General features: G+C 46.3%; 1 protein-coding gene and 1 long non-coding RNA gene across 8 annotated transcripts; both read left to right on the top strand.

Moving 5' to 3' along the window:
- Window positions 1-5,155: 5,155 nt before the first annotated feature.
- Dicer1 (dicer 1, ribonuclease type III) lies at window positions 5,156-69,384 on the top strand. 7 transcript variants are annotated; one of them, XM_006515608.4, is made up of 29 exons: window positions 5,176-5,376; window positions 18,276-18,341; window positions 19,258-19,355; window positions 25,137-25,324; window positions 25,942-26,104; window positions 26,861-26,991; window positions 27,862-27,996; window positions 28,631-28,791; window positions 33,054-33,222; window positions 34,681-35,153; window positions 42,218-42,350; window positions 43,887-44,129; window positions 44,789-44,943; window positions 46,367-46,499; window positions 47,264-47,339; window positions 48,209-48,348; window positions 50,092-50,271; window positions 50,360-50,573; window positions 50,758-50,911; window positions 51,889-52,071; window positions 52,300-52,405; window positions 52,883-53,058; window positions 53,942-54,722; window positions 56,604-56,759; window positions 59,980-60,850; window positions 62,378-62,646; window positions 64,659-64,821; window positions 64,922-64,997; window positions 65,366-68,872. In XM_006515608.4, the coding sequence occupies exons 4-29, from the start codon at window positions 25,211-25,213 to the stop codon at window positions 65,529-65,531; spliced, it is 5,721 nt and encodes a 1,906-aa protein (XP_006515671.1). In that variant the 5' UTR covers window positions 5,176-5,376; window positions 18,276-18,341; window positions 19,258-19,355; window positions 25,137-25,210; the 3' UTR covers window positions 65,532-68,872. The 7 variants fall into 7 exon arrangements, with proteins under 7 accessions (XP_006515674.1, NP_683750.2, XP_006515671.1 ...); XM_006515609.4 differs by lacking the exon at window positions 5,176-5,376 and adding an exon at window positions 5,611-5,698; XM_006515611.4 differs by lacking the exon at window positions 19,258-19,355 and having other exon boundaries at window positions 5,156-5,376.
- A 25,042-nt stretch (window positions 69,385-94,426) lies between these two features.
- On the top strand, window positions 94,427-95,700 carry Gm31573. Its single transcript, XR_381875.2, has 3 exons — window positions 94,427-94,511; window positions 95,231-95,304; window positions 95,445-95,700. It is a non-coding gene; the product is annotated as a predicted gene, 31573 (long non-coding RNA).
- The last annotated feature ends 29,812 nt before the right edge of the window (window positions 95,701-125,512 follow it).

The raw sequence follows: 125,512 nt of genomic DNA, 5'->3' as shown, positions 1-125,512 counted from the left end.
CCCTACATGGCATAGCAAAAGAGGCTGCAAGAAGACAGCTAGGAAGCCACAGGCCAGCAGTTTCAGAATCCGTGTGACGGGTCAACCTGTCTTGCTCGGCTAAAGAGTGGCCTATCTGCAACGACCAGAGAAAGCCCTAGAGTTTGAGGTGTGTGTGTGTGTGTGCGTGCACCTGTGTGTGCATGTGTGGGGAAATAGTGTTTACACTATTGGTGCTGTGTTGTACATAGTTGGTGTGCTTAAACTGTCTACTCTGTCCCTGGGGACTGTGGGAAGATTCCAGATATCCATGTGAGGAGATAACTGTCACCCTCTGAGGAGAGTGTAGCTGGGAGCCTGGGCTGGATCTGGGTCCATCTGGAGGAAAAAAATCCCCCAAATGGATAAGAGCCCATGGAACCGTCTTCATTCAAACCAGATTATATAACAGAGTCACAAAGCACTTGACATATTGGTCCTTCAGTGCCATGGAAGCCCCATTCCCAGTGCCACACAGGACAACGTATTCAGGGCTCCTGCCCTGTATGAGGTATTGGGAGAAGTCTGATTTGGCTCAGTCCTGTCTGGTACCCTGATGCTGGTGGAAGACGCCATCCTACTGAAGTGATATGTTCTTTTTTTTCCAGTGTAACAGCTAGACAAAAATCTCTACGTGTTTGGCACCAGCGTCTCTCTCTGGCAGAAAGCATTCTTCAAGGACTGAGTAAACCTACCGTCTAGGGCTGTGGCCAGGAGAAGGCCCCCATTGGCTTAGTCTCATACAGCCTTTCCCACTACAATTTCCTAAAGAAAACGAGGAGGCCCAGCAAGGTGGGCACAGGCCTGTCCTGCCTTCTGCCCCCATTGAGAGCAAACTGAAAATGCTTCCATGAAACAGGCGTGGAGGAATGGACTTGGAGAAGTGACTTAGCCATCATATCTAGTTAATAATCACCCCGCTTGCCTTAAAACAAAAACAAAATCCACACTTTCCCTTCGGAAGGTAGCAAGAGTATATCGATCCAGTAAATGCCTCCTAAAGTGGGGTTTTGTTGCTATGACAACAGAAATACCCTTTTTCATCAAGCCCTTCGACTCCACTTAGACTGGGAAGCCCGCATTTGTAGTTTCTCCTGATGGGCTTTGTGGTTTCGAAAGCCTCCTGCCAACTCAGCAGCTTCAATACAGTTATTAATATTTTTAAGCGTTTGAGTGTTTTGCCTGTGTGCATGGTCTGTGTGTGCCTGGTTTCCTCAGAGGCAAAAGAAAAAAAAAAGTTGTCAAATCCCTGGACCTGTAGTTATGTATGGCTTGCAGCCACCACATGGATGCTGGGAATCGAACCCAGGTCCTCTACACGAGCAGTCAATGCTTTACCCACTGAGGCACCTCTCCAGCCGTTTGAGCAACTTTGTGTTTATTCGCTGCCTACATTCATTTACTGTTCATCTGCTCACATTCTGTACCTGGGTTGTTTATTGCTAAGCTTTTAAAATCATAAAAATATAATTTACAGAGACTAGCCATTTTTAGATAGGCATTTGGAGAACACCCTTTTCAAATGTGTGGCTTTTCTTTTGATTTTCTTAACAGTGTCTTTTTACAGATAATGGAAGTTTTAAATTGTGAGGTATCTAATCCAAGTCTAACTATTTTGCCTTACCATCTTAGTTAGAAATGGTTTTATATTTTGTCTATGATACGTTCAGTTGGTTTTTGTACGTAGGCTTTTTTTTTTTTTTTTTTTTTTTTTGGCCTATTAGGTATTGTGATGGTTAATCCTGTCACTTGGTCCTTAAATTATCTAACCATTGGGCAGGTCTGTGATGGTATTTCCTGGAAGGACAGATAAGTGGTGGTGATCTTCCCCTGGAGTCGGCAGCAGTGGGCCAGCCTCTGTTCCTCCTTGCTGGTGAGGGCCTCTACCCTATAGTGGAACTGCTGCCATCAAGACATCCTGAAGCTATGCCATTGACCAAGAATGGATTTGAACTTAGGACCTCTGGAAGAGGTCAGTGCTCTTAACTGCTGAGCCATCTCTCCAGCCTGAAGGAACATTTCCTTATGAACCCCTACCATAGCTACACTTCCAACTTGAAACTTAGAAAACTTGACAAGACTGAGGCTGTGACTCTAGTGGGATGTGTCTGTTATCTCCTCCCATGACAGCTGACTTCATCTGGGTGAGATAGCATCTGCTGGATCACTCTCTTGTAAAGTTATCATTTTTCAAAGAATTCGTAGAGAGATGCTTTGAACCTGAGTTAAGATCTCTCATTCCTCGTTCAATGTTTATCCATCAGATTTAGTAAACATAATTGCCAAATAGATCATTGCTCTGACACAACTCCTTGTAAACTTATTCTGCGGTAAGGAAGAGCTCTCTCTCCTCCTCAGTTATTATTTTTGGATCAGTGTGGAGTCCTGAATATCTGATGGAAAAATCAAAGTTAGCTCACAGAAAATGCACTGCACGGTGCATTGTGCCACTGCTTAATGTGGCTTGAAACATCAGCTCTGAGATTCCAAACAAAATGAGGACTCTAGTTCTTCTACGAGTTTAGATCCCCAGATCAAGAACAAACCAGCAAGTGGAGCATGAACAGATAGACCACTGGGATGGAGACGTTCCGAACCCAGAGAGTCCACAAGGGCTGGAACATGGACAATTGTGTAAGTGTCGGGGATGGGGGTGGGGAATCACTGGGGGTCATGCCTCACCCTATACACTGGATCAATTCTTAGTGTACCAACGCTGAATACGAAATAGTCTCAGCCTGCACATGTGCAACAGAGAGCTGGTGACTCTTGGCAAGCCTGGGGGCTCCTCCACATGCTGTAGACATCTGTTCTCTATGTGTGTGTATTGTATTAAAAGCAAGATGCCGCAACTGTACACGTCATGCTGCCCGTGGCTTTTGTAAATGAAGAAGATAGAGAATAAGTATCTTGGCTTGCTTGTGAAGGCAAGTTTGAAGAACGAACAAGAAACAATGGTTTGCTGTTGGGGCACAAGCGCAGGTGTAGAAGAGACTTTCTTTTTTTTTTTTAACTTTGGACTGTTTATCTTTCATTGCTGCTTATCATAATCCTGAATAATACATCTCAAGTGGAAAAATCCAGAATTCTGAAAGATCAAAGATTATTGAGTCAACTCTAACCACCCCCCCCCCCCCGCCCTGACTGAGCAGGATAAAGCACTTGTGAGCATGCGCTGGACTCCGAGGTCACTGACCAGTAGTCCTGAATTCATATTTCTGAAAGATTAGTCCCAAGGGGGGGGTAGGGATAAATATATATTAGGACTGGAAGACTGAATTGTGGGGAAGAAATTGGTGCATTTTGATGTGTTATTGGTTGGTGAGGGAGGGTCTTTCCAGGGGCAACTCGTGTGGGTTGAGTGAATCATGTGGGAGGAGTCTCTTCTGCAGCTGTGTTTCTGTTAGTTAATGTTCTTGAGAGCAGGACACTGTCCAACTGCATATGTAAACGTGAGCTTTTGTGGATATGGATATATATCATATATACATGCATATATATCACATATATGTATGATATGGTATATATCACATATACCATATACATTATATAGTACATATTAATTATATTATACATTGGATGGTACATATACATTATACATAATATCTAGCATGATACATATATATGATAGATATCATATATAATACATACATCATATACATGATACAAATATAGTATATATATCATATATGTATGTGCCAGGGCTTTGGCATGTAGCTCAGGCTGGCCTTGATCTGTGATTTTGCTATGGTAACCTCCTCCTCCTCATGCTGGGATAGTCCAAATCCATTTTTTTTTTTGAAAGACAGCCGAGGATGTGGTGCACGCCTTTAATCCCAGTGCTTGGGAGGCAGAGGCAGTTGGATCTTTATGAGTTCAAGGCCAATTTGGTGTACAGAGCAAGTTCCAGGACAGCCAGAGCTATACAGAGAAACATTGTGTCGAAAAACAAAACAAAACAAAACAAAACAAAACAAATGGACCATATTGCCTCCAAGTTAAAGGTAAAGAAATCAGAAACATCTGCTAATGGACAAGGAGTTAGTCTTTAAAAAAATATCTTTTTTTTTTCCCGAGACAGGGTTTCTCTGTGTAATAGCCCTGGCTGTCCTGGAATTCACTCTGTAGACCAAGCTGGTCTCGGACCCAGAAATCCGCCTGCCTCTACCTCCCAAGTGTTGGGATTAAAGGCGTGCCCCACCACGCCCGGCGTGGCACACACGTTTAAACCCAAAAATTGAGAGGCAGAGGCAGGCGGAGTTTGAGGACAGCCTGGTCTACATAGTGAGACCTACTTTCGAAATAACAGTAATAAAAAAATTGAAACAAATGACACTAGTATTTATTCAAATAAACAAATCACTTGCACTTATTAAAGATTAGCCTTAATTTGGAGAGGTAACAACCACTACGTGGGACTGTTGGACATAGTTCAGACGGACAGGTAAGCGCTTCCAGTGGCTGAGAGAAGCCCGGGGCTAGAAGCGTCCATCCCTCACCTGGAGTACCAGTCTATTCCGGAGTCTTTTTCCAAGATGCCTACACGGAGGTGGGGGAGGGTCCTACACTAAGATGGTTTTCTTTAAGTCGGTCTCTTTACTCCTCTGATCTCAGCAAGAAGACGCAGCAGAAAGCTCAGCCTTATAAAACCAAGTTTGCACGCCGCGGGCATTTTCTGGTTATTCAAGTTGGTTTTGAGGGCTGCCCAAAGAGATCAGTTCTTTGGACCAAAAGAGCGGTGCAGCGGGGCTTGCGGATGGGGGCGATGTGTGCCATCATCAGGAAGGGAAAGGAGCCGGGAGCTGGGACTGCGTAGCCCCAGCGGCGCGTTCAGGATTCCGGCCGGCCGGCAGGCTGGCTGACTGCGTTGCAGAGCTCGGTCTTCGCATTGGGCCTCCGACGCGGCCTCGGCCCGAGTCTGCTGTCTCCCGGCTTCTGAGTGGCTGGGGGGCCGGGGTTAACCTTTCACCTCCGCGCTCCGTCCAATCACAGGACGGCTTTCATGCGGCCGCGGGGCGAGCGAGCGAGGGGGCGCGGAGCGGCGGCGCGACGCCGGTGGGATTCTCCAAGCCGCTGTGCGCCGTCGCCGCGGGCCGAGCGCGGGCTGCGGGCGAGCAGGGCGCTGCGCAGTCTCCGCAGGCGCGGGCGGGAGGGGTCGGGGCGCGGCGCGGTGCGGCGCGGGCGGCTCCGGGCCCAGGTGAATGGAGTAACCTGACAGCGGGAACGAGACGACGGCGAGCGGCAGGAAATGGCGGCGGCGGCGGCGGCGCCGGGCGGCACCGGGAGGCCTGGGCTGTGACGCGCGCGCCGGAGCGGGGTCCGATGGTTCTGGAAGGCCCGCGGCGCCCAGTGCTGCAGGTGAGGCGGGCTCCCTGCTGGGCCGCTTTGTGTCCGGGCCCGGGGGACGGCGATGCCCGGCCCGCCTCTTGCGCGAGGCCCGCGCGGGCGCCGGGAGCAGGCCGCGACGCCGAGCCCGGGCAGAGAACTGTCCACGCGGGCCTCTCCGCACCCCCGCCTTAGGAGGAGCGGCCTTTGACAGGTCCCGTTCCGCGTTCGAAGCCCGGGAGAAGACAGGAGGTATCCACGCGGGCCGGCGTCTCGGGAGCGACCCGGGCCTGCCAAATGGCGCGGGACCCCTGGATGCCTCCGAGGATCTGGAGGGGGACAAGGCCTCAGCGAGGTGCGGGCTGGAGCCCTGGGAAGGACTGTTGTGTGTTTATTGGCAGGTGACCAAGGCTGGCCCTAGGGGGTGGGTGGCCCAGGCCATGTTTTGTGCCCCTCCCCTTTTAGGTCGTCTGGACCTTGCGAAGAAGGGTCTTTGCTTAAGGGGCTTTCGTTCAGCCAAATCTGTGTGCATCTCCAGCCAGCACACCAAATTGGTGTGGATTGCCTAGCAGAGATGAGCTGCCCTTGTGACTTTGCCTTCAGGACAGAGCCAGTGTCCTGAAGACTTGCCCAAATGGATGACTGGGAGTCTATGATCTGTAATAGTCCTTGCTTTTATGAGTAGACTTGTGATTAAAGGGTTAGTTACCGATATATGATGCCCTAAGTATTATGGTGATCAAGTGTTGAAAGACGTCATCGGGTGAAAGAGACTTACTTGGGAGTTCGCTCCTGAGTTTCTGAATCTTTGATTGTTAGTTTTCTGAGGAACCTCACTGTAAGTCAGTAGGAAAGGATGCAGTTCAAGAGTTAAGCAACTTGAGATATGTTTTTCAAACCTGTTGTAAAGTAGGATCGCTGAGTTGGAAATTCATTGGTATAAACATTTTAAGTTTTCTAGGCAAAAATTTTCATGGTAACCAAGGACCTGAAATGTAACCGAAAGGTGAATACTGGGTGAGGCTTGTAGCAAGCAGTAGTTTGGGTGTTTTTGGAAATATCTTTTTGATATCTTTGGGGACTGAGTTCTGGAATAATCTGTTTCACTTTTCAGGCTACCTGTGAAACATGCAGTGTGTAATATAAACAGTGCACAATATCATGACTGGAGTGTATTTTATAGAACTGTCAGCACCAAGGGCTGCTTTTAGTGATCAATGTAGTAGCCTAAGTTTGTGAATTTACACGTGGCTCCAAAAGATGACTCGGTTGGCTTTAACTGGGTGATAAAAGACCTTGCAACTGCATTAATAATGTAGTTGTCTTCCTGTCCCACACTGAGCACTGCATTATGGCAGTGTTTCTGGGCAGGAGTTGTATAGCTAGGCTGTTTGTCTGTTGTTGAACTTTCTTGTTTTGGTTTTAGAAGGTATTTTTGGTGTAGTTCATTTCTGTCTTTCTTGAAAGAAACTTTTAGGAAGTTTCTCTCTCAGCCTCTGGGGTACCGGAATTACAGGCATGCACCACCAGGCCTGACTCTCTTGGTCCTGATCAGAGAGTGGTTTCGTGGTGTTATGTATGAGTGCGTCTAGGTGTAGCTCTGCTTTCTAGGGAGGATAACGTGTGTAGCATTGTGTCACAGCATTGCCACATCTGACTCTCTGACCAGTCTGATGCCGTGAGATGGGGATGTCATTTGAGCAGGTGGGTGTGCTCTCTAAGGATTGCCTCTCTGCAGCCTACACCGCTTATCCGTGGCAGGGAAGGAGGACATTTGCTAAATCTCATCAGTCTGTACCAAGACGTGTCAGGCTCTTTTCTCAGAGTCTCACTGAATGAATTCTCAGTGCGTTCATGCAGCATCCTCCTTCCTGGTTGTACACACGAGGGAAGTGTGACTCTGATGATTTCTTCAGCGTGTGAGGCTGCCTGAGCCTTGACTGGATCATGCTCTGCTTTCAGAGCCTGCCTGCCTGCTCCTCAGGGTGTGCTGTCCAAGTGGATTTAGGCAGACAGCCCAACGTGGGATCCGTCCTCAGTCAGTACAGTGGCGTGAGTGGAGAAGCACTGTCCCACTGAGAGAGTCAGGTGACTTCTGCTTGTCTCAATGTGTACAGTTGTTTTAACATGTGACAGCATACTCAGGATTGATGCTTCGGCCATGAAGTGTACAGTGCAGCTGCTTTCAGGTTTGCAGGTCTCACCACTGCCCTTCTCCAGACTTCTCCCTCACTGGGACACTTTGACCACTCAACACTGAGCCACATTCCGCCCTTCATTCCCAAGCGACCCCCACAGTTTCCTCGTTTTCCTTGTCTTTGAGTTTGGCCGTGCTAGGAACCTCTTGTAAGCATGGACATGAAGGATTTGTCCTTTGGTGCTGGTGCCCTGACACCTAGCATACACCTCTGTCTTCATGCCAAGTGCATCTGTCTCCTCACTTTGAAAGACTGAAACTCTTGTATGGTCCCTAGCTTATAGCAACAGCTTTTAGCCTTAAGATGTAGGAAAAGTACAGTTATAGTAGGCCTTTCTTTTAATTTTGAAGTTTCGCTTCTCTTTCCTGCCCCAGTCAGCTATGTGATCATGAGGTGTAGCCTGGGATGCCTTACATCCTGCTTCGTTGTTCAGCCAGAAAGTTTGACAAGCTAAGTATACATGTTCCTCAGTTCTGTGTTCAACTTAGAAGTGGCTGTCTAGGGCCCCCAGTGATGGAGGAGCACCTGTGTATGCCTTGTTCTGATTTTCCAGCCATCTGTGGATAGCAGCTTCCATCTTTTGATTTTTGAATAGTTGCTGTGAGGATAGATACTCATGGGACCCTTTGAGACCCCACTGTTGTCCCTTCTTTTGGCATATACCTCAAAGTGGTCAGGTTGTTTGTTCATCAAAACACTAGGCTCAGGTTCCTTCCTGATTCTTAATTTTCTACAAATAGTTCTTCAGTGTCAATAAAAGACTAGAATCTTCTCCAAGTCCAGGAGTTACTGATTTTTAGAATCTTGGTTCTTATCACAGTATGGCAACCAGGGATTCTTATCACTGAGTTTGTTCAGTGGATCAGCAGGCTTATTATGTCCTAATGGAGGCAGAGGAGGGGGCTGCGAAGGTTTCTGTGTACTTTGTGCAAATAGAAAGTTTAAGCTGGGTGATTATTTTGTTTACCTTAGGCTTTGCTGTTTGAGTTTAGCTCATCCTGAATGCCAGAGGGGTTGTGTGTGTGTGTGTGTGTGTGTGTGTGTGTGTATGTATGTGTGTGTTGTGTTGGCTTTTGCTTACAGATTTCCTTGGAATATCTTCAGAGTAGGCTGTACTCTTGGAGGCAACATTACTTTGGTAGTGTTCCACCTCTAGTCTGTGCTGCTTGGTCTTTTTAGCACTGTTTCCTGATTCTTTGATGCTTACCGATATTTCTTTTAAAGAGACTTTGGTTTTTAAAAAGTTGTACTCATAGATAAACATTTGTATAATAATTCTGTGTTCTTTGAGAAGGAATGTAGACCGTTCTTACACTAATAAGAAGGTGTTTTTAAGATCTGAGATTAACAGTGCAGGCTTAGGACAGTCCATGGATGGAGGACTAGGCGAAGAGCTTCAACAAGGATAATTCACAGCTTTGAGCACCTTAGGTGCGTTCACTTGTTTGTTTTAATTTGCCAAAATGCAAGAGGAACTCAGGGTAATTTCGGTTGCATCGATTAATGAGGAAGGTGTACCCGTTAGCCAGGAGAAACAGATCTTCTTTTTCATCAACATGGGTTATTTGTTTGGATTCTTCAACACCATGATGGTGGTCACGAATGGAGACAGTGTTGACCCTTACGCATGATGACTGTGCCTCCCATTCCGTTCTAAAGAAACCCTGTCAAAAGCATGAGGTAGAGTCAGGGAGCAAGAGTAAGCCAGGCTTGTGTGGTTCAGGTGATGTCATTGCCACTGGAGTTGAAGTGTCACTTGTAGTGTGAAGGCCTTGACTGAGGGCAGATGACAGTTGGTTGAGGAGTAGAGGCAGTCAGAACTTTGCAAACAGTGGTAATTTTGCTGGCCTTCAGGAGTATGCATTGGATGAGTGCTTGTGTGTTAGTACGGACCTGATAAATAAAAGAACCCAGAGAGAAGAGTGTATGCTTGAGGTGTAGCTAGAAAAATGGGAAATTTTGGCCATGTGAGAAAGCTTTGTTGAATTGCAGGTCCACAGTGACTTTCCCACTTCTCTAAAATGGCTGATTAATTGGTGCTCCTGATCTGATAATCAGTTATATGCTACCAGTCAGTGACTGGGATGACCCGTGGGTCATCAAGGATGCCCACGTAGCCTTTAGGCGTGGGGCTGCTGACTGCTGAGTCTTGCTTCTGAGCCATGGAAGCCACATAGTGACATGAAGTGTTTGTAGCTGTGCTCAGGGTCATAGAATCAAGGATCAAGCACTGCACACGCTTCACTGCCGCACACAGCTCTGTGTAGAGGGCACTTAGTTTTGCTGAGAAAATTAGTTTATCTTTATAAAAAATTTTGACAGTTTTAGAAATTAACTTGTGGGGACTGGTAGCATCTTAAGGCTTTGGAAAAGACCTTAACCCCTCTAATAATGGACAGGTCACGCCTTTGGCTACTTCTCTGCTTATGATCTATGCATAACTGTGTATGGAGGCATTGCAGACTGAGAGCATGTCTGGAATCCTGGAGAGAGAGTGTCTGCAGTGCTAGAGCTTTATTGGTATTGTAGAGATGTCATTGTTGAAGTGACTAATCACTTATTTTTTAAGTGACAAATTAGTATATGTGATAAAGATTTTAAAAACATTTTGAAAAAATTCTCTTGGGGGTAATAAAACAGGACAATCAGTTCAGAATTTTTAAAAGATACCTTTAATCCAAATAATGAAGAGAACGCTAGTTTAAAACTGTGATCTTTGGGCTGAGGCTAAAGCTCAGGGGTGGAGCATTTGCCTGGTATACATGAGGCTCTGGCTTCAGGTCCAGCATGAGTGGAGGTTGACCTTTGAGATGATAGAAGAAGGTTGTTTGCTTAAGAGCTAACTCTGTAGCTATCTGTCCTTCATTTATTTTGAGACAGCGTCTCACTATGCAGCCATGATGATGTAGACCAGGCTGGCCTTGAACTTGCAGAGATCTCCCTGCTTTTGACTTCTAAGTTATGGGAATTAAAGGAGTGTGCACCTACCTATTAAAAAGGAAGACAGTAGACTTATCTGACACTTGGAGATGCTTTGAAGTCGGAATTTCTGTCTTCTGCTTGGTAACAGCAAGGCTTAAAACAGGGTAAGGTGACCATGGATAGACAGACCTGTGACTGCCATCCTTTCCCACATCTTGCTCCTAGCCTTCACTGCCTGTGGCATCTTAGAGATACTGTATGCTTCATCCACTTAAAGCTCAACTATTACTTTTTCATAACACTTTGGGAGCTAATGTTGGGTGGAGGACCAACTCTTCTAGCTCATCACTGAGATACACTGGGCAGCTGCTGGCCTCTGTGTTTCTGTGTCCTCCTCTGTAAGCTTTTGGCCTCTTGAAGTTGGGAGGAAAACAGTTTGCTGCCTGGTTCTGGCCTATTGCTTATTTTAGATAAAATTTAGATGATACTGTTTTTCTTCAGATATGTGCTTTAGAGAATATTTTGCTGTGTTCTTGTAAATAGATTATGTCATGACTTTCCATGTTACTAATAGTGAAATACATATCCAGTTGTTTTTTTGTTTTTTGTTTTTTGCTTTTTGTTTTTTGTTTTTTCAAGACAGGGTTTCTCTGTGCAGCCCTGGCTGTCCTGGAACTCACTCTGTAGACCAGGCTGGCCTCGAACTCAGAAATCCGCCTGCCTCTGCCTCCCAAGTACGGGATTAAAGGCGTGTGCCACCACTGCCCATATCCAGTTTTATAATGGAAGATGGTTCAAAAAAGAGGGCTTGTGCACATTTTCATAGATGAGTTGTCCTTTTTTGGTAATTATGTATTTATTTGCATATATAAGTAACAATACTATTGAAAGAAAAAGAGGCCCTCACTGTGAGGAGGAGTGGGGCGTGGCGGGCTGGAGGGACACAGGGAGTGACCAGTGATGCATCCGTTTGTGCACATTTTCTCTTTTCCACTTTTATTACAAATAGCTGTTTCGTTTGCTTGGTTTTATTTTGGTCTCACATAATTTATTCTGATTACGGTTTTCCCTCCCTCTATTCCCAGCTCCTCCCCACCCCTCCTCCCATCTAGATCCACTCCTTTTCTGTCTCTCATTAGAAAACAAGTAGGTTTCTAAGGGATAATAATAAAATATAATAAGATAAAACAAAAGCGAACATATCAAATATCTTAGGGTTTCTGTTGCTGTGAACAGACACCTTGACCAAGGCAATGCTTATAAAGGGCAACATTTAATTGAGGCTGGCTTACAGTTCAGAGGTTCAGTCCATTATCATCATGGCAGGAAACATGCCACTATGCAGTTAGACATGGTACTGGAGAAGGAGCTGAGAGTTCTACATCTTGATCCACAGGCATCAGGGGACTACGTATCACACTGGGTGTAGCTTGAGATATATGAGACTTCAAAGCTGCCCTCCATGGTGACACGCTTCCTCCAACAACACACCTCCTAAGAGTGCCACTCCCTAGAGTCTGTGGGAGCCATTTCCCAACACTTTGCATCTGCAGGAAAATTTTTTATTAAGATAGACTTTAGCTTCTAGCTTCTTCTCTAGCTGGGTGCCTGGAAGCTTTACTAAACTGGTTCTTTGGGGTGTTTATAATAAAAATTTCAACTGGTGTATTGTAGACATACTATTTTTTAAATACTATATTATAAATGTATAAACATAAGAAAGTATAAATTATATAAACATAAAGAGAAATCTGTACACTTATGTAGACACATGTGGTGGCCTTGGTGCCGTCTTATGCACGCATAAGATGCTTACCCGCATTGACTGTATCACATGAAGAATTCAGACTCGGACCTGTGGTTTCTAGGGTATACATTTACTTAGCTTATGCTAATAATGTCTTCTAAAACACCACTTCTTATTTCACTAGAAAAATAAGGTGTTGTGTAGATTTCTTTCAGGATCTCACTTAGCTGTCCCGATTCTCCCTCCTCTCTTTCTGGAAGATTGTCAGCTTTTTTCTAATACTCACTCTTGAAGAATACAAGCCACTTGTCTTGCAAAGTGAATATCAAGTTTTGTTTGTTGATGGCTGGATTCAGGCCTTGTACTTTGGGCAGGGATAATTCATGAGATACATGTCAGTGTCCCACTGACTTCAGGGATGGACACAGATCACCTTTTATTGACATAGAATTTGAGTGGTTAGCAGTTCCATGAGAGCCTGGAGTGGCTGCAGTTGGATGATGTCACACTATCTGCAGTACAGATCGACACCTCTAGAGCTCTGGCAGGTCTTCCGGCCTTGGAGTGCCAAGGATGAAGATTTATTCTGTTTAAATAATTCAAATTGTATAAAGTCTTTTGGAAATAGATCCTGCAGATCTTTAACCATTACATTGTTACCCATCATTCCTGACTTGAAAGTCATTCTCCATATCTGAACTAATACATGCTCAAACTGTAGAAGAGTTTGAGATGTAGACAAGTGTAAAAGAAAAGATAGTCCCCCTCTCAATCCCTTTTCTTTCTTTAGGTTTTAACTAACACCCAAGCAGATATTAATAATAATCTAAATAAAGATTGCTTTTTTTGTTTGATGTCACGACATACACATTTTTGTCTGTTATAATCTACTACCCTTCTCAATGGCTGTACTAAGTTGCCTCTTGAACCCAAACCCTAGTTTGCTGAACTGTTTCCTCATCCACTCTTGTGCGTAGACATGTAGCTGTGGGGTGGGCTATTAGGGATAGCAGTGGTGTAGCAGCTGCTCTGGGGTTTCTATGGTAACACTTAGACTAGGAATGGCTCCAGGGTTTTTAATGACAGCTACAGCAAGTGAAAGATGCAGAAATGTCAACATCTCTCTTGTTCTTTTTAGCAATCAAAGGAGTGGTGTTTGGATCCCGGCACTCTTCATTCCATTCTTTCCTCTTTAATCTTTCGGTTTTTAGCTTGAGGTTAGTCTTACTATAACGTAGTCACTAAAAATAGTTGATAGGTCCTTTATGTATAATTATCTTAAATACTGTGGTTATTTGGGGTATGCCCTATTTTTTTATGGTAAATTTTCAAAAACTTACCAATTGGTGGATATTATTTCTGTGTGTGTATGTGTGTGTGTATGTGCATGGGTGTGCAAGTGCAGAAGCCAAAAAATGATGTCCAGTCTCCTGCTTGGTCGCTCTCTGCCTTGTCCCTTTATGAACCAGGAGCTTGGGACACACCTTTTCTTGACCTGCTGGCTGACCAGTGAGGACTAGTGAGGTGTCTGTCTCTGCCCCTTTTAGCCTGGAGGCTACAGGCTCAGCCAAACCCAGCCTTTACATGGTTGCTGAGGACCAGCGCTCAGGTCCTCATGCAGACTCAGCAAGTGTTCTTCCCCAGGAGCCATCTCTGCAGCCCCGCTGAGGTTTTTATTATTACTTAAGATTTTCCTCCTTTATTTTCATTTCATGTACGTGAATGTTTATTACAGTGATAGCAAAGTGAGCCGGAGTGAGAAATAGCAGGAAAGGAGACTTGGGCTTTTAGGGCTGGGAGACTGCAGTAGGTCGCTAGAGGTATAGAGAAGGAGCTGCTTAGTAAAGCGTGTTCATTCGGACCAGTCATGTTTCTGCCTGCTGGTGTAGGGCGGACTCTCTTCCTCTGGAGCAGGCTGAAGGGATTTCTACTTTAGGTTTTGGTAGAAAGGAGAAGGTGGAGACCTTGTCCTGAATCTGTTGATCTTTAATGCCTTGACCTCAAAATAGTCACTGGGCAACAGTGGCATGTTTAAAGGTGGTGTGTGTGTTTTGTTCTCCTTTATGAATTTGTGTGTTGTGTGTGTGTTTTAGGTTAATTTGGCTAAAAATACTATGTAAACTCTTGTGTGCTTTATATTACACACGTTTGTTTTTTGTGTGTTGAATCTTAAATTGTATTTTAGATTTTTCTTTAAGAATTCTTTAACATTTAAGAAGTATAGTTTCTATGTTTGCTTTACTAAGTTTAAGATTTCATTTTTCATTCTGGAGAGATGCCTTAGTGGTTAAGAGCACTGACTGCTCTTCCAGAGGTCCTGAGTTCAATTCCTAGAAACCATGTGGTGGCTCACAATCATCTGTAATGGGATCCGATGCCCTCTTCTGGCGTGTCTGAGGACAGTGACAGTGTACTCATATGGTAAAATAAATACATCTTAAAGAAGATCTCACTTCCTCCTAATACAGGTTCCTGTTTTTGAGGGCCAGGGAACGGCTTTAGAGGGTAGTGGATGCTTGATATGTGTGCGCCTTGGCCTCCCTGATGTGTCCCTTGCACGATAAAGATATAAAGAAAGGAAAGATTGCTTTCCGAGTCAATCACATTCATACTGCCTGCTCTGAAGAGGCTCCTCAAGGCCAGCTGAGACATTGTCTTTAGAGAGGAAGGGATTTGGGAGGAGTTTTAACCAATGCCGACCATTGGATGTGTGGGTTCCTTTTTAATGTAGCAAGTGTTGGCCTACTTTGTTCCATCTTTATTTTTAAACTTCTTCTCTCTGTGGAGTTGAGGAACATGTTTTAGAGTTTCTTGAGTACATAAGTTCCAAGAAATGGAATTTGCTAATTGGCATCAGTATTGCTTGTGGATTGGGCTGTGTTTAAGACATTTTAAAGCCATGTTGGAGAAATATAATTTAAGTCTTCCAACACAGACATTCTCGGCATAGAGGTAGAAGAAAAAGGAAACAGTTTCATTTTTGAATAACATTAAACTAGGCTGATATGCATCGAGGACCATTCTGAAGACAGCAGGGATATGATCCTTACACACTTAAATAGTGTCTATGAATCCAAACCCAGAAAGTAGAAGCAAGGAGGTTCTAAGAATTGATGTGAGCAGATACGCTAAGATAGCTCTGAATGTGAGCAGGTCAGGGACAGTGGTGACCATGGAGCAAACCGTTTATAACAGGGCAGTTGGGAAACTACAGATTCCTTTGTGGGGAAACTTGTGTTGGAGCTGAAAGCCGGTACTACAAAACAGGACCTCTGTGACCAATAGAAAGGAAGAAAAGAATGTATACACTGAGCTGTGAGCCGTGCTACCATTAATGAGACTCTGGCCTCTTGCCATACACCTTATGTCTGGTATACCACATAAATGATTATCTGTTCTGGGTCCTGCAGTCAACAGGGATCCCAGGTGCCCGTTGCTGACCACAGGCGTTAGACTTTTCTCAGCAGTTGTCAGCTTTATGTTGAAAGCGTTTTCTTTTTCTTTATTTTTCATAGTGGTTTGTAGTCCATTCCATTTCTGTCCTCAAAGTAAACTTTCTAGTGTTCTGGCTTGGTGATTACAGGACAGGTTCATAAATAGGAATCAGATGACGTATTAGGCCTATCTCCTCCTGGAAGCTAGTTGTTTCCTTCCTTGTAATAGTTCAGAGATAGTGCTTGGACTCTGAAGGAAACCTTCTGTAGTTAGTGCACTGGAGGCTCGACTTTCCACACGCTGCAGAAGGAGAAGGGAATTCTGAAAAAAACAAAGGAAAAGGGGTTTCTTCTGATTTCAACAGATCAGTTTACAAAACCTGTAATTGTTTGCACCCTGTGCCAAGTGATCATCTCAAGTGGTCACTTGGACGCCCTGGCTGGTGTTAGGTTGTCTAGATTTGCTTGCTGTCTGTGTTCCGATCTCCCATAGCACTTCTGTCATAGGGAACTTTTCAGTGCTAACAAGTTTGACTGCCTGTTAATGCTGTACTGTTCATACTGAGTCTCCCCTCTCTCTTGCTTACTGGGGCTTTATGGAAGTTGCACCTTAGGAGCTCAGGAGTAGGATTAGTAGGAAGGACTTCTGTAAAGTTAGTAGTGACAGAGACTCTGGGATTCTTTTAATGTGCTTTGAAAGGTCATACCAGGAAGTCGTAGTTGCTGCAAGCTTTGGACTGCAAGGGCTGTCTCTTTGCACCCCAAAGGATACAGCCTTCGCTAATTGGGTGCTAATGGGAGCTTGCTTCTTTCTTTCTTTCTTTCTTTCTTTCTTTCTTTCTTTCTTTCTTTCTTTCTTTCTTTCTTTCTTTCTTTCGTATATGTAAGTACACTGTAGCTGTCTTCTGACACTCCAGAAGAGGGAGTCAGATCTCATTACGGGTGGTTGTGAGCCACCATGTGGTTGCTGGGATTTGAACTCTGGACCTTCAGAAGAGCAGTCGGGTGCTCTTACCCGCTGAGCCATCTCACCAGCCCTCTAATGGGAGCTTCTTGTTTGTATTAAAACCTAGTATCATTTGCAGCTTGTCAAGTCACCTCAAACTCCCAGAGAGATTTGTAGCCATCAATCACGAAGGGTCAAAGTCCCAAGCCCTTCTTCGTGTACATGAAGCAACATCCTAATATCTCAGACCATGACAATAGGAAAAGAGACATGACCACAGTAAAGCAGGCCCAAAAGAGTTGTCCATGCTAATGAGCTTACTAGAGTCCCGCAGGGCTTAACCAAGAAGCTTCTGTTCACAGACATTCCTCCCTGCAGGCCCACCCTGAGAAGTGGGGGTATGGTTTTACATATCTACATCCCACCCTGACAATCTTAAAGGGACCTACAAGACAGAATTTTGTAGATTTGTAATATCGTATCAATTAAAATTAGATAAAGACTTACTAATGTTTATTACCAACATAAGTCACTATTCTATACTTGTCTGATGGACTTTCTACCTGTATACAGATTGCCTAGTAGTGTAACTAGATAACTAGATAATCCTATACTGGTTGACTTGAATTTTGGCTAGAGCATTGCTAGAAACAGGCAGGCATGAAACAGACTAGTGCTGTTTACTGCTCTAGAGGCAGTACCTGGGAGGGTGAAGCTGATACATGAGGTAGACCATGTCTCATGCAATAACCAGCTTTATTCAGAGCATCAGACAGTTCATACTCTAAGGGTTAAGAAGGGTCAGTCATATGAGTAAGGTGCTCAGTCACAGGACAAGCCACACATGGCAAAGACATGGGTTTTTTCCCCCATAGAGGCATGTAAACAAATAACAATAGCCAGTTGTTTTAAACACTCTAAAGTGAGCTCACTCCTATTTGCTACACCTAGGAGGTCATGAAAACACGTTCTAAGAACAACCTTTGTTATGGAGTAACAGAGATTGTAAGACTTGTCTTGTTTACATGGAGTTTTCTCACAAGCTCTCAGACGTTTTCTTCACACAGCTTTGTTCATGGTACGTGTTCCTACAGCTCATGCTGGCGTGCATGGTCTCTGCATCTTACTGGGTGGCATATAAAATGTGATGAAAATCTAGTGAATAGCCGGATTACAGTAGTGCACGCCTTTAATTCCAACACTCAGAGGCAGACACCAGCCCAGTGCACATAGTGAGTTACAGAACAGCCAGGGTTACACAGAGAAGCCCTGTCTTGGAAAAATAAAATCTGGTGAAGGATGAGGTAGCCTTAGGAGACAGACAGACAGACAGAGGCTGGGAGGCAAGAAGCACGGGGTGCTGAAGAGTGTGGTGTTCAGCAGGCTTACAGGCAGGTGGGGTGGGGGGGGAATCTGTCGTGCTCTGCCAAGTGCTTTCCCTCCTGTCTGACTGAACTTGCTTCGTTTTCACAGTTGTATTAGAGTGAAATGCTAATTTTAACAGCTAGTTCTTTCAGTCATGTCTTTTAGTAAATAATTTTATGAAGGATTTTATTCTGATGTTAAATATAAAAAGATTATTAAGTAGCTAATTTGTGAAGTCAATTTCTTAACATTGTTTTTTTGTTGTTGTTGTTAAAAAAATGAGTTGTGTCTTCTAAAATACTCTCTCTGATTGCTTTTAGGTTGCCTAGGGTATGCATAAATACAGACTTGGAAACTCTGAAAGAACTTAGAGTCAGCATTTCGAGGTAAATATGTACCTATTAAAGTAGTGTTCTGTTGTCTCAGTCTGATTTATTAGCAGCCAGCTAAAGTGTACAAATGTGTTTACCTGCCCATGAGTGCTTGAAAGGCTTGGGTGTCAATGAGTGCCAAGAGCCAGCTGTGCACTGGCCTGGCCTTGCTGTGTGTTCGCAGTATGGGTTCAGCGAGCTGACCCCCAAGCCCGGCCGGCGTTAGAGCTGTTAAGATCAGGGTTGAGCTCGCTAAGCTTTTCCTATCGGCTTCTTACACGTACTCCTTACAGCTTGCTTTCTTTTGTTTTTGAATCATAATAATCATTTAGGAAAGGCATCCCATATTTATTTTTTCCCAACACTAGCATTGTTAATTCTAGTCTTGAGCTGTCTTATAAACCAGTTTGATGAAAGAGTGGATAGAACAGGTTTAACAGTTCTTGGCGTTTGTATTTAATTTCATTTGTTACTTTGGAATTACTGTTGGATTTCATGCATACTCTAAAGACTTAACTCTCGGTTTATTTGGGTGTCTTGGCTAAGTATCTCCTCGCTGATTTTTGTTTGCTTTTCATACATGTGAATCTGGGAAGTAACACGTGATTCCTTCTTTGCTTCTCTGTAATCTGTAAAGCATGGTCTTTACCGTTTGAGTCGCATGTACGTATTCTTTAGAAGTCTTTCCTTGGGCTTGGCTGCAGCTTTCTCTTTCTGTAGGTCAAGCTTTCCTGCGTTGCCTCTCATTCTCTGATCCTTGTTTTAGAAGAACACTTGGCATCCTAAAATATCCCCAACTCCTAAAATGTCTTTTGTTTAAAAGTTGATACAAAATCATGGCTTGTTGCTCAGCTCCTCATTGAGTGGGACTCTGGTGTGTGCATTCCCTTAACAGGCATCTTATGCTTGACTGTTTGTGCATTTATTTTAGAGCGGAAGCGTGGGCATGCTGTGAGTTTCCAATGAGCTGTCACAATGTCAGAATGCAGTTCAGACAGCAGCAGCACAGCGCTCGCAGACATTAAAACGGTAAATCTGGGTTCTCAGCGGCGGAGAGGACGAGGGCTTAGTTTTGTGTGTTATTACGTTATTCTTTTTGTCTGTTTGGTTGCTGTTTTTGTGGTGTTGGGTCCTGAATCAAGGTCTTGCTTTGCATTAGGTAAGGGCTCTGCGCTACACCCCAGTCTCCGTCAGTATTGCTAAGTAAGGAACTCACAGAAGCTGCCAAACAGCTTTGCCAGTTTCATCAGTGTACATTATTTGATAAGAAATTAAAACCCATAATTGAAAAGAATCACTTGGGGGTTAATCCTTTGGCTCTATCAAAGAAGTTAATGATGGCTCATCGACAAGACTCAAACTGTTATATAGCATCAGGGGTTCTGGGCCTTTCACTTATGGCTAAGTTTAAAACGAAATCAACTGACACATGCCAAAGAAAGTAAAAATTGGCGGAACTTTTCTAGGTTTTCCTGTTATTACATGATTAGGTTACCTATTGATGTGTTAATATTGGGCTTGCTTTCCCTGACTAGAAAGTGTTTTACTGGGGCCAGCTACCATGTATAAAATGAATAAAAATTAATTTAAATACTATGATCTTATGGAAAATATAGTTGGAAGGGTTCAATTGCTGTCTTCCACCTCATAACATCTTATCTTCTACCATTAGAGATGGCAACATTCATTTCCAAACCAAATAAAAACATACGGACTTGCCCCTGATTGTGTTCTGTTATTGTGTGGCTAGGAGCAGCAGATTTGATATACACAGAGAAATGAAGCCCATCTCTTGTTCTGAGGGAGCTTGTGTTCCAGGAAGAACACAGAGAGGGAGAGTCTGTGTAAAGTGTTTATGTTAGGACAGCAGAGGGAAGCTGCTTGCGCCACTCAACTGACTTGGCTTTCTGCACACCTGCGTACTTTGTTCGTTGTGTCTGTCCCATCTGTGAATCAGGACCGTGGCTCAAAGTCACACAATCTAATTGACCATTTTAAAGCAAGAGGGGGTATTTCAAAGCTAAGAATTTTTTAAAGTTCTAGAAGAATACTTTAGTTTATGAATATTAGTAATTTCAAGAAGATTTACTAAAAGTTTCAAAAATACTCATAAGAACAAATAAGGAGAGAATGTCTAAACTTCAGAAGTCACGGAAGCTTCTAGATGGAGGTCATCCCTGTCTCTTGCATGAGCCATGTTGGACTCCTGAATGTGCCTAGCTTGTGGTCTGCCTGGCTGGAGGGCCTCTCTGGGATGATCTCAAGTTTCTAGTCTGATGGCTTTCTTTCAGGTCTGTCCCTGACTGTCCCTTTTTCTTTCTTTCATCCTTCCTTTTATTTCTCTCCCCCCCTTTAGATCTTTTATAGAAGCAATAATGGTGATTTATAGTGCCATTTGTTCAGAGTTGCATACCTCACATTGGACGGTAAGGGAATTTGTTGGCTCATGTGTTTGGCAAGGATGTTAGGCTGAGCTTTGAGGTTGATTGATTGAGCTGCTCATTGATGTTACCAGGGACCAAGTCTCTTATTGTTACTCTTGGAAGTACATCTTTTTCATGGCTGTCAAATGATTTCAGCAGCAGATGGGACTGGCATTTCTTGAAGCGTGTTCATAGGGGAAGAATTGCTTTTCAGCCAGTGACTGAAAGGCCCCAATCTTTTGTCATTGGATTATCATGAATCAGTTCCTTGCCCAAAGAGAGGCGTGTGCCATGGGGTGAGGGCTAGGTGACTGGCAGATAGTAGAAAGTGAAACAAAGCCTTGGCAGCTTTGGCAAGCAGATTTACTCTGCTGAAGAGTACAGAGTGGATACTGAGTGATAGTCACAGAGTTACCTGTTGTTCCTAAAAGAAACAAAGTACTTATTTATCTTATATTACAATATAAATTTTAAAAAGGATCCATTACTGTCCTTTGTGAGTGAAATTAGATCTCCGAATGATAAAACTTTAACTTTACTTGGATGTTCATTGCATCATTGTTCACAACAGTCACAATACTAAAGCTGTACCTGTGCCTTTTTGTCAGCAGATGGGGGGATACATACATACATACATACATACACACGACATACATACATACACATACATACATACATACACACGACACACACACCCATACACAGGCACACGAGGGATGTTCAGAAAATAATAACAAATATATGCTTTACACATTTAGCCTCACTTGCTTTTTATTATTAACTTGTCTGTCTCCGTGTAGCTTCTGCTTAGGAACTGCTTGAGACTGATTCCAGAGTCACGATCCTTTGTCCACAGATGTTTCAGTGAGTACTTCCTAAGAACATAGCTAGCCTCTGATGTGCATGTGGTGAAGGCACCACCCTCAGGGGATCTTTAACATCTTTTATCTGCAGTATAAAAGATTTCATTAATTTTTTTGTAATGCCTTTATTTATTAATGTGATCAGCATTAAGAAATTCTTAAATGCAGATAGAGATCTACATTTGTACACTTATTGTAGCATAGTCACAGGGGCCAAAATATGGAAGCAGCCTAAGTGTCTGTCAGCAAAAGAGTGGGCGACACACACACAAACACACACGAATATTTGATTACAATAAAGAAGGAAATGCTGACATTGTGATAACCTAACTATCCATGGAGCCCATTATGCTAAGTGCAGTAAGGCAGGTTTAGAACAAGCAACACTGCACAGTCTTTTCTGTCTGTGGGACCTGGCAATCACAGGAGACAGGTGTGAGTGTGGAGACGTGAGGGAAGTGGACGGACTGGTACAAGATTTCAGTTACAGGGAATACATCCTAGAGATGGAATAGCCAGTGGGCTGCAGTTGATAATGCTGGATAGGCTGTAATTGAATCTGCTAAGTGTGGCTTGTTAACATTCCCGTCACACCTGAATTTGGGAGCTGTGTACCAATGGATGTGCTGATCAGTTGAGCTGTAACAGTCCACCGTGTATGCTTCACATCACACTCCTTAGTATAGCTAGTTTTATTGTGAAAAAATGTCAGGCTGAGGTCTCTCCTGAGATCAGATACTGTGCGTTGTTGTCAGGCCTCTTACTGTAGCTGTAGCATGTTTTCATAGTTTGCTTTGTATCTTGTGATACGGAGTTTTGAAGTATAATTTCCTTCTCTTTTAAAAATTGGAGCATACTTAATTTCCTTTGTAGATCATTTTCAAGATTAATCATTATTACTATGGTTGTCTGAGAAAAAAAGAAGCAGGAGGGTTATAGACAGGAGGGAGCTGCTGATCTTATGTGCATAATGTTTGGAAGTGCACATGTTGGCTGTTGTCGTTGTTGCTATCTTTTCTCCTCCATTTTAGATTTCCATCCCTAGGATTTAGTCTTAGTTGAAACCTCCCAGCATGCACTGATGACTCCAGATGAGCATGTGTGCTATGTGGAAAGTCAGGGGCCAGGCTTAATTAAGGTCAAGGGTTCCCAGACAGAGTGTCTATGGATATGAAGTGACAGCACAGAGTGGTGGCAAGCCAGGATGTTGAGGAAACGGCTGCCTTAGATGGTGGACCTTCAGGGTGGCCTCTTGATCTTTAGAAACTAAGTGAACTTGACACTTGACAGTTCTGTAAAAATGCTTGAGTCCTCTGTGCTGTGGAATTTGGAACTGTGGGTGTCAGATGTGGGGTGAAGGATAGAGCTTTTAGACTTTCCAACAGAAAGTGAGTTATTTCCCATGAAGAATATGGTTTCTTCGATCCCAAGCACCTTTGTAAAAGCCAACCAGAAGTAGCAGCAGTAGTAGCAAAAATGCCTGATAGCTTCTCCAAAAGTGCTGTTACCCCTCGCATGCCTCCTTCCTTTGAGAAAGGTAGTAAGAATGATAATGTCGGTTGGTGTGTGGACAAGCAGTCTTGCTGGGGTCCTCTGTGCTCTGTGCTGCTTCCTTACAACAGTGCCTTGAGTGAGCTGTGAGTCAAGCCTTTATTATCATTCTTACTGCCTTTTTCAAAGGAAGGAGGCATGCAAGGCATACAGAACTGAATTATGCCATCTTGATTTCTGAAGCAGGAGTGCAGTGTTGTACCTCGGTATGAAAAAGACTGGAAAGTAAAATGTTTGATTTTCAGGAAACTCTATAGATCGAATTCTCTTCCAGTGTCATAGAGTAATAGTAGTGAATGCCACAAAGCACAGTAAGGGTGACAGTTCCAATGCAGGAATGAATTCTGCTCATTGAGGGGAGCTGCTGATAGGCTTCCACGAAGAGTCTTGACATCTAAGCCTTCTTTTCTGGTTGAGATTTTTAGAAAGATTGAGCTGGGGATGAATAGCCATGCAGTGCTTGCAGTGGGACCATGAGGACCTGCTTTCCTGATCCCAAGCATCTGTGGAAAGGCTGGGCACTGTGGTGGTCATCTGTACTTCCATCTGTGTAAAAGCTAGGCACTGTGGTGACTATCTGTATGCCCAGCACTGGGGTAGGAAGGATGTGGGGTGTGTGTGTGTCTGTGTGGTGCTTGCTGGTAGAGATGGACAGAACCTGTGGTCTTGGTGGCTGGCCAGTTATTATGATCTTGCAGACTGTGTCAAATGTTTTGAGATTCCTGTCCCTTCATTCTGGTGCTCCAATGACAAACCAAATGACAACTCCACTAAAATCCAGGTTGGGGGAAACCAGTCAGTTTATGGGGCTCACTTCAGAGCACCAGTGAGAGGCCACTCACAGGAGAGTAGGTGACCGCAAACCATTGGATAGCAGCCATACCATTGGAAATTCTTGCCCCCAAATGGATGGCAGCTTCCTATAGCTGCGTAGATGGAATCCCTGCTCTGTTAACCTTCCACTTGAGAGCTCCTGAGGCCATGTGTATTAGAGCAGGACTCTTAACAGAGGGCAGGAGGTAGAAGAGGGAGCTGCTGAGACTTCGGGTAAGTATCCCTGACCCGATTCTTCTGTGAGCAAGACTTGCCTCAGGGTGTCCTGTAAGTAGTTCCAGCCACTCTGGTGAGAACTCAGGGCAGTGCTATGCAGCCCCAGTGTTACTGATGCTGAGCTCAGTTCCAGGGAGAGTTCCTGCCTCACAGAGTGAGAGAGCTGGACAAGAACATCACTGCTGACTTCTGGCCCCACACTTGCACACACTGGCCTACACATGCGTGCATACACACAGAAAGGTTTTAAAAGATTTCTATTTTTCCAACTTACATAGTGAAATTTACTTCTGGAGAGAGTATCTGAAAATGGGAGGGTGCTTAGATGACGTGGACAGTTTTCCATGTAAGGAATATCATGGGTTTAGTTTATTGGGGTGGGTATGATTGTAAATGTATATGTCTGAGGATAGTTTTAATGTGCAGTTATAGGTTGTCAGTTAAGCAAAACATTCCTGTTCCCAGCCTTTTAATAAAGTGATATAACCAGCTCAAGTGTTTGCATCTTTAATGCCTGCCTGTACGTTGGCTCATTTTGTCAACATAACATTAGAGAACTTAAAAAGAGTGTATGTGTGTATATGTGTGTGTATGTATATATTTGTATTTTCCTGTAACAATGCAAATTAATGTGTTTATGTATTTGTGCAGTTGTCTGGTTCATTCTTCAGATAAGCTTCTAGCTGTAGGATTGCCTGGTTGGGTATAGACTGCTTGACTTTTAAAACCATCCTCTTAGATCTCAAGAGAAGCCACAGCAGCCATAGGAAGAACCTGAAAGGCTTGAGGGAGCAGTAGTGTGATGTCTCTCTTGTTCCCGTGCTCCTTGAGGGAGCAGTAGTGTGATGTCTCTCTTGTTCCCGTGCTTCCTTTTGTTTTAACCCTGCATGGTTGTGTAATGGTATTCTTTTTCCCTTTTGTAGTAAGCTGTGCTAGAACAAAATGCAATGAAAGAAACACTGGATGATTGAAAAGCCCTGCTTTGCAGCCCCTCAGCATGGCAGGCCTGCAGCTCATGACCCCTGCTTCCTCACCAATGGGTCCTTTCTTTGGACTGCCATGGCAACAAGAAGCAATTCATGATAACATTTATACGCCAAGAAAATACCAGGTACTAATGAGACCACTAATACTGGAGCATTTTTCACACAAATGGAAAAATCAGTATAGAGTTGACACAACTTATAAAACTCATTTACCCCTTCAAGCCCGCCTCTTCTGATTAATTTTCTTATTCAAAACACTTTTAATCTTAATTGTTCTTCTCTGTTCTAACATCTGCTGGGTAATTGATTTGTTGTGTTGGTTCTGTTTCTTAGCTCCTTATCCACCCTCCTTGAAATCCACACTGTCCTTTCTATCCATTTGGGTACCAGTCCTAGTAAGCTGGGTTGGGATGGAGGTTGTTAGGTGTTCAGTCCTGAGCGGGAGAAGCATACCTCGTGTAGGGTTCAGTCATTCGTGCCATTTTAGGGAAGTGGCCTGTGCAGAAATAATTATTAAATGACATTGCTGGTGCCATTTCAATGTTTGTTTCCAGCAGCACAGCTGTGTGGCAGCCATTTTACTCCCCTGTTACTCTTGAGTAAATGTGAAGATAGTGGTTTTCTTTTTGCAAAGTTGTATGCAGAAGATTTTAGAAAACGGGGACATTTCTCTATTTAAAGCAAGCCGATTCTTAAGTGTGGTGCCTGGCTAAGAAGTATGTGATCTTTTCCCATGTTTCAGGTTGAGCTGCTGGAAGCAGCTCTGGACCATAACACAATTGTGTGCTTGAACACTGGCTCAGGGAAGACGTTCATCGCGGTCCTGCTCACCAAAGAGCTGGCCCATCAGATCAGGGGCGACCTCAACCCGCATGCAAAAAGGACCGTGTTCCTCGTCAACTCTGGTAATCAAACATCATTTCCCACACGTGAGGAGAAAATTGGATGAGCCTTCATAGTTAAAAAGATTATCTCTGTGGGTATTAAATTATTGATAGTAAAACGAGTTTGACAAATAGTGTGCTTACTGAAGTCCTGCTAGCCAAAATACCATTTTATTTCTCAGTAGAATTTCTCTCAATTGTTCAGACTCTGTGTTTCTCTTAGATGAGGACTTCTGGGGAGATGGCTAAGTTGTTAAAATTCCTTCCATTCTTGATGTTTTAGCTTCATAAAGCAGGCTGAAGGCTTGTTGACTAGAGGTGGGTGATTTTTGCTGAGGCTGTTTTAGAACGTTCCATGCTTCTTAAAGGCTGTTGGGTTTATGTTTGGGGACTGCAGACTGACCTCCGTTTCTGTCTTTAAAGTCAGTCTAAGCCGACTGTGATTTGAATAGTACTTGTTGGTGGATTGACTTGCTCTCCTTAAGGAGAGCAGGAGAGCAGGTGTAGACTTGCTCGCTCGCTGCCCATCCAGCCTGCCAAGGACTTAGAGCTTAGGTTGGAAGTCAGCTGTGAAGGGTATGTGGTTGTCCCGGACGTGATGGAAGAGGACGGGGATGGGCTCACTGGTGGCTTTGAAAGGTAATCTTGGAACTATGATTTTTAAATTAGCTATTTAAAAAGTTGGTGGCTAGATATAACAACAACTGATAATTTTCTTAACTGCTCAGGAGCCGATTTGGCACGGTGTTCATATTCACATATTGTCTTTGTGATCAGCAAACCAGGTTGCTCAACAAGTGTCAGCCGTCAGAACTCACTCGGATCTCAAGGTTGGAGAGTACTCAGACCTAGAAGTAAATGCATCTTGGACAAAAGAGAGATGGAGCCAAGAGTTTACTAAGCACCAGGTGAGACCTGCAGAGATGCCTCCCTGTGCGGAGCGGATACGACAAATCCTTGATTTAATAGCCCTCAGCCTTAGCTAGCTGAGGAAGTTTAAGACCCTCACCTTCCCATCCTTTGCACTCTCTGTTTCTGAAGGTTCATCTGAGATGAGGTAAATTACTGAAGTGTGCTATTTGTGGGTAGGAAAGAGAGCTGCCATTGTTTACCTGCTAGAAAACTACAAATACCTGTGGCTTACTTTGAACTTGAAGGAAATGAACTTCTGAGTTACATATGTTGAAAGTCGGAAAAGTTTCCTGGTTGAAGCCTCTCGTCTATGAGGAGGCTCCCTCTGCCTTCATGTTTTCATGTAGCTAGCGTGTGCTAAGGGCTTTTGTGTGTAGTGCTAGGAGATCCAGAGTGGTTGAGGGCTGCATTGTAACTGACCTTCAGTGACCTACATACTGGAATGAATCCACATAGATAGAGCCTGTCCACAGCAAAGACTCTACAAAGTTTTCTTTCAGAAAACCCTGTCAGCTCAATGGGGAAAAAATTAAAAACTTGTGAATTCTTTTGTGATTTGACAAGGTTGACAGGTCTCATCTGCCAAGGTATGGCTGAGGACACCTCAGGTCAACTTAGTAACTTATTATAAGGACAAGCTCTGCCTTTATAAGGACTTTCTCTCAGTCTTTCCCACAAATTTCATCATTTATATTTTGGTCTCAATGTTTGTATGTTTGATGTACATATGTGAATGTTTTGGCTTTAATTTTGATCCATGAATTTCCTAAGCCTTGCTTCCATACACAGACTCATGTGGGCTCTCTCCTAGAGGTAGAGGCAGGCAGATTAATGGCGTTTGTGTACTGATGTCAGTTTTATTTTAGGTTCTCATTATGACTTGCTATGTCGCCTTGACTGTTTTGAAAAATGGTTACTTATCACTGTCAGACATTAACCTTTTGGTGTTTGATGAGTGTCATCTTGCGATTCTAGACCACCCCTATCGTGAAATTATGAAGGTAAGTTTTAGACTTTATCAGCTTCAATAATTCATAGTCAAATTATTAAATTATGAGTATGTACAGTTTTAAATTTTCTAATTTTTACACATATAGGAGTTTGTCCCATGTGTGTCTGTGCCAGAGGTCAGAAGAGGGTGTCAGGTCCTTCTGGAACTGGAATTACACATGGTTGTGAGCCAGTGTCTGAACACTGGGAATCAAATATGGGTCCTTTAGGAGGGTGACCAGTGCTCCTAAATGCTGAGCCAGCGCTTACATACAGTATTGAAAACAACAACCAAATTTAATTTGAAAAAAAAAGAGAGAGAGAGAGATTTAAAGAGCAGTGGTGATAGTTACCAGTACTGGGAACTTGATTCTAGTATACAAGTGAATTATTCTTAATGTTCATTTAATTTATATAATTTATTAAGTTTCTAACATTGTAATATCAACTGACATATTTTTTTAGTGTATCCAAATGTGCCCTTTTGAGAAATAGATCTTTAAATAAAAACTACAGTAATTTATAGTCTTGTGCTACTGTTCCAGAGAAATGGGTCTTAGTGCTTCCTGTATTTGGTTGTGGCAGTGTCCTTGCTGTGGCACTGCGTGACCAAGTCCTTACTGCCTGTATCTTTCATTATGTTAGCTCTGTGAGAGTTGTCCATCATGCCCTCGAATTTTGGGACTAACTGCTTCCATTTTAAATGGGAAATGTGATCCAGAGGAATTGGAAGAGAAGATTCAGAAACTGGAGCGAATTCTCAGGAGTGACGCTGAGACGGCGACTGACTTGGTGGTCCTGGACAGGTAGGCTCCTGAGAGAGCAGCGGCAGGAGGAAGCTGCTCAGGTGCACCCACACTTGGGAGAAGGCTGGAATTTTGCTTTCTCACAGAAACATTTTAAGAATGTGTCTTCATTGTAATCCCAGGTGTAAGGCTGTAGGGCTGCTTCAGACTGTCCACAGCAGCTGGCCACGCTTGCCTCATGCTCTAGCAGGAGCATAGTTTTGCCAGCTGCAGATAATTTCTGCGATTGTGTGATTTTGATATTCCAGGAACTTTTCAGAGGGTACATAAATGTGAGGGCCCCAAGAGGTGAATGGGGGTGGGGTTGTAGGACTTTAAGGGACATTGTTTACAGTTTGTTAGTAGTCGTGGTCAAAGAAGAAACAAAAGGAAAGAAATTCTATTCAGGGATCTCTTCCCCTTTATCCTTGTTTCTCTCCTGTCTAGTGTTAGGGTGAAACCTGGGGGTGGGGGAAACAAAGGGTGGGGAAAAGAACAACTCACAAAGTAGCAAAGACCAGCTCCAGCCATGACCAGCGGGGAGTCTTTGGTGTCCTTTCAGCATCTCACATTTGGTAACTTTGAACAAATGGCTGCTGAAGGGAGTGAACAAGACTGAGGAGTCTGTTTTAAGTACAGTTACCAGCAAGTCCAAAAGCGTCTCCTCTTGTTTTTGTAGATAGCCTCAAATGGGTTACTGCCACCTTCAGTGAGGGTGATGCTCGGGGTCACTGTCCTGGCTAGTTTTATGTCAACTTGACAAAGCTGTCAGTCATCTGAGGGAAGGGAACCTCAATAGAGAACGTACTTCCAAAAAGAGGACTGACTTATAAACAGACACACCTGTAGGGCATTTCCTTAGTGATCAGCGAGGGAGGGCCCAACCCACTGTGGGTGGGGCCATCCCTGGACTGGGGTCCTGGGTTCTATTAAGAAAGCAGCTGAGCAAGCCATGAGGAGTAAACCAGTAAGCAGCGCCCCTCCATGACCTCTGCATCAGCTCTGCCTTCAGGTTCTGACTTCCTTCGACAATGAGCCGTGATACAGAAGTGTAAGCAAAATCAACTCTTTTTTCCCCCCAAGCTGCTTTGGTCATGATATTTCATCACAGCAATAGTCACCTAAGACAGCTCTTTTTGTTCCCTGGTGTTGCTAGACTGGGGGCTTAATCAGTGTAAAGGACATACCATCAGCTTGTGCTTTTCTTCTGACCTAGACATCTCTCAGGATGAATTGAAGGACTCTTAAGAGAACTCAGTAGTATACTTTAAAATATCTGAGAAACACCCCCTTGTTTGGAAAATTTGTTGCAAGTTTCTGAGAAAAGTGCTGTTTGTGATTTGTGAGTTGTCTCGTTTGAGGAGTTAACATTTTGGGCTGCTGTAATTTAATTGATGTGGAAACAGACACCTCTACACAGCTCGACTGATGTGTTTACCTTTATAGAAAGGAGCTATGGTGGTTAGTAAAAATTGCCATTTTGGCAGAATCTAGAATTACCTGGGAGAGAGACAAACCTCTGGCAGATTATCTTAATCAGGTTAATTAAGGTGGGAAGACCCAGCCTAAGGCAGATGGCACCATTCCCTCGGTCTGGAGTCTTCAATGGAATACAAAGGAGAAAGTGAGTTTAAGACAGGCATCCATTGCTGTCTGTTTCTTGACTGTGGATGTGATGTGAATTGTTGCTTCAGTTTCCTGCTGTTCATTGTGAACAGTATTGCTAAACTGTGAGCTGGAGCAGCCCTTTCCGATTGTCCTGGCTGGTGTTGTGTCACCTTGACACAGCTGGAGTTATCACAGAGAAAGGAGCTTCAGTTGGGGAAATGCCTCCATGAGATCCAGCTGTAAGGCATTTCCTCAATTAGTGATCAAGGGGGAAAGGCCCCTTGTGGGTGGGACCATCTCTGGGCTGGTAGTCTTGGATTCTATAAGAAAGCAAGCTGAGCAAGCCAGGGGAAGCAAGCCAGTAAGTAACATCCCTCCATGGCCTCTGCATCAGCTCCTGCTTCCTGACCTGCTTGAGTTCCAACTGCTTTGGTGATCAACAGCAATGTGGAAGTGTAAGTTGAATAAACCCTTTCCTCCCCAACTTGCTTCTTGGTCATGACGTTTGTGCAGGAATAGAAACCCTGACTAAGATACCACTTAAATTTCTTTTGCCAGGGTGTTTTATAACAGCAGCTTAACCAACACTAAGTTAGGAAGCCTTATATTGATTAGTAGGGAAATGGGTTACCATTGGGAACAAATGGAGTGGATGTGGAAGCATGTTTGTAAGTAAAGATTCAGTTCCCATCAGAAGAGTCTAATGTCCTTGCTAGCAAACCGCTAGTGAATCTTCCCATTTTTGGGATAGATTGTTCCTTATGTCCCTTGGCCAACACAGTTGTGGTGTCTATACATACACAATGTGTGCTTTTAAAGTCATATCACATTCCATTTATCTGGATTGAGTTTATTTGCTTGGCTTGTATTAAGGGAGGCTTTGGGGAGAAGTAGAGCATAGATGTTTGTAGTAGTAACACTGTGTGAACTTTTAGCTCACACGTCCTGGTTCTCCAGACAGCTCTAAGTGTGTATAAGTTCCAGTTTGCTGTCTTTGTTTCTTTTCCTGTTATTCTTGTAAAGTACATAGCTGCTTTAAGTTCCTGATGCCTTGAGGAGATCCCAACAGAATAGATGGTCTTTGGCCTGTGAGCTCAAATTCTTTCTCTGAAGGTATTTTATCTCACAACAAGAAAAGAAATGTAAGACATTTGGGTTAAGGAAAATGAAAACTATGTATTAAGTGTTTTTATTGTATTTTACTCACTAAAATTATTGGTATGCTTTTGGAGTAGTGTGGGCTGTTCTGGTTGTTGTGATTTGTGAAAGGCACACTGGACTCGAGTGACATAAAAATGAATAGGATGGCCTAGTCGGCCATCAGTGGGAGGAGAGGCCCTTGGTCTTTCGAAGATCATATGCCTCAGTACAGGGGAATGCTAGGGCCAGGAAGCAGGAATGGGTGGGTTTGGGACCAGGGCAAGGGGAGGGTATAGGGGACTTTTGGAATAGCATTTGAAATATAAATGAAGAAAATATCTAATAAAAAGAAAAAATGAATAAAAGTGGGCACTGGGCAGCTTACCTTACCAAAAATGGATTCATAGTTAACAGGGCCAGTGGGGTAGCTCAGCAGATATAGACCCCACAACAAATAAATAAATAAATCTTAAAATTTGAGATTTGTAGAAGTTAAAAGAGTCCACGTTAGGGGTTGGAGAAATGGATCTGCAGTTAAGAGTACCTGCTGCTCTTCCAAAGGACCTGAGGTGGCTTTCCCAGTATCCATATAAGGCTCTCGCCTTGGCCATCTATGCATGCACACATCTATACATAATTAAAAATAACTAAAAGAAAATTTCAGAGAGTATGTTAAGCTGTACATTTAGTGATAAAACATTCCCTGATGACCTCTACTGATGAGTTCTGTTTCCAAAAAATAATTCCTGGATATTTTGAATATTTTTTGTCTTCCATTCTGCCTAAGTGAACAAAAGATACTAATTTACCTACAAAACAAAGCCCAAGTTAGGAACTCCAGTGAAATATTTTCACCAAGTTCTTTGAATTGTAGACTTATGCAGTGGTTGCTTACAGCTAACTCAAAGAAGCCAAGTGTCACTTAGGAGGCATGCTGGGAGTCCGCCTTGTTGCTTAGTAGAGGCCTGGCCTAAATAGAGATGGTAACTGAGTGATAAAAGATGAAGTGAAGGGCATTTGGGGAAGGCAAAGGACTGTAGCTGAAAGAGCCTTCGTCAAAGCGGAGAGGAGACATGCTGGAGTTCCCTGATGCGATCCACATTTGTCTCCTCTGCAGTCCCCGGACGTTAAATTGGAGTGGAGCTCCCAGCAGAGTTGTAGTAAACATCCAACCTGCAGTCTGTCTTCTGTCATCTGTCTTCTCTTCCAGAGGATCTGGGCTCCACTTACATCACCCACATCGGGGCTCACAACTGTCTTAACTCCAGTTCCAGGGGATCTGGACACGGTTACACAGACATACATGCAGGCAAACACTAAGCACATCGAATAAAAATAAATTATTAAAAACAAAAAGATTGCATATTTGTTGTGGGGAAATTCAGAAATATGAAAAAGTGTAAGATAAATACCTAAGATAAATTCTACAACACGCTAACATTTGGGATTTTTTTAGTGTCCTCTTTTCCTTGTCTTTCAGAAGCAGCTTTGCATGTTCACTGGTGATATTGACAACTTGTTTCTGATTTTTAAAGATACACTTCTCAGCCTTGTGAGATTGTGGTAGACTGTGGACCGTTTACTGACAGAAGTGGGCTGTATGAGAGATTGCTGATGGAGTTAGAAGCAGCACTTGATTTTATCAATGATTGTAATGTAGCTGTACATTCAAAGGAAAGAGATTCTACTTTGATTTCCAAACAAGTGAGTATGTGCAGAGCCTTGTAAGTAGTAAAGCGCTTTTCTCTATTGTGAGCCTTGGAATGAGGGTCTTTCCATTGAGGCTGTTTTCTACACATTTTAGTTTAAAGCCTTACTTTCCTAGTTCACTGAACCTGTGATCACATCAGAGTGGAGGTTGGGTTTTTATGACAGGCACTTGTGTTTGTATGCTCTAGCCCTCTGTGCAGGACTAAGGGTTCCTTCCGATCATGCCTGCTTAGGAGCTGAGTCCCCTTTGCTTTGCTTTGCTTTTGGTCAGATGTGTTGGTTCCTGATGAACTTTTTGCTCTGAGTTCTTCACTGTTCCTGGTGTCTATAACAGAACCAGAGCTGTCCGGACAACGGTCTTGAGTTGGTTCCACGCGTGCAGCAGCCCCACAACACCTGCCGCCTCAGCTGGTTGGTTGAAGGGAAATTTAGGGGACCCATTCCTGGCCTGCTGAGTCGGTGAGGAGGGCTCCGCAGAAGGGACTGAGTCTGACAGGTCCCTCCAGTGGTCCCGCCAGCACTGATGCTTGACAACCAGAAAGCACTCTAGGGGCTTGCAGCCAGTTTTAATATCAGCACCCTCTTAAATGAGGCTCAGAATTCTTCTTGGTGGTGATTTAATTTTTTAACAGCCATGTCTAGGTTGTTTTTTTTTTTGTTTTGTTTTGTTTTGTTTTTTTTTTTAATTGTTTTTGAGAGAGTCTCACTGTGTGTCTCTGGTTGTCCTGGAACTCACAATGTAGACTAGTCTGGCCTCTAACTCACAAAGGTCCACCTGCCTCTGTCTCCTGAGTGCCAGGATTAAAGGTGTGTCACCATGCCTTACCTTGTTTGGGTTTTTTAACCTTACAAATCTTAGTCCATATTCAACCCACTGTCTTTACTGCATATAAAACTGGTAATTGCCCCACATTTTTTTTTTCAAGTCAGCTCTAAGATAAGAGCCAGCCCGGTGGTGTAAATTGTCCAGCCTTTGTAGAGGGAAGTTCTCGTGCTGGCCTGGCCAGAAGTCACCTGGACATCTTACCATTTCATTTTAATACTGATTATAATAGAAAAAAAAATGTATGAATGACTTGGGATTAGTTAGCATGAGTACAGCTGAAGGGAAGTCGCTCTGGTCTTTGCTGAAGAGGAAGGCCGGCCTGCGCTGCTGCATGCCGTAGCTCTCCACAGCACTGGCAGGGACCAACCAGATGGTGCAGTTGTAGTGCTGATGAACCCTACATCTAAAGTGCGGTTTCTACATCTCATACAGTTCATGTTTTAGCTGCTACTTCTTATTTTTGCTAGGAGAAAAGGGGATGGTTCATAGATCTGTGAAGCAGGTTGGGAAGACCGCTAAGCTCCCGTCTGATGTCGGGGTATGAATCTCTGCTCTGAAGCTCCAGCTCAGCTGTTTGAAAGTATGGGACGCTCATCAGCTTTTGGGTTTCTTCACTTTTCTCGTAGATCCTCTCAGACTGCCGTGCAGTGTTGGTTGTTCTGGGACCCTGGTGTGCAGATAAAGTAGCTGGGATGATGGTAAGAGAACTTCAGAAGTACATCAAACATGAGCAAGAGGAGCTACACAGGAAGTTCCTATTGTTTACAGACACCTTGTTAAGGAAAATACACGCCCTGTGTGAAGAGTACTTCTCACCTGCCTCACTTGACCTGAAGTATGTAACTCCCAAAGTCATGAAACTGCTCGAGATCCTGCGCAAATACAAGCCCTATGAGCGACAGCAGTTTGAAAGTGTTGAGTGGTACAATAACAGGAATCAGGATAATTACGTGTCCTGGAGTGATTCCGAGGATGACGATGATGACGAAGAAATTGAAGAAAAAGAAAAGCCAGAGACAAATTTTCCTTCTCCGTTTACCAATATTTTATGTGGGATTATTTTTGTGGAAAGAAGATACACAGCAGTTGTCCTAAACAGGTAACTGTTGGAGTCGGTGTCTGTTCCCTGTGGGGAAGCAGTGCTGGGAGAGTGGGAGCAGCCCCCCTCAGAAGGGCTTTCTCATCCAGTGTCCTGAGCTAACACGGGAGACGCCTAGACATAGTCACTTTCTCTAAAGGCTAATTTTGACACAACTGAGGTTTTCATCTTAAAGGATGCTAGTCCATCCTAATTAATCCAAAATGGAGAATATACAAAAAAAAAAAAAAAGGAAGCAAAGCATTCCTTGTTTGTATGCAGTTGCTGGAGTCATCTCTCACAGCTGTTTCTTCATATGTTCCCAAGACATATTATCTGATTACTGAGGTGATTTTTTTTCTTAAGTATTAAATTTTTCGCCTTAAAAATGATAGTGTGAAATATTCAGGTTTCGAGGCATGCATGTCCTAAGTCCTTAGAACCTTCAGAATGAAAATTGTTATTTATATGCTTGAAGAATTGCTTGGCTTGAGGTTGGTCTGAGCACTCCCTTCCCCAGTGCTCAGGAGGGAAGAAAGGACTGCAGGCTGAGTTGATAACCAGTGGCTACTGGTTTAAGCAGTCTACCATAAAAGAGCACTTTTCATTAAGGCCAGACCATAAAGGAAGAGAGCTTTCAGACCGCTGAAGCCCTGGATGGCCCTGGATGGTATGGACCTAATTTGTAAAATAAACCAGTAAACAGTGTCCTGGGCCTTTTGGCTGCTTTGAAGAGGACTCTGCTTGGGGCTTGTGACTGACATCTGAAAAGTAGGAGCATTTCTTGGCAACTGAACCATTCCAGCTTGGGATCTGATCATATCTCTAGGCTGCTAAGTTACAGGATACCAGCAGCAGCATGTCTGCTTCCACAGAGCTGATTGCTCGCTGGGAGAAATCCTGTGTGGCTTCTTATTGACTTCTGTGGTTAAGAGCCTAGGTAGGAGGATCATTGTTCAGCCTTCAAGGCCACACCGGGGAAATTTAGAGGTAGATTTGCAGTTTGGGTTGGTTTATTAGACCGCATAGTAAAATATTCTGGGGTGGAAGAGAACGTTACAACATTCTGAGGATATTAGCAAAGATAATGGTTAGTCCCCATCCATATTCCTTAATAAGTACTGGGTTTTCCTGGCTATGGAGCTGTGCTTTATATATAAACTGTGACAGGTGCTGCTCGTTTAATGTATGGTGGTTCTGATTGTTTTATTTTGTTGGTAGATGGTAGATGCTTTATCATTTTAAAGAGGGTCCTTATTTTTTTGTACTTAAGGCCGTACTTTTCTGGGAGATCCATTAATTGGCCAAAGTTCGATCCCTGAGAGCCTTTTCTGAAAGTAGTCCTCTGTGGAGAAATTAAGCTTTGTTTCCTGAGGTAATTGCTTTTTTTTTTTTTTTTTTTCCTTAACTACTTCTTGAATGTTTAGGAGTTTTAAATTTTTTTGAGTAACGGGAAATTGGACTGGAGAGCAGTCATCTGGCAGTTTTCAGTCTGGTGATTTTCTGGTCATTGAGCCTGGGCCTCCTGATGTATAAGGAGTGAAATAACTGGAGGTACTGAATTAAACAGGACATTAAGGTTGGAAGGGACCTCACTGAACATCTAATCCAACCACTCAGCTCTATAAGAAATACAGCAGGAGGAAAAGTGATTTGCCCCAAGTTCAATTGCTAGTCTGTGACAGAGACAGTTCTAGAAGCCTAATACCCTAGCTCTCAGCTTCCATTTCTTTCTACGAAAGTCATAACACTCCTGGATGTCCTTGAACAGCAGAACCTATAGCAGGACTCAAGCCAGGGGACCAGGAAGCATGTGGCTGGAGGCGGGGTGAGGGGGAGATGTGGGGGTATTTCTTAGAATGGGGAAAGGCTTTTCAGGGGTCAAGAAGTTGAACACTGGTACAGTCCTACGTCTTGCTGTGGAGAGCTGCCTGCCCTGGGAGCCATGGCTTGGAGAGAAACAGGTGTCTCTTCTTTCTCCCTTTTAAAGAACTCCGGCTGGGTCTGTGTGTGTGCTATGTAGAGATGTGTCAGTTTCCATTGCAGAATTATTAGCCAGAAAAAGTTGACCTAAAATCAATCACTTTGTGTTAACGCAAGGATGAAGTTCACTGTGCTCAGCTTTTGTGAAATGTGACTGAGTTGGTATTGTAGGATGAATGGAGGGCAGGCTGAGGTTGACTTTATGGCATCTAACTAAGTGTACAGTAGAAGTGTGGTTCTAGTAAGCTTTTAAATAAGCTTAGAGAAACTTGGTGCAATCTGGAGTCTTTCCTCCCATCTATTTAACAGGAAACCCCTCCTTGCCGAGTGAGTGTGGAAGCTCTTCACACAGGCTGCTCTCCAGCCACGCTGCTGCTGTGTGCTGCAAGCACGCTTAGTCTCACATTTGCAATTTCTTCCTGTGTCCCCTATAGCAGTGCTCACATACTCCATGTGGGAGAAAGGTAGATGTTGGCACAGGGTCAGATCCAAGTGTCGCCCTGTGCTTGAGGGCAGTGGTCTCACCCTGGTTTACTAGGGTCGTGAGGCACAGGCATTGGGCAGACCTGGGTTTGCATCCTGTTTGTCTCCAACTTCTCCCTTCCTAATACTTTTTATTCTGAACTAATTTTAGATTTACAGAGCATTGGATAAGTAGCGTCCTGCATTCTCTCCCCAGTTTCCCCATGATTAAGGTTTTTGTCTCAACCAAGGAACCAACATTAGTGTAGCACTGGGCCTGCCCTCCTGGCTTTATCCTGCAGTACTGGGCCTGCCCTCCTGGCTTTATCCTGCAGCACTGGGCCTGCCCTCCTGGCTTTATCCCAGGTTTGCCAGTTTTCCCTCACACTGGTACTCCCTCAGTCTTAGCCATTGCTCGGCTTGCAGGCTTGGCTCTGTTCCTTCCCTTTGTTAGGTTGTTATAGGGGGCGTGGTCTCACTTAACCCAGGTTGTCCTCAAGCTCACTCTGTAGTTGCCTTCCTTCCTAACTGGCGCATAAAGTGTGTCTCCACTGCAGAGCCCGGTCCTCCTTCCCATTCCAGGGGTTGTAGAGCATCAGCGTTGTCTTCTCGATCTTCTCTGCTGTTTTCCTTGTTTCTGATGACCTTGAGGGTCAGGAATATTGGTCAGGCATTTCATTGGCTGCCCCTCCATTTGCGTTCGGTGATGGTGTTCTCAGGGTTAAGCTAGGGGTAGGGAATTCCAAACACTACTGTAGAGTTGGCGGTCCTTTCTGGTCACGTCGTATTAGGGGCTGGTGTAACAGCACCATCGTTGGTGATGTTCAACTTCTGTTACTGTCTGCCAACCTCCCCTACTGTAAAGTGTTTGCTGTTTCTTAATAAATGCTTTGGAAGCAAATCCCCACATCTAGACAGTCTACAGGAGGAGGGAATGATTATGGTCTGCCTGGGGAGGTGGTGTATATGTGCCTATGTGTGCCGTTGTCCTCCACTCTTACTCTGTTTGCTCCCTTTCTGTTTGTGGTTGTTGGATCTCGGATGTGTTGGTGTAGACCATGTCTGGACTATTCATTACAGCCCCATAGCATGTTGTTTATCAGCTGCCTGGCTCTTCTAATCTGGGCCACGAGGTGTTGTTTGTGGGTAGCTTGCTTGCTCCATTTACCCAGCATCCTTCTGTGTGAGCTCTGCTTTACATGGCTAACAGATTATTTCACCACTGCTCTCACCTTTATAGGTAACTTTTAATGTATTGTTTTTGACATATAATTACAAGGCTCCTGTACTTTCTGTTGCCATAGCCATAATCAGTCATTTTTGCAAAGGACCTCCTGTCCTTTTTATACCCGATTTTATAGGCACATATTTTGTAAACTTACCTAATTTTAAAGCCTACGCATCTGCATCCATAAAATACTAATAACACCTGCCCTCACTCTTACTGTGAGTACCTACCTGCCTGTGTACACAGAAATGTCTTGTTAGCAGTGTGCTGTCCTTTAACTAGTAGGGGCAGAGTCACGAAAGAGTAATGTTTGCTTTACAGTGACAAGATAGCATAAAGATTAAGGGATACTGCTAGGAGAATGTAATGTATTTCAAGTACATGGTAGACGTTTCAGATGTTTGTGTATAAACATGTTCTGTTTTGTCTGTAGAATGTAGCATGTGTATTCATACAACAGTTTTAGTAATCTAGTTCTGTGTATCTTCTGTATTTGGTCATGCTATTCCAGTGTACTTGGGAGGCAGCATGTGGCGCATGCTATGGTCTTCCCTCTGCTCTGAGTTGCATAGAGAGATTGAAAGTCCATGTGTGGACACTCTGAGAAGCAGCTTGATAAAGAAATTTATGCTTCCTGAATGTAATACAATTGTATTTTAATGCCTTTTAAGTTTCATTTTCTTAGTGGTTTTTGTTGTTGTTGTTGTTGTTTTGGTTTTTGTTTTATGGAATTTTACAAAAATGCAGGTTGTTGAGGAATTGGGGAGGTTTTTGAAAAACCTGGCTCTTGACTCTCATGTGGATCCAAAGAGAACAGTGGGGCTCAGCACATAGTTGTCAGTGCCTTGCAATGCCCGCAGGAACAAGGTCTGCTCACCTGTTCAGTCCTGCCAAGAAATCTTTAACAGGCTGTGCCAGTCACTGTCAGTTCCTGAAGACAGTGGAACACTTATTTTATTTTCCTTGAGGCCTATGGCTTAGGTTTGGGATGGGGTTAGACATTCTATACATTAGTCTAGTAGAGGAATAATCTTCTTTTTTTATGTTAATGCACATATGTAACATTTAATTATTGCTTACAATATAATTTTTTATTAATGTGCATGTTGTCTCTTCAGCTCTGCAATTTGATGCCAACATCATTAAGGAGAAATAAATTCCTGTTAGTATTTCCATTTCTCAGCTAATTGAAACCTGCCAGCTTGATAATTTGGGCAAAATATATTCTTAATTAGGAGTAACTTGAATTGCATTTTAAAACCTCCCATTATGCTCAAGTTGATACGTATTTATGTAAGGCACACTAACAGCACAAGGGATTGCTAAGGTAACTTGTTCCAGCTTTGGCTGCGCTGTTTGTTTTCGCTTGTCTGTTCTTTGTCACTGACGTGGTGATGTGTTCACCACAGTAACGAAACAGACCCCAGATTGGAAGGTCGAGAAGCTTCTGATTCTGAACGTTTGAGTCATTGAGCCTTAGAACACACTGGATAACCTGGCCAGGACAGGGTCTGGGAGCACAGGAGACTCTGCATGCCCATTCAGTTTGCCAGGCCTTTGATATTAGCCTGTTTCATGTGTCTATTTAAAAAGAATGGTTTTACTTAAAAATGCAATTTTCCATTAGGAATTTATACTATGTAGCATGATTTCAGAGGGACCATGTGGAGTCACTTAGGTCAGGTGTGGAACCATTTATCCTGTGCTGAGTCTTTGAATGTGGGCATTTTCAAATAGCTGTAATAGCAGCACTGACTGTTAACCTTCGTCTGTGTAACACGATCTGACCTGTAGCTTTTTTCCATGTTTTAGTCAAAGGCCCCTATGGGTTTCTGGTACTATAGGTTAATGCCAAGGAGCAGGTGGGGAAGGGGCCGTGGCTCGGGGTTCTCTCGTGACAGTGCAGTGGGATGCCTTCAGCATTGCTGTGGACAGCTTTTGCCCAGGACTGCAGGATGAGCTCTTCAATGCATGGCTTGGGGCCCGAAAGAGGACTTGAATAGAGGTAACAGGCCTTCCTTTCTCAAGAATTCTGCTTCTAGTGATCATGTATTGGGTAAGGTGAGCAGCAGTGGGCCCTGTCTTACTGTAGAGGAGCTTGAGAGGTTTAGACTCTGCACTCACTGCTGTGTGAGCTCCTCCAGAGGTTTGTGTGTGGTCGCTGTTGAAGCCAGGCGTGCCCGAAGTGTGTCGAGCTGTCTAGTGGTTCTCTGACTAGCTCCATCTCATCCTGGGACATCGTTCTGTTAAGTCATCGTCAGTAAATTGAAAGTTGGAAGGAAAGTGACCCTTTTACTTGTCAGTGTGAGCCAGCCTTATATTTTTATAGCAAGTGCCCAGCCTGCAGATCTGTGTGGTCAAACATGGTACTGGTTCTTCCTAAAGTTTGGTAGGAAGAAAAGACTGTTGTTCTGGCTAAGCCTAACTGTCAGCTAGACACAGCCTAGAGTCTTCTAAGGGGAGAACCTCAGTAGGGGAATTATCTAGATCAAATTGGTCTGGGGGATGGGAGGGATTGTCCTGTTAATTGATAGTAGGAAGGCCCAGTGCAGTGTGGGCAGTACCGCCTTAGGAGACGGGGGGACTGGGCTGGAAGCTGGTGTGTGAGCGCCAGCAAGCATTGTCTTCTGTGGTCCCTGCTGTACTCTGGTTGTGAAATAAGTTCTGTGGTCAGAGCTGGGTGGAATAGCAAGTTGGACTACCATCAAGTTTCTTCCTGAGCGAGCACTGGCCTCAGCTTCCCTGAATGGTGGGCTGTGACCTGCAACTGTGAGCTGAAATAGCCCCATTCCTCCCCAACGCTGTTTTGCTCAGAGTCTTTTATCAAAGCAAGGAAAGTGAGACTAGAGCAACTATTTGGTTAGGAATGTTGGCCTAATACAAGAACAAGTGTGAATGCTGGACTTGCATTACTGTCTCAAAGGAGACTGGAAGCTAGATTTAAAAAAATTTTTTTTAATTTTATTTATTTTTTGATTTTTTGAGACAGGGTTTCTCTGTTTAGCCCAGGCTGGCCTCGACCTCAGAAATCAGCCTGCCTCTGCCTCCCAAGTGCTGGGGTTAAAGGTGTGCGCCACCACTGCCCGGCTGGAGGCTAGATTTTAAACCATCTGGAGAGATGACTCAGTGATTCAGTACATACTACTTTTTTAGAGGACCAGTGTTTGGTTCCTATATTGGGTGGCTATTGGTTCCAGGATTTCTAATGTCCCTCTCCTGGCCCTCTGGGCACTCTACACATCTGATGCATAGATAAGCAGGTCTCTGTCTCTGTCTGTCTGTCTGTCTGTCTCTGTCTCTCTCTCACTCATACATACAAACAGTAGAAAAATGAAAAAATATAAGAGAACCCAAAAGTTAAAATATGTTTCCCTTGGAAGTGTTTAACTCCTTGTGTGCCTTACATCCTTAGATTGATAAAGGAAGCTGGCAAACAAGATCCAGAGCTGGCTTATATCAGCAGCAACTTTATAACTGGACACGGCATTGGAAAGAACCAGCCTCGCAGCAAACAGATGGAGGCGGAGTTCAGAAAGCAGGAGGAGGTAATAGTGACAGCAGGGGTTTTTACCGCGCATACTGAGAACCTAACCTAGAAACTTCCTTCATAGTCCGTCCTTCCGTCGTCCTTCCGTCCGTCCCCGTCCCCCCCCCCCAGTTAACTTCAGTTCCTCCTCCTCCCTTCTCCTCTCTCCTTGTTTTTTAATAATAGATTACTTTTGTTTATAAAGATATTTGTTGTTCTCATGAGGCGACTAAGGGTCACTGATCTACTCAGAACTAGGGTAGCTTCTGGTGAACTAGTCTTATTGTCATTCAACAGCTCATTTTTCTTTATGGAATTACTATGGGATATCTACGCCTCATAGGAGAGTGAACCTGGAGGCAGTAAATACTGTGGCCTCCACAGGCCTGCCGAGCTACAAGCTAGTCTTCAGGGTGCCTTTTATGCTTTTAAAGGCCTGCCTTTGTGATATACATAAGACCACTGTTCTTTGTAAATGTAGCTTAAAATTGTTTGTGCTCTTAAAAATCTTCTATAGGAAGCAGCATTATAAAGAGACTGACATCCAAGTGTCCTGGCTGGCAGACAGGACCCTTTGTTACTTAACCTACAATCAGCAGAGTGATTTCTGTTCCAGGCATTTGGCTTTAGCATTTTGAGGGGATTCCGGGTCTGGGAAGTTGAAGAGCCAGTCTGACATCTCCATCTGAAGAACAGCTATTTAACTTAGCCATGTGGGAATAAATTAGTTACGTCTTGTAACTATGACAGACTCCCCCACAGAAGCAATTTCAGGAAGGGATGGTTTGTTTGCTTCTTGTTTGAGAGTCTCCGTAATCGTGGCGGGGAGAATCTGACGACTGCAGTTGAGGCAGCCGGCCATGCTGCATTTGTAGTCAGAGTACAGAGTTGAATCCCTGTGCTTAGCTTACAGTCTCCTTTTGGTTGTGACCTGCACTCCAACATAAGGAATAGTGCCTGCATTTAAGGCGCCTCTTCCTACCTCACTTAAACTTCTTGAGAAACATTTTTACAAAAAGGTACCAAGGTTTGTCCCTAGGTCATGTGATTTAAATCATATTAGTTGACCAATCAGGATTAACCATCACAGGAGGTAGTGTTAGTTTAAATTTTGTATGAAAACTCTTGTCTTTTGTTTTAATCAGTTCTGTTTCCTTCCATTGAAAGCTTCTGGGGTGCTGAGGAGAAGCATAGCTCTGCTTTTGCTTTCATTCCAAGTGCACTGGAGGGTTTAGTGATGCCAAGGCTTGCACAGCACATTCTCAGGGGCACAGGTCCCCAGGAGGGGCCCACTGTCACTCACGCAGATTCGTTTGTGATCAGCAAAGAGAAGTCAGTCTGAGGCATTCAGTGACAACTCTGTCGCCAAATCAGTGCTCTGGGCATGTGACTATGCCCTCCCTCACTGTTCTGTGACACTCTTCTCTTCTCTGGGCTGACCTTAGGGTTGTAGTGTGCCTAAGAAATAGGTCATAAATGACCATTGTTAATGATTTTGTAATGCTTTCTTTGGGAAATTTCTTAGAGTTGCTTTTCTTGGTGAACTTTTTTTCAGGTACTTAGGAAATTTCGAGCTCATGAGACCAACCTGCTCATTGCAACAAGTGTTGTAGAAGAGGGTGTGGATATTCCCAAGTGCAATTTGGTGGTTCGTTTTGATTTGCCTACAGAGTATCGATCATATGTCCAGTCTAAAGGACGGGCACGAGCGCCGATCTCTAATTACGTAATGTTAGCAGATACAGACAAGATAAAGAGCTTTGAAGAAGACCTCAAGACCTACAAAGCTATTGAAAAGGTGAGATCAGAAAGATAATGCACCTTCCTTTTTATTTGTGTGCACGGAAAGAGAGAAGTTTGATCTCGAGAGGGCCGTGCCGGCGCCGGCGGTGTGAACGGATCAGAGAGCTGAGAGTGTTCTCTAAAGTAAAATCGTAGAGGAAGGGTCCTGGGGGCCATTTGAGAAGGATGTCTATGGAAGGGCATTGTAAGTGCAGCCAGCATAGTGGCCAGTGATGATTTGTGGCAGGAGAGTGATGAGACGTCTGTTTACCAACAGGGGACCAATAGTGTCCTCTGTGTGCATGCACGATGTCAGATAATTCTTGCTCAGTGTGTTTCCATATGGTGGGAGCTGGGAGGGTCCTGTGGAGAGCTTCACTGCACAAATAGCTTCTGAAGTATGGAGAGATGGTTGTGTTGCACAACATACATCAAAAGTCAGTAAGTTTGTTTGTTTGTTTATTTTTGAGACTATGATATTGTGTAGTCCAGGCTGGTCTAGAACCCATGATCATTGTGCTTCAGCCTCCTGAGTGCTGGGGTTATAGGTTATAGGTATGTGCTGCCATGCCTCGGGAGAGAGTTTTCTCTGTAGATACTCTGTAGTAGATGTAAAACTGACATCTGGCAAAGAAGAGTCTTGTTCTCACCCTGTGTCCTGTTTGTGAACGTCAGATCTTAAGGAACAAGTGTTCGAAGTCAGCGGATGGTGCTGAGGCGGACGTCCATGCTGGTGTAGATGATGAGGATGCTTTCCCGCCATATGTGCTGAGGCCTGATGATGGGGGTCCTCGAGTCACAATCAACACTGCCATTGGACACATCAACAGGTGAGGGAGGACACACACAGCTTGTCAGTGTGGCAGGCTGAAGTCAGCCTCCACAGGTGAGCAGACTGTTCCCAGTGACAAGAGCCACCTCCAAGAAGGGACAATAACAACAGTGAGATAGCTTGAACACTGTATTACTTCAGGATATAGTAGCCAAAAAATGTATAAGCTGGGTTTAATCATGAGAAAAATCTCATGGAAACTCAAGTTGAGAGGCGGACTTCAAGGGATATGCCTGCAGTTTTTAGGGGTTGCAAAACAAGGTCACTGAGATCAAGGACAGACCAAAGATAGGAAGATGTGACAGCCTGGTGTGGCCTCTGATCCTGCACTGCATGCTTTGACTACAAAGACTGTTTTTGTGAAACATTTGCTCCTTTGTTTTACCCTTAAGTGAAATTTATCCTGATATATAGACTAGGCCTATAACGGTTTTTCTTAGTTCTTTGTAATGGTATCAGCTCAGGGAAAAAAAGTAATTGTGTCTAAATCCAAATTAACTCATAATAATCACACTTAATTGCTAATAGAAAATTCAGCACCACACAATACAAAAATTTTAAGTGGAATATGTTCTGTGCCTGTTTTACTTGTCGGGTACTGTTTTCTGTGGGGTTCTGTTCGCTGTTAGTGGAGAATGAATGATAATGGTGTTTGGAACTGGACTTGTGGGCGTGAGTTAAACCTTCAGCAGGCAGCCACTGGGCTGTCCTACCGCCCAGGCCTCTTTGTAGGCAGAGCCAAGGAATCTGCTTACATACATATGTCACATGCAGGCATTCACATCTACATTGCTGTCTTACCTCCTGATTCTGCTGACCCCATTCTTACTGTGGCTCTAAGTCATTTTTAATTTCCTGTTTTCCTCTTCTGTGACGAGAAGTCTGATCCACTGTGCTTGGGTGTGATATGTGCTCAACCTACCTGTCTGCTGCCCACTCTTGTCTTTGGAGCACCCTAGCTGCACAGGTGCTTCCCTGCAAGTTTGCTGGCCTCAGACATCCTCCTTCCTTGGGCCTGCTTCCTATTCTGTCACCAGACTATGATGTGCTGATGGAGTTTCTGGTTCTGGTGCCTTCTTGGCTCAACCCTAGGCTGTGCTGTTACCTTCCTTACATGTGCCATGGCTATTGGCAAGTGTAAGATGCCTAAGATACCAACATGGCTAATGCACTCCCACAGGGTGAACTTTGAAATACAAGCTTTAGTTTTAACTAAAATAAAATTAAATAATGTAGTTTCCTAGTTACACACATCCGTTTCTAGTGCCTAGTTCTGTCATATTCACAGTCAGGAGCAACAAAGAACACTCCTCATGCAAATGGCAGCCCTGCAGGAGCCCTTGTGAAGACAGTTTTTCTTGAGACAGTTTCCTGTCAATCTTTCATTTATAGGTTCAACTTCAGAATTCTTTTCTTTACAGATATTGTGCTCGATTACCAAGTGATCCGTTTACGCATCTAGCTCCCAAATGTAGAACCCGAGAATTGCCTGATGGTACATTTTATTCAACTCTTTATCTTCCGATTAACTCACCTCTTCGAGCCTCCATTGTTGTAAGTTAAGAAAAAGACTTGCCTAGTATTGAAGTATGTATGCCATTGTTTAGTTTCTCTAAGACATCTGAGTTATAGAGTTGTTATTAAATCTACACTCTGAAAAGTCACTTGTAAGTTGCATATATGCTCTATGCTCAGATATTTTATAGTCTACACACTATAAACTGTTGGGACTGACCAGATAGCCTCCCTAAGTTCCCTTTAGTCTCTTACTAATTTGAATCTTTGTGAGGAATCTGTTAGCTGTGGCTTTGCACACAGTGACTGACGCAGATGTTTGAGCTGCTCTGGCTGGAGTCTGCCATCTGTATTTGCAGATGTCCCCGACTAAGTGATTTGAAGTTCACAGAAAAGCTGTTCCCTGATGATATATATTAGAGCTAGTTCTAATGTTTTTACCTTTTTGTTGTGTATTTGTTGGCTAATGAAAATAATACTTTAAAATTTTATTAAAATGCACAATTACTTGAAATTGTAACATCTTAGTTATGAATTCATTTTGATTAGATGTCGTTTTAAAAGATGGGATGTAGCTGTGTTAGAACCCTTGCCTCATAACGTGTGAGACCCTGGATTCTATCCCAGCACTACCAAAGTTTAAAACAAATCGGAACAACTAGAAGGCTTGAAAGCTTGTTGGTATTTTCAAACTAAAGTACTTGGTTGTGGCAGCTTGGGTGTCAGCAGTATTAGGCAGAGGTTCTGAGTCTGCCCCGTGGGCTGGTAAACGTAATTGGGAAATGCTCTGTTCTTGTTTTCAGGGTCCACCGATGGACAGTGTACGGTTGGCTGAAAGAGTGGTAGCTCTCATTTGCTGTGAAAAACTGCACAAAATTGGTATGTAAACATGCTTGGAAAACATTTATCAGTGAGAAAAAGGTGGCAAAGTGTCCGTCAGAAGCACATGGAGGCCTCTGCGGGTTTCTGGGTTTGTCAGGGCCTAGACATGCTGCTTTGACTATACCTCGGTCGGCTCACTATGCCTTTTCTGTACCTCAGAGACCCTACAGAGCTGGGCAGGGCTGCTGACTTTCACAGCTTCACTGTAAACAGCTGCCACTTTTTGCTTCTGTTGTTGGCCCCTTTTACACACATAAGGATGCTCTAACTATTGGATTCTAAGCCAGCCATATGTATGTTTAATGTATTAGACTATGTCTAATGTATTAATGTATTAGACATGTATTAATGTATTAGACTATGTCAGGTTAGTCTATGTCGGTGAAGAAGACAATCCTTTAAAAAGTGAAAAACTTGTGCTTAAAAGGGATGTGTGAGCCTGGCTAGTTGATATTTTAATTTTGGATTTTAGAGTTAGGTTTGTTCATGCTGAATGCATGAGTGTCACGTAGAGCCCCTAAAGTTTCAGCTGTGACTACTTTACAGTGTTTGTGAGGTTTATCTATCCTATGTATGTGCGCGGTTACTTGCACTGTGTGCCTGCCTGCTAGCTGGAGGGCAGATGAAGGTACCTGAGCCCTGGAACTGTACTTACAGATTGTCATGAGTCACCATGTGGGTGCTGGGAACTAGACCTGGGTCCTCTCCGCGAGCAGCCAGTGCTCCTCACTGCTGAGCCAGCTCTTTTCAGTGTCTAACGGCAGGGGCGCTTTGGTTGCTGTGCTCTGAGTTGCTCCCTCAGCATGGTGCTCTTTTAGATCATTTACTCTTCAGGTTGCTGACATAAGCGCTTTTAAACTTCGTAGGTGAACTGGATGAACACTTGATGCCAGTTGGGAAAGAGACTGTTAAATATGAAGAAGAGCTGGACTTACATGACGAGGAGGAGACCAGTGTTCCCGGGAGACCAGGGTCCACAAAACGACGGCAGTGCTACCCCAAAGCAGTTAGTATTGCTTAGAACTGAGGAACGTCAGCCGCTCTCAGTTTATCTCCTGCCACATCACATGCTACATCTTCTGCTCAGATGTTTCCCCAGGTCCTTGTGGGTCTGTCTTGTTCCTCTGATTCCTGGCGTCTCCAGAGCCGCCTTTGTATTTGAGCATAACTGTTGCTGGGCTCTGTTGTTCGGTTTTGTCATAAGCCTTTCCAAAGGATTCTTGAGGCATTTATCAAATTATCAAAAATATCAAAGGAGCATCTTTCATTTAAAAAGGCACATTCTTTTATTTATTTATTTTAGTGGTGTGACTCTAGCCTTAGTGGCCCTTGCTGTGACCATGACTCTCACAGTTAGCGGGTGAATGAAAAGGTTGCTTTGCCGCGGCGGCCGGGTCTGTCAGGAGATGGAGGAGGCTGTGCTGGGAGTGGGCAGAGGTCCCTGCAGAGCAGCATCTGCCAGACCTCTGATGCCCCAGCAGGGCTCAGCTCTCAGCATCTCATGCTTGACAGAGGCTGATCTTTAAAACATGGATATTTTCTTAGTGTTTTGTCTTCACCTAAATATTTGGTCATTTTGTTTTTGCAGTTTTTACTTTACGTATCTGTACCCCAGCTAAGCATTTTTCAAGATTTAAAAGTCCTGCTTTTTCCCTCTCCCAACCTTTTGTGTAAAGCTTTCACCCTCAAGCTTACTTGAGCCACTAAAGGCATCGGTGACGTCTCCTGAGAGAGATGCGCGTTCTGTCTTGCTCGCTGCCCCCGTGACCCACCCATCTTGTCTTTAGTACTGCCTCTTAGCCCGTGGGTAACAGTGTAACTGTGAACTACCAGTGTAGACCCCAACCTGTGAGTCTGAGAAAGTTGAAAACTCAGAAAATCTGAAGTAATGATCACAGTACTGATTCACTCTCATAATGAGAGCTGTTAAGAATTACATTAGAGCCAGAGAGCTGGTTCAGCAGGCCTGATTGCTGGAGTTTTAGTCCCCGAGAACCACATGGTAGGATAGATAACACTGGCTCTGTCAGTGTCCTCTGGGTACCACAGCCACCGCAGACACACACATTTTCTCTCTCTGTCCAATAGAGGTCATGAGTATTAAAACTGACACTGATTTGCGAAAGGTTGTCCTGTTGTAGTAACTGAGGCACAAACTGCTTGTCTTTCTGTCCCTTTCTCCCTCTTCCTGACCTCTCTTCTCCCCTCCTTTCCCTCTTGCACATTTACCTTAGCTAAGTCTCTGTTATGATTCCATTTATACTGAGAAATAAATTTTTTCCCCATTGGTGCCAAGACAATGTGATTTGTACCGTGAAAAAGATTTTTTTAATGAAATAGTTTTACAAATAGTAGAGCATATTGAATGTTACCTAGAGTGATGGGGTTATATACAATATTAAAAACAGATCTACCTTTATTTTCTGATACTCTGTGTGAGTAAATAGTTTGAAAACTCACGGAATAAAAATGCTTTTCAGTCAAAAGAAATAGATCAAATGATTTAATATTTTAAAAAGGCTATTTTAAATACTTTTGATATTCCATAAAACTGTAATAAGCAGCATAGGTAAAATTGGGCAGTGTGCAGCTCTGGCTTCCCACGAGACTCGATGCTGAGTGCCTTCTGAGCTGCTGCTGCTGCTTTGTTTAACCCCACAACCAGAAATAAATGTCTTTTCTTGCCAGCATCTAGAACAAAGGCTGATTGTATTTGAGCATGATGCTTAATTCTTCTTTCCAACTCTAGATTCCAGAGTGCTTGAGGGAGAGTTACCCCAAACCCGACCAGCCTTGTTACCTGTATGTGATAGGAATGGTCTTAACTACCCCCCTCCCTGATGAACTCAACTTCAGGCGGCGGAAGCTCTACCCACCTGAGGACACCACAAGATGCTTTGGGATCCTGACAGCCAAACCCATACCTCAGGTAAACCCTTCACCGAGTCTATTGACATAGGGATGGAGTAAGCTAATGTCATTGTTGACTAAAGGTACCCACTCTTCTTTTTGCTAAGATTCCTCACTTTCCTGTGTATACACGCTCTGGAGAGGTCACCATATCCATCGAGCTGAAGAAGTCTGGTTTCACATTGTCTCAACAAATGCTCGAGCTGATTACAAGATTGCACCAGTACATATTCTCACATATTCTCCGGCTTGAGAAGCCTGCCCTGGAGTTTAAACCTACAGGCGCGGAGTCAGCCTACTGTGTTCTACCTCTTAATGTTGGTAAGAAGGGGCCTGCTTGCCAGGGTTGCTTTATCTGGGCAGTGAGTGGTTTGCTGGTGACTCACTCATTGTGTATCCCACGAATCCTCCTTACTTCACTAGCTGTAGACTCACATTAGTGTACCTTAAATGGAAATCTCACCTATGTTATATTTAACCTGTTAAAGTGTTTTTCTTCCTGAAGTTAATGACTCCGGCACTTTGGACATTGACTTTAAATTCATGGAGGATATTGAGAAGTCGGAAGCTCGGATAGGCATTCCTAGCACCAAGTATTCAAAGGAAACACCGTTTGTCTTTAAGTTAGAAGATTACCAAGATGCAGTGATCATTCCAAGGTGGGTGTTTCAGTGGGAAGGAAAATGGCAGTGGGACTTGCTTCAGGTGTGCTTGTCATTGTGGCTGTGGCTGTGCACCATGTCACCAGCATGCAGAGGGCAGCCAGGGAAAGTGTCTCTCTACTCACGACATTTAAAACAATTCCAAAGAGCACTGCAGCTGAGAGAGTTACATTGTGAAAAATATTATTTCTTATATAAATAAATAATGTTGCTAGCCTTTTAAGAAGTCTCTCTTCCCTTAATTCCAAAGTCTTCCTGGAGAATTTCATTGGGGAGAATGTGTGTGCCTTAAGCTTTCCCAGAAGTCATTGTTACTCCGCCTGTGGAGGTGGGGAAGGAACCACTTGACAGAGTTAGGGAGTGGAGCCTGTGGCAGTCCGTGATGTCCGAATACTTGACAAAGAATTAGAGCTGGGTGATTGACTCTGACTTATATGCACGCATATCCCTTGTCCTTTGCCTTCAGTCTCTACCCCTACCCAGAGTCGCATTGTAAAGGTTGCACTAGACTATCACTAGCATAGATAATGAAATACATTTTTTTAATGGTTTTAGAGCTTTATTGTAGAAAGGCAGAGAGAGAAGGTCAAAATACATCTTCTATATCAGATACCGCATATTTAACATAATAATTTGCAAAGGACTTACTCTGTTGGATATTGCATTTTCTGTTTTGATTGTATTGATGAAGCAAATATTTGCAGGAACTATTTATTTAGCTTTTAAGATTATCAAAGGAAAGACATTTAGAAGAAGAATAAGGGGGAAATGGAGAGCTTGTTTTACTTAACAGAAATATAGTTTTTATTCTCAAATTCTTGAAATATTTTTTTTTTGGAATTTAAATTCTCATTAATGCTATTTACATTTAATTATTTGAACTCTCAATGATGTGTTTCCATATTAAAATAGTTGTACTTTGAAGATAGTTGAGTTACACAAAAGGCAACTTGATTAATTTTCTTTATTTTTAGATACCGCAATTTTGATCAGCCTCATCGATTTTATGTAGCTGATGTATATACGGATCTTACCCCACTCAGTAAATTTCCTTCCCCTGAATATGAAACTTTTGCAGAATATTATAAAACAAAGTATAACCTTGACCTGACCAATCTCAACCAGCCACTGCTGGATGTTGACCACACATCTTCCAGGTAAGAGCCACAGACATGATACTGAGGTTGCACAGGGGGGCTTGCTTTGTAGGGTTCACTGTACCTCTGCCTGCTCATGGCCCCTTTGGACAGACTTGTCTGTGTTGTAGAGGAGTGTGCTGACAGAGCAACTTAGGGAATGTGTAGGCATACCTAAGTTGGAGTTCTAACCACTGGGAGGTGTACTTTAGTTTGCTTTTTGATAAAATTGTTCTGAAATTTGTATAGACTGAACCTTTTGACACCTCGGCATTTGAATCAGAAGGGGAAAGCACTTCCTCTAAGCAGTGCTGAGAAGAGGAAGGCCAAATGGGAAAGTCTGCAGAACAAACAGGTAATGAGGTGCTAGTCACGGGACTAAGGGTTTTACATTGCTTCTTTTAAGTTTTGAGGTTATTATAATATGATGACATCATTTTTCTCTTCTTTCTTCCCTGCAAGCACTGCCGTGTAGCCCTCCTTACTCTTTTTCAAATTCATGTCCCCGTTTTTCAATATGTACAGCCTGCTCAAGCATGACCTAATTTGAAGTTTCAACATTATCAGTATAGCAATGACCTGTGAGTTTAGGAAGGTCGCCATGGGTATTGAGTTTACTTTGAACATCCTTGTTGGTAAAACTTGGGTTTTCCTGGCCACTGGTGCATTGGGAATCACCTTCATAAATCCCATTTAGGTATAAAGGATTAGTTTTAGAAGTTAAGTGTTGCTAGCACTTACGATTTTCACCATGGTCCCTTAGTGAAGTTGGTCTTTATATTATGATTTGCTTTGCTTTATACTTACCAGCCTGTGCTTTTCTTACTCAAAGATCCTGGTTCCGGAACTCTGTGCTATACATCCAATCCCAGCATCACTGTGGAGAAAAGCGGTTTGTCTCCCCAGCATACTGTATCGCCTTCACTGCCTTCTGACTGCAGAGGAACTAAGAGCTCAGACAGCCAGCGATGCTGGTGTGGGTGTCAGATCACTTCCCGTGGATTTTAGGTATGCCTGTGTTGCTGGCCAGAAATTTGATTTGCAACAAAATGGAATTAAGTTAAAGTTGTATTTTTCCTATAGTTTCTAAAAGATGACAAGGACCATGTGCCCATTTAACACATGAAAAGAAACTGTACTGTTTATCCCTGAAGTAGCAGACTAGACCATTGAGATCTTGTCAAGTTAGAGAGCAGCAAGCCCCCTGAGACCGGATCATTGCTCCTGTAGCAGTGATGCTGGAATAGGGGTGAGAATGGATATAGTTCTTCTCAAAACTAACCTCATGTTAGCAGCAGCAGCCTCCGCTCCTTCTTATTCTGGTCACTTTTTTTTCCTGTTAGTGAACGTCTGTATACCAAAGAAATCTTTGTCGTAATTAAGTTTGGTCATATAGATAGTTGTAGAGGTTGAAAGCATCTTAACATAGTAATGTGAGCAATAGTCCCAGTTATCCTACCTGAGTACTTGATACAGTCTGCAACACAGGCTTAAACAACATGCTCTGTGCTCTATGCTGACATAGGATGTATTGATCTCATCTCCAAGAGCAGAAATTGAGGCACAGAGAAAGTTTGTAAGTTGCAAGAAGCTGCTCACTTGGTTCAGGAGGTGAGCCCACTAAGCCAGTAGCCACTGCAGGACCTCCACGTTGGGTCCTCTCAGTCAGCTCTGCTTTGCCACCATAAACAGAAGTCAAAGCAGTAAGCTGTTCTGCATTAGAACCGACTGTGTGCAGAGTCCCAGGCAGGGCCAGGTAAGCTTGGAAGTGCGTTTTCTTCTTAGGATGACTTTTAGAGTTGCTTGCTTTGTTTGCTTTTAACTCAAAGTGTTGCTTTTCTGAGCTTACCCTTTGGAGGGTTGAAAGAAAGTTATAAAAATGTCTTTGCAGATACCCTAACTTAGACTTCGGGTGGAAAAAATCTATTGATAGCAAGTCTTTCATCTCAAGCTGTAACTCCTCGTTGGCTGAGAGTGATAATTACTGTAAGCACAGCACAACTGTAGTCCCTGAACATGCTGCACATCAAGGTGCTACTAGACCCTCCTTAGAAAACCATGACCAAATGTCTGTGAACTGCAAAAGGTTGCCCGCTGAGTCACCTGCTAAGCTCCAAAGTGAGGTTTCAACGGATCTTACAGCAATTAATGGTCTTTCTTACAATAAAAACCTTGCCAATGGCAGTTATGATTTAGTTAACAGAGACTTTTGCCAAGGAAATCAGCTGAATTACTTCAAGCAGGAAATACCTGTACAACCAACTACCTCATATCCCATTCAGAATTTGTACAATTATGAGAACCAGCCCAAGCCCAGCAATGAATGTCCTCTACTGAGTAATACGTACCTTGATGGGAACGCTAACACATCTACCTCAGATGGAAGCCCCGCGGTGTCCACGATGCCTGCCATGATGAATGCTGTTAAAGCACTCAAGGACAGGATGGACTCTGAGCAGAGCCCTTCTGTTGGGTACTCCTCAAGGACTCTTGGCCCCAATCCGGGACTGATTCTCCAGGCTTTGACACTGTCAAATGCCAGTGATGGGTTTAACCTGGAGCGGCTTGAGATGCTTGGCGACTCCTTTTTAAAGCATGCTATCACCACATATCTGTTTTGCACGTACCCTGATGCTCATGAAGGCCGCCTTTCATATATGAGAAGCAAAAAGGTAAGGCACGATTCTCGTTCTGGGCTGTTGCTTCTTCAGTGTGCCTGAAAACAGGCCAAGTTACCCATGGGGAATTCTCCGTGAGTCGGTGCAGCTGCTACTCATTCGAGTTCATTAGGGCCAGTGAAGCCCATGGAGGCATTGCCCAGTAGTGACGTGAGGGCACCAGTGGTACAGCCAGGCTTCGGGCTGACCTTCTCTTACTGGGAAAAGTGCAGTTTAAAATAAACCTTTGTGCAAATGAGGAACCATTTTGCAGATGAAAAAACTGATGCCCAGACAGTGGGATTAGCTTGTACCGGGTTGTTCACTAGTCCCAGGTCGTTCACTAGTCCCAGGTATTTAGGGGAGTATGTCTGAGACTAGAGGCCTCACCTGCTGGCTGCCTTCCCAGTGTTCTTAAGACAGGCCACGACAACTGTGACATCGTGGACATGGTGGGTAGTGGCGGCAGCAAGGTTAGGAGGAAGACATTGAGGAGGCTGTCAGGGCTGCTTACTAGACGAAGATCAGTCAGTGGAGACATGTGAAATAAGAATACCAGACCCTATTAAGCAGGAAAGATACTACTTTAACATCTCAAAATTTCATCCATTCGTCTGTTCAGACCCTTTTCACTTCATTTCCTGCAGAAATATTTATTGTTTCCTCTGCCTGGTATCAGGTGGGTTCAGCATCTTCTTCCAGACAGACCCTGCCTGAACTCCAGCTTGCCAGTCTTAACACAAGCTCCATGCTCTCTGGACAGCCTGTGTCTTTGCTTCAAGCTAACCTTCCCTGTGTCTTTGCTCAAGCTAGCCCTCCCTGGGATTGTCCTCATTGCCAACTGCTGCTGGAATTGTGCCTCACAACAAGTCCTTAGTTGTAGCCTTTCTGTTCCACTGAGCTTTTCTCTTGACTTAGAATATTTTCCTCCTATTGCTGTCTTCCTCTTGGGATGCTCTCACATGTCATGGAAAAGGAAACCAACATTTATGTATATTGGTTCCATGGTAGACAGCTGAGAGGTGTGTTGACTCGTGGTAGTTTCAAACACAGCCTGCTACATTGCAAGGACCGTTTCTCTGTCTCTTTGCACGCTTTCTACCAGACTGTGGCCAGTGCTGATTGTGGGTACCAGATGCTGGCTAAGTAGCATCTGAGTTACATGGAAAGGGCTCCTGAAGTATTCCAGTAAGGTTTTAGAAACAGGGAATGAGATTAATGGTGATAGCTGCTAGTCTCCAAGTGAGAACTAGACAGAAATGTCAGGTTTTAAGTAAATTAGGGTCATGGTAGAGCCATTAGGAAAGGCAAAAGGACTGGAAGGAGGATAGTAAAGCCACCTAGGTGGTGTCCTGCGCAGCAGCTGTTCTTTAGCACCTTTTACTCCAGTGCTGAATGCTATCCACCACACAAAGAGCAATATTTGAGAGTGAGAGGGTTGGTGTCACATTATTGATGCTTAGACTCAAGAGATAACAATTGTTTTGTATGGTGATGGTTCTCACCTTACAACATATTCATCCCTTTTCTCACTGAGAATATCATGACATCTTGAGTTCCATGGTCTTGACAACTGCTCCCAGCCTCACTTGTCATCTTGAATTTCATATTGTCAGTCTGTGATTTAAAACTTTGAAATTGAACTCTTTCTTTGACTTATTTATGAGGAGAGGAGTTTATATACATTAGGTTTTTGTGGATTCCATTTTGGATCAAATATTTGACGTGGAAGGCTGTCTAGTACTTGGAAATCTAGAGTTGTTATTTTAACTGTGTAGTCCTTATAACTGCTGACCATCGTGCAATACAAAAACACTGGCAAAAATGTATTGGCACACTGTATCTCCCAGCCATGGCCATGTATGGGTAAGTGTTTGTGACTCTTTTCTGCCGAAGGTCAGCAACTGTAACCTGTATCGCCTTGGCAAGAAGAAGGGACTGCCCAGCCGCATGGTGGTGTCGATATTCGATCCTCCTGTGAATTGGCTTCCTCCTGGTTATGTGGTAAACCAAGACAAAAGTAACTCAGAGAAGTGGGAAAAGGATGAAATGGTAAGCTCTCAGCATGGAGCTTTTTGTTTGTGTTGACTGAAGAATGTTGTTTTTTGTTGTTTTCTTTCTGCTGTACGTTTGCCATGTAGTAGATATTTCATGTGTTGGCAGGCCGTCTGTGACTTCAGAAATAGTGTTGGTTTTGGTGCAGTGTGATTTCTCTTACCTCCCCTCCCCATTCCAGAGGCATAAACTTCTGTTATGTTTCCACTTAGAAATAAAATCAGAGCCCTCTCAGATTCCTTCCCTCTCATGTTACAGTGTAGCCTTAGCCATTTGCTGGAGTGACTCTGCAGTGACCTGTGATCTCCAGGCTGTGTCTGGAAGAATTCAGTTCAGCACAGACTAGCTTGGGCAGTGCTAGCTTGGAACTATTTCCTCTTGCCAACCTGACGACAGCTCGCCGCCGCTGTATGGGAAGGTTGCAGTGTACTACTATAAAGACTTTAAACCGGGCCACAGACTGGAGAATTCTCTTTAGTAGCTACAGCTTCCTTTGTCTTGTCCTCAAGCCACCAGGGGGCAGCCCGGAGGCCTGGACTCCCAGCTTGTGGCTGGGGGTCAGTTGTCTTGTACTTCTTTGAAGTTCTCATCTGTTCAGGCGTCTCGCTTGCCAGATTTATTTTGTATTGATGACAAATGGGCTCGCATTATTTCATTTTTACTTCAGGCTTTAATGATAATGCCGTTTCTGTTACAGGTTTGTGACTAGTATCTTCCCATGCCTTGTTTCTGACATTTCTGTCTCAATGAGTCCTAAGTGTCTGTAGGTGGTGGGTCTCTGAGGCCTGCTCTGATGTAGGCCTGCTTGCTGAGTTTATTTATAACTCACGTAGGATTTGACTTATCACAGAAATGCAACTTAGCTGGAAAACATTAAGAGCATTTTAATGCAAATTAAGTCTGAGGATGGCATTTGCTATTAATTTATAACACACACACATACACACACTCTCGAATACATGATGCACACACTCACACACACTTAGAAAAGTGAAGAATTTGAACCTTAGAAAAAGTACTTCATTTTTACTAAAAACAGGCCAGCAGGCCTCCTCTTCTGTCTAATATTTGATCCTTTAGGTAGCAGTGACATGCCAGGGCATTCCTGCGTTACATGTTACAGCGTGGACTTGTGTTTTCTGTCCTTTTCTGCTGACTCAGTCCTTCGTTCCTAGCACACACTCTCAGACTTTCATCTGGTGCCGTACACATAATCACTAGGGAGTCCCAGAGTCGGAGTGGTTATGGACGCAAGGTCCTTCCAGTTCCTTCTGCCCCTGGGTCACAGCTCAGTCTCTGAATGCCTCCTAGGAGAGAGAGTGAGAACAGTAGACTGTACTATCAAGAGATACACACACACACACACACACACACACACACACACACACACTTTTCAAATGCCTTTTGTGTTTTGGAGAGCATCTTTGAAGTATAACTCCTTGTGAAAATGAAGAGTCTGCACAGTGCCAGGGATGTAGAAGACAGCGCAGGATCACTGGGTGACAGCACCATGTTACAGGGCATGATTTATGCAGGAACTCTGCAGTTTACAACCTCAGGCTAAATAATGTCAAGTTGGCCCATCTTGTCTTAAGACCTAAATAATAAAGCTGATGTGGTGGCACATGCTTTTCCCATCACTTGGGATACAGAGGTAGGTGGGTCTCAGAGTTCAAGGCCAACCTGGTTTTACATAGTGAGTTCCAGGCCACCCAAGGCTACACAGTTAGATCCTGTCTCAAACAAAACAAACAGAAACAGACATTAGTTAAAGTCTTTCATGTTATCTTGGAAAAATGGGATAGTTTCTTGAGGTTTGCTGATAGCTGGGTACTTGGTCTGTACAAGGTGTCTATTCACCTTGTAGATACTGGTGCCTGTAGAGGCCAGAAGAGGGAGTTGGATCACCTGCAACCCTCATTAGAGTTGGTTATAAACTGCCATGTTGGTGCTGGGAACTGAACCCAGATCGCCTGCCAAGAGCAGCCAGTATTCTTAATCTCTGAGCCATCCCTTGGGCCCCTGTTGATGTTTAGTGTTTTTTATTTTTCAAAAAAAAATATTTTTTTTTGGTTTATTTTTTTAGTGATTGCATGTGGTTACATGGCTAGACTCAAAGCTATTTTTCTTTCAGGCAAATACAGAGTTTCTATCTTTTGTGAGTCTGGTTTAAACTGAGATGTATGCTTGTTTTAAAGTCACATGGAAAATAGTTTGAAAGCGTTTTGTCACAATTCCCTGGAAAGTTGTTCCATTCAAAGTTGAAGTTTACAGTCCTGCATTTGCCCTCAAGTAGGGTGGTGGCGCTGTGTGTGACTTTATGGCATTGCAGAGATTGGGTGGTATCTTAGCATTGCAGAAGATGAGGTCACTGCTGAATCATAGCCCATTATTAAAGTTGTCACTCACAAACAGCTTTTGTCAAAGAAATTGGATTTAGCAAAGATTTTGACAGAAATGGGATTGTTTTGTTCCATTTTAGTCTAATTTTTCTTCTGTTTTGTCAGCCTGCTATGACCTGTTGGCCTGAGTACCACAGCTCTGAACAGAGGGCGAAAGAATAATTTCCCAAATTCATATCCTCTTTCAATGGGCTTGTTTAGTTTTTAGTTTTTAAGCAAAGCAGTTTAGTTTTACATTGGAGCAAATGTTTTTTGATTTGAAGTGGAAGTAGAGAGAGAAACTGTTATAATGCCCTCCTATAGTTTTTAGTGATAAAGGGTTTTAAAAATAATTTTGTCTGCTTTTATATTATGTTATTAATTGTAAAGATAGTGCTCTTTCTACATCTGGAATTTCATTTTGTTGGTTTTGAAAGTCAAGCAACCACATTCAAATGCTGATAGCCAATGGAAGATTCCGCTCGGCACCGCAGGGCTCGGCTATCCTTGCAGTCTGGCCGCTCACTTGACATCTGCATGGTGGATATCAATTTAACTTCATCCTTGTTCAGAATTCTTCACTTACAGATTTATACTGGATAAAGGTCATTTTATAACTTAGAAAATGAGCATTCAAAGAGCATGTTTGACTTTGTTTATATGATTAAATAACTTATTTTATGTTAATTGAAAACAAATGGCCATGATTTTTAAAAGTTGCCTTTCAGTATTTGTGGTTGTCATTTGAAATTATCCATAACCCTTGCTTTTATTGAGTTTCAAACCCTTTTAAAAACAGCAGCTCTGTCTCTCCTCCTTCCCCGTCCCCGTTTCAGACAAAAGACTGCTTGCTGGCTAATGGCAAACTGGGTGAGGCCTGTGAGGAGGAGGAGGACCTGACGTGGAGGGCCCCCAAGGAGGAGGCCGAGGATGAGGACGACTTCCTGGAGTATGACCAGGAGCATATCCAGTTTATAGACAGCATGCTCATGGGCTCGGGCGCCTTCGTGAGGAAAATCTCTCTGTCGCCCTTCTCAGCCTCCGACTCTGCATACGAATGGAAGATGCCCAAGAAGGCCTCCTTGGGCAGTATGCCGTTTGCCTCGGGCCTTGAGGATTTTGATTACAGCTCTTGGGATGCGATGTGCTATCTGGATCCTAGCAAAGCCGTTGAAGAGGATGACTTTGTGGTAGGTTTCTGGAATCCATCAGAAGAGAACTGTGGCGTCGACACAGGGAAGCAGTCCATTTCTTACGACTTGCACACGGAGCAGTGCATTGCTGACAAGAGCATAGCGGACTGTGTGGAGGCCCTGCTGGGCTGCTACTTAACCAGCTGCGGCGAGAGGGCTGCTCAGCTCTTCCTCTGTTCGCTGGGGCTGAAGGTGCTCCCAGTAATCAAAAGGACCAGCCGGGAGAAGGCCTTGGACCCTGCTCAGGAGAACGGAAGCAGCCAACAAAAGAGCCTTTCAGGGAGCTGTGCCTCTCCAGTTGGCCCACGCTCCTCTGCAGGGAAAGACTTGGAGTACGGCTGCCTGAAGATCCCACCGAGGTGCATGTTTGACCATCCAGACGCAGAGAAAACCCTCAACCACCTGATATCTGGGTTTGAAACTTTTGAGAAGAAAATTAACTATAGATTCAAGAATAAGGCTTATCTTCTGCAGGCTTTTACACACGCCTCCTACCACTACAACACTATCACTGGTAAGGAGCTCCAGGGCCACTCTCCTGTCCCAAAGCAGGAGACTTTGTGTCTTGTTTTGGTCTTACACAAATAAGATCTGTGCATGCACAGTCTTAGTGCTCAGTACGGATGCATGGCTGGGGGAGGAAGTAAAAGAAAGCAGAACTCTAATGCCCCGTCTGCTGGGGAGTAAGACTGCGTGGTGATGTGAGTGCTGGGTGTGGCTCCTGTATCCTCTCACGCATGGCATCTTACATGCTGCATGTGTAGAAATCCAAGCTCTGGTGTTTGCTACCTAAATACCTTTCTTAGGCTCAGTTGTGGCTTTAGCTTCTTGTTTTACTCACATATGTGGCATGTATTTCTTCATCTTTTTGTTGTTCCTAAACGAAAGGCACCTCTCTTGTCTTTTTAAATCTAAAGATGAGAAATTTAAACAGAACCATTCTATAGGAAGGGGTCATTGCTTCCCACTGTACAATGCTTTTTTTCCCTCTTGATACCTAAGAGGGTCCCTAGAACCAGACAGCTTCAGCTGGTGAACCCAGATAAAGCTTATCTCTTGCTTTCTGTGTGAGAATATCAAGCATATCAAAGCAAAACAAAAAGCTTGTGTGTGGTTTGGATGGTAAAAATCATGTAGGTTAAAGCTGTTTGCAAAATATTAATCCTGACAGTGACGGTCCAAAGTAAAGCCTGCTTTTCTTTGTGGAGAGGAAATGGTGTGGTCTCCATCCATTGCTGGAAACTCTGAGGCCTGGGCTCTAGCCTGGCTTGTCTCTTTTTGCCTCTTCCCCACTGGATACTCTGGAACAGGTCACTTCTGTCCCAGCCTCATTCTCTCAGCTCAGTGGATTCTTTTAATGGCTTTGAGGAAATCAAGGTTCTGATCCGCCCTGGACGCGTTTTCATTCTGACAAGCATTCTTTTTGTCTGAGTGTTGTGCCCTAGCACACAATTCTTTCTTAGTCCCTAGGTTTGTCAAGTCCAGTGCGTTTGAGTTTGAGTTGAAGAGTCATGTTTTCCCTGCTGCTGTCCCATGTAATATATAAGAGGGAAGTATTAAGGAATTATGTCACTTAGCACACATTGCAGAGTGTGGCTGACACACTGCCTCGATGGCAGTGGACAGAAGGCATGTGTGCCATGGATGGCTTTCCTGAGATGCCAACATGGTGAGAGAGATGGTGGTGGAGGGATGCCCAGTGCCCGCCTGGCTGGTATAGTGCCCAGGGAAAGGAGAGCTATGACTTGGATTGCATCTGGAAAGTGGCTTTCCCCCCCTCAAAAATAAGCATATTATTTGGGCACTGGAAATTATATGACCCAATTTATGTATAATATGCTTTCAATTACCATTAAAACTTCCAGGTGCATTAGTGAGTATATGCCCAATAATTTCACTAAGAAAGGTAAATGAAAATGTTCCTCAGTAGAAATCTCAAGGAGCCTAGGACTGCAGCTTTTCTGTCGGCTCCCGTGCAGATAGTGTGCAGAAGTGCATGTGCTCATGCAGGCTCATCATTGCACTTTGGATCTCTGCGCAGATTGTTACCAGCGCTTAGAATTCCTGGGAGATGCGATTTTGGACTACCTCATAACCAAGCACCTTTATGAAGACCCACGGCAGCATTCTCCAGGGGTCTTGACTGACTTGCGCTCTGCCCTTGTCAATAACACCATCTTTGCATCATTGGCTGTGAAGTATGACTACCACAAGTACTTTAAAGCTGTCTCTCCTGAGCTCTTTCATGTTATTGATGACTTTGTGAAGTTTCAGCTTGAGAAGAACGAAATGCAAGGAATGGACTCTGAGGTTAGTGCTGTTTAAACTGTGAACTCGGTGCTGAGGGAAGCAGCCGACTGCGAGTTTGGGCAGATTGAGTCCTGACTCCTGGCTGTCCAGAGGGATAGTTGCAGGCCAGGACCAGGGTGCCCCCATGCTGCCTGATCTCCAAGCGAGCCGAGAATGACTTGCCTTACTCAGGTAGGCCTTTGAGATGGGGCTGCCCACCCCATGGACCACGTGGTCATTCAGACAAGGAGCCTGGGTTTTCAGTTACCTCAGTGAGGCTCCTACAGCAGGCATAGACAATTGTAGACGTACACCTCCTCCCATGCCCCAAAGTGGCCTTAGCCTCTCTGACACCACAGGATGATCTGATCCTGTCTTTTCTAAGTGGGTCACAAATATTTGGTAGCATCTCAGGTAAACCTCACAAATGTACACTTGCATTGTTGAAGTGGGAACTCGGGAACTCTTATTGAAAAACAAACTGAAGTGGGTGCCGGGAGGCATCTGCCGCTGGGCTGGGCTGCTTGGCTCCAGTGTGTGTGCTTCGGTGTGTGTGTGCTGCAGTGCTCTGGCTCTTTGTAGGCAGGGATAGTGCTCAGCTTCCTGCACCCAGGACCCTAGGAGCTTCCATCCCACTAGAGGGATTTATTCTCAGGTCACTGTTGTCATTTTAATTTTTGCCAGCTCTTCAGTGGCTGCAAACTGTTGGAGAGCAGTAAGTCTGGGGCTAAAGCCCTGGCAGCCAAACAGCAGAGCTCCTGCTCCTGTGCCTTAGCAGTCACAGCCCAAATCCAAGTGATGGGGGCCGACCTGTCCTGTGTAGGTTTCTGTTTCATTCTTTACAAACAGTTAAGTTTGAGGAGCTCACTAAAATTCAATTCAAGTTGTCTTTGGATGCAGCGAGGGGCTAGTCAGCTTTGCTGCTCTTTCAGCGTTCTTTTACTGCCCTTCCTGTGTACTAGCTGCAAATATCTGGCTGTTCTAACTGAACTATTTTGTCTTAAGGAAGTCTATCTTTGTGGCTCTCAGCTTCCTTAGCTGTAAGAAGAGGGAGCTAAACCTGCCAGGGTTGACATTGTCTTTTATCCCAGAGCCAGGGAATATGGATGTATCAACATTTAATACGTTTACTAATTTATGTACGAGTTGAAATTTTCTCCTTTCCTTCCTTCTCTTCTACAGTAATTTGTGCTTTGTTGTTGTTAGAAAATCCAAGTAAATAAAAAAAGAGAATTGGAGCTGTCTAGTTAGTTATGCAGCCCTTGCGTGGTCAGCATTAGCATTTGGCGATAACTGTTGCTAAGGAGTCCAGACTTAATGTACAGAGGCTGGAGCTCCGCACACTACAGCTGCTCCCTCACGTGCTGTGCTTGCAGCTGAGGACTGGTGCTGCCGTGATCATCTTGAGATGGCTCGTTCCCTTAAATGATCCTTCTAGGGGTTTGAGCAGCTTTCGTTAGGCTGCACAGTGACTATGAGTGTGAGGCAGAGGCCTGTGCGTGCAGTTAGCTATGGCCAGAGGCGGGGCTGGCGCCCTGAAGGCTTGTAGGCTTTACACAGGGGTTGTTTTATCCCGTGGATCTGAGGATGCACTGTGTCGGCCATGCTGTCAGAGTGAGTGCAGTTCATGTTTCAGTGACAGGGCGACTGGGGGGAAGAGCTTCCGAAAGGGTTCCTCCGCCCAAAGAGTGCTAGTCTCTAACCTCGTCCCCGCGCTGCTCTTGCTGGGTGCTGAGGGGTGCCTTTTCTGAGAAAGGCAGTTACTTGGTTACAGGTGATTGTGACCATGTTTATCTTGCAACTCTAGATTACACCTAAGTTCTGTTCTGGTTTGCAAGGGTTTTCCCTTTGCTGGCATCAGGTCCTTGTCTCTGGCTCTTGGGAAGGTGGCTTTGGAATGCCCACTGCCGTGAGTCAGGTGCACCTGGGCGTTGGTTACGATTGTGAAATAGTAAAAGGCAGCTAAGAGAAGCCAGTCTGGGGTAGATAGTCTTTGAAGGTGCCCTATTTGACAAGTCACTTTTCTTCAATAGCTTAGGAGATCCGAGGAGGATGAGGAGAAAGAAGAGGATATCGAAGTCCCCAAGGCCATGGGGGACATTTTTGAGTCTCTTGCTGGTGCCATTTATATGGACAGTGGGATGTCTCTGGAGGTGGTCTGGCAGGTGTACTATCCGATGATGCAGCCTCTAATAGGTACAGTGCGGGCTCTTTCCCCCTGGTGTATACAAGAACACTATTTAAAATGCTTCTAGGGCCTTTAGTCACCTTATATAATCTATTGTTCTGATTATAGAAAAGTTTTCTGCAAATGTGCCTCGTTCTCCAGTGAGAGAATTGCTCGAGATGGAACCAGAAACTGCCAAGTTTAGGTAAGCAGGGTGTGTACGTGAAGAACTAACATATCTACACTCAAGGGTTCTCAAGAAACCGTAGCTACTGAATGAGAGCGCCTGCATGGCCTGCATCCTCTCAGCGTCCACGTTGGTGTGACCGGCTGTTCTTCCCCTTTTTGTTTTCATAAAGTGAAACTGAGGGAGGGAGGGAGGGAGGGAGGGAGGGAGGGAGGGAGGGAGGGAGGGAGGGAGGGAGGGAGGGAGGGGAGAGCGGCCTATGTGTGCTAAGGCCTGGTACATGGTCAACTCATAAGAGGGACTCAGCCCAGGAGGACTGGAGGTGTCGACTGACAGTAATAACAAATACTTCTGATTCCTAACTCAAACTGTCTGGGGTTTTGCAGCCCAGCGGAGAGAACTTATGATGGAAAGGTCAGAGTCACCGTGGAAGTGGTGGGAAAGGGGAAATTTAAAGGTGTTGGCCGGAGCTACAGGATCGCCAAGTCTGCTGCAGCACGAAGGGCCCTCCGCAGCCTCAAAGCTAACCAGCCTCAGGTTCCTAACAGCTGAAGCTTCCGGACTCACAGGCGGCAAGACAGCGGACCAGAACCACAGCTCCACGGCACAAGGATGGTTCGGGCTGACACAGAACAGGAAAACTGAAGGCAGAATTTAAAGTTTGATAATGAGATAGATAACAGAATAAAACATGTAATATGTGTATAAACTCTTTGGAACTAATTTTGGTTTAGTTTTTGCGCAGACACAATCTTGTCTTCTTTACCCACCCTGCTTTGCTTAGTCACAGGAGTGCTTTAATCCTGGTGTTTGTTAGCAAGGTTTTAAAATCATTTTGACAGGTTTTTGGTTTTGTTTGTTTTGACATTTAATTTCTGTCGACTTTGCTTGGTGTTAGAGGCCATGGAGCTTAACCTCTAACAGTCCCTAGAACTGGGTCGTCCTGACCTTGCGGTCCCTTACACTATACCTGTCCTGCTGCGGTGTCAAGCCCAACAAAAAGGGCAGAGTGTGCAAAGGAAGCCCCCGTGCTGTGGAGGGCAGTGGAGGCGGGGCCGGGCGGACCCCGGGTACTATTGCACGGAATAGTAAGGGACAGATTTTGAGTCCGTGTTGGCTGCTGGTGAGTGGAGGCCAGGCTTTCAGACGCCACATTGTGCTGCAGAGAGGATTCTTGCCTTAAAAGGAAGGACTTGATAGTTTGCTTTTTTATTTTGCCTTCCCCTTATTATGCATTGGATGAAATGGGGTGGCAGCTCACTAGGGCACTTGCAATGGAACTATTGCAGGTAGGATTTCTGTTGTTTGTACTGAAGACATTCTAAAACCCAGAGTGAGTATATAGATTTTTAAAGCATCATTATAGACAGGATACATGACTAGATGCCCGGTTTTCCTCAGAACTTCCTGCCAGGTGGTCCCAGTGGCGGAAATGCCCGGTCAGCTGCTGTTCTGACGAAATGAGCCTGAGATGCAGTGTACCTAGACACGCCACAGGTCTGTACTAGGCAGTGTTGCCAGAGTCACCAAAGCTGTGCTCTCTTTCCTATGGGGTCAGCATTGTGGCAGACTGCCAGGACCAACCCGTCTGGGGTAGAAGTCACCAGTTTAGATAAACTAGGTCATTAGTTCATCTCAGACTCAGAAAGTAAAGCTGTTTAGGCATTTGCTGAAGGTCTCGCCTGGGCTTGTGGGCCCCTCTTCACTTACACACCTCAGTCCCTCCCTTTGCCTGCATTTTCCCGTTGGTGCTACGTTTATGTATCATGCTTGAAGTTTAATTTTTTGCACTGTGACTATAATACCTCTTAATTTACATTTAAAAATGCTGTATGGGTTGCCCGTGCCCTCCCACCGACACACAGGAGAGCTTTGCTGCAATTTGCCCTCTTACGCTTGAAGTCTCAGCAGGCTGAGCCAGGGTAGCTCGCGTTCCCCACACATCTCCTGAGGCTGATGCTTCATGTAATGCTGCACTTAGGTTCAAGTCACCCGCCCGAGAGAGAGAGAGAGAGAGAGAGAGAGAGAGAGAGAGAGAGAGAGATGCTGTGTGTGTGCAAGCAAGCACTCGGGCTGTCAGGAACCCCATGGGGAGGGAGAGTGAGCGTCCCCAAGGATCACGTGCTGTTGCTGTTGCCCATCTGCAAAGCAGGATCTGAGTTATTGTTTGGTGAAATTAATTTGGCTGACTCATCTTAAGTATTTAATTCTAACGTGCGATTGTAGTTGTCTGTTTGACTTAGAACATCCCTCTCCCCCATGCGCGCGCACACACACACACAAACCTTAATGCAAGACATCCTAGCATGTGCAAACCAGGTGATCTTTTGAATGTTGTAGCTATAATTTGTATAGTCAGATAGTAAGGTGGGGTGGGATTGTGGGAGGTGGAGTTTGTTGTCTTATCACAGTCCTTGGGGATTTATAAACTACCTGATTCTCTGCATTGTGATTCGTGCATTTATGTCCTGGGATGGATGCTCTGGCATCCTGGCACCAAAAGCAGATGGTTTCACACTTGGATTCCTGGTGGAAGAAGAAAATGCCTCAGTATATTTTGTAACATAAGGAGAGTATTTTTTGTTAATATTGAAAAGTTCAGAATTGGATATGCTTCGTTCATCCATTCTCAGGGCTCAAATGTTTTGCCACTATTCAGAATGTTGTATCAATAGCAAACTTGGGCTGTTTTTCTTTTTCTTTCTTCCTTCTTTTTTTGATTGCTGTTAGATAAAAGTACCTGATAACTAGTTTGAATCATACTGTGATTTACCCAGAGACCAAGTCCGAAAAATCAAAAGTATGAGTTAGACGCGCGATCAGGAGTGCGTTTGTTTGTGTTGGGGGTTGTCCCCAGGTTCGCTGGTTGAAAGACTTTGCATTTTAGAGAAAAAGTTGTTCTGCCCCCTCCCTCGATGACTCCATGAGCCTCCTCCACTGGTGTAGCAGGAGGAGGAGGAGGAGACAGCCAGCGCCCATGAGGAGGAAGCAGCTGCACAGATCCTGTGGCTGCATGCGAGCTCGGCGGGCACTGCACTGTTGGGCCGTCCCCTGTGGCCCTTTTGCAATCCCAGGCAGGCAGAGTGAGTGAGGCCCTGTCCTCTGTTGGGTTGTGTCTGTGTGGCACAGGCTGGGCAGTGCTCCGGCACTCACGCTTAACCCAGAGGGGAGGCCATGCTTGGGCCTCACCGCGGTTCCGACTTGAGAACATTCTGGGATGCCTGCAGCTTGTCACACAATTGCACATTTGAACTGTTATTATTTTTGTCTGTGACATTTTCTTTTATCTGTAAAGTTGAAAGCATGGCAGAGATTTGTTGACTGAACACTTAATTATGCTTTTTAAATGTTTTGGTTACGTTTCTTCTTTTTTTCGTTCATATTATGTGAAATGATTAAATTTAGAATAACCTCTAACACTCCTATAATTATCGTTTAAAATACCGATGTTTTTATTTTCTCGACAGTAGTCCGTCCTCAGAAAGATGCAGACACCCTGTGTAATTAGCAGGGACTTGAGGCTGCTTCGGTTCTGCCGCTCAGTTCCCGTGTACAGTCACCAGCAGCCACCAGACAGTGGCTGAGAGCGTGGAGGGAGACCAGTCAAAAACCCACAACCACCCGCTTTGCTCGTGGGGCCTGTTGATTTAAAACTACTCCTTGCTCGGTGAAGGCACCTAGTCCTCCTGCACAAACTTAACTGCTGGCAATCCGAGGCCTTGCACCTTTATTTCACAGACCCTGAGCTGAGCCTACAGCCGCATCCTTAGCCACCTCGGGCTCTGTGTGTCTCCTCTGTGCTTAACAACGCCCAAGAACCCATAGCTTCCCATCTGCTGATTGCTTCTCTGGAATTTAATTATTTCTCAATAAATTCTGTATTTTATATTGTACGTGAGACATTTTAAAGATATGTTTGAGACCAAGGATAGTTAAAATGACTGTAAAGGTAGTGTGTCTGCCATGGAGACGGAGTGCTGTCCACTGGCAGGGAAAATGATCACCTCAAACTAATTTGCAGTTATTATTTGACTCATTATTTTCTTGTCTGTCTTTCTTTGATAAACAACCACAGACAGTTTAAATGTCATACATGGCCTCAGAATTTGCCTTGGCTGCTGGTTCCATAGCAGAAGCACTGAGGTGAAGGGAAGAACATATCTGCCTTTTGTGCTGTAAATAAAGGGAAATGACTAACGGAGTCAGGCTGAGTGTTCTGCCGACAAGAAACGGAATCACATCACACTCTGCAGCCTTCTAAAGAAACCTGTATCCATGCACACAGCTATCACTGCAGAGCTGTGCCAGCACCTATGGACCACAGTTACCTTTAGCTTTTCCGTTTTGTTTTGTTTTTCTTTTTCTTTTTAATAATTGTAGTCAATAAAGTTATTGTCTGTTCACACTGTGTCTTTAGCTTTGTTTTTTTGTTTTAATGTTTATACTTGGTGCAATGTAACCAGTTCAGCTGTGGTAGCAGAAAGTGGTCTCCAAGGGTTTTCATTCAGTAGACAAGCTCGTTCACATTCTCCTGAGAAACGACACGACACCGTAACAGTTGTCTGAAATCCCGCCATGCCGATTGATGGCTGCCAGCTCTTGGAATGCCTCTGACTTACTTGATGGGTTCCTTATTGAATTAGGTTAGTTTGAAACAAAGTAGACAGAATGTCCACTTCCCAATCCTTACAACACATTTCTGCATTGTTGCGTAAGTGAAGGTTTTATTAGTTTAAGCTTTTAACATTTCCAAAAGTCAGTAACGAGAAGAGGGGTCACCGGGCTGTGAGATGGGAAGTGTGTAGCCTGTAGTTTCTTCTCTGGTTTCTTAGGAGGCTTTACCAGCGATGTGATGCTCGTTCCCTTGCCACTTTCGCATGGCAGCGCTCTGAGTCTGCACTCCCGCGGTACTTTTTAGTAAAACTTGCAGATTGGAGAACAGTCTGTCGGGGTTGTCTGCTTGGTTTTGTTTTCTTGTAATTCCTAAAGTAGTCAGCCAGTAATCACTAATGCGTACAAGGAGTTTCCCGCCTCCCCCTCTCATTCTCTCCCTTCTTCCTTCCCTGCCTCCCTCTTCTTCTCCCTCTCCCTGGTTCTGAATTCTCAAGTTTAGAATGCACTGAGAGTCAACTTAGATTTGGTACAAAGCCCGAAGAACTGAGTAGCCTCCACCCCCCTAGCCTGTGCCTCTTCACCTGCAGAGGGGCCTGGGATGGGTGCTGTGAGGTACATGGGAAATAGTCTGACTCAGCAGGCCTGCAGCGGAGCCTGCATTGGCCTCAAGGACTTCAGCTAAAAGCTTGTGGGCCTGTGGTGAGAAGTAGAGGGGAGGACTAGGCAGCAGACCTATGCTACCTAGAGGGCTAAAGTTTGGGCATCCTGGGATAGGTCCACACTTAGACTCTGTTCCCTGACAGAATCAGAAAAGCAGCTTCAAGAAGATGGTGTGAGCAGGCTGGGGTAGTTCTGATGGCCTGGCTGCTGCTGGGTGGCCTGCTAGTTTACCTGGCTTTAAGGTAAAGAAGGGGTCCTGTGAAAAGCTGCTTTGAGCTTGATTGTCTCTAAGTCCCTCCCAGATGCCGGTTATTAGTACACGTACACACACAGACCACGAACTGATGAAGCCCAGGGAGGGAGCAGTGAGCTTGAGATTGCAGTGTCTGTCTAAGTCTTTCAAGATTCTGACAAAGAACTAATGCAAGCGGAAGGGCCACAGGCTGGTTGACAGATGGGAGAGGGGTGAGAAAAGTAGTTCTTTCCATTAGAGAGCTACACTGGCTTCAGGTCTAAAGTGCAGACTGCATGCACGTTCACACACCAGCATGTATGTGCACCTACCTCACAGCCAAAGCATGGCCCATGATGCTATTCTCACCCTATAGAGCCATCAGCATGCATTCTGGCCTGGGAACTCAGCTTCTCTTGGCAGCAGTTGGTGGGATGGTGGTTGGCCTATGAACAGCAGAGTCTAGCTAGAAAGTCACTAGCTGGTGAAGTGGGGGTTAGTCACACACATCTCCAAAATATTCTCTGGTATTTCTGAGAAACTGATTTCAGTGAGCTGCTCGCACTCAACATAGACTTGCCTTCATCCTCAATTCCTTTGGTGCAGAGGTAAATCTACCCAGTGGAATGGAGATGGATGGAATCTAGAGATATGAACAGATGCAATACGGCAACAAATAGATTTAAAGCGTGCTGCTGGCTAAGGATGGTTGAGCAGTTGCGGGTGAAATTAGTGTTCTTTGCAGGTCTTTTCAGGTTGGTTTATGCCTGAGTGCAATACATATCAGAGGGCTGCATCTTTCTTAACTCTGGCCATAGACACCTTTAAGTTTGAACTCTTGGTGAGATCCCCAGCAATGTCTTCAGGACATGGCTAGGCAAGAAGGTTTTTGGGACCCCAGCCTGAGACTGTCACACCAGTAAGTGCCCAGCTGCCCTGCCATTGGGCTTGAAGGGGGACCCATGTCAGGTGCAGTGAGCCATCATGAAGCAGAAGGTCTATGGAATACATTTTATATAGAAACCAGTCTCTGCTTCTACATACTGGCCTCTAATAGCCCCGGAAGGATGTAACCATGATCCATGAAGGTTATCTCCCTCAGGAACTGCAGCTGACCCAGCTCAGGATAAGGGGTGGTGTCTTCCCATCAGGTGCCAGTCTGCAGCTTCCAAGAACCCCATTTGTGTATTGCCAAGTGTAATTGAAAACTTCCCACCCTAGTCCCCAGCTGCAGTTCTAGATGCCACCTCCTGTGTTCAACCCCCGCCATTGCTACTTCAAGCTGTGTGCAGCTAAAGTGCGGTGCTGTCCTCAATTCTTACGGACTCCATTGCCTCTGTGAGAATAGTTCCTAGGGAGATGCATCATAGGAGGGCCGGGACAATCAGCAGAGTGAAGGGCAGGGCAATTCCCCATTTGCTAGGTTGGTTTGTTTTTGTGTCTTTCTCTTTAAACAATGTTTTTTGCCAAGGGAAATGAGAACTGGGCCCTTCTGAGTTTCAGTGCTGCCTTACAGGGTGATCAGGGCCCTGTGATACAAGTAAGATGTATAGAATTGAGAGGAGCCGGTGGAGAACTGTCTCAAAAGCTTTGGTCTGGAACACTGCATCTTGCAGCTGATGTTTCTTCTTTAAACTTTGGCTACTAAGCAACTCAGTTCACCCCTTCAAAACTCTGGAGACACGGCAGTAAGTAACGTAACACCCCTGACCTGGTCTTAGGCAGCTACATCCTGTGGGAAAAACAGCTATACCCAAATCAATAGATACTATCAGCTGGTAACAAAGCAGTTCTCTGGGTAGCAGCTTCTCATTTCCTGTTGTCCCCATCCCTGCTTCCACCCTGTCCTGGAGCAGCATCGGGGCTGTTGTGCTGTTGCTGTGGGTTCTCTGGGGAATGACTCTGGGCAGCAGACAAGCACCAAGGCTTCTGTTGGACAGGAGCTGGCCGGCCTGGGTGAGTACAGCAGCCCTCAGGCAGGCTGCATCCCTCCGGCTCTGCTTCGAACCAGCTGTCGTTGGTCTGTCCCTGCCGGGGCATGTAAGAAGTAGACATAGCTCAAGCCTATGCTGCTCTGTGCAGCGTGTGACAGCAGGCCTGACTCTCTATGCTTCAAAGATGCGCTCTCAGCTTGGTCTTCCACCTGAAGCAGTAGAGACAAGTGGGCTCATGGAAATGAGTTTGAACTTTCTGGGGTTGGTTGTTTGTGTGTTAGTGTTTTTTCCCCTGGTTTTGTTTTGTTTGAGGTCACTTTGGATTTTGTGTGGTGGTTGGCTTTGTGTGGGAGTGTGCTTGAAAGCTTAGGTGTCATTCTTCAGGCACTGTCTAACTATTTTGAGGCAAGGTCTCTCATAGGCCTGGAGTTCGCTAAGTAGTGTAGTCTGGTCAGCCAGCCCTTGTCTCCACCTCCCCAGGATCTTAAGCATATTACATCATCGGTGCTGGGGATTCAACTTAGCTCCTTAAGTTGCATGGCAAGCCCTTCACTGACAGAGCCTTCTCCATAGCCCTTGGTGGTTAGTTTTTAATTCTATTCATCTATTGTCGTGTGAAGGGCTGAGTCAGTCTGTCCCGTGAGCCAGAATGCCAGTTTGTGGTCTCACTTATAAATAGATGATGGAATCTTTCCAGAACTGAAGCTCCCAGAGACCACCATTGTTGACAAAGGAGAGGTGCTCATGACCAGCCAGAATCTCTGGATATCTAGATTATCTGAAGCCCACACATATCCTAGGACGCCCTAACTTTAGCCCTCTAGGTATCAGGACAGAGCTGGTCAGTAGAGGCATTGGGGGGGGGGGGGGTTCATGCCTGGGCAAACCAAGCTCTGATACTCTTCAGCCAGGTCCTGGACCTTTTACGATTCTGACTCCTTGTCTGTACAGTAGGCTGGGCCCTGGAGGCACACTTAAAATCGGTAAGGACTGGGAGCTTCAGTACCAGAAGACTGGAGCCTAAGGGCGCAAGGCATCTTAGTCAGTGTTCCATCACTGTGACGGAACACATGACCACAGCAACTCTTATAAAGGAAAACATTTCATTGAGACTGACTTACAGTTCAGAGGTTGTTACTCATGGCGGGAATCATGGTGGCATGCAGGCAGAGGTGCTGGAGAGAAGCCGAGAGTCCTGCATCTGGATCTAAAGGCAGTAGGAAAAGAGAGAGACAGTGGGCCTGGCTTGCGCATTTGAAGCCCCAAAGCCCAACCCCCAATGACACACTTCCTCCAACAAGGCCACACCTCCTAATCCCTGTCAAGTAGTGCCACTCCCTAATGACCGAGCATTCAAACCCATGAGCCTGCGGGGGCCATCCCTATTCAACCCACCACACAAGGCATGCTGCCCTTTGAGGGACAATAGTTCTTCAGAGGAACTCGAAAGAACAAAGTTAATGACACAGTGATAAGCATCTCCTTCTCACAGGCTGTTCACTAGGCTCATTGTTAGTTGTCACCTTGACAGATGGTAGAGTCTCCTGGGAGGTGGAAATGCCTTGCAGGGGTTCCATTAACTGATGTGGGAAGACCCTTTTTAACTGTGAGTGGGACCATTCCTTGCTCATAGGGTTCAATCAAACACAATAAAGGAAATGGGCTGAGCACTGGCTCATTCATTTGTTCCCTGACTCTGGCTGCCATGTGGCCAGCTGCTTCAGGCTCCTCCCTGCCGTGATCGACCGGCACCGTTGAACTGTGAGCCAGGATGAACTCTGTGCCTCTGAGCCACTTTTCTCCAAGTATTTTATCCTTGCAAAAAGAACAGAGATCGTGATTCTTATTTTTTAGGCGAAAGGCTGTGTGCATTCTGAAGATGCCACCTTGGGTAGATTAAAGACCTGACTTTTTTTTTTTTTTCAGGCAGGATTGGGGTTAAATCTAGGGCCTTAGATATGCTAGGCAAGAGCTCTGCCACCAGGCAGCAATACTAGCTGTAAACCCTATATGTTTTAAGAATAACTTGGAAGTCTTTGATCACTAAAAATCTTCAAAATTAATTTCCACCTTTCCACCCAAAGTTGCAATTTCAGTGTGGGCAGCTGCAGCCCTGAGGATAGCCTTGTCTTTCTAGACCACAGATGGAAGCCGGTTCTTCTTAGGACAATCTCTCTCCCTCTTGCAATTCTGGGTTCCTCAGAGGTATGATGGGTGCCACCAGGCCAGTGGTTCACAACACAATTGAAATCTCTGGGTTAGCCTCAGCATCTGCCTTTAGAAGATGTCTCCCTGGGGACCCCACAGTGTCACCAAATGGGGACAGCTATGAGCAGATACTAACCTGAGAGAAGGTGTGTTGCTGTCCTGCCTCCACAGTGTCCCAAGTCTGTCTGACCTGAGCTTTTCCAATGGCACTCTTTAGAGAAAGAGCCCAGTCAGACACTAATACTTGATACTACTAGGGCCTGAGCCAGTGAGGGCTACCCCTTGGTTCTCTGTGTCTCCTCCATAACCCGGGGCCATTTCTACATTGTGACCCAAGATGCCACATGCACCCCCTTTCCCAGGTAAGTATGTCATGCCCCAATGTCGCAGCATGGCCTCATAATGAGGGTTTGAAACACCTCGCTATGAGTTATGACAGAGTACCTGGTGAAGGGCAGAAGGTATTTGAGACCTTCTGGGACCAAATGTGAGCTATTACCAAAACGAGGCTCCACTTAATAGGGAATAAATCTTGATATTGTTAAGTTTAATATAGTTTGATGGTTGTAAATCCAGAGAATCCACCTTAGGAATTTGCTGTGTGTTGCTTTTATGAAATATTTGGTCAGGTGTTTTTTTTAAAGGTACAGCTTTTCTCATAAGGTGTTAATTTTTGTGGGCTTAACAAGAGGAATTTTATACTGATGTCAAGCGTGCTGCCTGTTTGGGGCCTTTAAAAAGGGAAAGATATTTGTTTTAGAGAACACAGTGACAGCCAAATTAAGAAAGAAGTAGATTATTTATATAAATGTCTTTAAGAACAAGAGGCCTTAAAGCGATGTGATGTTTGGATTGCCATACGAGGAGGGAGTTGATACGTGGGGCTGAGAAACAGCTTTAGTGTACTTGCTGGTCAGGAAGCTGTGACTCCATTACGCCATGAGTGTTTGCTTTCTGTTGCCACATCACAAGCCCCCTGCTTAGTGGCTGAGAATACACATATGCTAGTTCACACTCTCCCTCTTATGGCGTCCCAGGACAGCCTAGGTGGGGGTCTCTCTAGAGTCTCCAAAGCTGTAGTCAGGGTTCCCCTGCAGTGAAGGGCTCACCTGGCCTCTGATTTCTCTTGTGCCCCATAGCTGCTGGCAGCTTTCACCATCTTGTAGATGCAGGTGCCTGGCTGCTTGCTGCCCACAAGACCAATGCCCCCAAACTCCATAGCTTTCCTCTCAGGAAGGTCTGGATTGGCTTGTAAAAGTTCTACCCCATCAGCCTACCTAGGACCTATCTCCATGAACTCAGTTCATTGAGGGGGAGCCCTCATTACTGATCCAAACCCTTGCATCTTTGCCCTAGAGGGTAGCCCTGCTGTAGCATTGGCAGCCATTCACCTTCCTGGGCCCCACTTACACTCACAAGCCCCACCCACACTCACAGGCCCCACCCACACCACAGGCCCCACCCACACTCACTCACAGGACCCACTCACCCACAGGCTCCATCCACATTCACAGACCCCACCTACACTTACAGGCCCCACACCCACTCACCCACAGACCCCACCCATACCCACATGCTCCACCCTCACTCACAGGCCCCACCCTCACTCACAGGCAGGGTTTCAGGTAAAGTTTCAGCCATCTGCCTGCTGTACCATGGGGTGAAGCTGTTCTCTGTGAGCTTCACTTCTGAAGGGGCCCTGATGACTGTTTCTAGGACACAGTCAACACCAGTCCCAGAGAAATTCTAGGGTTACATTAATCAATGAGGGAAGTCTCACCCACTCTGGGTGGCGCCATTCCCTAGGTGTGGTTTTCCAACCTATAAGACTGGAGAAAGACAGCTGAGCTGTGCAGGTATTAATTAAGTCATTGTTCTCTGCTTCTTGCCTACAGAATGGCTGCTTCAAGTTCCCACCTCTGTGACTTCCCCTCAGTGATGGACTAAGAGCTGAAAGAAACCTTTTCCCCCCAAGTTGCCTTTGTCATGGTATTTTAGCACATCAACAGAAACTAAGTATCTCCCCTTATATTCTCCCAAATACCCTACTGATCACTTTCCATTCCCAATTGACCCAGAGCCCCTTTGAAGGCAGATAAGACAGGACTTTTTTTTTTTTTTTTTTCAATACTTTTTTTTTCTTTTTTAATGGATACTGCGGCTGAGTGGAGAGTGAGTGGTCAAAGCCTACACCGGAGCAGCCAAGGGGGACCCTGTACTGCTGCAATAGCAAAGGCGGAGGTGGGAGGGGGGCAGAAAAAAATCCATCTTATGGGAAAGTGTTTTTAACGTCAGCAAACACGTTGCAGTGCCATTAAGAGTGTTTTTGTTAAGGACACATTCAACTTGAGGTTTTTAATTTGTTTGAAGTATTTCGCTAAAACAGAATTATGCTGGAGTTTATATAAAAGCAGAAAAAGACATGAAAAGTTTTAACTTAAGCAGCAAAATATAGAGGCTAATCTTATTTAAAAGTAATATGTATGTCTTGATTGAACGCCCAGATACGCTCAACTGGGACTTTTTAGTGGGATCGGGTCTGAGCTGTTACACTGAGTTATATCGAGAAGGTTTCCCCGGGCTTATATTGCCAGACCTGAAATACTCTTGTGGCTGCGTTTAATAACGAATTGAAAGTCTTGAGTAAGGGGATATGATTTTTTATGACAGAAGGAATGCAAATAACTCTTAGTCTCGTTGCCTTGACCGGGTTTGGTTTGATTTGACGGAGTTTAATAGTGACTTGTAACCCGTGATGACAATATGCAGACCCGCGCAACGTCATTTAAGTCATTTATTCTGCATGCTGTAAAAACAAAGAGATGGCAAATAAATACCCAGGACGTTCATTGTTTGTCAGAGAGCCCAAGCCAAGAGTTTTCAGTGACCTTTTAAAATATGGTCCCAGGCTAGTACTAAAATGTCTGTCACTCAACACGCACACTTGTGTGCTGTGGCCTTTTAACCCGTGCGGCCTGTGTTTTTCTCTTTCAAACAGGAGTATGAATTTCCAATCAGCTGCAGCGACTTGGGTTTTTTTGCATGGGAGGATTACTGTAAATTGCAGACTGACAATTACAATACGCAGGGCACCGGCGAGTTATTAATGGGCTCGCCTACCGATGGCCTTTCAGCATACCCTCAGACCCGCCGAGCTGCGGTCTAATTGGATCCAGGGGTGCAGGCCCCTGTGGAGGGGATGAGGCGGCAGGGAGCGGGACTCCGAGACCCCCACCCCCTCCCAGGCAAAGGAAGATATCAATTGATCACAGAGAGCTCCTGCCTGCCACGGCTCTTATTCACTCCCTCTGTAATGACTTGTATTGGCTTAAGGAACTCGGCGTGATTTGACAGCATCAAGTTCAACTGACAAAGACCAGCAGGTGACTTTAATTGAAGACTTCTATTGCGAGCAAGCGATTTTATGCAAGACAGAGCAACAGTCCGACAGACACAAAAGAGGCTTGTAAAATAAAAAAGGGAAAGAAAGAAAGAAAGAAAAAGAAAGACCCTTAGCATTTGCGGGAGACTAAGGCCAGACCACGGGCTTGCTATTTTACTTTGGTTTTCCCCATACTTACCCCCCTACCCCCCACCCTGTCAGTGGCAGGACTGGAGGGGGGACCTTCCCTGCAGCCCCCTGGCCCCAGCAAATTCTGCAGCTGCTTCTCCTCTCTTGGGTTTCAATATTTATCTTTGGGGATGAATTATGTCCAGGCATAAATTATGTTTGACACATCTTGATGCTGGGGGGAAAAATTAAATTTTTCACTGCTCTGAGAAACATTCCACAGACCCGTATCACGCTCACCGCGCATCCTGAGAGAGCCGGTGTGCTGTTTGGTTTTACGAAATTAAATGGACGGCCTGTCTGAAGCGTTGGAAGGGTCTGGGGATAACGATCAGTGAGCGACGGAAGGAGAAAGAGATGACGGCTGTGATAGGACCGAGTGCTGGAGCCCTGGAACGGAGGAGGAGGAGGAGGAGGAGGAGGAGGAGGAGGAGGAGGAGGAGGAGGAGGAGGAGCTGGGCCAGCCAGGGAGCACCTCCTTCTCAAGGCCCATTAGAGAACTATAGCCAAGGCCCTTGTCTTTGGAGGACCATGCAGGCTGCAAGCGTAGGTCAGCTAGGTGGTGGGCAGCTGACATCCACTGGGAACCTGCTGTTTCCTCTTAGCGCGTAGAAGGTACTGTATCCTCCTTCCTCCTTGACCTCGAACCTTGAGATTCCCTACACATTGATTGCTTATCTTCCCTTCTCCCCCCACATCTCCACCTCACTGCTTCTGGCCCACCCCCCAGACACACCCCTTAGGCTTTCACTTTCTCTTCCTTAATCTCTTCCTCTTGTTTCCTGCTTCTTACAAACTCCTATTCGTCCTTCAAGACCCCGCTTGGTCACCTCTTCCAGGAAGTGTCCTTTCCTTGATTTTCTTTCAGGCAGTGTGATTCCAGAGTCTATACTTCTATCGCTACCCTAAAGGGGGTAAAGACGTATTTAGGTGTCCACAAGAACCAGCCAGAACACAGTTTATTACCCCCCCACCCCACACCCATGAAGGTCCCATTATCCTCAAGAATTTGAGAGGAAGGAGTGATGAGTTCTGGAGGAAGGTAGAAGGGAAAGCAGAGAGGCAGAGTTAGGGTCACCCTGAAAGGAAACTTCACCTTGAGGCTGGGCAGGCCCTTGGGCTGTGGGCGGGGTAGGCTGTCCTGCATGGAGCCCAGACTCAGGAAGTCCAATTGGGGGAGAAGGGGAGGAATAGGTCCACTGGGCGATGCGGGTCTGGTCAGTCTTACTGGCTGGCTCTGCTCCCTCACAGGTTCAGGCAGGTCGGCAGATGCCTTCAGTTCCAAACTGGAGCAAACCTTCACCTTTGCCCTTCTATCTGCCTAGCTCCTGCCACACATTGTCAGCCTTTTGAGGGGGGAAGGGCTGCCAGTCCTAGTGTGGGTACCTGCAGGAGTTTCCGTGCCATTCAAGGTTGTCTTCTGTGGCTCTTTCTCCTCAGGCACTCTACAATGTAAGCCCCGCCCACTCAGTCTACACTGTAAGCCCCGCCCACTCAGTCTACACTGTAAGCCCCGCCCACTCAGTCTACAATGTGAGCCTCGCCCAATCCTCACTCAGTTTAGCCATCACTGCTGTACCTTGTGACATCCTTTCTCCTTACTCCCTCCCTCCACACACACACACACACACCCACCGGCCCACTCAGGGCTGGGCTGTGCCCACTGGCTTTGACCTCTGACCCCTGTGCCCCTGAGGAGTGGGTAGAGGACATAGGGTGGGGTACACACAGCATAAAGATGAAACACAAGTTTTAGGAAGCGAACAGGCTGGTGTGGGCTCACATATGAACTCGGTCATCTAGGTCACAAGGTGACTTTGGAACCGAGTCTGAGTTTCACACTCCTCACTACAGAGGTGACCCCAGCCACAGTGTTGCCCAGGGTCTTCAGCAGGGCAGATGTGAAGTGAACAGGTCTGTTACAGACTACGACACAGTGTCCTATAGACAGCTGTGCATCGTGGCCAGCTGTCCCCGCCCCAGAGTGGGGGTAGCTTTTATTTTATTATTTCTGAAGTCCTGCCCTGGGGAACTGTGAGCCCCAAAGCTGCACGGAGCCGCCTGGCAGGCTGGGGAATGACTGCTCCATGAGGCACAATGGCTTAGTCGGTCACTCTGTGACCAAATTGGTTCCCTGGATGTCACCGTCACCTTGGCTACTCTCCTCGCAGCCACAGGCACTCAGAGGGTCTCATTAGGCAGCTGTGGGGAAGGCTGTCGGGCCAGGCTGTCAGAATCCCTCTGCTGGGCATAACTCAGCCTTTGGCTGAGACATTCACTCTAGACTCCCTGGGGCCCTTGGTGGCTTGAAATCATCTCTGTCCCTCCTTTCTTGACCCAGGGAGGAAACCAGGGAGGGTGGGGGTGGGCTTTTAAACTTCTCCCAAGAATATGCAGAGACAGAGTTTCCCATCTATTCCTAACCCCATTGCTGAAGTTGGATCCCGTACTTCCACGTGTCCGGCTGCGCAAGGTCCGTGGGGCCGAGGTACCCAGAGGCAGATCTAGGTGGGAAGAGCCAAAGGAGGACATGGGCTTTCACATGCCCTTGTGTGGCGTCTGTCTCTGAGGATACTGGGAAGACAATCAGATGGACTACCTGTCCAGGGCCTGGCAGCTGGAGCCCTCTTCCCTCATTGGGATGTAGGGACACAGTCTAGAGCTCAAGGCCAGCACATTAGTAGGGGACAGTAAAGAATGTTTCTCTCACCTTTCTCAGAAGCCACCAAGGGTGTCCCCTTCTCTTCCCTTCCCACCGCAGGGTCAGGATAAAAGGGCCATTGAGAACTTGAGGATTGTCCCCAGTGTGACCTATGACCTCCTCTCCCCATGGGACTTTCCAGCTGAGAAGACCATGGAGTCGAGAGGGAAAATGGCTGCCCCATGCATCAGAGATGGGCAGAGAACATTGGGCCTTATGCTTACTCCATATGCAAGCAGCCCCCGCCCTGGTCCTCCATGCAAGATGGGGTCGACACAGGAGACTTAGGGAAGCTGTGTGTGTGTGTGTGTGTGTGTGTGTGTGTGTGTGCGCGCGCGCGCGCACGCGCGTGAGGAGGAGAAAAGGGCGTGAGAGAAGGGAGACAGAGAAGAAGAGGTAGCGTGAGGGTGGGAGACATACAGGTGGCAGGACATAGAAGACTCCATGAGTCTGGAGACCTGATAGCTTGTGATGACTGAGACCAGGATGGCTAAAATCTTTTTAGAGTAATGTTGGATAACAGTAAAGAGATGCGATGATGGTGGTAATGATGGTAGAGGTAGTGATGATGATGGTGATGGTGGTAGTGGTAGTGATGATGATGGTGGTGGTGGTGATGGTGGCGGTGATTAATATAGTGATGTAACTATAATGGTGGTGATGGTGTGGTAATGGAAGGCATTGGCGTTGGCGGTAGTGATGATGGAGATGAAAATTGAGGTGGTGGCCGTGGTTATGCTGATTCACCGTGGCCTTAGGTAAAGCCAGTTTTAGTTTTTTTTTCACTTAGTAGCTGAGGCTATAAAACATCCGCACCTTCATCCTCTAGAGTCTAAAAAGGACCAGGAAGATGCAGGGAAGACAACGGGAAATGACTGCACAGGGACAGGGCAGGTGGAGAGAAAAGGGTTTTCCAGTCACAAGTCACAAGAGGCCTCTCCTAGGGCCTCTGACGTCTGACTCTAGACAGGAAGTCCATCCCGTCCCCTGCTGGGGGCCCTGCCTGGTCTCCCTGCTGCACGTGGGTCACCAGCTTGGCCTTTCTGGTGCTGACAGCACCTGACTTCCTGGCCCCTAGAATCCTCACCTGCTAATCACATCTACAGGCTCTCCCCAGGAGGAATTCCTTCCACAAACCCCTTACCCTGGCCTGGATCAGGTTTCCAACCCCTGGGGAGGAGGAGTAGGTGCTAAAAAGAGGCCAAGCTGGATTCATCAGAAACCAATCAGTTTTTGTGCACAAATGTGCTCTTGGTGCAACCTGCTAACCTGGTGTTTAGCAGTGTGAGAGGCCTCGGGTGGCGTGCAGAGCAGGACTCTGGGAAAGTGCTTAAGCCCAGGGTACCAATTAGTACCCCATTTGGCCTCCAGAGCCAGGTAGAGCTGTGGGGAACCAAGATAGGACTCAAATTATTGCTGTCATCTCGCCTTGGGTAGTATCTACGAACTCAGTTCTCCACCCAGTTGCTATAGCTTCAGAAGCCAGGTCCAGACCCCTGCATCTACTTGGTTTTACTTGTGCAAGGGTCATGTGGTTGCCTCTTATGGGAACTCAGTAAACTACAAACCACTGTAAGCTACAAACTTACAAACTTACCAATAATACGCAACTTACCCATATGTGCCTGTGACCAAGAATGTCCTCCCTTTCTGTCCCTCTCTGTCTCTCTGTATGTGTGCGTATGTATGTTGCATGTATGCACATGTGGGTGTGCACATGTGTGCTTGTGCATGCGGAGGTCAGAAAACAATCCTCAGCAGCAAGTCCCATGTGCCTTCTGTTTTTGGATTGTGGCAGAGCTTCTTGTAGGCCTGGAACTTTGGCAAGCAGATTAAACTGCTCAGGGAACTCAGGAAGATCTGTCTGTCTCTGCTGTGAGTCCTGCCATCTCTGGGATTACAAGCGAACACCACTGCTCCTGGCTTCTCATCCACAGTCTGGGGATTGAACTCAGGTCATTAGGTTTGTGAGGCATGCGCTTTACTGACAGACCCATGGCCCACTTCCTAAGAAACATGCTTTTCAAAGTAGCCAATGAGAGCCAGGTCCAGGACGGGCCCCTGGGATCCAGTGTTCTACCCTCTCTAGCCTGTGCCCTCTGCGGGGTTCTCTCGGCCTTGGGGACCAGAGCTCCATCTCCCACACAGTCTCCCTCTCTGCCTGGCCCTGGAAGTGATTCTATTCTACCTGTGTCCCTGATTCTGCTTTCTGCCCAGTTCTTCTTCTTGTCCAGGTGGCCTTATCTATTCCTGTCGCTTCAGTGACCAAAGCTCCTCAGGTCTCCAGCTCAGAGGAAGCCTTCTCAGGACCAGAGCCACGAAGCTGCCTAGTCCTAGGCATCTTTCCTTAGAGGACCCTTGGAAACTAAGTCACCGTCACAGCCCTGCACTGTCAAAGCCATCACATCCTGTGAAGTCCCCAGATGCCTCAAAGCCATTCGTTAACCCCCTCGTCCTATCCTTCCCTCTCCGCAAAGCCCATGTCCTTGCCAGTTCTGCCTCCATCTGAGCTGGACTAGGTCCAGTTCTAGGCTGCACCAAACCTATGTCCTCCTCCCAGTCAACCTCCTCCCCCCCTGGGGCCCAAAGCAGGTGCTCCTCAGTTCTGTTGCTCCATTTCAGCCTTGTGTGATCCCTATACTACACAGCCACTGGCCTGCCCTCAGGGACCCAGTGACAGCTTTATGTCATCACCTGCTACCACCAGGTGCCACAGGTGAGACCGGTGTGGTGCATAAAAGGGCCCTGGTCACTCCCAGATCTCTCTCCTGTTCCCCCTCCCTTTCCCTCTCTCCATCTTCCTGTCTGTCTGTCTGTCTGCCTGTCTGCCTGTCTGTCTATCTCTTCCTTGTGATTCCACTCTGAGACAGCCTTTTACTCTCCCCTCTCCAATAAACCTCTTACACTAGATCTGTTTGTCGGGAAATGTAGTGCTACCATTCCATTTTCAGACTCCATTTAATCACAGGGAGAAACCAAATCCAAGGTCCCAGGCCCTAGGGGAGCTCGAGACTTCTCTAGAGCTGAACAGCTTCCGTTGTAAACAGCTGTCTCAGTCCAAACATCTCAGGGACAGCTTGTAAGGAGACAGTTGTCTGAGTCCAGCTGTCTCAAGGACAACTTCTCCATCTTGCTGGCGGGATCAAACAAATCTATCTTCCCAAGCCTAGGAACAAACACCTATCCCACTTCTCCAAACGTTTTCTTCATTCTCTGTTAACCTGTTAACCAGTGAGGAATATAGAAATTGCTGTTATCTAAGCCGATATCTTAAATACATGTGGATATATACCTGACATACCCACTCACTGCAAATGCACACACACACACACACACACACACACACACACACACACACAGACATGCACACACACACAGACATGCACACACACATACTTCCTTGGTATCTGCAGGGTCATCTGAAGGGCCAGGGCAGAAAGCTTTGACTGTGGCTGCTGCGTCCTGACAGCTGACAGGGAACTGGGGTGCAGTCAGGGGACCTCGGGAAGCACCAAGGGGGACTGCCCTCTCAGGCCTGCCTTGTTCACTGGTGTTAATGTGCATCCGGGGCCCGAGGATACGGATCAGTGGTTCAAGCGCTTGACCTGCAAGTCAGAAGACTGGAGTTTAGCCATGTAAATGCCCGGTAGGTGTGGCAGCCGGCCACAGATTCCAGCCTGGGAACTCAGAGCCAGGATCCCTGGAACAAGCTTGCTACAGAGCTCTAGATCTGACTGAGAAACCCTGCCTCAAAGATAAGGCAGAAGAGTTACCGAGGGGGATTCCTGATGTCAACTTCAGGCCTCCGAACACATGCTCATACATGTGGATAGATACCTGACATACCCACTCACTGAACATACACACACACACACACACACACACACATGCATGTACATGCACACACATGCATGTGCAAATGCACACATGCGTAAATGCACACATACACACACACAAACACATACACATGTGTGTATATGTGTGTGTATGTGTGTGTGTGAGAGAGGGAGGGAGGGAGGGAGGGAGGGAGAGAGAGGAGAGAGAGAGAGAGAGAGAGAGAGAGAGAGAGAGAGAGAGAGAGAGAGAGAAAGCAGCAAGGGATACCTTTTGGCATGCTGTGCCAAGATGTGCTGCTAAGAAATCACACAACTCAACATGTTGGGTTGGGGTGCAGATACCAAGGAAGTCCACCCTCCAGGAGGCAATGGAGAGAAGGTATCGGTCTCTCAACTCCCTCATCCAGGGGTGGAGCTGTCTGCAGGCTGTCTAAGCACATGCTCTCTACAGTATTGAGAAGTGTGTCTGGGGCTGTGGTGGCCTTCCCAGCTTCTAGTCTCACCTCCCCAGACCCTTGTTGGTAATTTAGATTCTGCCTGCCCACACTGAAGTCTGAGTCTGCTCCTGGGAGATCTAAATGAGGACAGCAGGAGCAGGAGCAGGGAAAACAGCCATGCAGACGATAAAAATAACTGCATGGGAACCGTCTGTCATGCATGGTCTTCTGCTGATCCTCTCATCCCCCTGCAGTAGCTGCTGTTTACAGATGGGCTTAGAAGCTCGGGGACTCCCGGAGACCTCACAACGAGGAGTACAGTCTGGGTTCCAGCTCTCAATGAGGCCTGGAGAACTTGTGGAGACCACCAGGAAAACTGCCCACTTTGATGTCTTCCCTCTGTCCTCTGACCTTACATCCTTCAGGCCCTGAAGGAAGAAGGGACCACAGTTACACCTTGCTTTATGAGCGAAGAAACAGACACAGCGAACACAAGCGACTCACCCCAGGTTACACAGTGCGCTGATGCAGCCATCGCTTTCACCACCTGTGGCAGAAACTTCCAGAAGCACAACATTGGAAAATCACCCCGTGGCTGTAATCTCTTGTGAAGATTGGTAACAGGGACTCTTAGCTGTCTAGCCTGTTTGTCCCTTCCCAATGCTCTTTAGAAGTCCTTGGTCCCCTTGACAGGCCTCCAGTCCACCACTTGTAAACCATGCCCTTCAGCCCAGGAGCAGGGGCTACCTGGGGACAGAAACTTTGCAACCACATCACAAAACAAGTACCAAACCCAGCCCAGTGTCCCTGGGCTTGCGGAAGGCACTGTGTACTGCCCACAACCAGATATGGGTCTTGAAGACAAGGTCTGGTTCTGACAGGGTCACCACAGGAGGGGCCTTGGCTATGCAGCTCCCACAGAGACCCTCACAGCTGTCCTGGGTGGCTGGTCCCGCCTGCTGCTTTGTGACTTGGATATGGGGCCGTGGGGTTTTCTGGGTAAGTGATGAGTTGCGGGCTTCAGAGGGTTGGTTGCATTTATTTAAGACCTTACAAACAGTTTATGGCCCATGGGCAGTGGTTTCCAGTCAGGGAAGCACTGTGAGACAGCCCTGAGAGGCCACGGGGAGGGCAGACCTCTTCCCCACAAGAAGAGTTCATAAACTGAATGTGAATGCCAGAGATGGGACACCAACGTGCTGACTTGGGGACCCCACTGGACATTCCTGGCTTTTCCTAACCTGGGTTATACTTGGCATCTGACCCAAAGGCACTTATCTTCTTTGAAGCTGAGCTGTTGTGGACAGAATGATGCTAAGATGAGGTCACGTGGTCAAGGTGACCAGTAAACCCAGTGGCTGTGCCCTAAGTCGAAGCCTGAGTGAGGTGAGGGCTGAGTTCTTCATGGGGACAGCCTGGGCTCAGCCTGACACTAGGCAATGACCACTGTTGTTTACTGGGAGTCACCGGAAGTAGGACGAAGCAAATGGGGGCTCTTTGAGCACCCCTAAGTATGGTTCTGACTGCACCTTCATTTTAGATTTTAGGGCCGCAACATTGAGCATCTGGTTGTGCTCTGTGGAGCCGCTCACTCTAGGTCCCTTCCTCATGGTGTCCTCAGGGGTGTCCCCGTCCATCTCCAGATCTCTATAGTGTCTGTTCATTAAATATTCTCACCCAGGGCTTTTCCAGTCTACACCCATGGGCCCATTGGCACTTGGGCTTGCCCCCTCAGACACAGCCTCTGGAGATTCCAACTCATTTTCAATGATGCAGGACCCAAGAGTCCCTTTGGGATGGCCTTGTAGATTTCAAGGCTTCCAAATTCTCAAGTCAGGGAACCCTGGATTAGGTGGACAGGAAAAGGACTGGTACCTGGTGTCCCTTAGGTGTGGTTATGAGCATGGGTCTCTGGAGACATGAATTGTATTTGTGAGAAGGTTGTCTCCTAGCACCCGTGTCCGCGAGGCTCCCCAGCTGGAGACCTCCTGCCATGGTACCTGCCGACATGGGGGGCAGTTACACAGGGTACTAGATGTGCTCAGGATACTGTAGGAGCCACTAGGCTGGAGGAGGTGAGGCCATCCTTTGAGCAGTAACAGGGATGGAGCATGTGACCTTTGGCACAAATACCAACCAAAAGGGCGACTTCTCTTTCTTGTTCACATGAGGGCACAGTAGATGGTGTGCTGGACATAGGGGACATGTCACGAGGAGACATGTACCTATACCTTCCTGGCATATGACAGAAGGCTAAAGACATGCCTTACAGACCCAGGCTCAGACTTGTAGTTACCACTGTGGCCAGTGCCAAGACTAACAAATACAGATGTGGAGTTAGGATGGTGTCTTAGTTAGGGTTTTACTGCTGTGAACAGACACCATGACCAAGGCAAGTCTTATAAAGGACAACATTTAATTTGGGCTGGCTTGTAGGTTCAGTCTGTTATCATCAAGGCAGGAGCATGGCAGCATCTAGGCAGGCATGGTGCAGGAGGAGCTGAAAGTTCTACATCTTCAACTGAAGGCTGCTAGCAGAATACTGGCTTCCAGGCAGCTAGGATAAGGATCTTAGAGCCCACACCCACAGTGACACACCTACTCCAACAGGATCACACCTTCTAATAGTGCCACTTCTTGGGATGAGCATATACAAACCATCACAGATGGGGAGCGCTGACCTCTCCTGGGATACAAAGGTACTTTCCTGGAAGAGGGGCAAGGTAGCCGCTAACCAGGTGACTAGAGTGGGAAGGATGTGGGGGTAAGGGAATCATGAAGACAAGGGCATGGGCAGTGTGAGAAGAAACTGGTACAGGGTTGGGCAGTCCAGTGGGGAATGAGACCTGTCCAATACCCTGCCAGCCCCATACTACCCAAGGGCAACTTCTGTTCCATTCTCTCACCTTGGGGCTTTTGTCTGATCTTGTACTTTACAATAATGGAACCACCCAGAGGATGCCTTCCTGCCTGCTGTGTGTCTCTCATTCTGTGGTGGCTGTGGGTCCAGCTAGGGATGCAGGGTGATTGGTTCCTTTTGGAATGTGTAATAATCCACTCCAGTGACCACAGAGACGGGAGCAGTGGCATGCCCACGGCTGCAAAACCTGAAATGGTGGCAAGTGGGCAAAAGCGTTCTCAGTTGTCTTGGATTCTTCTTCAGCTGGGTCACATCACACTCCTACAGAAGGCAGAGAGCGAGGGAGGGATGCGTGCTAACACTCTACTCACTTTCTCTATGTCCAGCATCAGTCCAGAATCCCCTGGAAGGTATGGTCCATCTCCCTTCCTAACGAAGACATCTTCCACAGGCTCGGCCCAGAGGCTAATCCAGCCCAGATAATCCCTTGCAGGTATTTCTCCTAGGTGATTCTAGGGCGGAGAGGATCCCATCAAACGTGGAGAGACTATGCTGCTTAGAGAATTAGCGGGTAGGCTGGAGAGATGGCTCAGCAGCCAATAGGCTGCTCCTGCAGGAGACCTGACCTTGGTTGCCAGCACCCACACGGTGGTTGACAACTGTTTGTAATTCCATTCCAAAAGGGATCAAGCTCATTTTCTGGCCTCCATCAACATCAGCACATGTGCGGTACACACATATACGTACAGTCAAAACATAAGGTCTCTCCAGCCTACATAAGCATTAGTGTGCACTTAATACATAAAATCAGATAGCCAAGAAAAGTAACAAGATCTTGCCATGTGACGTTGGGCAGGTTCTTTTCCTGCTGAGGGCCTTGTTACCTTCTGTGAGGAATGACCCCGGAAGCCCCTGTCAATCCTCAAGCTGTAGGATATTCGTGTTAGGTCCGGTTGTCAGGTACTGGATACTCTGGAGCGAATGGAGAATGATGGGCTCTGGGTAGATGGGATGGAGCCAATGGGGAGGGGCATGCTAATGAACCGGATGTGGGAGTGGCATGCTAATAACCTTGTTGTAGGAGGGGCATGCTAATGAACTGGGGGTGGAAGGCGTATGAAAAGTTCTGAGGAGGTCTCCAAGGTTTGTGGCTCCCATTGTAAGGGAAGGGCTTTCAGGAGGGGGATGGGGTAGGAGGGCTGGATTGGGGTTCCCTTGGGTTGGTGGAGCCTTGTGGGAATGGGGTGGGGGGCAAGCAACACAACAACATTTGTTCTTAAGCTCAAGGGATGGACTGGATCAGAGTGAAACATTTCCTGATTGTCACAGGAGGGAGCAAGAACAGAGGTATCACCTTTGAGAACAGTGAAAGGTCTCCTTGGCTGATCAGGACAGGGAGAGCACCAGGCTCGGGGATACTAAAGCTAACGACAGAGCATTCTCCCTGCCACATAAGCACAGGCACGGGAGGAGTGTTCACCCCGCAGGCCAACTGCCGTGCTGAGAGGTTCATGCAAGTCGTGAAACCAGCTGTGGCCAGAGAGCTAAGCTGCCACAGACTAGGTGCTGGGTGACACTCTAACTGACTCGTTTCATCACATTTCCTGAGACTAGAAGTGCAGGAAAAGGGATCGGCGAGGTTAATTTCTTCTCTTGTTGGCCATCTTCACTCTGTCATCCCAGGTCTTCTCTGGTGTCTCCATGCCTTAGTCTCTCACTTACTTGGTTTTTGTTTATGTGGGGTGGTGATGGTGGTGGTGGTGGTGGTGATGTGTTTGTGGTGATGGTGGTGGTGATGGTGATGGTGGTGATGGTGATGGTGGTGATGGTGATAGTGATGGTGATGGTGGTGATGGTGATGGTGGTGGTGGTGCTGCTGCTGCTGGTGGTGGTGGTGATGAGTGTATGTTCCTGTCTGTATGAGAACCAGAGGTCAGCTCTGAGTGTCTCCCTGGATTGTTCCCACTTGATCCTTTGAGACAGGGCCTCTCATTGAATCTACAACTATGCTAGCTGACCAGCAAACCCCAGGATCTGCCTGTGTCTGCAGTCCTAGTGTTAGGCTTACAGCCTCCCCTCTGACCCCGCCATGCCCAGCGTTTACATGTGGGTGGTGGGGATCTAAACTCAGTCTTCATGCTTGATCAGCATGTACCTCACTGAGGGAACCATCTTCCCAGGCCGCTGTTTACTTATCAATGTGAGGCAGGGCTTTACTACACAGTATGTATTCACGACCTCCCTCCTCCAGCCTCCTAAGGTCTGGGATCACAGGTGAGCACCTCCTGGCTTGCTAGTCTCTTCTTTAAAGGATACCACGCTTACTGTAGTGCAGCTACCTTAGTAACTTTACTCTGGCAACCTCTTAAGGTGCAGTTGTAGTATAAGAATATGGGAGTTGGGGAGAAGAGATGGCTCAGCTGTTAAGAGCACCGACTGCTCTTCCAGAGGTCCTGAGTTCAATTCCCAGTAATCACAGGGTGGCTCACAACCATCTGTAATGGGATTGGGTGCACTCTTCTAGTGTGTGTCTGAGACAGCTGCAGTGTACTCATATAAATATAAAATAAATAAATCTTTTAAAAAAAAGAATATGGGAGTTAAGACCTCAAAATACAAACTGCACGGGGGAGCATAATAATGCCTGGTAAGATGTATGGGTACAATTTGTTCTTTCTGTCCTAATTGGGAAAGTGACTTCAGTTGGAGAGTAAGGTCTCATTGTTATCACCCCTTGTATGTTGGGGTCACATCCCATTTGTCTGAGCCTATAGTTCTACTTCTACCACCCCACAGGCTTAGGAACCAGAGTGCCTCCCTCCTCGTGCCTGTTGCAGTCCCTACAGGCACACTTCAGTGTGCCACCGAGGCCAGCTCCCAACCTCGCACCAGCCATGTCATGTGTCACCCTGCTGGTGGTGGCCTCCTGAAATCAAACACCTCTGAGTCAGACATTGCAGAATTAACAACCCTCCCCATGGCATAAACAGAGTCCAACTCAAGTGCCAGCAAAAGGATATTGCCTTTTAAATAGCTCTTGACAGCTGTGGAAAATATTATGCCCAAATAGAACCCTTACATATGACAGACATTAATTCTTAAAGAACCCCTAAACGGGTCCTCGGGATCGTTTGTAAGATTTTTATTTTATTACGGGTTGGATGTATTGAAGTAAGACTATAATCGTATTGTGTGCTGACCTCGGTTTTTATAGCCCCGTATGAACAGCAGTTAGCGTATTAGATGGAGAGATGTTTACAGATGGAGAAATAAAAACAGGCCGATTTACTGTGCTGGAGAAACCTGAAACTGGCCTTAGGCAGGGCCTGGGTTTTGTATGTCAGAGGCCCTGCCCTGATGGGAGCAGACAGCTTGGAAGGCTGGGAACAGGGGCAGGGCAGGGCCTTGGGCTTCTGTTGGCAGGGGAAAGCCTTGCCTATAGCCCAGAGTGCCAAGCCCTGCTGCCTAGCTCCTTCCAATGCTCCTCACGCGCTAACTTTAGCAATTCCTATGTGGGCTCAGGAGAAGAGTCACAAACACCAGAATGTTTGAGTCTCCGACTCGAGCTTTCCTTGTCTCTAGATGTGGGCTTTGGGGCAGGTCAGACTGTGTTGCCCCTGGTTGTGCATCTAACCTATTCTGGGACTTGAACTTGGGCTTTCCAAACCTTGGGTTTCTCTTCTATGATGGGGGGAGGAAGAATCCTACTCTGAGGAATAGACGAAATATCTGAGAGACGCATCAGCCCCACCAGGAAAGTTCTCTCCCCTCTCCCCTCTAAATTTTGCATTGAATTTTCCCGTGGTAGGCTACATAGTCCTTGCCCTCCTGTGGTAGCATGAGCCAATCTAGGGAGTCCCTTTAGGGTCCTCAGAGGGATGTCCTGGCTTTTGTTTCAGGATAACTAGCTCAGTACTGTGCCAAGGACCAGCAGTTAGATCAGAGAGATGGGTGGATGTTAGTGTCATAGTGACTACAGAGTGCTCAGCGAACAAGAGAACATTTGAATGAAAAGTAAAAATATTTAGTGGAACAATCGTGTCAACATGGAAGGAGGAGGTCTAAGCACAGGATACAGGAGAGGCAAAAGCAGGTACAGACAGAGGTAGGAGTGGAGGGACAGCAATGGGGTGAAGTCAGAGACATGATGCAGCCAGGACAAGCACATGCAGTATAGGGCCAGATACCAGGGGTTTAATGACTCCAGGGAACGTACCCCTGGAAGAGTCTGCTGTCAAACTGTGGACCAAACAGGGATTCCATTTAGTTTGGGACCCCTCTGGCAGAGGATCACCTGGGTCACTGCGAGAAGGTCTTGCTGAGGAAAGAATTTGTTAATGAGGTCATCTAGTTTATGATATGCACACATATTAGAATATATTCAGTAGACTTCAAGCTTGCGTTCAGGTACTGACTGGTAATATATTCGGTTACATCACTAGAAGAGTTGAAAAACATAGCTAGAGTCAGGCTGAGGAGATGGCTCAGTTAGTAGAGTATTTGCCACATAAACCTAGTTCAGACTTGAGTTCAGATCTCCGGTGCCCATGAAAAGCCAGGTGCAGTAGCTCAGGTGTCTGAGATCTCAGTGTCCCATGGGAAATGGGAGGTGGAGCCAGGAGAACCTCCAGAAACATGAGGGTCAGCACGCCTGGCTGACACGGTGGTGAAGAGGCCCTACCTTAAACAAGGTGGAGAGATGAGGACCCATGTGGGACCAGGGAGCCGTGGGACAGGAGGAGCAGGCTGGGAGCAAGTGGGATCATGGCGTGCCCCGAACCCCAGAAATCTCATCCTAAGACCTTCAGAAGTATGATAGCTCCCCGCCTGCCCTGGGCCAGCATGCCCGGTGCACCCCTCCTTTGACTCACCATTAAACGTACTCTCCCCTTATAAGATCATGGCCAGCAGCATCTGGAATTTCTCCTCATGTAGATGAGGTGTCCCCAGCACCCTGGCCCTGACCAATGATGAACACTTGCCCCAATAGCCCCTACTCACCCCCCAAAGGTTTAGATACCCTTTGTTCCCCACAAAACTGGCACCAGGTCTCTGAAGCTGCTCCTAGGTGTGTGTTCTTTGCCCATGCATGGAGGACCAAGATCCTGCCTGCACCTACCTTCCCCACTTAAGCTTTCCTCCCTCTGGCCTGGCTCAGTGTGCAACAGGCCTGACTACCCCAAGGGAGAAGTGAACAGGCAATCCCACACTTCAGGTTGTCCTCTGCCCTCCACATGCCTGAACTCTCACACAAATTCACATAATTCTCTCTCTCTCTCTCTCTCTCTCCCTCCCTCCCTCCCTCACACACATTCTTTTCCCTCTTTCCTCCCTCTTTTGCTCTCTCCTTCCCTCCCTCCTTTCCTCCCTCTCTCCCCCCTCTGTCTCCTCCCCACTCTCCCCCTCTCAAAGCCATGAATGAAATGAAGACAGGAAGGAGGGAAGATGGAGGAGGAAGAGGGAGGATGAAGGCAGAAAGCACACTGAAGATTGAAGACTGCCTGAGCAAGAGCTGCTGATAGAACCTCCAAGTTCTAGCATTCACCAAGGTTGTCCTGTGCCATGGTCTGAAGCCCCAGCAGCAATGGTTAAAGTCTCTGCTGCCTTCTGCCTCAGTGGTCGTGATACTAGCTCACAGGGACCCTCAAGCCTTAGAAAACAGCCTCGTATAACTCCAGTCTCCACACTGAGGCCCTCTGCCATGCCTGCCTTTGTTCCACAAACGTGTACTACACCCCTGTGCTGGGATGTCCTGGTGAATGGGTGGGTTCTCATCTGTGAATAAGGCAAAGCCCTCACACAAGGCTAAAGGAGATAGACTAGTGTGGTTTGGGCATCATCTGGGACATCGAGTACGGCTAGGAGACCAAAGAGGGGAAGCTGGGCCTGTGTGGTCAGCTCACAGGAGACTCTTCTCACAGTATAGGCTCATCTTTATTTTTGCTTGCATGTGTGTGTGTTTGTGTGTGTGTGTGTGTGTGTGTGTGTGTGTGTGTGTGTGTGTGTGTGTGTGTTCAGGGTTCTAGACTATCATCCCAGGTAGATCAGGGGATTTCAGGAATTGGGGTAGGGAAGCTCCATGGAATCAAACCACATACAATGCATTTTCAGTGTCCACCGTCAGGAGCCCAAGTTACCAAGTGAAGGACCAGACAGCAGGAGGAAACTGAGCATAGAACCAGGCACACTCAGCAGGGAGGCTGTAGATCTTCATCCCCCTCCAGGACTCTGCTCCTTGCAGTTGTCAGCCTGGGGCTCTGGGCAGGTACGAGAGGCTGTGCCTGCTCAGAGCTGGGTCGCCCTCATTCTGCCCTCCTTCTGCCCCCACCCCTGCCCTCCCTTTCTCCCATCAGGCTTCACTGCAATTGGAGAAAGGAAGGGGGCTTTCAGATAATTCCAAACAGTGAACTACACTGCCCTCTGGATGAACAGCTGCCATAGAGGAAAGGACCTTGCCCACACAGAAGACTGTCTGATGGGTGAGGTACAGGGGCCTCCTACCTCAGGCCGGGGGCTGGCTTCTTGTTCTTCCTTGGTCAGTGCGTGACTGAGTCCTGGATTTGGAAAACGTGTCTAGGAATATTTTTTTCTTAATATACTGTGGCCAGAGGGACAATGCTCAAGGTGTCCATGAGAAGCCAGGTCTGATGCTTGACGTCCTGCGGTATAAAGAACAACTGCTTAAAGATGGGAAATTCCTGGAGTGTAGCATGCAGTGCTCTGGCTGAGATACTCTGGGGTAGGAAAGTGGTGTGGCCAGCTGAGAGGTCAGGGTGCTCAAAGATGGGGAGACCTGGAGGTGGGGAAGGAAAGGTGAGGGCTTGCGGTGAGCCACGGCAGAGCCAGGGGGGACCCCACCGGACCAAGCTACTAGAACCACTGTTGTGACAGTCTGGGTATGAATTGTTCCTCTAATGGGCTCATGCGCTGAAGGCTTGACCCTCAGCTCGTGGCAGTATTTAAGACTTCAGGAGCTTTAGGACATAAGGCCTAGCTGGGTGCATAGGTGTCTGTGGGTGGGTCCTTGAGGTTGGATTTTCTCCAGCACCTCCTGACCCTCTCTGTTTCTTACCTGCCACAAGGTGAGACACACTCCTGTACCTATGGCATTTCACCCAAGTGCTGGGTGCCCAGCAACGTGGCACTGACCCCTCCAAAACTATAATCTGAATCAAATTCTTCCCCCCCTTCCCCTAAGTTGTTTATCCCAGATATTCAGCCCCAGTGATGTTCCTAACTCAACACGGGCCACCTCTGCGCTTGCTTGCATAGGTAAGTAAGGCTTAAGGTCCTACTAAGGGTTAAGACACCATTGTGCCCGCGTGGCTGTGCTCGAGCGCAGACACGGTTGCAGTTTGCTGCGTTGTGGCTGCAAGCTGGGAGTTATTTTCTTCTTTTGATTCCTCCATCAGAATCTGGACCCAACCCAAACCAGGCTTGCCATCTCATCCCCGAGCCACAAAGCCAAGCAGGCTTCCCTGAGCATCCATCCTCTGCCGAAATACGGTGATTGCTGGCAATGCTGCTTCCCATAACTAAAACCAGGACCGTTTCTGTCAGTGGCATGGGCTGCTGCTAGAAGTCCCAGCCATGGAGGACAGACTAGAGTTCCATTAATGCCACCCCCTCCTCCTCCCCTGGATCATTGAGGAGGCTCTACACTCAAGGTAGGATTCCCTTCTGGCCATTGACTCTGAATCCCAGAGTTGGGTGTCCAGGACTGGGTATAAATAGCAACTGACCAGAGGGGTTTTCTCAACATCTCCCTCATATTACATTGGAAACAGACCAGATCCTTGCTTGAAATTCATTGCCAAATGAAGGAGTGGGTGTGGGTGCCTAAAGCCTGTGTGTCTGACCCAACTATGCCAACGGGTGCTGCTGTATGACCAGACCGTTGTGCCTGTGGGAGTATGGACCATGGCTCTGGGCCACTTCAAGGTGTCCAGAATGGGAAGCAGGGACTTCCGGGGATGTGACAGATGGAGGTGTAGAAATCACCTAGTGCCCCGAGGACGGAGGTTGAGAAGATGGGGACAGATTCTGAGCCTGAGTAGTGTGTGGACCTCCCCTTTCCTTTGGAAATGATTATAGACTCATAAGAAATTGTGTAAAAATAGCACAAAGTAGTGTGGATCCTTTGCGCAGCCTTCCCCTGGGGGCGGGGGTTGACATCTCTGTGACTGTGGCACATCGCTCAAACCAAGGCATTGTCCGTCACAATACACTATAATTAACTGGAGCGCATCCTGTCTTGGATTTCACACGTTCTTGCATGCCTCCATGTGGTTTCATTTTGGGTGTATCTTTGTGTATAGTTCTGTGACATTTTATCCCATGTATAAAACCGCTGCCAGTACGCAGACCCTCCCGCCATGATGAAGGGGCTCCCTTGTGCAGCCTCTCCGCAGCCACGCCCGCCCGCCATGTCTAATCCCCTACAACCGCTGGTCTTTTCTGCATCCCTGTAATTTGACTGGTTTGAGAATGCTAAATCAATGGACGCACACAATAGTTCAGTCCTGGGCACAGGCATTTTCCACTTTGCTAAGTTCCTGTTTGATCATCAGAGCTTTGGCATGGATCAGTTCCTTTTTATTTATGAGTAGTAGTGAGCCTGTGGTATGGATTTGACAGTTTCTCTAATGCATTATTCCACCATAATGGCCCAACTGATTTCACGTGGAGCACCTAAGACAGTGATGAGAAAGGACACTAGCCTTGTCCTCTTAGCAAGGGAAACTCCAGGCTGAGAACTTGTGGCTGTTTCTATTCATCGACCCACACGTTTACATTGTGTAACACGGACTGTGTGCAGCCTCAGCAACACAGCACAGTGGATAGAGCAAGACCCAAGTGTGAACTAATGCCTCAGGTGAAAGGTCCAGAGATTCACCAGAGAGAAGGACACGATTCTAACTTTTGACAAAAGGTTTAAGAATGAAGATCTGGGGTCGCTCTGGAAGCAGATGTCACATTAGGTGGGACAGCTATGGAGATCTTGACCGAGGAAGTGAACAAGACGAGGGGCTGGCTAGTGGAAGGGAAGGGCGTCTGTGGTGGTTTGAATGAAAATGGCCCCAGAGGCTCATGCGGAGCAGCATTATTAGGAGGCGTGGCCTTGTTGGAATAGATGCAGTCTTGTTGGAGGAAGCACGTCCACTAGGGCTGGGCTTTGAGATCTCAGATGCTCAAGCCAGGCCCAGTGTGGCAATCTCTTCCTGTTGTCTCCTGATCTGGATATAAAACTCTCAGCTACCTCTCCAGCACCATGTCTGCCTGCATCCCGCCATGCTTCCTGCCATGATGACAATGGACAGAACCTCTGAACTGTAAGCTGGCCTCAGTTAAATGTTTCCTTTATAAGAGCTGCTGTGTTCATGGTGTCTCTTCACTGCAATCGCATACATATTGACTAAGGGCATGAATGCAGTTGTGAGTGTTCTGTGGCTGGGAAGAGGTATGGATGGAAGGTAGGAGATTTGAGTTCTTGGTGAATGGTCTAAAGTGAGACCAGCCAGGGTGGGTGTTGACGGGTAGGTCAGCTGTAGCATTGCTGGAGGAAGTTTTACTTGAACCACTGGAGGATTTCAAGCAGGAGTCTGGGGAGGGCATTTTCTGCTTTGTGCTTCACAATGACCAAACTGCCCAGTAGTCAAAATAACATCCTATGACTGTGGCCATGATGGTCTGGTTTAAGGTCTTTACAGGCGAAATGAAGCAATATGGGCAGAGTGGACAGGTGGGAGGTGGAGTGGAGATGAGCAGAGGGCATAGAGAGGTAGGCTGGACTGTTTCTGGGAAGGATGGATGAACAGTCTGCCGGTCTGTAGGCCGACTGATATATAGGTCAACTGGTGTCTGCTGGTATCTGTGTGATCCATGGGTCATACCTGGACCAGAGATCAGGGACAGGTGCTGGGGAGAGTGACTTCATTCTGACTGTCTCTGACAGTCACTTAGCATCATTGTGTCATTGTCAGTGGAATGGGCAGGGGATAGTATAGTCTGACAGAGCTCTGGGAAGGACCTGCAAGACATTACACATGTAGCTCTGTCACAGAGACAGATGTGGAGACAGCGGTGTGATAATCTTCAATCATCTTCTCTTTGAACGAGGGAAGACGTGGGGTCTCATGTAGCTTTCTCAGCACGGTATGTAGCAAACCATGGGCACAGGGTGGGCGCTCCACTTAGGTGTGCTGATATCTCCCTTTTCCTTGAACTTCCTCGAGAGTCTCCTCCCCCAGGAACATGCGGGCAGGGCTAGGTGGATGTGAGCAAGCTCTTAAGGGGCAGGGAGGTGGAGCCAGGGAAGAGTGGGCTGCACAGGCAGAGGGGTGGGTGGCTCCTGCTAAGAAGATCGCAGTGACCATACACCTGCTGGGACTTGTCCTTTGTCTTTCAGAGCTTGTGGCCATGCTACATGTCCATCTTTGGAGCTTTAATGCTCATGTCTCCAGGGAAGGGACACAGAACCGACATCTCTGCCATTCTGCTATTCTGCTGAGCCGGGACCTTCATGTTTCCTTCCTTCCAGGTGGCTGTTTCTTCCTCCTTTCTTCCTACCTTTTCCTGTTTAAGTCAAGACACATCTTCCACCCATGTGTACTTCCTTGTCCCCCTCCCTGCTATACACACCACCATTAAATCTTTCAGCTGATGTTTTGTATTCATCTGTCTTTGCTGGCTTATTACTCCAGGAGGAACTCTTGGCTGGGACTCACGAGGCCGAATGCACTAGACAGAAGCTGTCTGAAGGTTTTTGGGTCCCCTGCAGCCTCTCTGGGCTGCCCAAGGCTTCGGAACGAGATGGAGGCTCTTTATTACTTCTTGGCACGTGCCTTCCTCAGCGCTTCCTCTTGGGAGCTATGTCAGTAAGATCAGAGGCATCCCCACGCATTAGATGGGGGCCCCTGTGACAAAGCAAGACCTGGCACACAAAGAAGGGTTAATGTTTGTCACTCAGTGTGTGCATAGAAGACCACTCCCTCCCACTCTTTCCTGGCCCTGCCCTGGGAGGTCATCGCTGTCAGATGTGCGTGTGTAGTACTGGTGTGTGTGGTCCACATGTGTCAAGAGGCAGGGTGCTGACACACAGTGCAGAGTGGGGGATGTGCCAGAGGGGCAGGCCCTGGGGGTCTTAAGTGTTAAGGTTCAATGTGGATGGAGCCTCCTGCTCTGGTCTTTTTGTCTGAGTTCTGCTTGAGTCAGCAGAGCTATACGTCTCAAGTGACCATGACCATCTTGCAGAGGTTCTAAAGTATAGACATCTGTTTGCCAGGGGTCCCTCTTAGTCTTAGGTCTCTTGTTGGGGACATACTGAACAATCCCTTACTTTCTCCAAGGACAGCCCTTCCGAGAGAGGTGGAGGCTGTGTGGTAGGGTGGCAGTGTCTTGTGGGCCTGAATCATGGGCTGTTACTCTTGGTGTACTCTGTGACATGTGGTGACCCCCAAGCTCCATGCTATAGGCTGGAGGAGAATGGATGAGATAGCACCAGTTCCAAGTATGATGCACCATGGGAACTTTCCAGGTCAAGAAATTAATCCCATAAGAACGTATGTATGTGTGTGTGTGTGTGTGTGTGTGTGTGTGTGTGTGTGTGTGTGTGTATGGTGGTAGTGAGGTATTATGGGAAAGCATCTGTTTACATTGTAGTGTGTTTAACTAGGGCAAGGAGTCCTGTTGCCATCCAATCAAACTTAGGACTCATTCTGAACCCAGTTCTGTCTGGGTTAGCTACTGGTCGGTAGGAGACTGAACTGGGCAGCCCAGGGGATTCCAGACTGCAGTACGTGGGGCCTCGAGAGAGGCTCAGAGAGTTCTAGAATGGAGAACATGGAGCCTCAAAGCAGCTGCAGGGGAAGATTACTGAGAGGGTGTTGTACATGTGTTGACTGGTGTTTGTCAACTTAACACAAACCAGAGTCACTTGGGAAGGGGGAAACCTCAACTGACAAAATGCCCCTACCAGACTGGCCTATGGGCAAAGCCCGAGGGCCTTGGATGTAGGAGGGTCCAGCTCACTGTGGGCAGTGCCCCTCCTGGGCTGGTGGTCCTGGGTGCGATAAAGAAGCCGGCTGACTAAGCTGTGGGGACAAGCAGTGATTTGTAATGGCCTCTGTCTGCATCGGTTCCTGCCTTCAGGTTCCTCTTTGAGTCATTGTCTGACTTCCCTGGGTGACTGACTGCCCTCTGTAAGAAGAAACAAATCCTTTCTGGTCACTGTGTTTTATCGCAGCAATAGAAACCCTAACTAAAAGAGTAGGTGAGAAAAGACCCTGGGTGCCCTCACCCCCACTCAGAGCAGCCCATTTCTGTCTGTTTTCCATTTTATGGCTGTTGGTGGAATGGAAACAGTGCTTAGGCCATCTTGGCTCTTTTGTCCCCAAGATCTGAATGTCCTGCTCAGCCTGGCCACTGCATGACAGCCTATTCTGTCTGTATCTCTTCCCATTACACTCTGTCTTAGTGAGTGAGGGTTTTATTGCTGTGAAGAGACACCATGACTGAGCCAACACTTTAAAAAAAGAAAACATTTAATTGGGGCTGGCTTACAGTTTCAGAGGTTCAGTCCATTATCATCATGATGAGAAGCACGGCAGCATCTAGTCAGACATGGTGCTGGAAAAGAGTTCTACATCTTGATCCAAAGACAGCAATAGACAACTGTCTTCTGCAGGCAGCCAGAAGGAGGAGCTCTTCCTCACTGAGGGGAGCATGGACATACCCACACTGAAGGGAGCCCACACCCACAATGGTGCACTTCCTTCAACAAGGCCACACCTCTCCAACAAGGCCACACCTCCTCCAACAAGGCCACACCTCCTCCAACATAGTGCCCCTTCCCATGGGCCAAGTGTATTCAAACCACCACACACTCTGAGTCTTTTTTTTGAGTCGGGGGTCTCAGGTAGCCCAGATTAGCCTCAAGCTCACTATGTAGCCAAGAATGGCCTTGAACTTAAAAAAAAAAAGACTTTGTTTTTATGTTTTCAATTATTTTTATGGGGGTGGTGTTTGTGCATGTGAGCATAGATGCTTACAGAGGCCAGTGTTGGATCCCTTTGGATCCAACAGGCAGTTATAAGCCATCTTACGTGAATGCATATGGAGGACTGAACTTGGGTCCCCTGTAAGAGCAGCATTCGCCCTTAACCACTGAGCAATCTCTCTAGTCCTGACCTTAAACCCTGGATCATCTTGCCCGCACCTCCCAGATGCCTGGATTACGGGTATGTATCACCACACCCAGTTTGTGTGGTGCTGAAGATTGAACTCAGGCTACTGTGTGTTAGACAGGCATTCTACCAACCATGTGATGTCCCCAGATCTATATGTGTCTTCTTAATGTTCTGTAGTCCTTTCTGGTTTTGAGACAGACAGGGTAAATCAATTGTCTCACAGTTTCAGACTAAGTGTCCTGCTCTGGGTCGCAGTCCTATGGAAGGAACAAACCCTGGGCTATTGGAAGCAGGTCAAAGTGAAAGTAGAATGAAGTGTTCCCTAACTGTTCCCAGCGTCTCCCACTCCTCAGTACTCTTCTGTGGTCCTTACTCATGACCCACCCTCACCCCCACCCTGCTCCATGAGACATGCCCACAAATACATACTCTTTGTTTTGAAACTACCCTGCAGCCAAGGGCTCTGGACCCCTGCACTGGCCTGAGCCAAATTCTCTCCCAGGAATGTTTGATTTATTTTCTCCTGCCTTGTGAACACTTGAGAAGCCTGAAGACACAGGTCCTCGCTGACCACAGAGAGGTAAAGGAAGAGATGCCAGCATCTGAGATGATTCTGGCCAGGCTATCTCCTGAATAATGCTCACTGTGTGCTCTTGAGAGAGAAAGCTGCTGGTCTGCAGCTTGCAATGCCTGGCTCTGCTCCCAGAGTTCCTCCTTCAGAAGAGACATGATCTGTTTCCTCTCCTGAGCTGCTGCCTCTAGAGAGGCCAACATGGGAAGAACAGGCCACAGCTCCATCCTTGAGCCCTTGGTTTTGGGGACCTCCACCTTGGCTACAGCATGAGCTGTCTTACCTGCTTAAAGGGTGGCATGTTGGTCCCAACAGTGGCTCTCCACCCCCATGGTAGTTTGAATAAAAGTAACTCCTATAGGTGCATAGATTTGAATGCTTGGACACTGGTTGGTGGTGGACTGTTTAGGAAGGATTAGGAGGTGTGGCTTGGTTGGAGTAGGTGTGGCTTTCTTAGAGGAAGTGTGTCATTGGGCGTGGGCTTTGAGGTCTCAAAGCCCATGCCAGGCCCAGGGTGAAAGTTGCTGCTGCTTTCTGCCTGCTGCCTGTAGGTCAGGATGTAAAGCTCCCAGCCACTGCTCCAGCGCCATATCTGGTTCCTGCCATGGTAGTCATAGATGAACTAGCTCTCTTAAATTGTAGGCAAGGCCCTGATTAAATGCCTTAAAAAAAAAGAAAAAGAAAAAGAAAGAAAGAAAAGAGCTTCTTTGATGTTAGTGTCTCTTCACAGCAATAGAACAGTAACTAAAGCACCTCCACACTTTTAGAGGCTTTAGAGGAACGTGGAGGCTAAACAAATTGGGACCTGCTGCTTGTACCCGCATCTGACTGATTGGATCCCAGTAAGTAACAGTCACATTCCCACAGCCCCACTCAGTCCCCGATTCCCCTCTTTTCCTCCATACCCACGAACACGCAGTAGCCTGATACCTGATAATGCAGCTCACTCACAGACGCACACACACCCAAGTCTACATTCAGTGCCCTGTATTATGTATTCTCATCTGAACTCTCAGGAAAATACACACACATGCACACACATGCATGCACATGCACACACACATGCACACACGTGCATGCACACATACTCACACTCCTCTACCCATTCCCAAATATGTTCTTTTCTTTACTCAGAAGAGTGTAGGCATCTGTAATATTATATATCCACTTGGCTGGACTCAGGGGTACCCAGGTTGCTAGTACAATATTCCTTTTGGGTGAGTTTTCCTTTTGGAGGATGTCTTTGGAAGTTTGTCGTGTGTTTTGGTAAAGGAAGGAAAATCTGCTCTCACGAGTGTGGGCAGGTGCTATAAAATCCCCTGAGAGATCAGGCAGAAGGTCTGAGTGGGGAAGAGAAGCAACCTTTCCTGCTTCCCCCTTTTCTTTCTCCTATTTCCCTTCCCTCCCTCCCTCCCTCCCTCCCTCCCTCCCTCCCTCCCTCCCTCCTCTCCCACTCTTTGAGGTGAAATTCTTTTTCCTTCTTATGATGTAAGTAGTGGAGCCCCAGATTTGCTGGCCTTCTCTTTCCAGGGCATATATTGCCCACCTGGTCCCAGCTCCCGCCCTATTGGTCAGGGATCTAATGACATCACAGCTCTTCTCAGCTCACCCCCCTGAAATAGTGGGAGCTCTTGGCCTCCTCAGTTCCATGGCAGAGGCTCCTGATGAGTCCCTCACAAATCTACATACAAGTGGGGCCTCCCTTTGGCTCTGCTCTGTTTTAAGATACCATGCTTGTCACCGATGGAGTTTTGTGGCAGCCCCTTGTTGAGTGAACCTCCTGCCTGCCTTGTCCCAAGCCCTAGGCCTCTTGCTACAAACAGAAAACCTGTGAGTGCAGACAGAGAGTTCCTGCACAGGGGAGTTAGGATTGCTGCTCAGCTGAGCACATGCGTGTTGGAAAGCAAAGAATTCTGGGTACTTGTGCAGACAGTTTTAGTGATCTGCATAGCTGTTCAGACTTTAGACAATACCCTCATGGAGCTAGACCCGACTCCTTTCACTTCTCTGAAGGCAGGAAGGAGGCAGTTCCAGAAGAATGTTTAAGACACATAGACCTTGGTTCACTAGGGTCACATGGAGAAGCTGTCTCTGTAACATGCAAGTGCAGGTGACTCAGAGGATGCTGGTATGGAAGATTCCAGAAGGTATCCAGGGGATGTGCTGTGACCATTGCCAAGCGACTCTGCCAACCAGTGGATTTTCACTGCAGATCAAAAAGGTTTCTACCGGAAGGAAGTGCCAGTCAGGACAGTCACTGCTGAGTGGCTTCATAGGACAGGCCGACTTCCTTGGTAGGTGTGAATACAGGCACTTTTTCTCTCCACACTCATACACTTATCTGAGGCTCACACCTGGCCATGCAAAACACCCACGTGCTCACAGCTGGAGCCAGTGCTCATTTGCCATTCCAAAACCCCAGGCCCCTTAAGAATTCTATGAAATACCTTCTGCTTGTTCTAAGAATAGCAAAGCCCGGTCAACAGCACATCTGTTTACAACATGGTTTGTCAAATATTTTAAGTTTGCCATTGAGACCAATTCCTTAGGGAAAATGTGGCTTGCAGAGCTTTGCTGGTAACCCACCTGGCACCCAAGCCGCAACGGAGCCACACAGCAAGATGGGTGTTTGTATATCTGTGGGATACTTTCCCCTCTGTAGCTCCTGCACTGAGGAGTGATTCTGACACCTGCGTCTTTAAGTAGAGTTAATAAGGGCATAGTTACCATGCGTAGTAGTTTTTCTGATGGATTATGGCATCGTCAACCAAAAGAGATTTGGAAAGAATTTATCAGAGACTGATTCTTACATAAACAAATTGATGTGCATAAAATGACACCCAAAACAGATGCCACCCATTTGAGGCAGCGTCCCTGGCCATCTTAGTTGGATCAGGAGCCCTTATTCCTGTTCTCCTCTGTGCTTTTTTCTTGGCCACAGTCACCACTCAGGGCCAGGGGTATGGCAACTTACATCTGGCATAAATCTCTTGGGGACAGAGACTGTGTAGCTATTTATATTTGTCCCCTCCCTGGGTGGCACCACGGCAGACACATTTTTCATGGTAAGCAGATACTTGCTGGGTGAGGTTGTGTGTGTTCCCTGACTGACGTTATCTAGTCTCTGCCTTGACCCTACAGCAAAAAGGCTTAATGAACGTACTCACAGTCAGGCGCTGAGAGCCACACCTGGGATCTCATTCAGGAGGCCGAGACAGATTGCCCAATCAGCAGCGTGATTACCATTTAAGTGTGAGGATCTGAGTTCAGCTCCCCAGCTCCCCCAGAAAGTCAGGTTCAAACCTGTAAACTGCAGTTCTGGGATGTGGCAGACACAGACGCATAGCTGGGACTCACTAGCCTGCCAGTCTAACCAGACAGATCCTGTCTCAAAAGAGAAAATAAGGTAGAAAACAGCCAAGTAAAACACCCACTCAGTATTGACCTCTGGTCCCCACGTGTACAGGGACCCAGACAGATGTGTCTACCGTTTATGTACGTCAGGGTCTCTTGCAGTTGTAACTGATGGAGTCCAACCCAGGACATGCGTCTCTGGGTGACAGCAGCTCTGCCTGTGTCCTTATCATGGATTTGTCCCTAGTGGGAATTTCTAGGGAGTTTCTATCCCCTCTCCTCATGTGGCTGAGGCCTGTGGGGACAATGGCAGTGAGAAGAGCCTTTGCAGACTGTCCTGGTCCTTCCTTCCCTCCCTCCCTCCTCCCTCCCTCTCCCCACATTTCTTTACTGCTGTTTTGACCTGTTGCTCAAACTGCCAGTTTTTTGTGCAGAATGCTCACAGGCAGAGGAGACTTCCACCTGTGATCTCCTGAGTTAGCCTCATCTGGCATCACGGGGAGCTGGAGCGAGACTGGCTCTTGAGGGATGTTGCATAGGTCAGAATGGCTGACCCTTTACACTCCCATCTTATTCAGTTGCTGGGTGTGAGCTGCCCGGGGAGGAGCCTGCTTTCTGCAAAGTAACCGAGTCGACTTTCCAAGATGCTTCTGAGTCAAAATTCCGAGGGTCCTGCCCAAGAACATCCAGCTGCCTGCAGTGGCCAGCTGCCCCTTGGCACCCTGTTTAAGCTGTGCCATTGTAGGCTAGCTTCTCCTTGGCAGCCATTCAGGTTCTGCCTGTGTCTCTCCTGTGCCTCCCTCGCTCTTAGGTCATTCAGTCGGGCCAAGTCCCGAGCTCAGTATCCCGCTTTGAAGGAATGTAAGAGTGATGACCGTGAGCATAGAGCAGTACTGTCCCTTGAAGGAGTGCCATACCACGTAGATGCTCACTAATGTGAGCCTTTGCAGCTGTCACAACACACTAGTGACATTGTCGTCACCATGGTTACAGCAATTGGACTTTTCTGGAGGCCTAGCCAGTGACAGACTCCCCTCAGGTGTCTTTCTGTCCAGCTTTAAGTCTGCTCATCAGATGTCCCAGGAACTTGTCCTCCTCAGCCCTGGCACCTGCAAGCGCTCTTCTGTTAGATCTTTAAATTTAAGGTAGAGGCTCAAGTGACTGCTTTGGAGCCAGGCCAGGGGGTCTGTCCCTCCCTGGGGGCCCGCCAGTGCCTCTGATGGGTCCCAGTAGAAAGATGCAGCAGGCAGGCAGGCAGGCAGTCATTTTCTGGGTCCAGATGGCTATGCCCAGCCCCTCCTCCAGCAAGATGCACGTACATGGTCGGGTGATTAAAGCAGACCTACTCAAAGCAGTGAGTCGAGCTGAATCAAAGAAAAAACAAAGAATGCATAAAACCCCAGCAGTTTAAATTTCATATTGGAATATCAAAGGAATATTGAAATATAGGAATATCAAATACCGATTCGTTGTGTTTTTCTTAATGTTTTGCATTTACGGACTCAATTTCAATGGGACAAACCCCACTGTCTCTAAGAGGCTCCCATAGAGTGCAAACGTGGCCAGTTTTAAAGGAAACAGATTGGAAGCCTGGAGCTCAGATAGGTGGCTCGTTCCCTATCCAGCACTGTGGGGAAGAGTTCTGGGAGACCCAGAGGTGCTCTCTGACTTACGACAGGCCTCTCTCGGGGAACATCCTGACTCCCTGGGTGTCAGGGATGTTGAGGGAGGCACAGCAAAAAGCCAGGGCAGTTTAGGGTGGTGCCTGCCTTCGAGGAAGCCCCAACTCTGACTCTTAAACTTATTTCGAGCCGACAGATTTCCCAGAACCAAAAGAGCTTTGTCTGTGTTCTTAGAGCTGTATCTGCAATTGGCTTTTCTTGTGTACGGCTTCTTCCCTCCGACCAAATCATCTGCAGGCAAGAATTCAGAATTTTACATCCATACCGAACATGGACAGCTTTCTTCTTGTCATTAAGTTAAAGAATATAGTGCAACGGCCATTCACATGGTGGGGATTTTGCTATCGATGTTGTTTGAAATAGGGTCTCACTATGTAGCCCTGGCTGTCCTGGAATTCATTGGGTAGATCAGGCTAGTCCCAAACTCACAGAGATCCTTCTGCCTCTGTCTCCTTAATACTGGGATAAAGGAGGATTAAATGCATGGGTCACTGTGTCCAGCACTTCATTACAATCTGTAAGTGGTCTGAAGTATTTGCCTGTAAGAATAAACGCAATAACAAAAGACGAAAAAGCAAAGGGTGTGACGTGGGCCTGGGGAGATGGCTCACACTTGGTACAAGGTTTGCCTGGAGAGCATGAAGGCCCAAATGGTTTCCAGAATTCAGAGCAAAAGGCGGGGGTAGAGGCCAGAGCTTGCCACTCCAGGCCCAGGGAGGAGGAGGCAGGCACATCTCTGGGTCTCCTTGATCAGCCAGTCTGGCTTACTTGGCTAAGTTCCAGTCAGTGAGAGACACTCACAACACAAGAGAGTGAGGTGGGCAGAGTCTGAGGTTATTCTCTGGCCTCCATACACAGACACACAAGCACCCCCCCCCCACACACACACATGTGCATTCCACATGAACACACAGACATGCACAGACACACACACAGACACACAGACACATACACACATGCACGCACACATGCATGCATGCACACACAGGACTTAAATAAGAAAGAAATAAGAACAATAGCAAGCGCAAGGAGTACTCAACACTTAGTCTCTAAGCAAACCCAAACACATCATACCTAGCAGATAGAACCCTCATCACCCACTGCATAACCACTTCAGTGTGGCAGCTCTATAAGAGGCTAACCATTGCATTACCATGTGATCCAGCAATCCCGCTCCCAAATACATGCCCAAGAGAAGAAAAACATGTGGCCACTCAAAAAACCTGAACATTGTTTATAGCGCTATTCCTAACAGCCAAAAAGTGGTCATGACCCAAGAGTGATGGGCTGATGTTAGGATGAAACAAGATGTGCACACAATTAAATATTACTAGGCAGTAAAAAGGGATGGTGTACTGATGCAGGCTACCAAATGGCCAACCTGGGCAACGGTGTGTTCCGTTCATAAGAAATGCCCAGTGTCTAGAGAGACAGCTTCATGGCTAAAAGCACTTGCGGCTCTAACAGAGGGCCTGTATTAGTTAATGTTCTGCTGCTATGGTTTTGGAGGGATTGGAGTCTGTCATAGTGGGAGGAAGGCATGGAAGCAAGAGAGACATGATGATAGGAGCTGGAAACCAAGCGCTCACACCTTCAACAGCAAGCAAAAAGCAGAGAGGGTGAGCCGCAAGCAGGGCACACCCCCAGTGACATCTCATCCAGAAAGGCTGCATATGCACAGGACAAAAACCCAACAGGCAAATGAGTGTCTGCCTGGGGCTGTGTGGGGAGGGGGAGGGGCTTGTGTGGTGGGGCGGGGTTCTTTCTCTGCCTTGCTTCTGTGCTGGGCATACAGGACACTATGGGACCACACCCTTGGAGTAAAAGAATGATGGAATGGAATCTCAGGACAACGGGGACAAGAAAATGGTTCGGTGTGGAGAGAGTAACGTCTTGCCTGAATGCTATCCAGGAGGAAGTTGGGGACACAGACAACATCAAGGCTTTCACTCTTGGGCTGGATGGAGGAGGAATGAGAAAAGGGCCACAAAGCTTAGTCCCAGAGTAAGGCCTGAAAATTCATGCCAAGCACCCATGGGAAAAGATGTGGAATGGGTCATTTTAACAGCCCTGGGGGTGGGTGCAGGGTCGGTGGACTGAATGGGCAGTTAGGAGAATATCCAGTGTAGACCCTGGTGCAGAGCATCATGGGAATATCCCTGCAGTGCACACCCATTTCATCCTTCTCACTACACCTGGAGAGTATATCCTCAAAGGTTCCCTTCCTGAGCCTTAGTTTTCTCCTCTGTGCAATGGGCTAACTTTGTCAGTCCTGTGGTAGTCCCAATCTCTGCCAGGCCCAAAAGGCTCCACCTGTCCGAGCTGGACAGAATCACCTGTCCGGGCTGAACAGAACCAGGCATTCTCTGTTTCATCTGAGGGCCTTGGGTTGAGATGCATGCCCTGCCCGAGGAGCTGCCCTGGACTCTGCTGGGTCCCCCGTCTGCCTTTCACAGAGCCTTCAGAGATCTTTGTTCTCTCTCTTCTGGAAACCTCATCGCCTCAGGCGGGAGCCGGAAGGACCTTGCTCTCTGCCTTCCTTTCTGAGAAGCTTTCAGCCTGTGATGGGTGGCTAGATGGGCCACTGGATGCCAGGAGCCTCTCAGTCATCGATTTCTCAGCGGGCTATTGGAATTTGTCTTTCCAATTTGTTTTACTCCTAGCTGTAGCATCTTAATGCAGGGCCAAGCTTGGCACCAAAACCCGTTTGCCAGGTACATGAATGTATCTTTACCATCAACCTGTTTCCAGTGGTAGGAGCTAAGCATTAACTCAAAGACCTTCCTGGGAAATGACAAGTGTCAAGAAACAGCCCGCTCTGCTCCAGACTGTGCCCTAGGCACAACTGGGTGGACAAACTGGAAGTCTGTGGCCAGTGCACTGGGAGTTGCTGAGAGCTACGCACGCTCGCTCACCAGCTGGAGTCAAACTCTATGAGTATGTTTCAGATTTATATTAGGCAAATGGAAAAAGCATCATGTTGGTTGTAACTTCATAAGGCTCAAGCTCAGATCTTCATCTCCAGATAAAAAACGGTGCCGTTTCCAAGGCGGGCCATCTCCTGGAATGGCTTCAGACACAAGCCTGCTGCTGTAATTGTCGACTCATGGAGCAGAGATGATCCAAGAATGTTCCAGGCAGATCAGACCGACCGCCTTGATTACATTGAGCCTCCTGGAATCTCAAAACAGGGCTTCCTACTCTGGAGCAATGCTCCCGAAAGCACAGCTGGAGGGTTTGTGTTTCGCTGGGAGCCCCTACCTTTGGATATCTGTGCCCGTTCTATCTATCGCTATCAAGTCAGCTCACCTCTGTCCTGGAGGCAGGGCTGCTAGAAAGAGAAGATATTAGAATGGGACCACGGAGCTGAGAGAACTTGCTGCCCTTGAGACCTGAGGCCCCCTCATCCCTCCAAGGACACTGTGGGGAACCCTCTTCCATGACAGGCTGATTGAGGACAGGCTGAGAACACTGAGGAAGGCGTAGGTGTGAGCCGTGAGGAAAGTTCCTTCTTCATACATGGAAGCATTGTGACGCTCCCAAGCTGCCACATCAGCTGGCACTGCATGACCCTAAAGAGGCACAGAGGCTGTGCCTCCCCTCCCTTCCATGCTGCAGGGGAACCCTAAGGTTTCTGGTGTCCTGAAGTCTAGGTTTTCCCACCATCCCCAACCCCAGGGCTGTTGACTGTCTTGTCCTGACCCATTAGGGTCATTTTCTGTTACTTAACATGGAATCTGGCTCCCTATGGTCCTTGATCTCTTACACACATGCATAAGTGTGCATACACACACACACACACACACACACACGCACCCATGCACACATACATGTGTACACACACATGCACACATACATACATGCATACATGCATGCACATGCACACACATGCACACATGCATACATGCATGCCCACACACATGTATGCACACAGACACACATGCACACAGACACACATGCACACAGACACACATGCATGCACACACGCACACGTGCACCAAGTTCCTCTGCTTTTCACAGTGTGACTGACCCTTTAATAGTGCTCACTTATGCAACCCTGCCTCCCATTATCTGGCCTTTGGGCTTTATGCCCTGGGGCAGACCCTTGAGTGGAGATTGGATTTGAAGTTTCACTTCTAAGGAGGGGGATGTCATCTCCCAAATTATTCTTTATAAATGGCTGAGACTTCTACCTAAGGTAAACATTGAAATGATAAGATGATAAAGCTTATTGTTTTAAGCTACTGACTATTAGAAAATTGGACCTGGAGAGAGGGAGAGATGGCTCAGCAATTAGGAGCACTGGCTGCTCCGGCAGGGAATCCAGGTTCTGATCCCAGCACCCACACGGCAGCTTATGATCATCTGTAACTCTAGTTCCAGAGGAGCCAATGCTCTATTCTGACCTCCCCAGGTAGTATGCACACAGGTGGTACACAGACACACACGCAGACAAGACATCCATACTCATAAAAGTGAAATAGAAAGTAATATACCAAAGAAAATCATGGCTCAAAACCACTTAAGACCTGCAACTCAAAAATCCGAAGTATCAGTGGATTTAGAGATGGAAATAAACCACGATTAGATGAGATGTATACCAGATATTCAAGATAGAACCGATATTAAAAAACATATATGGAAAACTCATGTCACTGGCAGCCTGAGGAAGACAAACCATAGGCTGTCTCCATGCAGTAGCCTGCTCCACCCTCAGCTGCCTGTGGTCAGATGTGGTCCAAAATACCAAACAGAAAATTCTAGAAAGACAATTCATACATTTCCTTTGTGTTTATTCAGCCAGGGTCACACTCTATAGCTTAGGTTGGCCTCGGGCTTGCTCTGGAGCCTAAGCTGTTATCTCCCGGTCTCTTGCCTTAGTCTCTTGATTGTTGGCGTTACAGGGATAAGTCACCAGGCCTGGAGAAGACCATGGAACCTTCCCTGAAAGTGAAGCACCTTCTCTTCTGACAAATTCACACTGGGCCTATGCCTCTCAAATCAGTTAGCAGCAGCTGGGATGGAAGGTATCGGTGTGACTTTTGGTCCAGTCACCCTGTGGTACTTAATCACGGCCCCAAAGCATGATTATAGTGGTCCAGGATGCCTCTAGGTGTGCCTTTTGTGATCTAGGATTCTTCCAGTCAAATGGCCTGTGACCCAGGATCCCCCCAGGCAGGTGGCTGGGATCTAGGATCCTCCCAGGCAGGTGGCTGGGATCTAGGATCCCCACAGGCAGGTGGCTGTGTCCAGGATCCCCACAGGCAGGTGGCTGTGTCCAGGATCCCACAGGCAGGTGGCTGTGTCCAGGATCCCCTCAGGCAGGTGGCTGTGTCTAGGATCCCCTCAGGCAGGTGGCTGTGTCTAGGATCCCCACAGGCAGGTGGCTGTGTCCAGTATCCCCTCAGGCAGGTGGCTGTGTCTAGGATCCCCACAGGCAGGTGGCTGTGTCCAGGATCCCCCCAGGCAGGTGGCTGTGTCTAGGATCCCCACAGGCAGGTGACTGTGTCCAGGATCCCCACAGGCAGGTGGCTATGATCCAGGATCCCCACAGGCAGGAGTTCCTCTTGTGCTACTTCTCAATGCTTCTGTTCAGCTCACCTAAATCATCATGGACATCACAGAGTAAAGGAGAGATATTTTAAGAGACAGAGGGGAGAGGGAGAGAAGGGAGGGAACTGGGGGGAGAGGGAGATGGGGTTTGTTAATTAAACTTCCTCATGAGTGTGGGTGCAGAGGAAGAGCAGCATTTGCACGGCTTAGTACGGTTTAGTTTCAGACATCCACCAGGGTCTCAGAATGTCTCAAACGTGTTAGGAGGAACCACTTGCTGTCTTTATGGAGGAAATAGGACTAAATCCAAGTCGGGAGGCCTTAACAACCACGGGGGGCATCCCTCCACTTAATAAAAGGGTACCTGTCAGTCTCACACCAAATATCCCAATCCATGGTGAAAATTCAAAGAGGTTAAAGAGCGCCTTTGGAATCAAGAAAGCAATATGCTTCCTACTGTGGCCTGCATCTACCTTGTGGCTGGAGGGCCTAATCAATGCAGGTAGCTAGGAAGTAAGAAGAGAAAAGCAGGCGCTGCATTCTGCATATATATGATATCATTGGAATGTGGGAAACAGAAAGGAACCATGGGCTCCTTTATTAGAATTCACAAGGCAGTTGGGCAATTTACTCCGATGTTTGAATTCAACTGTGTCCCTTTCAAGTTCATGTGTTGAGTCCCCAACTTCCAAATAACCATGTTCAGAGACAAGAGTTTAAAGGAGGCTACAGCACTTAAATTAGGCTGTAGAGTCGGAGCCTTAACCCATTAGCATGGGGGTCATTTAGTTAGAAGAAAGACATTAGGACTGTCTGCGTCTTTCCATGTGGGCAGAGGAGGAATGGCTGGATTTCCAGCCACTTGTGATGCAAGGGAGGAGGTCCTACTGGAAACCAGCCTCGGAGACACCTCAGGCTTGGTCTTCTGGTCTCCAGAACCATGAGCCAATAATGCCTGGTGTGTAAGTCACCAAACCCGTGACTGCATGTGCAAATGCCACCTGTGTCTCTGTACACCAGCAATGGGTAGAAAGAAGCCACCGGCAGCAGGGACCAATGCTAAGGTGCCCAGAATGGAGTAAGCCTAAGTGCTCCAGATGGACCAGGCAGAGATGAGAACACCCCGAGGGGCATTTGGAATAGGAAGCATGTGCCAAACACTCATCAGTGTGGACAGCAAGAGGAAGCAATTCACCGCCATCAGCATCTTCCAAATCGATCGATGGATCCAAGCCATGCCCATCAAACCCCTAGATTCCGAGATGTCTTCTTTTTCTCTAGGAAGAATTCAACAGCTTCTTATAACATTGGCCCTAGAGCCCCAAGGCAGTAAAGGTTCCCCTGAAAAAGAAGCAATAGTGGGGTAAAGTTCCCTGGATGCTGTCAAGACTATGAAATCACCATTGCGCCATGAAGATGACGTGGTACATAGTCAAAGATGGACACGCAGCCCAAAAGAGCAGAAAAGATATCCAGGGACACAGGAAGACACTGTGCAGATCTACATGTGACAAGCTGACCAGCATCTTGAGGGAAATGACGGCTGAATAGACCAATGAAAGGGGCTAGAACAACTGACGTACAATGGGAGGAGCTAGAACAACTGAGGACATACAATGGGAGGGGCTAGAACTACTGACATCTTACAATGGGAGGGGCTGGAACTACTGACAGCTTATGACGGGAGGGGCCAGAACAACTGACAGCTTACAATGGGATAAAAGAACTAGGCACCTACCTCACGCCATGAACACAGATTTGATAAACTTAAGGTAAAATTTTGGCAAAGTCAACGTTTTCAGTCCTTTCTTTTGCCCAGTTGGTTGATTGCATTGCAGTCTAGGCTGGCCTTGATGGATTCATGATCCTCCTGCCTCAGTCTCCAAATGTTGGTTCCGAGCTTGAACCACCGTGGTGTCTAGCCAGCTTCTCCAGTCTGCTCTTGATTGCACGCCTTGAACATCCATTATTTTGTCCAAACACATTGATGTTCCCACCTTAGCCTTCAGGGTGAGCTTTCCCAAAGGCTGCTGGCACTCCACAGGGCCGCACATGCACTTCTCAGCACCCGATGGACTTACAGGAACAGCTTGCTGCAAGGAACATCTCGGTGCACTCAGCTTTGCCTTCCATTGCAGTCTGTTCTCCCCGCCCCAGCATGCTGTCTCCAGGGTGGCAATGTCGCCCCAAGCCTGGGATTACAGCCACAGCCTTTGACACTTTGCCAAGCTGGTTTCCTCCAAAGTCTCACGGATTCTTCCCTTGCTCACTGGCCTTGGGCTACAACATACCATTGCCAGGAGTTTATCTGCTGTTCAAACAATTTCTTTTGCTAAGTAAAGTGGCTCTGTTAAGGACTGCACTTGGCTGAGAGTTTATATTCGATTTCATCCAAACTGTATGCCTTTCTTCTGAAATGCTCTCTTTGGCTTCAAAGCTCAGAAAGCAATCACTCCTCCAGGACTCTGACAAATGTTTGCTTCTAATTTTTGCTGGGGCTATGAGTACCATTTAATTTTTTTTTAATGTATAGCTCTTCTATAGGAAGAAAATGGTCTAACAAAATGACAGAAAAATTATTCATAAACACCTCACCGCTCCACTCCGGAGTACCGTGTGTGTGTGTGTGTGTGTGTGTGTGTGTGTGTGTGTATGGGGGTGGGTATGAGTGTCTATAAGTGCATACATAGAGGGCACTGGGTATCCTGTTCAATTGCTCTCTGCTTTATGGCCTAGAGAAAGAAGAATCTCTTGTTGAACCTGGAGCTTGTGCCCATTCTTCTAGGCCAGCTGGCCGACAAGTCCCAGCATTTTCTGTCTCCACCCACCTTCATTGCTGGGATTCCAGGCACATGCAGCCAGACCCGATGTTGACATAACACGAGTGTGCTGAGGGTCTAAACTCAGGTCTCTATGCTTGCACACCAAACACTCTCACTTTCTGAACCATCTCTCCAGCCCCCAGAGTTAAAGTTTCTGTTAACCTCTAACCAGTATTTTTTGTAGGCTTACACCCTTCACAATATTTTATTCATAAGCAAAAATAACCATCCAGTCTGCTTTTCTATTCACCACAAGAGCATCCACATTTTTCCATGTTGCCTTCCTGCCTTCTTAAAAGTAATTTTAATGGTTGCATAATATTTCATGGAATGAATGAATGTACCTTGTGCCTTATAACTTAATTAAGTGCCCATCTCTATTTTTGGATCCTAAAGCTGCTTTTGAGCTTTTGCTTATAACTAATTCAGCAATAAAAATGCTTATGAATAAAATATTTTTGGACTACTTATCCCTAACAGAGCTACATTCCAGCGGACAGCTTCCGAGTCTCAGCTGACGGACTCAATTTCTCATTCAGCACAAATTTCCCCTCCATCCTTGTGAAGAGAACCCAGATTCTGTTCAGGGTAGTAGTATCCTCAGTATAAAATTACTATTCCTTGTGCTTGGCACTGCTCTTTGGCCCAGTGAGGAGCAAAAGGCAGCTCGCTACTCTAAGTCTGAGAATATTGCTTTCTGTTCTACAAAGGAATGAGTTGGAAACCAGGAGGCTGGAAACCATCCAGAGCTGGAAAAGTAGACAGAGAGGATCATGGCCATCCATGACATCATGGGCTGGGATGGCTGCCCTAGACCTCTGGACTCCTGGAATATTTCTGATTAGTTTTTCTTTTTGTGAGACAGGGTTTCCCTATGTAGCCCTGTGTGATGGCTATTCTTGGTTGTCATCTTGACTACATCTGGAATTAACTAAAACCCAAGTGGTTGGGTACACCTGTGAGGGATTTCTTTTCTTAATTAAATCATTTGAAGTGGGAAGACCCACTTTTAATATTGATCTTTTGAGGTGGGGAGATCCACCCTCAATCTGGGCCACAGCTTCAGCTGGCAGCCTATGGAAAGGACATGGAAGAAGGACGCTGGCTCTCCTGCTTGCCCTCACTCTCCCTGGAAAGTCTGTTCCTTCACTGGCTTTAGAGCCTGCTTCTTCCAGATTCCAGCACATAGTGAAGACCAGCTGAGACTCCAGCTCTTGGGCCTTCCATTGGTGGACAGCCATTGTTGGACTAGCTGGACCACAGCTTGTAAGGCATTTTAGTAGATCCCATGTGTGTGTGTGTCCTTGTGTGTCTGGGAATATATAAATATATATATATATATATATATATATATATATATTCTATCAGTTCTGTTCCTGTAGAGAATCCTGACTAATATTTCCAGTTTTGCTCAAACTTAAACTCCTTCTTTCTCAACACTGGAGTCGCACCATCACATCTAGTTTAGTTAATCACTGTCCAAGCTACTGTAGAATACTACATGAAATCCCTTATATTTCACCGACAGAGTAAGTTTAGTGCTGCCTAAGGTAGGGAACTATCCTAACACTAAGCAGTTGTCGGATGTATTCCAGGAGCCAAATGCACACTGTAGTCCTAAACTGAATATTGTACAGTTGAATGTGTGTGCTCTCCAGATTTGTATGTGAAAACTTAATCCTCCAGCTGGTAGCATGCCACCATGACTAGTTGTCAAGGCAATCTCTTAACTGTCAACACCTGTAAAATCAAAAGGCAAGTGATATACCTCCAAAGTATAATGTCAAAGGGTAAACTTTCTTACTTCAAAAGGGAAGATTGGAGTCATAGCAAGGAAATATTGAACCAAGGCAAGAGCAAACACCAAATCCTGCAGATTCATGTCTGGCATCTAGGACTCATGATGGAGTCACCTGGGCTCCAGAAAAATGCACGCCCCCCCCCCCCCAATCTCCAGTTCTGCTGCATGAAACATATGTAAAACTTTGTCTCGAATGGACTCTTTTTTAAGTCTTCAGCTGTCCTTGGTCTTGGAATCTTTACTGCAAGTTAGATTTCACCTCACAGTTCCATACAATGGCCTTTCAAGTCCTTCTTGCCAAGACTCTAGCCCTGCCACATATGGCCTGAACTCAGGTGCAGGGGACCCTTTCCACAGCAATATCAACGTAGGCTCTTTTCTTTCAAGTAAACTGACCTTGTTACAAGCAGGAACTGGCTACAGTAGGACTTTCCTGCAGAAGACCTTGCTTCTTGTCCCAGTACAGAGAACAAAACTCATCTCTAACAGAGCTGATCTTTCTAAACAATGCAGCTACTGTCTCCTGACTGGGCCGTATCTCTCTCTGTTTCACTCACCATGCTTTTCTGCTCTGTTTCACCATGGAACTGAGCAAGAGCAGTGAGCAGTAGCCATGCCACAGTCTGAATGTAACTAAAGTTTCCTCCACTGAGTTAGTCTGTTGCTTTTGAATATTGCCTCACTCTGGTTCAAGACACCGGCAGAATGTAGTCAGATTTTAACACATTTAACAGGTTTATTCCAGAATTTAACACAAGTGCTCTCAACCCAATAAAGTCCTTATTCTCCTCAGAAACCTCATGAGCTGGGTTTCCACTGTCCACATTTCTGTTCTTCTTCTGGTCTCCTAGATTTCCACAAAATGTCCCAGTAAACCCCGCTTAGAAAAGTTTAAGAGTTACTCTAGCCTACAGCTCCAAACTTTCAAATCCTTTCTGGAGTCATGCCCAAAGGCTACAAACCATATGGTCAAGTTTACCACAGTGACACTTCTTGGTACCAATTTTCTGTATTAGTTTTTTTTTTTTTCTTGTTGCTATTTTTTTAAAGGTTTATTTTGACTCAGAGTTTGAGAATACAGCCTGTCAGAGTAGGGGGATTATGGGACAGGATCAAGAAGCAGTTGGTCACATTATACCTCCAGTCAGGATGCAGGGGGAGGTGAATGCTGGAGCTTAGGTGCCTTCCTGTTCCCCACTCAATTCTCCTTAGCTAAACCTCTCTGAAGACATCTTCTAGCTGTGCCCAGAGGTGTGTCTCCTAGGTAATATCCAGTCCAGTCAAGTTGACAATGAAAAGGAATCATCACTCTAGTGACATTTGTCAGATGACCTGGCTTGGCAGTGCCTCTCTGAGTCTGCCCTTCAGCTTGCTCCTCATAACTCCTTTTGAGAACCCTAGAAACTTTGATTATCTTTGCTTTTTCTAGAATATTCCCCACATCATGGTGTGCTAAAAAAGTATTGTTGGAGACTAGTTATCTGAGACAGAATCTTAAACCTTGCTTTATCAAACTTGTCATGGTGTGTGTGTGTTCTCTTGCATGCATGGCTCTTTGTCATGAATGCTGTCCCTTCTCTCTCTACAGGTAGCTGCAGAAGCCAGTTTACTTGTTTCTGGTAGGAGTTACAAGACTGTCATTTCTTCCCTCCCCCTCGTTTCTCCACCCCTCTCTACTCAGCAAAGCAGGGCTCATGCCACCCTTCCCCCAACCTCCCCTCTTCACGCCTCTAAAGTCCAGTTGGTCCTAACTGCTCATGGTTCTGTGTTTACGAATCAGCCTCCTTGACAGAAATTTAAATGCAGCCCTGGCAGCATTCTTGAACTCGCTGGGGAACATGGGAGCATGCTCAGGATGTGTCGCTACCAGGCTCCCAGTTGTGGGCGGACAAGGCAACGCTCATGCATGTCCAATAGCACACAAGGATCTGTGTAGTGTCTTTTTTTTTTTTCCCGATTATTCATTTTATAGGTGACCTCAGCCTCTGAGCACAAAGACACACTGGCTAGTGTGAATAGGAAAATCCATCGATTAGGAAAATCCTTTGTTCAGGTGTGAGCACAGTCAGCGCTGTGACTTCGAGAAACAGATCACTCAGCAGACCCAACTTGCTAACAGGCTTCCCGTTTCTCCAAGGAATGCTGATTAAATACTTGCTAATTTGATGTCTGTGGTCACTTGATGGGACGGAACACTCAGAGATAAGGTGAAATCACGGAACCTAACCCTTCTCCATGTGCTGATATGGAAACGGAGCTCACGTTCATTCCCAAGTTCACCTCGGGGTCGCTTGGTCTGAACCCCCTGCTTTTGTGGAGGAAACCAGGCTGTCTCTGCCTCTGCCCGAACCTTTTGAAACGTGAGGTTTATTTTCTGTCTCCCAAGGGATCGTGGAGAAATTGCTCATCCCCTCTTGTCCCTTGTATTTTCATTGTCCCAGAAGGGTATCGGCTGGGGAATGCTAACCTCCCCCACCCCTAACCTGGGCAGGGTACAAGGGTCCTCATTTCAAGTTTTCCCACCGACGCCCCCCTCCCCCAACTTTGAAGCTTAATAGCTTTAAAATCTTACAAGTTGTAAAAACAATTAAGGCAATAACGTTAAAGAGAAGCAGAGAGCTGCTCTTCAAAGGCGTGTGAGCCGTTCACACTTCGTGGTTAAACGCGGCCTGGAGCTGGCCCGGGTCTGAGAAAACGCAGAGGCGCCCTGCGAATTTGTTGATGCCAGTTTGGACAGACTGTTTATTTTCATGATTTCATGGAAGAATTTTAATTTAATGAGTGTTTTATACTCTAATGTAAAGCATCGCTCAAGCCCTGTAATTACTGTGTCAAAGTGGGCTTCCTTACACAGCGGCAGCTTGAACTCCAAGGCTATGCCTCGCATCTGAAATCAGCCTAGGGACCGGGAGGAGGGGCCGCGGGGAACCACCGCTGCTTAATAGAATCGGAAATTAACTCGAGGAAGGGGGTGAAGGGCCTGAAGGGGTGTCAGGCTGAGCTAATTCCCACCCACCCCCAACTTGTGCTTTGCATACTGGAGGTGATGGGCGGGGAGACAAGTGTCTAGGGTGTTCTAGGTAAGAACTTGACCTTCATAAAGCTGCTTGTCTGAAGGGCGCACCGGTAGGTAATTTCAGACACGTACTTCATCATTTTGGCTTTTTTTTTTTTTTTTTTTTTTTTGAGACTTTTGGCTTTGGCTTTATGCACGGCCCACAAAAATTATTTTTTTCCTTCTCTTCCATTTATTTAAAAGCACAGAAGAGATTTTGTGTAGACTAGAAGAGTGGGCCGTTGCCTGTACTCCAGGTTTCGGGGAAACCTTCCTGCTTGGGTGACTTGTTGCACGGTCCTTCTGCTCCCCGCCCTTTCTCCCTGCTTGAGCGATCTCCCAGAGCACACACACGACTCGAATCGGCTCAAAATGGCCTTTCCAGATGTTGGCCAGAGCCTCATTGCACCCCCTTGGCCCTGGATGGGGATCCCCCTAAACACGCCACCGGAACGTCTTCTCTGGAGTTATTTTTCCCCCCTTCTTCATGTTAAGCCACTTGGATTTGTGTTCCGTGGTTCAAGTCCAGGAATCCAATGGCTGCAATTTGATCACCTGCTATTTCTACCCTCTGCAGTTGTGCTGTGGAGAGATCGAATACTTTCCCTAGCGAGGAGGGAGGGGTTTTTCACCAGGGTTAAGGAAGCCATCTTTTACTTTTTGGTGGTTTTGTGATATTGAAGGTTCTGGAATACAAGCCCCAGTGACTACCCATAGGGCATCTCGCAGCACCTGGAAATAGAGTGTGTGTTGCTCACCTGGGTTGATGTAACCATCGACTGCAACAGCACCCAGGCTGGCAGGGTGGGGGCTTGCGGGGTAGGGGACACCTCTGATGAGTGACAGATTAATGGGGGGGGGGGTTGGGTGGAGGAGACACTTAGCTAAATTGAAATTCAGATCTATGATGAGTGATTTCAAGTATGTTCAAGCTATATTTGGAGCATATACATATACTAAAAATGATTTGTCTGAACGTCAAACTTAACTGGGTGTCCTGTATTTTACCTGACAGCCCAACTTCCAACCCTCCAGCTGCCTTCCCTTAAAATGCACCAAGGTGCAAATCCTCGAGGTGCAGATGGTGGCTCTGGCTGGATCCAGCGGCAGCAAAGTTTGTGTTGGATGACGTGTTTGAAATTTGAATTTGTGATTTTTTTTTTAAAGATGGAGCAAGTGCTCCGTAGCTGCCGTGACTCCCGCACCCCCCCCCCCCCGCATGACTTTGCGAGCAGTCTATGTGGATATACACCCCTATCTTCCCTCAGTTAGGTACACTGTTAAGGCTTAACTCTTTGCTCCTCTCTCAACTTCTGGGGCAAAATTCATAGTGTAGTTTCAGAAAGCCTGGTCCTGGGCAAGCCCTTGGCAGGAGAAAGGAAATGTGTCCCGGGAGGGATGGAATGCACTGGGCTGGCTTTAACAGTGATACCCTGGAAAGGGGGCGGGGCTATCCCCAATTTTGCAAACGAGATTCCAGAAAATTAAGCATCTAGTCCTATCTTGGCCTCACGTCTGGCTTCAGGAAGAGGATTCAACCGAGGTCACTTGGCCCCAGCCTGTCTTAACATTCATTGCTCTAGTCTGTGACTGCCATTTGCTAAGGGACCGTCATGTAGCCGGCACTCCTCTGGGTCAGTGGTCCAGCCAGTAATTTTTATTTCTCTTGCTCGGAGAGGATAGAATCCTAAACCGCCCGCCACGTGAAAGGGGCTTAGGCTCTTCTGATCCTGAACCACAGGGTCTGGTCCTGGATTTGTTTTGTTTTGATTTTTCTCTCGAACCTCATGGTGGAAACGCTCCCCTCGTTCACTGTGCTTACAACGCTGGTTAAATTGTTCGCTGGATTTATTTCAAAGCAAAGAAGGAGCAGTGAAGATTGCGATGCTTAGACTGTAGTTGCTCCTTTTAACTCAATTACGTTTTGACAATTCGGAATGAAACTTGGGAGCGTGTCTTTGTTTAAGCCGTTGGCCTTGCATCGGAACAGTCAGCTCAAGGTATATGGCTAGTGTCAGGACTAACAGTCTTTGACAAGGGCATTTAGCGGTTGTAATTCAAATCTAATTCAGAACATCTTAGCACCGGACCTGTCAGGCCCTTGAAGCCCACTGTAACTACAAAACCAAGGGCAACGGTCCCAAAGCCAGCTCTGGGCGGCCTCAAGTTGATATGTCAACAAGACCAGTTACAATTAGGCCCTTCTTTCAAGCATACTAAACTAATTTACAACACTCTGGAAAAGTGGGAAAAGGACCCGAGGCTTAAAATCCCAAGACTTCTAGATTTCAGATCACGGCACATAAAAATACAATTAAGGTCCCACACAAAACAGCCCAGGCTTGCGCCCGCCCTTTGGATTGTGTGTGGACTGTCTGCCCTTAAAAATAGATACGCTTAAAAATGCATGCATACATGCATGTAGTTAGACCATAATAATAACAGTTGGCTCCCAACCACTAAAAAAAAAAAAAAAAAAAAGAAAAAGAAAAAAAAAAGAAAAAAGAAAAAAGAAAAAAAGAAAAAAAAACCTTAAAAAAAAAACACCCAAAAATCCTGTCGGGTCTTGTTAGGATCATTTTGTGGCTTTGCTGAACCCTAAATCGCCACCACACCTATTTACTACTTGGGGACTCTGCTTGTAATCGAATCTGGCTTAATTGGGGAGTGTCTCTTCTTGATGTGCCTTCCCATTTGGGCACTGAGGGTACAGATTCTCTGTGGCCTGGATGCTCTGAGCTGGGATGAGAAGTGAGGAGAGGGATAAAGGATGTGGAGTGTGGCTGGCTCCTTGGACACAGACAGGGTTGCAGCCACCAGTATGTAATTTCACCATCAAGATAAAACAGGGCTTGATTTTAAAGCACTCTGCTGATCGCACACAGCTGTGTACTTTTCAGAGGCCCCCACCTTCTCGCCAGGGGCCCCCGGCTAATGGGAATGTTTGCAGATTTTGCTTTTATGATTTATCTACTTTTTATGCATGACAATATAGACTCTCTCCTCCGGGGACTCATAAATGTGATTTTTACTTCCCAAATTACAAAGCTAGTCAATTACTTAGCAATGAGGCACACACACAAGAGTGTTGGTAATGTGATGTGTTAACCATCAGGAAATTTTACACCAGTCAGAATTATAAATGCCAGATTTAAATTTTTTTTTTAAAAGAAGAAGAAGAAGAAAGAAGGGAAAGGGAAACGTGAAAGAAAATCTTTGCCAGCCGTTGGGTCTATTTACTGATGGTGCCTCCTGGGAGCTGCTGAGTTGTAGGATCTGCGGAGAATTGGGGTGTTTGTTTGTTTGTTTGTTTTCATGGCTACTCCCATCCCCAAACAAGAGTTCACTGCACATTTGTCTGCAAGGTGGAGATGGATGGGGAGCAACCTGGTGGGATGAAGGAAGAGATGCTGTCGGGGATGAGGCAGGAGATGGGTCAGTACTAGTTAAACCCTGCCACCCCCGCCCTTGGAATGAGCTATGGACCCAGCAATCCCTGGACCCCTCTCTCCTGCTCACCCAGCCCCTTAGATTCCCTGCTGTAGCAGGGGCTCCTTCTGCTGGGAACCCATCAGGTGCTTATTGATCGACACCTTTGATCTGATCCCAGCATCACTTTCCTCCTTGTGGGCCAGCCCGTTGGAGTCTTCTGTCACTGGTAGGGGAGGGACGCTGGAAAACTTGAGTGGCAATGAGTGACCACAGTGGAAAGAGAAACAGGAAACCTCGGTGGCCTTGTCCCAGAGCCGTGTTTTCAGAACACCACGGTGAACCACAGCACCAGAGCTGGGTAGGGCCCGGAGACCATCTTACCCTCCCAGTATAGAGGCCTTTGGGTTCCATCGCCCGACCACTGGCCTCCGCAGAGGCCTGGCACGGAACTAGTTTTGATCTATTTCTGGATTCAGAATTTTCAGCTCTCTCCTGGAATGGCCTTCAGTATGTCTCCCCAGCCCACCAGGGGGCATATAAACTCTTACCCTAGCCTCTTCTCCTGCTATCCCCAGATCCCCGAAACGATCTGAAGTTGATGCACTTCTGTTACTCATGATGTATCTGTCATGAGTTATCACAACGTGGGAGGGAGATACATGTCTAGGAAGAGATGCACACCGGTGGCAGAGGATAAGACAAGCTGTGTTACTCGCTCATGTTTTGTAAGAATAGTGAAACTGGCCACTGGAAAGATGGCTCAGTGGTTGAGAGCACTGGGACTCTTCCAAGGGACCTGGATTCAATTCCCAGCACCCATGTGACAGTTAACAGAGATTTGTAGCTCCAGTCCCAGGGGCTCTGATGTCCTCTTCTGGCCTCCTGTACAGGTACTGCATGCACACTATGAACAGACATACACACAAAACATGACCTTGTAGCTTTGCTATCGTTTGGAACTTGCTATACAGACCCAGGCCAGCCTCAAACTTAGAGATCTGCCTGCCTCTGCCTCCTGACTGCTGGGATTAAGGGTGTGCACTACGATGCCTGGTCCCTCTGCTCTCTCTTTTTTCTTTAATTTTAAACATTTAAACAATTTTATATTTATTTATTTATTTGTGTATACACATGTATGTATGTGTGAATGTGTGTGTGTGTGTGCATGTATACATGTGTGTATGCACCTATACACAGGTTGCCATGGTTTGGTTGTGAAAATCAGAGGACAATTTTGGGGACAATTCTATGATCCAGAAAAATACAAGAACAGCAGATAGGACACATCTGGACTCTCCAGGGTCATGTTGTTAAGGTTGCTTCCCTATCGAGTCATATTTATAGGTTCCGGGTCTTGGGAAGTATAATAGGCAATCTTGGTTGTCACTCGGCCAGATCAGGAATCAACTAAACCACAAGCTGCTGAGCACTTCAGTGAGGGCTTTTCTTGATCAGATTATTTAAAGGAGAAAGGTCCACTCTGAATGCTGGCAGCCCAGATCCAAAGGATGTGGAAGAAGGTGACTTTGCTTGCTTGCCTATACTCTTGCTGGTGAATTCATCCATGATGTTGCTGTCTCATCCCATGGCTAATATTACAATCCGCTTCTTCAGACTTCTGATGGTCTGAAGACTAACACCTCTCTAGGAGTCCTCCAGGCCTTTCATCAACAAGGGATGAAACATTATGGACTGAACAACTACTGGATTCTTGGCCTCTGCATTATGAGACAGCCATTGTTGGCCTATCTATCTGGACCAACCACATTCTGGAAGTCAGCCAATAAATTCTCTTTAAATATATATTCAGCCTATTGCTTCTGTTCCTTTAGATATAAGAATATAAGAACTAAGTACATATCTTCACAGGAACACACATACACACACACACATACAAACATGTGTCTGTACACACACACGATTACATACATAATTTCAATTGTTAAATAAGAAAAAGCAAAGATGAGCGAAGTAAATGTCTCAGGAACAAGAGTGTGCACTTAACAAAGAAGACTGATATTCT

This window comes from Mus musculus, chromosome 12, assembly GCF_000001635.26.
Source record: "Mus musculus strain C57BL/6J chromosome 12, GRCm38.p6 C57BL/6J".
NCBI classification, from domain to species: domain Eukaryota; kingdom Metazoa; phylum Chordata; class Mammalia; order Rodentia; family Muridae; genus Mus; species Mus musculus.
Note: the sequence above shows the minus strand (reverse complement) of the source record. Positions and strands in the feature narration are given on the sequence as shown.

Coding starts and splice junctions, on each gene's coding strand:
- Dicer1 (NM_148948.2), top strand. CDS start 25,211: ATGGCAGGCCTGCAGCTCATGACCCCTGCTTCCTCACCAATGGGTCCT. Junction 27,997..28,630: donor CCTATCGTGAAATTATGAAG/GTAAGTTTTAGA, acceptor TCATTATGTTAG/CTCTGTGAGAGTTGTCCATC. Junction 54,723..56,603: donor CATATATGAGAAGCAAAAAG/GTAAGGCACGAT, acceptor TTTCTGCCGAAG/GTCAGCAACTGTAACCTGTA.